This window comes from Petromyzon marinus, unplaced genomic scaffold, assembly GCF_048934315.1.
Source record: "Petromyzon marinus isolate PM22_M1 ecotype Great Lakes invasive population unplaced genomic scaffold, UKy_Petmar_22M1.pri1.0 PM_G_Scaffold_20, whole genome shotgun sequence".
Taxonomy (NCBI): domain Eukaryota; kingdom Metazoa; phylum Chordata; class Hyperoartia; order Petromyzontiformes; family Petromyzontidae; genus Petromyzon; species Petromyzon marinus.
This window is the reverse complement of record NW_027422762.1, coordinates 1,825,968-1,947,863: the sequence shown is the minus strand read 5'-3', so window position 1 is coordinate 1,947,863 and position 121,896 is coordinate 1,825,968. Positions and strand designations below refer to the sequence as shown.

Here is a 121,896-nt window from a genome sequence, read left to right as displayed (position 1 = left end):
TTGGTTAGATCGCGGAAATAGATAAATGTTGCGTCGTAAAAACCCGCCACCACCCGACACAGCCAACGAGTAAGGGTTGTCACGTAAACAGAACGTGCCAATTCGTCACTAGCACAGCACGAGTGTGTAGTGTATAGTGTAGTGTATAGTGTAGTGTACTAGTACAGCACTAGTGTGTAGTGTATAGTGGTGTATAGTGTAGTGTACTAGTACAGCACTAGTGTGTAGTGTATAGTGGTGTATAGTGTAGTGTACTAGTACAGCACTAGTGTGTAGTGTATAGTGTAGTGTACTAGTACAGCACTAGTGTGTAGTGTAGTATATAGTGTAGTGTACTAGTACAGCACGAGTGTGTAGTGTATAGTGTAGTGTATAGTGTAGTGTACTAGTACAGCACTAGTGTGTAGTGTAGTGTATAGTGTAGTGTACTAGTACAGCACGAGTGTGTAGTGTATAGTGTAGTGTATAGTGTAGTGTACTAGTACAGCACTAGTGTGTAGTGTATAGTGGTGTATAGTGTAGTGTACTAGTACAGCACTAGTGTGTAGTGTAGTATATAGTGTAGTGTACTAGTACAGCACGAGTGTGTAGTGTATAGTGTAGTGTATAGTGTAGTGTATAGTGTAGTGTACTAGTACAGCACTAGTGTATAGTGTAGTATATAGTGTAGTGTACTAGTACAGCACGAGTGTGTAGTGTATAGTGGTGTATAGTGTAGTGTACTAGTACAGGACTAGTGTGTAGTGTAGTGTATAGTGTAGTGTACTAGTACAGCACTATTGTGTAGTGTATAGTGTAGTGTATAGTGTAGTGTATAGTGTAGTGTACTAGTACAGCACTAGTGTGTAGTGTAGTATATAGTGTAGTGTACTAGTACAGCACGAGTGTGTAGTGTATAGTGGTGTATAGTGTAGTGTACTAGTACAGGACTAGTGTGTAGTGTAGTGTATAGTGTAGTGTACTAGTACAGCACTAGTGTGTAGTGTAGTGTATAGTAGTGTATAGTCATTCATGGATTTGGCTGAACGTCGCAGTGTAGAAGCGCAGAGCTTGGACATTTATTTCACCGGATATGGCTCCCTTCTAGCTTGCCTCTCGCTTTTCACGCAAGTGGCCTCGGTGCGAAAACCGTGCACGTTACAAATTCAGCAGCATTTCGAGGCGCGATTGCACGAATTTCGACGCTGTTTTTCAAGACGCATTTAAGGCATAGAGCGCAGCCACCTGCACGCGGTCACCCCGGTGACTCGCCGAGTTCGGGCGCGGGCGCAGTGCCCCCCGCGACGCCACGGAGGGGGGCCGAGCGGAGCGCGCGGAGTGTTCATCACGCCAGCAGCAGCACTGACGATTCGCGTTGTCGTGGCTTCTAACGGCGGCGAGAGCCGAGAACCTCGTCCGGGGCGGGGGCGGGGGGGGTGGAGGCGCTCGCCGGCAGTGAATCCACACGGCGACGGTGCCCGCCCTCGACTCGTCAGGGAGGGGGCGAACACGTGGTCGAGAGGGCCCGACCCTTCGCAGCAGTATAACGAGAACATGATGGGAGACTATATTTTGGTGGCTGATTCGTGAAAGTGATTGACAGTAAAATCATAAATCTCGAAAAACTACTTGCTTATAAATCTTTTGTAGCAATTTTTGTTCTTACTTTAGTATAAATACATGTTAATTTTTATTCGCCCATTTTCTCATTGAAAATAGGTACATTTCAAAATATCACTGTCTTGGTCGCAAAAGCAAAGTCTGTGGGGAATAATAATAGCAGCCACTTTCTGTACTTTTGAGGCAGAGGTTCGCACATTGAGCGTTAAATATTCCTCCATTTGCACATCGATACAAGTGCATGTATGCCCACACAGTTGTGTTAGTTGTTGTTGTTGTTGTAAAATATGGGCCGTGTAAGCCGCTTTGACGAAACGAAAAAAGAAAGGACTTGGTGTCTGATGATTCAAGCCCTGCTAATATCACAGTCGATGACACGAGGCTATCGATTTAATTATTAACTGGCAAAAAAATTACAGTTCACTACACCCGCACAACAGCGTCAAACGAATACCGGCGAAACGAGAATCGCGAGCTGAACAAACCTTTAAACGAGACACGATGATGAAAAACCCCTAAAAAAAGGAAGTAACTAAAATCCTAAAAAAGGTAGCAAGTCATGGGAATAACCACTAACACCGCGTTACTACCGCTAACACCGCGTTACTACCGCTAACACAGCGTTACTACCGCTAACACAGCGTTACTACCGCTAACACCGCATTGCTACCGCTAACACCGCGTTGCTACTGCTAACACCGCGTTGCTACCGCTAACACCGCGCTGCTACCGCTAACACCGCGTAGCTACCGCTAACACCACATTACTATCGCTAACACCGCGTTACTACTGCTACGGGTAGCTCAGGATGCCATGCTTCGAGCCCTATCTCTAACGCCGAGCGAAACGGTCCCAACGGTGCGGGATGGGGGGGGTCACGCCCCCAAACACTCGCGTAGAAATCGCTCCCAGAGTGTGGCGGTGGTGGTGATGGCGGTGTTGCCGCGTGACTTCTGGAGGACCTTGAGTCTCTGGTGGAGATCGTAGAGGTCAATGGATCCCACAGACTTCTACATCGCTTTTAGACGGTCAACGCGAGAGAGTTTGGCAAACTCTCTCACTTTCTCCTGCAACATCATCAACATCATCATTGTCAACGTCAACATCGTCAACATCATCAACATCAACATCATCACCAACGTCAACATCGTCATCGACACCATCGTCATTAACATCATCACCACCACCCTCACCACCACCACGCTAACCACCACCACCACCCTCACCACCACTGCTCACCTGAGGCAGGAACTGACACAGGTTGGACACCTGGATGTTGAAGACAAAGGGAGGTGGCCCAAATAATGTCTGCTTAAGCCCCCCCATGGACTGGCACCAGCACTGTGAGAGATGAATTTCCGCGCGTGGAGGTGTTCGGGGAGGTCACAGATCTGAGCGCTGAGTGGCCCAGGCTCAAATTCCTGGGGTCAAACGTGGGGTTTGAGCGGCCCATTTTCAAATGTTGTTAAGTGTAGGGAATCGATGGTCTCGGGCCGGTCACCAATGACATCACAAGATCATTCCACGCTATCAAATTAGTTTTTCTTAAATTGGCGAAAAAAATATCCGGCTCAGAGATTTAAAAGAAAAAGATTTTACTGCAATGCGATGAACCTCTTCTTGAGGGCATGTGGGAATGTGAAGGGATCTAAGCAGTAGTTCTGTGATATCTCCTTCCACAGGCCGTTCTCGAAAAACACGTTGTTAGCGCTGCCCTGCTAGTGCTCTGAACGGACACTCCTTCCCCGTGTCACGAACTGGCCCGTACAATCGGAATACAATTTTTGTAAAATATAGAAACATAACCAGTCGCACTCACTGCAGCTGAGCGCTGCGTGAGTGCGCGAGTGCGTGTGACATTTACCAGCTGGGGATTTTTTTGCACACAGCGTTGTTGGTGCACGGTGCTTTTTTCAGGAATATTTTGATGGGGTTTTTTTTCATGGATTTTATGTTTTTACACAGTCACACGTAGTAGTCACTTTAAGATGTTTTCTTGTTCGTGTTTTTTTGTTTGTTGTGGCTGCACCCGATTCAAGAGCCGAATGGCTCACAGGGCTATACTAAAATAAAAAAAACTGAAACTGTACGTGCTGCTGTGGATGTGTGGGGGCTACCGTCCCCCGCCATCACCGAATTGTCGGGGCCGCTGTCTCCCGATTCCCCCGTGACGCTCGTACCGCTACCCCCTGGCTATTCTGTGGGGTCCGGGCTACCGGCCTCAACTCCCTCGCCTCCCTGTACCCCTGCCTTTGTTGCTGCCCGCGTTGGCATATTTCTATTAGCGGGGCGGTACGCTCTACGCTTGCAGCGCGCTACGCTGGTTGAAGGGGATCCCTGCGTTCTGATTTAAAGGGGCCGTTTAAACCACCGCGCGAATACGCGTATGCCTGGCGCGTCGCTCGCTACCTCGCTATAGACACTCGTACAGGCGAGCGATCGTAACCCAGTCACACCGGAGCGCGAGCGCTAAGCACTATTGTAAGTGATCGTACAGATGCGGGGACACCAATCACGCTCCACGCTCTCAAAGACCGCACGACGCAGTTTTATCCTCCAGCTAGCGATTTTATTTGCCGCGAGTAACCAATTTAATCTAAGTGTGATGGTGTGGGTCAGTGGACGCTAGTCTATCCCTCAGAGGTCTTCGATTCAATTTCTCCTACCGATCGCCCCGCTCTTTACCCTGGATTAAAAACACTTAAACTTACGCCTCTCTCCCTCGCACTTACTTCCACCCTGCTGTGCTGACCGCTGTAAGGGGACGAGGCGGCGAGTTGTCTCTGTAGAGGGGCGAGCCTGGCGGTGCTGGAGTACGTCTCACGGACGTCTCGGACGGCTTACTCTGCTGCTCCTGGAACCGCGATGAACTTGAAGAAGAACTGACTTGCTACCTGAATCCCCCTCCCTTTATCCTACCTACAACAAAGGAATTTCGCCGTTTCGGTCTCTTGGCCTCCCGTCCAATCAGGGGCTCGGATTTTCCCGCCCTTTCGATACCCGGATCCCAGCTCGGGTGACGTCGCCGCAGTGATCTCACCGACGTCCGCTCTCTGTTCTCCCGCTACCAGTCCACTGACCCGTGCTTGTGCGTGTGTGGTTCCACTCGCGGTGGCTCGATGGCCCTTGCCGTGACTATGCCACTTTAATATTAGGTCGCGGCGCCGCAGTGCATGTCAGCTACAGGGGGAAGATCGCCCAATTTCCCGGCCGCAGGAAACCATGAAGTTCGATCCCACTAGGGACTTCTGGACAAAAACCTGTCGGCCGGGTGACCTCCCCTCCCGGCTCTACGTGGGGCGTGTGTGCGTTCGTGCGGGGGGGGGGGGGGCGAGGGTGCTCCGCGTCGGCGTCGGCATCCCCCGGTGGCGGCTTCACGGTGGTGGGCACGACCTTGGCAGAGTGGCTCTGCTGCGGCGGCCTCACGACTGTGCAGTGGGCAAAACGCGGACATCTGAGAAGGCACCGGCCCCGGGAGAGTGGCGGGAAATCCGAGGCCTCGGTGACGGCGTCGCGGCAGTGGGCACGGCTCCGCTGGAGCGGCTCTGCTGCGGCGGCACCACACAGCCCCCCAAGGTGCCAGTCCCCGTCCCGGGTTGACTGGAGCACCTCGCCTGGGTTGACCCTACAAGGTAGCACCGCGGGGTCCGCAGGACTCGCCCGGCTCTCGTGGCTGTGTCTCGGGGGTGGTGGCTCCATCTCTCGGGGTTTCAGCGGCAGTCTCCTTCTCCACTTCAATGGTTCCCTCTGGCCCTGGCTACCTGCGGGCTGGGAGACAAACTCGGGGGTGGTAGGGTTCAGGGGGCGCCGTCCCCGTCTCTCCTGGCTTGGGCCGGGACCCCCTGGGGCCCGGGACCCCGTGGGGCCCATATACCGTGCGAGGCCCCTGGGTATCGGGGGTGTGGGGACCCCGGGGTTTCGGGGTCCTCGAACGGCGGGGTTCTCCCTCGCTGGGGCCGCCCTCCATGGTTTTAGTCGCCGAACATTAACTACCATCTCCCGGCCCCTCTCTCCCCCCTGAATCAGTACTGTCCAGGGGGAGATCTGTCGCCCAACCGTCCAGGGTCCCCGCCAGTAGGTGGTTAACTTCCCCACCTGCCCGGCCCCGACGCGAGGGGTGTGCAGCCACACCTTAGAGCCCGCCGAGTAGAAAGGGGGCTCCATCCGGGGTCGGGCGCCCTGCTCCTGCCGCCGGTGTGCGGTCTCGCCTTGCGGGTAGGCACGGACCCTAGCTTCTCGCAGGGTCCCCATCAAGTGCTCCACGGGGCGGCTCCCTTCCTCCCGTTGCGGCGGAGGGACACCGAACAGCAGATCTGTAGGCAGGCGAGACTCGCGACCAAACATCATTAGGAGCGGGGTCTGTCCTGTGGATGTGTGTACTGTGGTGGCGTAGGCGAACAGAGCATAGGGGAGGTGTTCATCCCAGTCCCGTTGATTCGTGGCCGCCACACGTTTAAGCTTCCCTGCTAGAGTCTGGTTCATTCTCTCTACCATCCCATTTGCCTGGGGGTGATACGCCGTAGTTCGGTCCTTCTGGATCCCAAACTCCCGGCACAGTGCCTGGAATAGCTCTGCCTCAAACTCACTACCCTGGTCAGTAATGACTCGTTCGGGGATCCCGTGATTAAGTACGTAGTGTTCCACGATCGCTTGGGCTACTACGAGGGCTGTCTTATCGGGGATGGCTACTGCTACGGGATAGCGTGTGAAGTACTCCACCGCTACGAGAATATATTGGTTGCCCCGGTGGGATCGCGGAAATGGCCCCTGCAGGTCGATCCCGACCAACTGGTTCATCTGGCTGACGTGGAACGGCCTCAGGGATACCTGGTATCGCGCCGGTTTCGGCCCGCATTGCTGACACGCGCGGCAGCCCTGCACCCAGGCGGCCACGTCTTGTGCCAACTTGGGCCAGAGATACTGGCGGCGCAGGGTTTCACGAGTGCGCCGTTCTCCATCATGGCCCCCGAGCGGGTGGTCGTGCACTAGTCTCAGCAGCTTGGGTCGCACCTGGGCGGGCACGCAGATGCATTCCGGCTGGCCGGCTTCGGTTAGCTCCCATACCACCCCGTTCTGCACGCACAATCGGGCATACAAACCACTCCAGGGCCCCGGTAGGGTGTCCTCTTTCTCCCGTAGGGCCGCCTCCACCGCCGCCAGATCTGGATCCCGAAGCTGGATCCGCCTCAGCTACTTGTCGTCCAGGCTCGGGAAGGCGCAGCCGACGTCCTCCTGGATCCGATCGGGTGGGGTTGAGCGACCCGTCGGGCCCCGGGGTGTGGGCTCCGTGTCCGCCGAGTGGTCTCTTTGGCACATACTGCACTGCCTCTCACCAGGGAAGGGTTAGTCTCGGTGCGCTCCTGGGGGTCCACCACCTGCCGACAACGGCCCCCCGTGAAGCACGGGCAAGCTTCCTCCACCCTTGTCTCGGCGCACACCGTGGGCCGCCTCGACAAGGTGTCCGTGTTGGTGTGCGTACGCCCAGCACAGTACTCGATTTGCAGGTTGTACTCCTGCAGCTGCGCCAGCCATCGGGCCATCTGCTGCGACCGAGAAGCCACCCGGCTCCCATCACAGCACTTCCCCCGCCACCCCCCCCCCCACCTAAATACACACACTCAAGTAGGGCCTCATGGGGAGGGAGGGGAGGGGGGCACCTGCCCTGAGTTTTTACCCGAGAGGCCCCCTCGTGGGGGTGCTCCACGGTTTCTCAGGGTCAGGGAATTGGCAGGCACCCCCCCCCCCCCCAGGCCAAATGGCACTGCGGCGCCGTGGCTTAACTTAGAATTAAATGACCACGGCGAACCCACTGAGAACCGCAGTGAGGAGATGCCCAAGACACACACGGATCAGCAGACAGGTGGGGAGCGGGGCAGCATGGGTTAAGCGTCTCTACCCATGGTGCACCGCGGGCTAGCGTCTCTACCCATGATGCACCGCGGATTAACGGCCCTACCCATGATGCACCACGGATTAACGGCCTGACCCGTGATGCACCGCGGATTAACGGCCTGACCCGTGATGCACCGCGGATGGGCGGTGCGGTGGCTTTGAAAGGAGCATAAAAAGGGACGCTTTGGGGAAGCACGGGGCCATTTTCATTTGACTGGAGATCAACAGGAGGGAGGGATCGCGGAGCCGTCACCTGACTGTTACTCGCAGTCAGGTGACGGGGCAGAGAACAGCCAGATTCTGTTTACAGCATCATCTATCCGCGACCTCCATCGCTGCGAGGTCGGACCGTAAGTACGAGGGAGAGAGGTAAGACAAAGGGACGAAATTCGGAGAGAAAATAGAGGGCAGACAGGTCCATTAAGTATCAGGCAGTAGCGAGATAGGTTAGACCTGTCCTGCTGGTCCGTACTGACACACACAGTCTAGTTCGATACTCGCGGGGAATAAAACCACTAATAGGATAAAGCTGTCGTGGTCACTGTGAGTGCGAAGAGGGAGACGGAGTGTTTGGTGTTCGCATACCAGTACGAGTGTGTACAGAGTGTTGTGTGTTCGTGCGCATACGCGGCTGTTTGCAGCGAATAAGGGAGTAGAACGTGCTTAGTGCCGGTACCTGTACGATCGTTTACAGTATCGTTCAGCGCGCGCGTACCTACACGAATATCTTCGGTGGTGCCCAGCGCTCGCTTTGCGCTCGCGCGCCTGTGTGACGGGGTGGCGGGCGCACACTCGCGCTATTGTCTAATAGCGAATTAAGCGCCTGGCGTGTGCGAATACGCAGCTGTGTAAACAGCCCGTTAAATCGGAGCAAAGTAATCGCGGCGTTTTGTTTTTGCTTAAGCGCGTGGAGTGTGGGTGGGAGGGAATCCCACGGGGGCGCGCCGCGCCGGTTTATTCCCGTGCAGGACGGGGTTTTACTTTGCGAGCGCGCTCACCGCGACACGCCACCGTTGAAAAGGGTAGCGCATCGCGAGCGTAAAGCGTACGAGCCGCTAATTAAGCTACGCAAACGCGGTCGACATCCCAGGCAGAGGTACAGGGGGGCGAGACGTTAGGGGTCGGTAGTCTGGACCTGACAGAGCAGCCGGGGGGTAGTGTGTATGAATGGAACGGAGAAGTCGGTGGGCAACGGCCCCGACAATTCAGTGATGGCGGGGGACGGTAGCCCCCACAGTGTATAGTAGTGTATATTGTAGTGTATATAGTGTATAAGTGTATAGTGTAGTGTATAATAGTGTATTGTATAGTAGTGTATAGTGTAGTTTATAGTAGTGTATAGTGTAGTGTATAATGGTGTATTGTACAGTAGTGTATAGTGTAGTGTATGGTCGTGTATAGTGTATAGTAGTGTATAGTGTAGTGTATAGTATAGTGTAGTGTATAGTGTAGTGTATATTGTATAAGTGTATAGTGTAGTGTATAATAGTGTATAGTAGTGTATATTGTCATGTATAAGTGTATAGTGTGTGTATAATAGTGTAGTGTATAATAGTGTATTGTATAGTAGTGTATAGTGTAGTGCATAGTGTATATTGTAGTGTATAAGTGTATAGTGTAGTTTATAGTAGTGTATAGTGTATTGTGTAGTGTATAATAGTGTATAGTGTAGTGTATAAGTGTATAGTGTAGTGTATAGTGTATAATAGTGTTTAGTGTAGTGTTTAGTGTAGTGTATAGTGTAGTGTCTAGTAGCGTAGTGTAAAGTGTAGTGTATAGTAGTGTAGTGTATAGTGTAGTGTATAGTGTAGTTTATAGTGTAGTGTATAGTAGTGTATAGTGTAGTGTATAGTGTAGTGTATAGTTTAGTATACTAGTTATCACGTGACTAGTGTAGCTAGCCAGGTGGTGACCACACTCGTGCGTGCATCTCCACTCGTCCGTGTTTGCAAGTAAGCGCTCGTGTGTATGTGCACCCGCGTGTTTGTTCGTGTCTGTATGTACGCACACTGTTGCACATGGTTCGCTCGTGTGAGTGTGTAGTGGAACGCACTGCTCATGAAAACATTGCCTCGTTACGCGGTAAATGATGCGGCACAACAGGAGGGCACTGCAGGGATGAGGCTCTCCGCTCTTGGTGCTGTGAATTAAAACAGCGCCAGGGTAGAGAGTCCCGTCCCTACAGCTCGTAGCTGTGACGGAGTGAGAGTGATCAGCGGACAGCCACCATGGTTGCCAGGTAAGGGGAGACTTCACGGACTTTTTCAACTTTAGCTCAACAGGACCACAAAAGCTCGGATATGTGGTTCATAATAAATGAATCAATCTGATTGAAATCATGACCTGGCCAAACACTTGTCGATTTCAACATCACCTTATAAAAGAATAACATTTTAAATATAAGCGCACAACTTTATCTGTAATGAGCGCTGCACTTTCCGTTGTTTTCATGCAGGGGGCGCTGCAAAACTACGCACCCCCTGCATGGACGACGGAGGCGCAGGGACAGACGTTCGATTACGTTGGAATCGATCTGCAGACAGCGGTCTTCTCACACGGCCAGCTCCGTGTCGCCTTATCTCGATCCTGCAATCCCAAACAGATGAAAGTGCGCATCGAACCGAACCCCCGACAAGGCCATCTACTTAATGACGAGAGAAAATTCACATGAAATGTCCTTTTCAATGAAGTCTTCCAGATGTGAATTAAAACGTGCTTTTAATGAAAAAATAAATCATCCAATTCAAAACATAACACAATTCAAAGATGTGTCATTTTAAAACTTCAAAACGGAGCACCGGGTGCTTGCGTGAATGCGTCCTTCGTGTGCAAATGTTGTGACTTTCCTGGCCTGAAGGCCGTCAATGTGTTGGACCCTTATTGGTGCCCAGCATCTCAACAACAGCAGTGGGGTTTACTTCAACCGATGGTTACGAACATCCAGACGTCAATCAGCAAGGAGCATTTCTAGTCCTAGTTAGACAAAATCTACGTCAACACGTAAGACAAAACTACAATTCGTGTTGTAGAGAATGTACCTCCTCCTATACGTGTAACTTTTAAGTGGTACGCCTTGTAACTGATGAATGATCCGAGTGTGCTACCTATTTCAAAGACAATGAGTTGCTCCAGAGGCAGACGCTTCGTGGAACACAAAAACACCGTTTGACCTGTATCACAAGAACAACGGGTCTCACCTGAGTTCTCTGTACAGGTTACTTTCAAACACACACACACTTTGTCCTAACATCACTTATTCAATGTTTGACCCTTACAGATCAAATGTTACAAGTATGCACAAAACCAGACAAGTATACATTCTAAATTATTGACAGGCATATTAACAAAATTGGATTAATGCAGTGAAATATACTGCATCACGTTACATCGTATTAACAAGAAGCTTTTACAAAAAAGTTGCAGTCTGCTTCACAGTGTATGTAAAACATACTATTGTGTCATTCAAAACGAGTAGGCCATTGCATGCTGGCGTCTGAGTGAAAATGTAGCAAATTCTAAACATTACCTACAAACTACACAACTGAGATGACGCATAAATCATCGCCCCCTACTGACAGGCTCTTGTCCACATGCAGGCCGATGCAGGGCCACCACCTTGTGCCACACAGGGGCAGCTGCTACTTGGGGATGCTCTTCGAGCGTTTGAGATGAGATACGAAACTCCGAGTTGCTGAGGCGATTAAGCTCCATGTAAAATAAATTATTATAACATAGTGAATGCTTGGGAGCGTATTGGCTCTTGCTCCTGGTTAGAGATCTACCCAACCCACGGGCCCACACAGTGTTCAACTTCACATTCTAGTCATTAAAGGCCTGTGACAAAGGTGCATCTATTGTAGCGACATCGTCTCTGGCTTACACATCTACCGGGTCTCCACTTGACTTTGTGTTGTCTAGGAGCAAGTCCACCCACACCTCCACTTCCACAAACTGCTGGGAGTTGCCTCACTCTGACTCAGTCAGAATTCTCCTCCTGCTTCACGTTGCCTTCATCAATGTGAAGGTCCCATTCTGGAAATGAATCTTCATCTTCACATTTCACCATCACCTCTTCATATTTCACCTTCATACCTTTAAAAGTGTCCAAGCTGGGATTTTCTTCCGGTTCGTGTTTCATGAGGGATGGGCTCATTGTGGCACTTTGACTTTCACAAGCTGATTTCAGACTCCGACTCCGCTCCTTGTGATGCTTTTGTGTTCTCTGGTGTCTTCGAAGATTTGATAAATCTGCAAACGGCTTCCCGCACAGAGTACACTTGAAGGGTTTCTCTCCCGTGTGTGTTCTCTGGTGTTTTACAAGAGCATATGACTGTGCAAACGCCTTCACGCACACACTGCACTTGAAGGGTTTCTCTCTCGTGTGTGTTCTCTGGTGTACTTCAAGATTTGATGAACGTGCAAACGCCTTCCCGCACAGAGTGCACCTGAAAGGTTTCTCTCCCGTGTGTGTTCTCTGGTGTTTTTTAAGAGCAGATGACCGTGAAAATGCCTTTCCACAAACACTGCATTTGAAGGGTTTCTCTCCCGTGTGTGTTCTCTGGTGTTTTACAAGATCAGATGACTGTGCAAATGCCTTCACGCACACACTGCACTTGTAGTGTTTCTCTCCCGTGTGTGTTCTCTGGTGTTTTACAAGATTACATGACTGTGTAAACGCCATCCCGCACATCGTGCACCTGAAGGGTTTCTCTCCCGTGTGTGTTCTCTGGTGGTTCTGAAAAACCGATGGCCATGCAAATGCCTTGTTACACACAGTACATTTGAAGGGTTTCTCTCCTGTGTGACTTCTCTGGTGCCGTGTCAGATTTCCAGTCCGGTCCGTGCTGTATGCACGCTGGTCGCATTGTTGACTTGTCGTACCGAGCTGCGCTGAGTGCCTTTGCTCCATCAAACCAATTCTGCAGAGGAAGCGTCAGCTGCAGACAGAAAAAAATAATATCCACACCATCTACACGTCAGGCACAGAGGAATGCACACATGACTTACACGTCTATACTTATTAATATATTCATGATGTAATGAAAAGTTTCCCAAATTCATCAGATTTGATGAACGTGCAAATGCCTTCACGCACAGAGTGCACCTGAAGGGTTTCTCTCCACAGGCTGTTATGGCACGCAATGAGAGGGCAAATGTCATTAATATGCCTGGAAGCCTTCATATCTTCAAGATGAATGTTAACTCAAAACTCTAAGCACACAATTTCGGCTGTCTGACTAGAAAAGGAATATTTATGAGAGCTAAATTCAGCTGACATAGCAAAGGGTGTTGAAAACAATACTATTTGTGTTATGCAGAAATTAATGTTCAATCGCAACTTAGAGGTGTGAATCCAGGCTCAGATGTCCTTGAATGCTGGGATGAACAGTTCCGAATTCAGCTGCATGTGTGTGCTGTGTTCACCTCCTGTTTCCATTCTTATAAATCGTTCCAGAGGAAAACAAAAAAAACTATTGTCTTGATATAACTTCCGTGTTCAACAGAGTTAATAGACTTTACTGCAAACACAAACTTGACACTGTCACACACTGCCATGAGTAAACAGGTGGTGGTGTGACCAGAACCATGCCTGGCCACCTTCATCTGCTCAGCATTAATTCTTCCTCACTCCACCAAGTAATGAATCGAGGATCAATCAACATAGCCGAGGCTATCCGTGTCTCTGTCTCTCTCTCCCCGTGGTGAAGGTGTTCCCCTCCACACATTCAGAGTCAACAGCGGCACGCGCTTAGCGTCTTTGACTGATAGATACATTGACGCACGTATTGTTGGATCTTTCAGTAAAGTCACGTAGATAGAAAATAAAAATAACAGATACAATTTAATAAGATAAAGACCACTTGTGTTGCGATCGAAACGTCGTGGGTTTTTTGCTTCATTTTAAAAAAATTTAATTTTTCACTTAATTTTATTGTTATTTTAATTTTATTTTCTATCTACGTGACTTTATCGAAAGAACCAAGAATATTAATTCCTGCAGTCACCAAAGTTTTAAGTCAAAACATTCACACACGTTGACAAAGCCCCACCTTGTGTTGTTGTGGGCAGGTCGCTTCTGATAACAAGAGCGGTATAGCAGCTCAAGCGGGCTTGGCCTGCTAACAAAAAAAAACTGCGTGAATATTTACAATAAAACAAAGTTACAAAGTGGCGAGCCGGGTGAAGACAAATTAAACTTAAGCGAGATAATTAAAGCGAACGCAATCAGGCGAGGGCAGGAGGCAAGGCCCCGCGTGGCTAGGCCCCGCGTTGTAAAGTTCCAACCTGGACATCGATTCCCATGCTCGCTGCTACTCAACTGACATCCCTACGAGAGAGAGAGAGGCTCTACCTTGGTAAACAACAACAACCACCACCACCACCACAACGACCACCACCACAACCATGAGAATTTCTCACCTCGGATTTCACTGCAAGCGCGCACACAGCAGCTTCCTGTTGCCTCGCGACAGCAGGAAGTAGTATGACGTCACTTCCCTCCCAAGAGCGGCTCTCCAACTGAATACATTATGTTAATGAGGCCGCCCATGTGTCGAGGGATGGGGGCGTGGGCACTGAACCCGTCGCAATAAACTCGCGACGGCCTTAACGGAAACATTATGTTAATGAGCCACCAGTCACTGGGCGTAGCTTTGCCCAAATAAGGATTGCCACTGGAACGATATCGGCAGTGACCCAAGCGGAGGTGACGTCACGCTCAAAAGCATTGTGGACGGGGGAGGGGTGAATACTGTGGTGACATGACGTTACTAGCGAGGTACACCTCCCCCTGGCGTTTCACGCCGATGAGGTAATGCAGAGTGGTGACGTCACAGAGTTGGAGTTTAAGTTGATTTAGATTAATTTTCCATTGCTCTCTCCCTTGGGTGTGTGAGCTCAGCAACAACGTGGACATTATTGTGTATACACTGTGTGTGTGTACACTGTGTGTGTGTACACTGTGTGTGTGTATACACTGTGTTTGTACACTGTGTGTGTACACTGTGTGTGTGTACACTATGTGTATACACTGTGTGTGTACACTGTGTGTGTACATTGTGTGTGTACATTGTGTGTACACTGTGTGTGTGTACATTGTGTGTGTACACTGTGTCTACACTGTGTGTATACACTGTGTGTACACTGTTTGCGTACACTGTGTGTGCACACTGTGTGTGTACACTGTGTGTGTGTACACTGTGTGTGTACACTGTTTGTATACACTGTGTGTGTGTACACTGTGTGTATACACTGTCACTGTGTGTCGCTGTGTGTGTCACTGTGTGTGTCACTGTGTCACTGTGTGTGTCACTGTGTGTCACTGTGCCTGGCACAAGCGTCGTGGTGACTTCACCGCCACTTAGTGGCGAATGGCGGTTGTTGTTGTGTCACTGTGTCACTGTGTGTATCACTGTGTGTGTGTGTACACTGTGTATCTACACTGTGTGTGTACACTGAGTCACTGTGTGTACACTGTGTGTGTCACTGTGTGTGTGTAGACTGTGTCACTGTGTATACACTGTGTGTGTGTACACTGTGTATACTGTGTGTGTGTACACTGTGTGTGTGTGTACACTGTGTGTGTACTGTGTGTGTGTACACTATGTGTGTACCCTGTGTGTGTATACTGTGTGTGTGTACACTGTGTGTGTGTACTGTGTGTGTACACTGTGTGTATACTGTGTGTGTGTACACTGTGTGTGTATACTGTGTGTATACTGTGTGTGTGTACTGTGTGTGTGTACACTGTGTGTGTGTACTGTGTGTGTACACTGTGTGAGTGTACACTGTGTGTGTGTACACTGTGTGTATACTGTGTGTGTGTACACTGTGTGTGTGTACACTGTGTGTATACTGTGTGTGTACACTGTGTGTGTGTACACTGTGTGTACTGTGTGTGTGTGTACACTGTGTATACTGTGTGTATACTGTGTGTGTACTGTGTGTGTACACTGTGTGTGTGTACTGTGTGTGTGTGTACACTGTGTGTACTGTGTGTGTGCACACTGCGTGTGTATACTGTGTGTGTACTGTGTGTGTACACTGTGTGTGTGTACTGTGTGTGTGTGTACACTGTGTGTGTGTACACTGTGTGTACTGTGTGTGTGCACACTGCGTGTGTATACTGTGTGTGTACTGTGTGTGTACACTGTGTGTGTGTACACTGTGTGTGTGTGTGTGTACACTGTGTGTATACTGTGTGTGTACTGTGTGTGTACACTGTGTGTGTGTACACTGTGTGTACACTGTGTGTACTGTGTGTGTGTGTACACTGTGTGTATACTGTGTGTGTACTGTGTGTGTGTACACTGTGTGTGTGTACACTGTGTGTGTGTACACTGTGTGTACTGTGTGTGTACACTGTGTGTGTACACTGTATGTGTGTACACTGTGTGTCTCCTTATTAATAGAGGTGAAAAATGAATAATTGAACACGATAATTGGACGAAATTTACAAAACATACAACTAAATAATAGTTTTTCTGATTATTTGCACCGCCAGGGAGGACATTTAAACAAATAAACACAAAGTGTGATGTAAATATCTTGAAGGTGGAACCACAAAATTCATCAACGTCACTAACGGCAGAGTTCATGAACCTTAACCACGTGACTCGGGCCGCGTCACCATGGTGACGAGGGGGTCGGGAATTCTGACCAATCGCGGCGCCCGTCGTGGGCGGATCCAACGGGGCCAACCCGGAAGTGCAGCGCGAAGAAATCTCGGCCTAGCGGCGGTGACCTCGCGCCTCACAGACAGCAGCAGCAGCCTCGTGGTCAAACATTCACCTGAGGTGACCTCCTCCTGCTGCTCCTGCTCCTGCTGCTCCTGCTCCTCCTGCTGCTCCTCCTGCTCCAGCTGCTGCGTGTTGAGTCTACTGCTGCTACTGCGTGTTGTGTCTACTGCTATTGCGTGTTGTGTCTACTGCTGCGTGTTGTGTCTACTGCTGCTGCTACTGCTGCGTGTTGTGTCTACTGCTGCTGCGTGTTGTGTCTACTGCTGCTGCGTGTTGTGTCTACTGCTGCGTGTTGTGTCTACTGCTGCTACTGCTGCGTGTTGTCTACTGCTGCTACTGCTGCGTGTTGTGTCTACTGCTGCTGCTGCGTGTTGTGTCTACTGCTGCTGCGTGTTGTGTCTACTGCTGCGTGTTGTGTCTACTGCTGCTACTGCTGCGTGTTGTGTCTACTGCTGCGTGTTGTGTCTACTGCTGCTACTGCTGCGTGTTGTGTCTACTGCTGCTGCTGCGTGTTGTGTCTACTGCTGATGCGTGTTGTGTCTACTGCTACGTGCTGTGTCTACTGCTGCGTGTTGTGTCTACTGCTGCGTGTTGTGTCTACTACTGCTGCGTGCTGTGTCTACTGCTGCGTGTTGTGTCTACTGCTGCGTGTTGTGTCTACTGCTGCGTGTTGTGTCTACTGCTACTGCTGCGTGTTGAGTCTACTGCTGCTACTGCTGCGTGTTGAGTCTACTGCTGCTGCTGCTACGTGTTGTGTCTACTGCTACGTGTTGTGTCTACTGCTGCTACGTGTTGTGTCTACTGCTGCGTGTTGTGTCTACTGCTGCTGCTGCGTGTTGTGTCTACTGCTGCGTGTTGTGTCTACTGCTGCGTGTTGAGTCTACTGCTGTGTGTTGTGTCTACTGCTACGTGTTGTGTCTACTGCTGCTTGTTGTGTCTACTGCTGCGTGTTGTGTCTACTGCTGCTTGTTGTGTCTACTGCTGCTTGTTGTGTCTACTGCTGCGTGTTGAGCCTACTGCTATGTGTTGTGTCTACTGCTGCGTGTTGTGTCTACTGCTGCGTGTTGAGTCTACTGCCACGTGTTGTGTCTACTGCTGCTACATGTTGTGTCTACTGCTACGTGTTGTGTCTACTGCTGCGTGTTGTGTCTACTGCTGCGTGTTGTGTCTACTGCTGCGTGTTGTGTCTACTGCTACTGCGTGTTGTGTCTACTGCTGCGTTTTGTGTCTACTGCTACTGCGTGTTGAGTCTACTGCTGCGTGTTGTGTCTACTGCTACGTGTTGTGTCTACTGCTACGTGTTGTGTCTACTGCTGCGTGTTGTGTCTACTGCTGCGTGTTGAGTCTACTGCTGCGTGTTGTGTCTACTGCTGCTACATGTTGTGTCTACTGCTACGTGTTGTGTCTACTGCTGCGTGTTGTGTCTACTGCTACTGCGTGTTGTGTCTACTGCTGCGTGTTGTGTCTACTGCTACTGCGTGTTGTGTCTACTGCTACGTGTTGTGTCTACTGCTACTGCGTGTTGTGTCTACTGCTACTGCGTGTTGTGTCTACTGCTGCGTGTTGTGTCTACTGCTGCGTGTTGAGTCTACTGCTGCGTGTTGTGTCTACTGCTACGTGTTGTGTCTACTGCTGCGTGTTGTGTCTACTGCTATGTGTTGTGTCTACTGCTGCGTGTTGTGTCTACTGCTACTGCGTGTTGTGTCTACTGCTGCGTGTTGTGTCTACTGCTGCGTGTTGAGTCTACTGCTGCGTGTTGTGTCTACTGCTACGTGTTGTGTCTACTGCTACGTGTTGTGTCTACTGCTGCGTGTTGTGTCTACTGCTACTGCGTGTTGTGTCTACTGCTGCGTGTTGTGTCTACTGCTGCGTGTTGAGTCTACTGCTGCGTGTTGTGTCTACTGCTACTGCGTGTTGTGTCTACTGCTACGTGTTGTGTCTACTGCTACTGCGTGTTGTGTCTACTGCTACGTGTTGTGTCTACTGCTACTGCGTGTTGTGTCTACTGCTGCGTGTTGTGTCTACTGCTACGTGTTGTGTCTACTGCTGCGTGTTGTGTCTACTGCTGCTGCATGTTGTGTCTACTGCTACGTGTTGTGTCTACTGCTGCGTGTTGTGTCTACTGCTACTGCGTGTTGTGTCTACTGCTGCGTGTTGTGTCTACTGCTGCGTGTTGTGTCTACTACTGCTGCGTGTTGTGTCTACTGCTACGTGTTGTGTCTACTGCTGCGTGTTGTGCCTACTGCTGCGTGTTGTGTCTACTGCTGCTGCGTGTTGTGTCTACTGCTACTGCTGCGTGTTGTGTCTACTGCTGCGTGTTGTGTCTACTGCTACTACTACTGCTGCTACTGCTGCGTGTTGTGTCTACTGCTGCTGCTACTGCTACGTGTTGTGTCTGCTGCTGCGTGTTGTGTCTACTGCTACTACTACTGCTGCTGCGTGTTGTGTCTACTGCTGCGTGTTGTGTCTACTGCAGCTTGTTTTAAAGTGATACATTTTGACTCGTGTTTTTTTCTCAATGAGGACGTTGATCGTGCGACCATTGTTCTACCGTGCTTTAGGTTTGACCAAAAGGCGATTTCCCGGCTCATAATCCACCAAATGTTTTGCATTGGACACGTATTTAATTTGTTTAACTTGACCGTGCGTGAGCAAGGGGTCCTTGTCTGTCAACAACGCAGAGAGCGACACGCAAGTCAGCCCACAGACAGCGATAGGGGCCTTGCCACATAACGCCAGCATTTGTGCCGATGTGTAGAACGCAAGCTTCTTAGACGTATCCACAGCGGTTTCTTCTTCTTCAGGGAAACTCTGATAGGCAGGGTGGGGTGGGGTGGTTTGTTCTAAACATGTTTGGCCTTTTGTTTTATTTTATTTCGTTATATTTTTTGTTTGGTGAGCGTTCGTTTGTGCCGTACCACCCCAAATAACATCACCGCTAATTTCCCAGGCAGCCCTGCCCACCGAAGGTCACGTGGCTTAGCACGAAGGTCACGTGGCTTAGCACGAAGGTCACGTGGCTTAGCACGAAGGTCACGTGGCTCAGCACGAAGGTCACGTGGCTTAGCACGAAGGCCACGTGGCTTAGCACACACGCGCGCGTTTTAAAATAAAGTTCTGTTAAAATCCTGATGTACGATTTACCTCACGTGCGAGTTCCCCCTTTCCACGTTACAAAACCATTGTGATCCTTATTCTTAGCTCTTTCGGTAAAGTCACGTTGAAGGGAAACAATAAAATAATAAAATATATACAAAACAATAAAAATTATCACGATGTTTCGACCATAACACAAACGGTCGTCATCAGGTGTGAAAATTTTTATTGTTTTATATATTTTGTTATTTTATTGTTCCCCTTCAATGTGACTTTACCGAAATAGCTAAGAATATGAATTGCTGCAGTCACGAAAGCTTTAAATCACAATATTGTAATCCTGCTAAAGGTTTGTTTGACGTCTGTAGTGACGTCTACCGTCAGAACGTCAACTGTGATGTCCCAACTGGGAATTTATCGGTGCCGGTATGAGGCGATCAGACACCTCCCTGCCTGTACTCACAGCTTTACATTGTGCTTGTTTGAGAACAACGTTTTATTTTTCCTGGGCTCACCTCGGCACATCATCGGTGTATTTTAAACATTGCCGTCACATAATCATTGTGACAATCGTGTTTATTTTCCATTGATTTCACCGCGTTAAATAACTAAGCTCTCAATGCAAGTGGAACGTTATTTTTTTGTAATTTTTTAAATGTCCTCTGTGTTTTTTTGTGTATTTCAGAAACAATTGCTCATCTGGAAAAAAAAATAAACATTTAAAGGACCTCGTTGTCGGTGAACATTTTTTTTGTTCAAGTAATTTCTATTACCGCCAGTCACGTGGGGAAATATTGTTTTGCAAGTGCAACGAAAGAGCCAAAGTAATCATCACGACGTGTCGCACGGAACCGTAACTGCCCTTGTTCTCGTGCAATAGCGGTGCGATGTCACACGCGGCGCGGCGATGTCAAGGCAGCAAGGAAACGCGGACCTACAATATCAGTGTCGTCGGTCTTTCCGGGACCGAGAAGGAGAAGGGAAGCTGTGGAGTAGGCAAGTCGTGCCTCAGCAACAGGTTCTCAAGGCCAAGAGCAGACGACTATCACACGGAACACACTTCGATACTGAGCCAAGTTGATTTCGGCGGTCGGGTCGTGAATAACGACCACTACCTTTACTGGGGCGGGGCAACGCGCACCGCTGACGGGGGACGAGAGTACGCCTTCAACGTCGTCGAACAAACCGAATTTGTTGACGACGCCACTTTCCAGCCACACAGGAGCTCCGACTCCCGGCATTACGTCAAACGCGCGGCCGCCACCAGGCTTGCCTCGGCCGAAAAGCTCATGTACATTTGCACTGACCAACTGGGAGTCGAGCAAGATTTTGAGCAGTATCCAATGCCCGACGGTAAGCTGCACATTGATGGCTTCTTGGCGTGCTTCGATGTCAGCGTTTCCGCGCAGAGAACGCTGCGAGATCAGTTGAGGTTTCTGGAGGAGTTGGTGTCGCAACTTGTGAAATTAAAGAAGCCCATTTTGTTGGTTGCCACGAAGTGTGACGTGTTGGATGAGCAGCACCTGAAGGAACTTCGAGCGTTTGCCTCTGGGAAAAAAGTTCGCCTGCCGATAGTCGAGACGTCAGCAAGTGACAATGTGAATGTGTCGGCAGCATTTCTGACCCTTGCGCAGATGATTGACAAGCCGAAAGGAAAGCCAAAGTTTTTGCCATTTGAGAAGGCCGCCAAGCAAGTCAAGGAACACCACCAAAGTGCCATTAAGGATTATAATTCTCGGTTGACAAAAATTGTCACAGACTACTGCGTGACCTGGCAGGTGACCGGCAAGCAACTGGATGACTGCCCGGAGTATGTCCAGCTTGTGGACTTGCTGGGTGCTAACAGGGCTGAAAGTTACTTTCGAGAACACATCACGCGTTTGAAGGCTGCACATATCGAAGGAAAGGTGGCACAATGCATCAGCTCTCTGCCCGATGCTTTTGACTCATTGGTCCCTGACATCACGGACATTGAATCCCTCAGCTGGGACGAGGCTTTGCTGCTCTTGCGGAAGAAACCAGAGTTTGGATTGTGGTTTGTCGAGCTGTCCGATGGGGTTTGGACCGACAGCGGTCGCGTCAACACCGTCGCCGACGGGCGTGTCCCCGTTGCGTTTTTGCGAGAGTTCGGCCCTTCGCATTTCCAAGCCCACATGCGGAAATTGCAGGTGCTGAGGAAGAAGGAGGAAATGAAGGGAGCCCTTCGCGACACGTTGGAGAATTCTGGCGAAGTGTTGCCAGGGAGGCCGTGGGATGACGCACGGTCGTTCCTCATCGACGAGGAGGGCTCGCGGACGCCGTGCGGGCGAGGGCGCGTTTCAATCTACCGAGAGTGCCGAGGCAAGATGACGGATGAAGCGAAAGACGAATACCAGGAGCTGCTCCTCGAGCGCTCGGAAACGTTCGCCGGCGTGGACAGAAACGAAGCGTTTGACCGCGACGAGATAGCGGAGATTCACCAGGACCTGGAACGTGACGGTCGCCATGAGGCGCTCAAGTGGGCGCCTGCCTTGAGAGATGCGCTGATCCTGAAACACGTGTTCTCTGTTCGTCACCCAACCTGGGAGTCTTGCTTCAGCAAAGATAAGTGCACTGACCTGCAAATTCCGCTGCTTCTCTCAAGTGCTATTCCCAAATTGGTAAGCAAACGTTCGGAATCTTTAATCAATTTTGACAGTGCGGATGCATTTGATGTCATAATATTCGGTAGAGATGGCCTCGCAAGCAAACTTTGCAGCGAAATCAAACAACAATCGGCCGGAAATGAGTTCACGGTGAATGGGAAGGTTTATGAGTTGGAACTGAAAGCAATGGATGGAGATGTGACGGGCTTTGCAAACATCATGCAGAGTAACGTTTCTCAGCCCAGCGGATGTCTGTGTGCTTTCAACTCATTGAAATCGTTAAATTACATCGTGGACAGCCTAGGAAGAGTGAATTCTTGTGCGTCCTTCATAAAGAAGGATGGCCTCTCGAGCTGCATTCCTGTTGCTTTGATGCTGGCAAATCAGAAGGACGTTACAGACAGAAAGCTGCCTTTGCTACGGCAGCAAGCCCAGGAAGCGGCCGACAAGCTACAAGTCTCTTTTATCGATTGCCCTTCTGAGATGTCATCTCCAAAACAATTCCATGAAACACAGATCAAACGTGCCCTGAGTCAGATCGTGAATGCTTGCCAGAACACGACCCTTCTGCCCGACCCATTCAGCAGCCCAGAGTCTGGCGCGCCCGACGTGAAGATCACCATGTGTCTGATGTGTGGAGACCCTTTCGACATTGGCACAGTCCTAACGCCCTTTCTGGAATTCTGCAGCAGTGGGCATCCTGCTGGCAACGACTGCATGAATCTAGAAATGTTTGTGGGAATGCAGAGCAGAAGGATCAAGGTTACCGTCATCTCTTACCACGCAGCAATGCTGAAGCGGGAAGAGCTCACCCATGGCTACGTTTTGGTGTATTCTGCCAAAAGAAAAGCTTCCTTTGCAATGCTTCGAGCATTCCTCTCCGACGTAACAGAGGCCATTCCGGTTCTGCTCGTGGCCATCACTGACAGCTCCGCAGAGTTTCTGGAAAATGCGCTGGCAAGAGAACTTTTCCCCGAGGGCAGCCGTATTGCGAATGAGATCGGAGCCGAGTCCATTGCCGCACCCGCACAGCCGCATTTTCACCGACAGAAGGAATATCTGAAGACGTTTTTCACCAAAGTTTTGGAGACGAAGGCTGTGGTTGAAGACGACTACAAGAGTGGCCGCACTTTGGAATCGCGCAACGAAACGCCGCGGCAGGCGTCATTGCCGTCATTGACGTCGCCACCTGAGAGCGACGATGACGAGGGCCAGCCTCGGTACGGCACAACGAGCGATGAAGCTCAGCTTATTCCAAGCACCACGCCCCGTGTAAAATCCAAGGGGAATATGAATCCACTCACGTGCGCCAACATAACGAGCCAAGACATCGAGAGGACACGCAAGAAGTCGCTCCCTCCTCCGAAACCCAAACCCGTTATGGAGAGGCCGCAGGTAAACAAATCGGAGCCCAAACTTCTCGAGAAGATAAACGGCAGCGTCCGCAAGGCACCCGTGAGACCTCAGGGCCCTCCGAAAGCTCCCGTGACGTCACCGGCGGACTCGGAGTCAACCGAGCTTCCGCCAGTGCAGGGTGGCGAGATGCGGTCGATGGCGAAGCCGTTCGGTCGTGCCAAACCGGCGGGGCCGAACGGAGACGGCGGCCCGCTTGAGCGGAGGCCGAGAGTCCGGCGGCAGGCGAGGAGAAACCGCCCGTGCGGGTTCAAGTCCAGGAGAAAGCAGGCGGACCCCGCAGACGCAATCCGGCGGCACGCCGTGCGCCCCTCCGATGCCGGTGACTCCGAGCCGCTTCTGTTGCCCTCGGAGCGCGACCGTCCGGGCCTTGACAACCCCGCCGCGCAGTTCCATGACGAAGTATCCGGCGGCGGCGGCGGCGGGACGAGAAGAGAGAAAGGTGCACAGGACGAGAGGGGAGGCGAGGCCAAAGTGAGTGGTGCGATATTTTTGTTGTTGCGTCCCTCGTGAGATTTTCTTTCTCCCGCCACACGCTGTACGTTTCAGGGCTCATGCCCATGACGTTGTATTTACTTGTGAAAAAAATGTTGCCTTGTCTAGTCACGGCAAACGCGAGGCAGTGTTGTGGTGGGCAGTTTCACAAATTGGACAACTTAAAAATGATTAAATTCATGCGGGGTGTCATTTTGAAGGCGATCAATATACATTTTTGTAAACGTGGTTTAATAATTAATTGATTGAATGATTTGCCGATTCAGTGAAAATGAACGCGCACCACGTGCTCGCCGCGCGACAGCCGCGAGGTCTAGCACGAGGAAGTAACATTATAAGGTGCCGTACCTCTTAACCTTCAACTATTTGGTCATCAGACCTCCCTTTAGAGAATGAATGGATGTGAGGCTACGAGGCAGGGGGAGACGTATTTTGCACTATTTTGCCAGTCGCAGGCGTTCGTCTCGCGGTAATGTTGCACGGTTCCATTCCCAGCACCGCTTCCCAGACTGCGTGCGCGAGGACTCGACCGGCGACACGTGCGCGTGCGTGCGCACCCTCTCCCATTCCGCCAACCTGCAGTACTGCGAGTTCGCCGACACGGAGGTGATGAAACGCACCACCACCCCCCACCCACCCCCATCCCAACGGAGGCAGGCATTGGCACATATGCAAGACTGAGATCCCCCTTATAGCCACAATAGACGTTTGGGGCAAGCGGTGCTCGCGACCGCCTAATGAAGGCCGGCATGGCACGTGGGTGGGTGGGCCAGCGACACGCCCGGGCCTCCTTCAATGTCACCCCAAGTGGTGATGTTAACACATTGTAGCGGGCACTTCTTTGAGGCTGAGTCGACTTCAAGACCTCGTCGGATATCCGCCAAGGTTTTTTGCTCCCGAGTGGGAATTGAACTCGGGTCGCCGGGTTCGTGGCAGAGTGCAATAACCCGCTGCGCCAGCAGCTACCCCACATAGGCGCGTACACACTGCGCAAGAGGCGTAACAAGGCAACCTCACGCTTTGTCTAAGGGCAGTGTGATCTGTCTGGTGTTGGCAAATGGAGAAAGCCACAGATCCTGGCGCAGTGATCTTTTGGGTATCGCTGCGGTTTTTCGCTCTTGACTCGCAATGAGAAGGTTGTACATTTATTTAGAACATCGTCCCTTCCAGGCCTGATGACATTAAAACTACGTTATTAAATTATTCCACCTCCATTGTTTACCGAGACAGAGAGCTGCTCAGTGCTGGTTCGAATGGGGGAATTTACGACAACTATTTTTAACAGTGCAATTAACATAACATGTTTTTAAGAGTAATTTTTTTTTTATTGTAGATCGCCAACTGAATACATTAAAATATTGTATTAAAGAAATTCTGCTCCGAGTTTCTAGTGCACCACATGGAAAGCGATGTGCCATTTGGAGGCGGTACAGCAAGTAGGTTAACAAGTTTAGCGATTAAGGATTCTCCCCTTGTGTGTCGGGGCTTTCTCCGGGCATTGCGGTTTCCTTTCAAGTGAAAAAAAAAACATCTCAATTGGCCCAATGTTGAATTTTGATTTAAAGCTTTCGTGACTGCAGTAATTCATATTCTTAGCTCTTTTGGTAAAGTCACGTTGAAGGGAAACAATAAACATCTTGATCTGCACTGGTTCCATCAATAATAACAATAAAATATTGTTTTATATATATTTTATTATTTTATTGTTTCCCTTCGACGTGACTTTACCGAAAGAGCTAACAATATGGCCCAATGTTGTAAGCGGAACCTACTTTAATAAACAACAACGCGATGCTTGCGTCTGAGGCAGTTGACGTGGAAGTTGAATGGTGTGTGTGTGGTATTTGACGATGGCGTGGAACGCCACATGGGCACGGCTGGGATATTGCCACCGACTTCCCAAGCACAGAGACGTACATGAAGAAGAAAGAGGCTTTCGTGGGCGAATGATTTTGAGCTCGCCGCTTAATGCAACGCAGCAATCCCCAAGCACAGCGGCACGGCAGATTCCCCCCACTCCTATTCTCCTGACGACGATTTGCTTGCTCGCGTTGCGATCGAAATGTCGCGATATATTTTTTTACACCGTTGGAAACCTCATTTGCCAGTTACAAAATATGATAATTGTTTTATTTACCCATTTATCTGGCAACAAAACTGACACCTTTTTTTACAAGGAGTCGTGTTTACATTGACCACAATACCTGCGGTCGGAACGCAAACACAAAACAACAACTCTGATAATATATGTGGCACTGTCCTTGAAATTGATTGGTCCACACCCGAGACAGCTTTCTTTAGAGCCTCGTCTCACATGGTGTTGGACCAGAAGATGCCAAAAGGCGCACAACTCAAAGGCAATGCACCATCAGAGTATGAGAGCTCGGGGTAAGCATTTACACAACATTGGAAACCTCATTTTCCAGTAACAAAATATGATAATTGTTTTTTTTACCCTTTGTTGTATATATAGGCGTTATGAAAATTGATGAAAATAATGAAAATTAAATGAAATTTGAGATTTGCATAATTTATCCAAAATTATGTTAATCAGTGTAATTATGCGCATAAATTATGCTGATTCGAGAGATAATCGTATTAATTTATGCGAGTGGGCGTGGTTATGATAATGCAGGTCGTTATGGATTATCAGGTCGAGCCTCGGTGACGAGGATTGTGTTATGAATTGGAATAACACAATTAATCGTATGCAGTGACGCAGGCATTGTGAGCGTGAATGAGAGAGAGTCGATTCGACTCTGCTCTTTAATTCCGTATTATCGATAAGGATACGATTACTCTCGATTGAACATTATGAATTATGTGTGTTATGGATTATGTGTGGTGATAGTGTGCTTATGATAGGTCCCCAGGATTCAGATCTCATACACAGAACAATATTATGCAGAATTTCAGGAAGAATCACACACAAACCTTCTGCTTTGATCAATTTTATTTTCTAGCTAACTTAAATTTTTGGATAATATGAAAACTCAATCTCGGGATGTTGGAATTTCAACACAGCGTTAACATGATACCATCACGATTGCGTTGTTTCACCTCGATAGCGGCACCTGTGGTTAATTCCCGACGCGTAACGCAATCGATCGGTTGTTGAGAGAGAGATTAAAAACAAGCGAACTATTCTATCAAATCAAAACCTTAACCTTATAATATGCAAACTCGTATTCTTGAATGATTACACAACACGGCACTCGGTCTTTGATTCGTATCCAATCCTTAACACATTCTGATATGCGAAATTATTATGCTTGAAATCGTCAGCACAGTACCACGGCGATGTTCGTTCATTGAGTGAGGAGGGAGTGTGGGGGAGGGGCATACGAACGACTGCCAGTTTCTGTCCACCGCTGGCTGGAAGAGTCAGCACGACGCTCGCCGTCGTCACGCCGATGGGTGTTGAGTGCGGGGCCGCTTCCCTCTCAGCCCTGGTGACGCGAAGTTGCGCGCTGTAGCACGCTGGTGGCACGGTGTTGGCACGCGCTGGTGCTGGTGCTGGTGGCACGCTGGTGGCGCGCTGTTGGCACGCGCTGGTGCTGGTGCTGATGGCACGCTGGTGGCGCGCGCTCCCTCTCCTTGAAGATGCGCGAACGCGCCCGTGCTGGTTCGCTGATAGCAGTTTCTCTCCACTGCTGGCTGAGCTGCTGCACGCTCTTGCTTGGCGTTGCTGGCCGCGCTCTTTCTCCTTGAAGATGTGCGAACGCGCCCGTGCTGATTCGCTGATAGCAGTTTCCTCTACTGCTGGATGAGCTGCGCCGGTGCGCGCTCTTTCCGCTGCTGTAGTATCTGACACTGCGCTCGCGGGCGACAGGTCAAGTTTTTCTTCTGCTGAGTGAGTTGAGTCGCACGTGCTCTCTCTGTTGAAGTGCGCGAACGTGCCCGTGCTGGTTCGCTGACAGCAGGTTTCCTCCACTGCTGTATGACTAACTTTTGTTGATACATCGCGACTCATGCGATCCTCGCTACTCAGCGAGGCTTGGAGCCAGCCGCTCCATGCGACTGCTCGTCCTGTGGACGTCTTGACTCGCTGATCTGTCTTGACTCTTGACTTAACTTCACTGACTTTTGAAAATGCGGCTGACCGTTATATTCAAAAGACAATTCTCTCTGCGCAGTGGAAAAGGGGGGGGGGGGTCGGGGTCTGTGTGTGTGAGTTCGTGTGTGTGTACAGATGGCTCCTGCGATAACGATCTGTTTGTCCTGGCGTGAAATTCCTCTCTCGCGCTCTTCGGGAAAGACAAAGGTGGTCGGGAGTACCTATCTCTTTATACTTTGGACTTTATATTTCTCAAATACAATTTGGTCCCATGTTCGCCAAGACTCGTGTTTGTAACTACGTCCTCCCGACACCCCTCTCGGGTTACCGAGGTTCGCATTGATATGATGGAGTTATTAGAAAGAAAAATAATTTTCATCCTGAGTTTAAGAGGTCCGTTTCCAGATTGTTGGAATCCATATCCCTTGGTTCTGTAAGGTTCTATAATGGAATATCGTTTAAGGCTAACACATTATTAATGTTATATTGCAATTTTCTTTAAAACTTTGTTTGCCTGGTATGCCGTGTGTGGGGTGGGGTGTGTCTCCTCATCAAACCCGGCTGGCTTTTCCAGATGGCCCCTTGTGATAAGGTGTAATTCCTGCTTCTCCGTGCTGTGAGAGAGACAAAGGTGGTCGGGGTTGCTTGGGATATTGTTTAAACTCTTTCGTAAGTTTGCCCGTTCGCCTCATTCCTTCTCGATAACCTTTGATGTGACTCGGTATTTTGTCTCCAAGCTTTGTTTTAACAGTAAAAGTATTCAAGGGGAAAATCATTTGATAGCGAATTAATTATTGGATAATAATTCACTGATGTATCTGGTGGCCTGGTCTTGATTGGAGTGAGCGCGAGGACCGCTAACTTTAGCATATTCTTGTTATTGCATTTTAAATTTGAACCGTTGTTTTAATGACAAAGGAAAAAAATATATATGGTTTAACCCGTGGGCGTCCTCGTTTCTGGCTTGCAGAGGGCTTCCCTCTGCGTGACCTCCCTTAGGGCACATCAAACTCTTGTTCATCTGGAGATCTTCGCAGATAGCTGCTAACATACTCGCCTCGAGAGTTTTATTATTTCTTTATTTTTTAATGGTCTGTTTATGATCGACATCTGGTTTTTCGTGTGCCTGGCTTACAGGTTTTATTGATTATTTTTGTTTGTTTGTTAAAAAAATATATATATCGCAAATATTATTGTTAATATCAATTTTGGAAAAGGCTCATATACAACACCTTTTATCTTGCGTTCCGACTGTAGGTATTGTGGTCAATGTAAACATGATTCCTCGTAAAAAAAGGTGTCAGTTTTGTTGCCAGATAAAAGGGTAAAAAACCAATTATCATATTTTTTTTGTTCATTTAATTTATGTTATCATTTTATCGTTCTACCAGCGTCAACTTTACCGAAAGACCCGAAGAATATTTGTCTGCACCTCCTCGCTGCCCGCCCCCCCCCCCCTCCCCACAGGAGTTTGTCCGAGCCTACGACACGACCGGCGACCCGGATCGGCTGACCGACGTCGCCGGGGGCGTCGACCCCCCCGGCGCTCGTGAACCAGCGGCTCGTCGCGCTCCGGCCGGCGTGCCGCGGCCCCGATGGCCGCACGCCCGGGGAGCTCGACCCGGGGTGAGAGTTTCGATTTGAAGCTTTCGTGACTGCGAGGATTCATCTTCTTTGGTTCTTTCGGTAAAGTCACCACCACGTAGAATGAGAATAAAATTATAAATTGATAAAATAAAATAACACAATAAAAATTCTCACGACGTTTCGGCCACAACACAAGCGGCCTTCATCAGGTGAAGGGACGAGACTGTCTGGAGGACAGCGCTGGAGCGAACACAGCCACGCTCAGATCGCGACCTTTAAGCTCTTAGAGTCGCGGCATCTCTTCAGAAAGGTGAGAGACTCGATTAGTTGAGCCTCCTTATCCCGGAATCTGTTGAATGATCTTAAGGTTGTGTGGAATCCCTCCCCGTAGAGGCGGTTAAATTTCGATTTAAAGCTTTCGTGACTGCATGGATTCATCTTCTTTGGTTCTTTCGGTAAAATAATACATTGATAAAATAAAATAACACAATAAAAATTCTCACGACGTTTCGGCCATAACACAAGCGGCCTTCATCACCGGGGTGAGAGGTCGCGGCGACGAGCGGAGGTGACCCCCTCCCACCGAGCTTTGAGCCGTTCTCGGTTGGGTTGACGGAACCAGCGCGGGTCAAGATGAAGCTGTTGGGGCTTGGGATAAATAAAGTGGCATCTTGTTGACTTCAAAGCAAGAGGGGCTCTTGGCCAGGATGACGTAGGATGATAGCATTCGCACAAGACTTGATTGATGGAATGGCACCCAAAGGAGAAAACGCTCCCCTTTAGCAGTGACCGTGGAGCCAGATGGAGATGATCTCATGCGCAGGAGCGCAGTTCTGGCATTGCAGGATTATGAAGGATCGGTTAGCCGTGGGAGGGGAGACCATTTAGAACACGGCCGATCGCGACGTATTCGCGTTTTTTCAAATGCAGCTGGTCTTAAATTAATTCAGAGATCGTCACCCCGGCAGAAAGTCAAAAATCTATCTTAAAACAAGGCCACCAAAAGTATCGCGAGCCTCGCGGCTCTCACAGCGTCTTCTTTGGTTCTTTTGGTAAAGTCACCTCGTAGAATGAGAATAAAATAATAAATTAATAAAATAAAATAACACAATAAAATTCTCACGACGTTTCGGCCACAACACAAGTGGCCTTCTTCATGTGAAAGGAACGGACCTGTCGGGACGACAGAGCCTCAACTTCAGCACCATGGATAGCTACGAGCCCCGTTCAGACGGACGAGTTCATAGCTCGTTGCTATCCGTGGTGCTAAAGTTGAGGCTTTGTCAGGTCTGTTCCCTTCACCTGAAGAAGGCCACTTGTGTTGTGGCTGAAATGTCGCGAGAATGTTATTGTTTTATTTTATTATTTTATTATCATTCTACATGGTGACTTTACCGAAAGAACCAAAGAAGATGAATCCTTGCAGTCACGAAAGCTTTAAATCGAAATTCTCACAGCGATTGGTGGGTTTTATCGTTCTCCTCGTTGCAGCTTCGAGTTCGGCCCGGCGGCCGTTTCTCCAGGGAAACCTTTCGCCCGGAGGGCGCCGCCGACGACGCCGCCGCCGCCGCCTCCACGCCTCCTCTGACACGGGCGGTCCACTCGGCGTTGCCCTCGGTGATACCCCCCCGGTCCACGCCGAACTGGGGGAATGCACAGGTGTGAATGCCGATTGTTTTGTTGTTGTCGTTGTTGTAGTTGGTGTGTGCCGCGTCTGTGCCAGTTGTTTTGTTAATTTTCGACTTAAAGCTTTCGTGACTGCAAGGATTCATCTTCTTTGGTTATTTCGGTAAAGTCACCACGTAGAATGAGAATAAAATAATAAATTGATAAAATAAAATAACAATAAAATTCTCACGACGTTTTGGCCACGACACAAGCGGCCTTCATCAGGTGAAGGGACGAGACTGTCTGGAGGACAGCGCTGGAGCGAACACAGCCAAGCTCAGACCGCGACCTTTAAGCTGTGTGAGAAGAAACAGAGCGCCTTGACAAAGGAATTAGCATTGAATTTAGGATTGAAATAGCTGAGTGATTAGCTTGTGACTGGTCACAGAAATGGCTATGTTAAAGTCAAAGCATACACATCCAATGCTAATTCCTTTGTCAAGGCGCTCTGTTTCTTCTCACACAGCTTAAAGGTCGCGGTCTGAGCTTGGCTGTGTTCGCTCCAGCGCTGTCCTCCAGACAGTCTCGTCCCTTCACCTGATGAAGGCCGCTCGTGTTGTGGCCGAAACGTCGTGAGAATTTTATTTTATTTTATCAATTTATTATTTTAATCTCATTCTACGTGGTGACTTTACCGAAAGAACCAAATAAGTTGTTTTGTTAATGTCATTCACGTGTTCACTTTTAACTGCGCCCCCACGTGCCGAGTGCCGCGCACGGTTTCCCACGTCTCACTCGCCTCAGCCAAGTCGCCGGCCGTAAGTCAATTTGGAAGCTTTGTGATGTATCGTTGTGGTTCAACCAAATTGGTCCACAGCTGCAGCAGATTGCATTGCGGCTGGCACGTCTACACAGCTCATCGGGCTCGCGCTGAGCAATGTCTCGTCACGCTCCAAGTGCCATTGGACGCTCTCTGTTACAACATTCTCCTGCGGAGGGAGGGAGCTAGTAGGAACGTGTTGGGTTGCTCGGTCAATGGCCAGGGTCAACAACGGCGGCACCACCACGTGGTGTGTTCAGCACCACGTGGTGTATTCAGCACCACGTGGTGTATTCAGCACAATATGCACGACTGTGAGGGCAGGCACAAGCCGGGGTGAGTAGGTGAAACGTTGAGTTTATAAGGGCACCACGGGGTGACCAGCCCCTCCCCACCCAGCCCCTCCCCACCCTCCCCTCCCCACCCTCCCCTCCCCACCCATCCCCTACCCACCCAGCCCCTCCCCACCCAGCCCCTCCCCACCCAGCCCCTCCCCACCCTCCCCTCCCCACCCAGCCCCACCCCTCCCATTTGTGGATGCACGACGGACTGACACAACAATAATCCCCTGTGGGCTGGTGGTGTAATAACCAGGTTCCTACACAGTATTATTTATGCAGCACTAGAAGACACTTATGTCAAACAAGAAGCATTAGTCCTGATATAACGTGTTAATTTACCGATGATTTCTCTAACCTGTGGATGTTAAAAAATCCTCTTGTGTTGCACACAGTGGCTACATTTTTGAGTCCCGATTCATTCTTCGCAGTGAATCGATCCGTTTTCGAAATGTAGAGGACCGCGATTTGATTCGAAAATAAAGTTTTCGTCTTCTTTCATTTACCTTACTCGTTTGTGTCGTTGCTTTTTCTGCCTCCAATTTACAGTTTTTGTTCACTCGATCAGCCTCAGTGTGACGTGAGCGTGTCGTTGGCGTGCATGAAATAGTTGGTTCTGATACTCGTGTCGCCTTGCATCGGTGAGCGTCTGCAGCTTGCTGCTCTCCTATCTCGGCCCTCTGCTCTCGTGCCCGTGTCCATCACCTGCCACTCATCCACCCTGCACACGTTTTGCCCCCGCGAACTGCAACACCCTCTGGCATCCAGAGTTGGCACTGCATTGGCAACATCCTCTGTGACTTGGCAGCCTGGAGGTAGAACCAATAAGACCATTGGAGCCTCCTTTGCCAGGAGCAAAAATATGATAATTGGTTTTTTTACCCTTTTATCTGGCAACAAAACTGACACCTTTTTGACAAGGAGTCGTGTTTACATTGACCACAATACCTGCGGTCGGAACGCAAACACAAAACAACAACTCTGATAATGTATGTGGCACTGTCCTTGAAATTGATTGGTCCACACCCGAGACAGCTTTCCTTAGAGCCCAGTCTCACATTGGTGTTGGACCTGTTGACGTCAAAAGGCACACAACTCAAGGACAATGCACCACCATCAGAGTATGAGAGCTCGGGGTGAAGCATTTACACAACATTGGAAACCTCATTTGCCAGGAGCAAAATATGATCATTGTTTTTTTACCCTTTTATCTGGCAACAAAACTGACACCTTTTTGACAAGGAGTCGTGTTTGTATTGTTATCGAGAACCAATGGACTTGAGCTCCCCCCACTCGCACTCCATGTGGACAGATTGATATGACCCCCAGCTGACTTAAATTTTACAGGGGAAAAGTACGTATTATTATAGTCTATGACAATAAAAGATACATTTGACTCGTAAATAATATCCGCAGTACATAAAATATAAAATGTACTAAGGGGTTTATTCTGAGCTCTTTCGGTAAAGTCACGTTGAAGGGAAACAATAAAATATATATAAAACAATAAAAATTCTTCATGATAAAGGTTTTTGGGTTAGGTCGACCTAACCCAAAAACCTTTGTTATGAATAATATTGGTCGCGAAAGCCTACGTGTTAAATAAAAATTATCACGACGTTTCGACCATAACACAAACGGTCATCATCAGGTGTGAGAATTTTTATTGTTTTATATATATTTTATTATTTTATTGTTTCCCTTCAACGTAACTTTACCGAAAGAGCTCAGAATATACCCCTTAGTACATTTTATATTTTATGTACTGCGGATATTATAAAGCAATAAAAATTCTCATGACGTTTCGACCGTAACACCATAACACACCTGATGATGACCGTTTGTGTTATGGTCGAAACGTGAGAATTTTTATTGTTTTATATATATTTTATTGTTTCCCTTCAACGTGACTTTACCGAAAGAGCTAAGAATATGAATCACTGCAGTCACGAAAGCTTTAAATCAAAGTACTAAGGGGTAACGCGAGTTAACCCCTGGCCTACAGCACCTCCACGTAATCGACGCAGACTCTGGACCACCATCTGCAGCGTGGAAATCCCCACCTACCGACCCACATTGCAAATGGCGGCGTTGCTTATGCTCGCGATAATTTGCACGATTCTATATTCAAAACTTCACACTTTACGCTTCTACAAAAGCCCGCTTGGATTACCCCCGTCGAGACGCGAGCGGCTTGCTGAGGAACGGAGAGAGGTAAGTGAAGCGCGTGGCGTGTGAACGGGCACCTCCCAGGAACTTGTGAAGGCGCCCGAGGGGGCACTGAATTGTGTATTCAAGCACGGAGGACGGGAACACCAATCTCTCAAGCTCCAAACGAAACCTCGACTTCTCCTCGCTCCGAACAACTTGACCCCCGTCACGCATCTCAGCTGTTCGGACGGGGGCGATGAGACGGAGCGTGGCGGCAATTCCACGTTCGTCTAGCGGTGCCTCATCTCCACACGGCGAGCACGGCAAAGCGGTTCCGGTTTTCTCACGTCGGAGAGACGTTCGCATTGTAAGCCGCCAACGAAGATTTTAATTCGAAAACCCCCGTTTGTGAATGGAGCGTGGCGTGTACGAACGGCAAACAAGCGACGTGTCCCTCGCGAGTTCGCGCGAAGATTGACGAGTTGCGACAATCTGCGAGATGTGCCAGCGCTTGATAAGTCCTTGGCCTAACGAAACCTTCAACTGTTAACGTTTTGCCGATCGTTGCACGCCTGTGAATTCACAGACTCGTCAATCCGTAGCGACGTTGGTATGGCTCGTCGAGTAAGTCATGCCACCTCTAATCACCCAGGAATGTCTGTCCTTAATGCCCGTGACGTCACTCCACATGGACCAGCCCCCCTCTCAATAATGAAAAGGTTACAGCCTCCACGTGGACCCGCCCCTCCATTAATAATCATGAGCAGGTGATGTCACTCCACATGGACCAGCCCCCCGCCATTAATAATTAGTGGGTGACGTCACCCGACATGGGGGGGAGGGGCGAGGCGCCTCCTCCCCCCCCTCCCTCCCCCCTCTCCCCCTTATCTTCTCTCCCTCCCCTCCCTCTCCTCTCCCCCCTCCCTCTCCCTCCCCCCTCTCCCCCCTCCCTCTCCTCCCTCTCCTCTCCCACCTCCCTCCCCCCTCTCCCCCCTCTATGTTTTTTTCTCCCCCCTCTCCCACGCTAAACCTTCATTTCAAACATCAAAAACCACAACGCAACATTCAATACAAAGAGACACTTGACCATCGTTTTACCAACCAATTCGTTGACTTTTATTGAACGCAAACAAGAACAGACGGAGACTCATAAACTCACCACACAGAGACTCATAGACTCACCACACAGAGACCCACAGACTCACCACACACAGAGACCCATAGACTCACCACACAGAGACCCACAGACTCACCACACAGAGACCCATAGACTCACCACACACAGAGACCCACAGACTCACCACACACAGAGACCCATAGACTCACCACACACAGAGACCCATAGACTCACCACACAAAGAGACCCATAGACTCACCACAAAGAGACCAATAGACTCACCACACACAGAGACCCATAGACTCACCACACAGAGACCCATAGACTCACCACACACAGAGACCCACAGACTCACCACACAGATACCCATAGACTCACCACACACAGAGACCCACAGACTCACCACACACAGAGACCCACAGACTCACCACCACACAAAGACCCACAGACTCACCACACACAGAGACCCATAGACTCACCACACAGAGACCCATAGACTCACCACACACAGAGACCCACAGACTCATCACACACAGAGACCCATAGACTCATCACACAGAGACCCATAGACTCACCACACAGAGACCCACAGACTCACGGCGGTCACGACCCCACCACCCAGAAGGTGGCCGAGGGCGGCCTCTGTGATTGGCCCCTCGCGGGCCTCTTGAGGAAGTGAGCCACCAGCCAGCGGCTCGTCGTCCGCCCGCCGTTCTTGGCGCGCCCGCTCCGGTCGAAGGCGGCGTAGCGCTCTGGCAGCAGGGCGCACCGCAGCGCCGTGTAATGGTTCTCAAGGTAGAGCTCGCTGAAGACGCAGCCTCGGTAGCGCCCGGACAGCTGCCCGCGATGGGCGGGGCGGGGCGGAGGTTAGGACGTGAGTGGGTGGGTGGGTGGGTGAGTGGGTGGGTGGGTGAGTGGGTGGGTGGATGAGTGCGTGAGCGAGTGAACGAGTAGAGTGGGTGAGTGGGTGAGCGAGTGAGTGGGTGAGCAAGTGAGTGAGTGGGGGAGCGAGCGAGTGAGTAGATGAGTGAGTGAGTGAGTGGGTGAGCGAGTGAGTGAGCGGTTGAGTGAGTGGGTGAGTGATTGAGTGAGTGAGTGGTTGAGTGAGTGAGTGGGTGAGTGGTTGAGTGAGTGAGTGAGCGAGTGAGTGAGTGGGTGAGTGGTTGGGTCGGTGAGTGAGTGGGTGGGTGAGTGGTTGAGCGAGCGAGTGAGTGAGTGAGCGAGTGAGCGAGTGAGTGAGTGAGTGGTTGAGTGAGTGTCGCCTCCGCCTACCTTGCCCACCAGCTTGCCATTCCTGTCCATGCAGATGTGGTACTTGGTGCGAACCCCGCGGAGCCGAATGTTCCCGCCAAACGAATCCATCTCGGCCTGGAGCAGCGCTGCAGCAGGGATGGAGTCGTCACCGTGGCGTTCGCGCTCGGAGTCATCTACGGCGGGCCGCTACGACGACGAGGCAGGGCCGGAGTCAGGCCAGGGGCCTCCACCAGCTGGAGAGGGGCCTCGTCATTTCGTTGGTGGACGCTGACTATTATTTGGTGTCAGCCTCGCAAAAATACAATTTTATTTCGCTTCAACTTTTGTGCGGTGAGTCTGTGGGTCTCTGTGTGTGGTGAGTCTATGGGTCTCTATGTGTGGTGAGTCTATGGGTCTCTATGTGTGGTGAGTCTATGGGTCTCTGTGTGTGGTGAGTCTATGAGTCTCTGTGTGTGGTGAGTCTATGGGTCTCTGTGTGTGGTGAGTCTATGGGTCTCTGTGTGGTGAGTCTGTGGGTGTCTCTGTGTGGTGAGTCTGTGGGTCTCTGTGTGTGGTGAGTCTGTGGGTCTCTGTGTGTGGTGAATCTGTGGGTCTCTGTGTGGTGAGTCTGTGGGTGTCTCTGTGTGGTGAGTCTGTGGGTGTCTCTGTGTGGTGAGTCTATGGGTCTCTGTGTGGTGAGTCTGTGGGTCTCTGTGTGGTGAGTCTGTGGGTCTCTGTGTGGTGAGTCTATGGGTCTCTGTGTGTGGTGAGTCTATGGGTCTCTGTGTGGTGAATCTATGGGTCTCTGTGTGGTAAGTCTATGGGTCTCTGTGTGGTGAGTCTATGGGTCTCTGTGTGGTGAGTCTGTGGGTCTCTGTGTGGTGAGTCTATGGGTCTCTGTGTGTGGTGAGTCTATGGGTCTCTGTGTGTGATGAGTCTATGGGTCTCTGTGTAGTGAGTCTCTGTGTGTGGTGAGTCTATGGCTCTCTCTCTGTGTGTGGTGAGTCTATGAGTCTCTGTGTGTGCTGAGTCTATGAGTCTCTGTGTGTGCTGAGTCTACGAGTCTCTGTGTGCTGAGTCTATGAGTCTCTGTGTGTGCTGAGTCTATGAGTCTCTCTCTGTGTGTGCTGAGTCTATGGGCCCCGCCGCCCCGTCTCACCGTAGGGGTCCCCGTCGTCCCCGCGGGCCACGACGTGTGTGCCCAGCACCTGCACGTGGGCTCCGCTGGCGCGTGAGTACAGCTGGTAGGTGCGCACGCGGCGCCGCGACAGCTCGTCGCTGACACGCGAAGCCTCCAACACGTGGCGCTCAAACTTCGCCGAGGAGGACGTGGACTCGGTCAGCTGGGGGGGGGTTGTGGAGATACACAGAGACTCGTGGAGATACACGGAGACTCGTGGGGGTAGACGGAGACTCGTGGGGGTAGACGGAGACTCGTGGAGGTAGACGGAGACTCGTGGAGATACACGGAGACTCGTGGAGGTAGACGGAGACTCGTGGGGGTACACGGAGACTCGTGGAGATACACGGAGACTCGTGGAGGTACACGGAGACTCGTGGACGTAGACGGTGGTGAATCTGTGGGTCTCTGTGTGTGGTGAGTCTATGGGTCTCTGTGTGTGGTGAGTCTATGGGTCTCTGTGTGTGCTGCGTCTATGGGTCTCTGTGTTGTGGTGAGTCTAGGGGTCTCTGTGTGGTGAGTCTATGGGTCTCTGTGTGTGGTGAGTCTATGGGTCTCTGTGTGTGGTGAGTCTATGGGTCTCTGTGTGTGGTGAGTCTATGGGTCTCTGTGTGTGGTGAGTCTATGGGTCTCTGTATGTGGTGAGTCTATGGGTCTCTGTGTGTGGTGAGTCTATGGGTCTCTGTGTGTGGTGAGTCTATTGGTCTCTGTGTTGTGGTGAGTCTAGGGGTCTCTGTGTGGTGAGTCTATGGGTCTCTGTGTGTGGTGAGTCTATGGGTCTCTGTGTGGTGAGTCTATGGGTCTCTGTGTGTGGTGAGCCTATGGGTCTCTGTGTGGTGAGTCTATGGGTCTCTCTGTGGTGAGCCTATGGGTCTCTGTGTGGTGAGTCTATGGGTCTCTGTGTGGTGAGTCTATGAGTATTTGTGTAATGAGTCTATGAGTCTCTGTGTGGTGAGTCTATGGGTCTCTGTGTGGTGAGTCTATGGGTCTATGTGTGGTTAGTCTATGGGTCTCTGTGTGGTGAGTCTATGGGTCGCTGTGTGGTGAGTCTATGGGTCTCTGTGTGGTGAGTCTATGGGTCTTTGTGTGGTGAGTCTATGAGTCTCTGTGTGGTGAGTCTATGGGTCTCTGTGTGATGAGTCTATGGGTCTCTGTGTGCTGAGTCTATGGGTCTGTGTGTGGTGAGTCTGTGGGTCTCTGTGTGATGAGTCTGTGGGTCTCTGTGTGGTGAGTCTGTGGGTATCTGTGTGGTGAGCCTATGGGTCTCTATGTGGTGAGTCTATGGGTCTCTGTGTGGTGAGTCTATGAGTCTCTGTGTGGTGAGTCTATGAGTCTCTGTGTGTGGTGAGTCTATGGGTCTCTGTGTGGTGAGTCTGTGGGTCTCTCTGTGTGGTGAGCCTATGGGTCTCTGTGTGGTGAGTCTATGGGTCTCTGTGTGTGATGAGTCTATGGGTCTCTGTGTGGTGAGTTTATGGGTCTCTGTATGGTGAGTCTGTGGGTCTCTGTGTAGTGAGTCTGTGGGTCTCTGTGTGGTGAGTCTGTGGGTCTCTGTGTGGTGAGTCTGTGGGTCTCTGTGTGGTGAGTTTATGAGTCTCTGTGTGTGGTGAGTCTGTGGGTCTCTGTGGAGAATCACAGAGACTAAGCCGGGATCCCCTTGCGTGAAGATCTACGCCCTCGCCCGGGACGGCGTAAGGATTTGACGGCACGGACACGGACAGGTGTAGAGGGACACGTGCGTCAGTACCGGGCGCTCTCGCTCACCTGCACCTGCAGGTAGAGCGCGGGTGACAACGAACACCTAGGGACACAAAGACAAAGGTAAAGATCCCCCGTGTAGCCTTAACGGACTGTAGGGGCGAGCGCCGTTAGCAAGCAGCACCTATGAAGGCCGGAAAGGCACACGAGGGGGTGGGTGGCCAGCACAACGCCCGACCGCCTTTGTCTTCCCAGTGGCGACGTTTACCCACCGTACCAGGTACTCATTTGAGGCTGAGTCGACCTAGGGGAGTCCCAGGACCGGTTCAAATAATCGCCACCGGTGTTGGCCGTGAGCGGGAATCGAATCCGGGTCGCCGGGTTCGTAGCGCTAACCGCTGCACCACCGCTCACACACATACGTACACACAGACACACACAACACAACAACAACCGCCATTCGCCACTAAGTGGCGGTGACGTCACCATGACGCTTGTGCCAGGCTATGTGCACCCTGAGGCCACGTAAAGTGTCGAACGCCCGCTGGCAGGAGGTCACGGGACAGACCCAGTTGCCACGGGTCGACTGACTGAGATGACTGGCTGATGCACCACCTGTGCCCCCTACTGTGCCAACCCGCTGTGCTTCAGCCACCCGGCGCTCCGCTCTTTGTTGTGAGCGTCGCTCCTCTGCCTCCAACTGCCCAGTAGCGTACTTCACGAGCCTCCTCCACAGAGGCTGATCTTGACACCGCTGGTACCAGTCATCGGCAAGTCCACTCAGCCCCACGTCCTCCTGTACCACATCACTCCATCTCTTCTCTAGCCCGTGCCGCGCCCGTTTAGCCCCCTCGATCCGGCCGAACAAAAGCTGTTTCGGCATGCGGTGGCTGGGCATGCGGGCTACATGACCCAGCCATCGCAGACTTGCCCGCCGGAGGAGCTCACCGATGGGACCTTGCCCAGATCTTTCAAGGATTTGTGAGCTCCTCACACAAACCAGCCTGGTTAAGCCCAGGATGGGTCGTAGGCAGGCCAGCCTAAACCGGCGAAAATGTTTCATTAGGGGGGGTCCACGTTTCGCAAGCGTAGAGAAGGGAGGGAATGACCGTGGCCGAGAAGACCTGAAGCTTAGTGCGGAGCAACAGACCAGGTAGCTTCCACACAGCGTTACGCAACCGATGAAAAGATATTGCCACTCGACTGATTCGGAGTGAGACCCCTGCTGTTAAACCAGAGCCGGTCATAAGCACACTGCCCAGGTGTGGGAAACTCTCCACTCTCTCCACAACTGCCCCACACACGTACACACACACACGTACACACACGTACACAACAACAACAACCGCCATTCGCCACTAAGTGGCGGTGACGTCACCACGACGCTTGTGCCAGGCTATGTGCACCCTGAGGCCACGTGAAGTGTCGAACGCCCGCTGGCAGGAGGTCACGGGGCAGACCCAGGTGCCACGGGTCGACTGACTGAGATGACTGGCTGATGTACCACCTGTGCCCCCTACTGTGCCAACCTGCTGTGCTTTAGCCACCCGGCGCTCCGCTCGTTGTTCTGAGCGTCGCTCCTCCGCCCTCCGTTGTTGTTGGAGGGCGACTACCTCCAACTGCCCAGTAGCGTCCTTCACGAGCCTCCTCCACAGAGGCCGATCTTGACACCGCTGGTACCAGTCATCGGCAAGTCCACTCAGCTCCACGTCCTCCTGTACCACATCACTCCATCTCTTCTCTAGCCCGTACCGCGCCCGCTTAGCCACCTCAATCCGGCCGAACAAAAGATGTTTCGGCATGCGGTGGCTGGGCATGCGGGCTACATGACCCAGCCATCGCAGCCTTGCCCACCGGAGGAGCTCACCGATGGGACCTTGCCCAGATCTTTCAAGAATTTGTGAGCTCCTCACACAATCTAGTCTGGTTAAACCCAGGATGGATCGTAGGCAGGCCAGCCTAAATGTTTCTAGCCGGCGAAGATGTTCCATTAGGGGGGTCCACGTTTCGCAAGCGTAGAGAAGGGAGGGAATGACCGTGGCCGAGAAGACCTGACGCTTAGTGCGGAGCGACAGACCAGGTAGCTTCCACACAGCTTTACGCAACCGATGAAAAGATATTGCCACTCGACTGATTCGGAGTGAGACCTCTGCTGTTAAACTGGAGCCAGTCATAAGCACACTGCCCAGGTATGGGAAACTCTCCACTCTCTCCACAACTGCCCCATCACCGATTGGGAGTTGTGGGGGTGGAGTGTCCGATAGTACAAAATACCCAGGCAGGTGCTTAGTTTTGGTGGGGCTGATGGTAAGGCCCCAGCTCTTAGTGGCACGCTCCAGTCTCAGGGGCAGCGTCTCCAACTCCTCCTCTGACTGAGCAGCTATTACCAAATCATCAGCATACATAACGTGGTTGAGCAATAGGGAGCCATCCCTTGACCGCACCCGGGCATCGATCAGCCTCCCATTATATCTGTACCATATGGAGAGTCCCCCGGTACAGCTATTGAAGGCTTCACGAACTACGTGGTCAAAATAGATGTTAAATCATGTGGGAGCCAGAGGACATCCCTGTCGCACCCCAAGGTGTACAGGGAATGGCTCTGACTCCCGGCCACGTAGTTTTACCCGGGCCCGCTCACCATCATGAAGGTCCTTAATGATCGTGAGCAGAGGGTCAGGTACTCCAAAAGCACGAAGAACGACCCAGAGCCCAGGCCTACTGATGGTATCATAGGCCTTGACCAGGTCAATAAAGCAGAGATGTAGGTCTTGTTGGAATTCCCTACACCTCTGCTGTAGCAGACGGACAGAAAATATGGCATCTGTGCAGGACCGCCCTTTCCTGAAACCGCATTGGGGCTCCGCAAGCCTCTCCTCAGCGTGCCTGGCAAGGCGATGCTGAATAATCCTTGCCAGGACCTTTCCCGGCACACTGAGGAGTGAGATGCCCCTGTAGTTGTTACAGTCTGTGCGGTCCCCCTTCTTAAAGAGGGGGACCACCAGGGCATCCTTCCAATCCTGCGGAACCCGTCCAGTGGTCCAGACCGTTGTTATGATGTCATATAGGGCAGTCTGTGCACAAACGCCACCCTCCCTCAGCATTTCGCTTGGGAGATCATCTCTGCCCGCTGCCTTTCCTGGTCTCAGACTCCGGATCGCCTTCAGTACTTCCTCAACAGATGGCACCTCAGCCAGCCACTCACAGGGGGTGACTTCTTCCAATATTTGAGGCACCGCAGCCTCAGCAGGGTCATCCTCACTTTGTGCCACGATGTTTTCCTGGCTGAGGGATTTTCCCTCCCCCAGAACCTCACAGAAATGCTCAGCAAATCTGCAAACCTGTTCCTGGGGGTCGGAGATTGGATCACCGTTTTTTCCCCTAATGATGGTAATAGGTGTGGCACTGCAGGTTACTTTTTGATGGAGTTAAATAGAGATTTGTGATCACGGGCCACTGAGGCAGACTCCATCTCCTCAGCAACCCGCGACCACCACCCATCTTTGAAGCGCCTCACGGCTCTCCGAACCTCCGAGCGAAGGTTGCGGTAAGCCTCCTCATTCTCTGACATGGGATTCTGTAGCCGATGACAGTGGGCCTGTCGCTTTTTTTCAACCATCTTGAACACCTCCTCTGTCAGCCAGGGTCTCTGGGGAGGTCTGGACCGCGTACCCAAAGCAGCCATTGCAGCTGCATGAGTCACAGTCCAAAACCTCGCCCATTTACCCTCGACATCAGGAGGAGTCGGGGACGATGCCAATCCCAGCCGCAAGCGATGATTAAATTATCGCTTGCAACTTTCATCAGATAACTGAGACCAGGCCACTTTAGGTCGGAATGGGGTCCTGGGTGTACACCCACCACCGGAGTGGAAGAATGGCAGGCGCATCTTACAGATGACTAGTCGATGGTCAGAGGGCAGATCAGCTCCACGGTAGGTCCTGGTGTCAAGGACATGGGCTCGCATCCGCTGGTCCGTCACTATGTAGTCCAGCAGATGTTCTTGCTTGGACCCGGCATGCATCCATGATGTTGTGTGGATGCGCCGATGCCGGAACAGCGTGTTGGTAATTACAAGCCCATGGGCTGCACAAAAATCTAGCAGCCTCCTACCGTTGTTATTGAGCTGATCTGGCCCATGCCCTCCAATCACTCCAGACCAGGTGCCAGTATCATGACCAACTCGGGCATTGAAGTCACCCAACATGATGACTCTATCCCGAGGGGCCACTTTAGCCAGCACCTGTGACAGGAGGTCATAGAAGGCATCTGACTCATCGGCTTTGCCTGCATCCCTCCACGGATGTTCATCTTCGGTGGGGGCATAAGTAACCACGACCACCATTCCTCACCTCCGGTTGATGGGAAGGCGAGCCCAAAGTAGCCTGGGGCTTACAGCTTCCCACACCTCACCGCCACGCTCCCACGCCCTCTTCATTCTTTTGTTCAAAAGAAGAGCAACATCCTGTTGTTTGGCAGTCTGCTGCCCCGAGTAGAGGACTGTCCACCCCTCATGGTGGCAGGAGCCAGAGCCAGTCCACCGGACCTCCTGAATGCCGCATAGATCCAGGCGGTACCGTTCCAGCTCCCGACAGAGGAGTGGCAGCCTCTCCTCCGCAGTGAGCGTTAAAACATTCCACGTGGCCACCTGTAGTGGCTTTTCGTTGTTTCTGGAGGAGCCCCGAGGGTAGATATTCAATCTCCTGGCTCCGCCAATTGGGGTTTGGCCAGGAGACGTCATAGACGCCTGGCCCCCCGGGGCCTCCGGCACAAGCTTATTAGTTACATATTTCAGTTTAACTCGTGGTTTCGTGGTAATTAATTGAAGGTGGAGGGGTTACCAGCCCCTCGCACCCGTCCAGAGCCCCCGTTTAGCCCCTGTGGTGGACACATATGCCATGAGGGGAGGAGCCAATCAAAATTGGATCTCCCCCCACAGCACTGTCCACGACAGAGTTGCCCGTCCGGCACCGCGAGGAGGTAGGGGGTTGTTTTGCCGGACACACACACGTAAACACACACGTACACACACACACGTACACACGCGCACACTTACACACTTACACCCACGTACAGCCTACGTGGACTGTTGAGGCAAGTGCCGCTGGCGTTCACCTCCACCGCTCGGGCCCGGCCCCAGACGCCCCGCGCAGGCGGTGAACCATGCCGTGCCGCCAAACTGCTTGCTCGCTTGCTCGAGGACCAGCCTAGGTGCACGTCGAGGCCACGTGAAGTGTCGAATGCCCACAAATCCATAAAATAACAGCAACCGCCCCCTTCGCACAGAGGCACACGAAGACACGCTCGGTCACACACTCACCGACACAACAACAACCGCCATTCGCCACTAAGTGGCGGTGACGTCACCACGACGCTTGTGCCAGGCTATGTGCACCCTGAGGCCACGTGAAGTGTCGAACGCCCACGGGCAGGAGGTCACGGGGCAGACCCAGGTGCCACGGGTCGACTGACTGAAATGACTGGCTGATGCATCACCTGTGCCCCCTACTGTGCCAACCTGCTGTGCTTTAGCCACCCGGCACTCCGCTCATTGTTCTGAGCGTCGCTCCTCCGCCCTCCGTTGTTGTTGGAGGGCGACTACCTCCAACTGCCCAGTAGCGTCCTTCACGAGCCTCCTCCACAGAGGCCGATCTTGACAACACTGGTACTAGTCATCGGCAAGTCCACTCAGCTCCACGTCCTCTTGTACCACATCACTTCATCTCTTCTCTAGCCCGTGCCATGCCCGCTTAGCCCCCTCAATCCGGCCGAACAAAAGCTGTTTCGGCAGGCGGTGGCTGGGCATGCGAGCTACATGACCCAGCCATCGTAGCCTTCCCCGCCGGAGGAGCTCACCGATGGGACCTTGCCCAGATCTTTCAAGGATTTGTGAGCTCCTCACACAATCCAGTCTGGTTAAACCCAGGATGGATCGTAGGCAGGCCAGCCTAAATGTTTCTAACCGGCGAAGGTGTTCCATTAGGGGGGTCCATGTTTCGCAAGCGTAGAGAAGGGAGGGAATGACCGTGGCCGAGAAGACCTGAAGCTTAGTGCGGAGCGACAGACCAGGTAGCTTCCACACAGCGTTACGCAACTGATGAAAAGTTAATGCCGCTCGACTGATTCAGAGTGAGACCTCTGCTGTCAAACCGGAGCCGGTCATAAGCACACTGCCCAGGTATGGGTAAACTCTCCACTCTCTCCACAACTGCCCCATCACTCGATTGGGAGTTGTGGGGGTGGAGTGTCCGATGGTACAAAATACCCAGGCAGGTGCTTAGTTTTGGTGGGGCTGATGGTAAGGCCCCATCTCTTAGTGGCATGCTCCAGTCTCAGCAGCAGCGCCTCCAACTCCTCCTCTGAATGAGCAGCTATTAACAAATCATCGGCATACATAACGTGGTTGAGCAATAGGGTGCCATCCCTTGACCACACCCAGGCATCGATCAGCCTCCCATTATATCTGTACCAGATGGAAATTCCTCTGGTACAGCCATCAATGGTTTCACGAACTACGTGGTCAAAATGGATGTTAAATAATGTGGGAGCCAAAGGACATCCCTGTCGCACCCCAAGGTGTACAGGGAATGGCTCTGACACCCGGCCACCTAGTTTTACCCGGGCACGCTCACCATCATGAAGGTCCTCACTGATCATGAGCAGCAGATCGGGGACTCCGAAAGCACGAAGAACAACCCAGAGCCAAGGCCTACTGATGGTATCATAGGCCTTGACCAGGTCAATAAAGCAGAGACGTAGGTCTTGTTGGAATTCCCTACACCTCTGCTTTAGCAAACGGTCAGATCATATGGCATTGGTCCAGGACCGCCCTTTCCTGAAACCACATTGGAGCTCCGCAAGCCTCTCCTCAGCGTGCCTGGCAAGGCAATGTTGAATAATCCTTGCCAGGACCTTTCCCAATACACTGAGGAGTGAGATGCCCCTGTAGTTGTTACAGTCTGTGCGGTCCCCCTTCTTAAACAGAGGGACCACAAGGGCATCCTTCCAATCCTGCAGAACCCGTACAGTGGTCCAGACTGTTGTTATGATGTCATGTAGGGCAGTCTGTGCACAAACGCCACCCTCCCTCAGCATTTCGCTTGGGAGATCATCTCTGCCCGGTGACTTTCCTGGTCTCAGACTCTGGATCGCCTTCAGTACTTCCTCAACAGATGGCACCTCAGCCAGCCACTCACAGGGGGTGACTTCTTCCAATATTTCAGGCACCGCAGTCTCAGCAGGGTCATCCTCACCCCTCCCCTCCCCACTCAGCCCCTCCCCTCCCCACCCTCCCCACCCAGCCCCTCCCTCCCCACCCAGCCCCTCCCCTCCCCTCCCCACCCTCCCCACCCAGCCCCACCCCTCCCATTTTTGGATGCATGACGGACGGATGGACACAACAATACTCCCCTGTGGGCTGGTGGTCTAATAACCAGGTTTCTACCAGTGACATTGATACCTATGGGAGATTAATGTAACATTGACTCACAGCAGCAGGAGGAGCGTCAACATGGTGCAGGATCCACGCCGACGAGTTGAACTCCGAACCCGGGCTGCCAGGCGGAGGGGGGCGGGGTCACGTGGAGGTGACTGTGGGGGGTCACAGTACCACCCTGGTCAACAGAAGGCTGGGTCACGTGGAGGTGACTGTGGAGGGTCACAGTACCACCCTGGTCAACAGGAGGCTGGGTCACGTGGAGGTGACTGTGGAGGGTCACAGTACCACCCTGGTCAACAGAAGGCTGGGTCACGTGGAGGTGACTTTGGGGGGGGGGGGTCACAGTACCACCCTGGTCAACAAAAGGCTGGGTCACGTGGAGGTGACTGTGGAGGGGTCACAGTACCACCCTGGTCAACAGAAGGCGATGAAAACCAACAAGATCATCACAAGTTCGACCTCCCTAATCGACCCAACTAAACGTCCCTCCCTAAAACCTTCTGCTGCAAGACCCCCTAGATTCTATGGTCTTCCCAAGATTCATAAAGAAGGCACCCCACTACGACCCATCGTATCCACGATCAACTCCCCTACCTACAGGCTAGCCCGTTTTCTGTCAGATACCTTGCTGCCTTTCACTGGCAAGACCACCTCAGCAGTACTTAACTCAGCCCAATTGGTCTCTATGGTCAAAGACGTTGTACTGTCCCCTGACGATATCCTTGTCAGCTTCGATGTGGTCTTTCTGTTCACCAAGGTCCCAGTTCCCGATACCATTGAAATAATTGAAAATTTGGTCCAACATGGACTAGACCCCGATACACCTGCGCTGGTTAGGCACTGCCTCACCAATACCTACTTTACTTGGAATGGCTCCTTCTACAAACAAAATGAGGGTACCCCCATGGGATCCCCCTTGTCACCAGTGACAGCTAACGTTTTCATGGAGAAATTTGAATCAGACGCCATCCAGACTTCCACCCTCAGACCTTCCCTGTGGAAGAGATATGTAGACGACACTTTTGTCATTTGGCCACATGGCCTCCCAGCTTTGAACCTTTTCCTACACCACATCAATTCCAGACACCCCGCCATCAAATTCACCATGGAAGTGGAGAAAGATGGCAAGCTGCCATTCTTGGATGTTCTGTTTGAGAGGAGACCTGATGGCTCATTGGGGCATTCTGTCTACAGGAAACCCACCCACACAGATTCCTACTTGAAACCTGATTCCCACCACCACCCAGCTCAAAATAATTCTCTCATCAAAACGTTATACCACAGGGCTCATTGCATTTCGGACCAACACCACCTGACCAGTGAATTAAAACATGTACATCTGGCCCTCAAGAGGAACGGATACTCTGACCGTACCATTCGCCAAGCTGTTTCTCCCTCCATACAGAAACAACCACTTGATACTCTTTGTTTTTTTCGGTAAAGTCACGTAGAAATAAGAAATAATAATATAAAATAACATAATAGCATACGACGTTTCGATTGCAATGCAAGCAATCATCATCAGGTATAGAAGAGCTAAATTTAAGAGAGAGAGGAAACACAGAGAGATGAAGAAGCACATGATATTGGACAAGATTTAGTAAAATTTTGGAAACAATATAATGCAGCACAGAGGGTCGGTCAAAACACAATTAACGCATGTTCTGGCTGATTAAGTTATTTCAAACATTGCTAAATTATAGGTTAAGAGTGATAGAGTACAGATCACAGACACATATTACAGACATCCAAGCAGAGAGAGCCAGCACAGAGACACACAGAGAGAGACACACACATGGGACAGAGCTAAATTTAAGAGAGAGAGGAAACACAGAGAGATGGAGAAGCGCATCAAATTGGACAAGATTTAGTAAAAATTTGGAAACAATATAATGCAGCACAGAGGGTCGGTCAAAACACAATTAACGCATGTTCTGGCTTTACCGAAGAAAACCAAAGAGTAATTCCTGCAGTCACGAAAGCACCCAATGAAGTTGAACCACTTGATACTCTGATAAAAACCATCACACTACCATATATAGCAGGTGTTACTAAAAAGATCTCCAAAATTCTAAACAAACACAAGATCCTGGTCCGGTTCAATACAGTACACAAAATCCGTGATCTGATCCCATCCGTGAAGGATGTCATTCCTGACTTACAGTACCCCGGGGTTTACAAATTGAGTTGTACCTGCGGTGATTGCTATATCGGGGAGACGAAACGACATGTCTTTGACCGAATTCGCGAGCACAAATCAGATTTGAAACACGGCGGAACGAATTCTTCTGCCGTAGCTGATCACTGTTACAACGCTGTGGGTGATCACGATATAGTTTTCTTCAATACCAAGGTTCTCTGCAAAACCACGGGTTTTTTTTTTATCAGAGATTTGTTCACGAGGCAATTCAGATTTACAAACACGGACACAATTTCAACCGAGAGGATGGTTTCAAATTAGGCAATCATTGGAAAGATGTTTATAAATCAAACCAAACATTAAACTAATTTTCAATGGTACAGTATCTTTTTTCAAGTAGTGGTATCCCAAACTTTCACAGCTGCTTATTTTCCCTTCAAACCAACATTACTTAAACTCCCCCACCCCCGCGCCGGTCCATCATGTACCTCCTACGTACATCGTGCTCATTGTTATGCTAATTCCTTTGTCAAGGCGCTTTTGTTTCCTCCCACACAGCTTAAAGGACGCGACCTGGGCTTGGCTGTTTTCATTCCAACGCTGTCATCTGGACAGTCCGGTCCCTTCACCTGATGAAGGCAACTTGTGTTGTGGCCGAAACGTCGTGATTTTTTGTTGTTTTATTTTTTACCTACGTGACTTTACCAAATAGAACCAAAGAGTATGGATCCTTGCAGTCACGAAAGCTTCAAATCTAGAAGAATCTATGAGTATTTGTGTGATGAGTCTATGGGTCTCTGTGTGGTGAGTCTATGGGTCTCTGTGTGGTGAGTCTATGAGTCTCTGTGTGGTGAGTCTATGGGTCTCTGTGTGGTGAGTCTATGGGTCTCTGTGTGGTGAGTCTGTGGGTCTCTGTGTGTGATGAGTCTATGGGTCTCTGTGTGTGGTGAGTCTATGAGTCTCTGTGTGGTGAGTCTATGAGTCTCTGTGTGGTGAGTCTATGGGTCTCTGTGTGGTGAGTCTATGGGTCTCTGTGTGATGAGTCTATGGGTCTGTGTGGTGAGTCTATGGGTCTCTGTGTGGTGAGTCTGTGGGTCTCTGTGTGGTGAGTCTATGGGTCTCTGTGTGGTGAGTCTGTGGGTCTCTGTGTGATGAGTCTATGGGTCTCTGTGTGATGAGTCTATGGGTCTCTGTGTGATGAGTCTATGGGTCTCTATGTGGTGAGTCTATGAGTCTCTGTGTGGTGAGTCTGTGGGTCTCCCCAGACTCACCGGTGCAACGCTCCGCAGATGTCCAGGGGATGGGGGGGTCTTGAGGGTCTTGTTGCTCTGTCGTGGCAAGGTGACGCCGGCAATAACGACTCCCTGGGGGGTGGTGGAGGTGGTGGTGGTTATGGTGGAGGTGGTGGTGATGGTGGTGGTGGTGGTGATGGTGGTGGTGGGGGTGGTGGTGGTGGTGAAGGTGGTGGTAGTGAAGGAGGAGGTGGTGGTGGTAGTGAAGGTGGTGGTGGTGGTAGTGAAGGTGATCAAGGTGGTAGTGAAGGTGGTGGTAGTGAAGGTGGTGGTGAAGGTGGTGGTAGTGAAGGTGGTGGTGGAGGTAGTGATGGTGGTGGTAGTGAAGGTGGAGGTGGTGATGGTGGTGGTGAAGGCCGTTAAATGAAAAAAATTTTCGCGCGCTTTTGGCCACTTGGGGCGCTTTTAGAAAAACGTAGCGCGGATAGGCGATCACGTGTTTGGCGAGGCTCAGATTTCGTACAGCTGATAAGCACCGCCTATAGACTTGTAGTGTTCGACTTCACTCAGACAACTTCTGTCTTTCTTCGAACGCCGCTTTATTTACAACTCTCAGCACGTCCTCCACATTCCACAGTATCCAGGTCGCCACGGCTCGCTCGCCACCTTTGTCTCTCCACTCCCCACTATTACTTCGCTTACTCCGCACTCAGCGACTCCGCACACAGCGACTTCACACTCAGCGTCTTCACACACAGCGTCTTCACACTCAGCGTCTACACACACAGCGTCTTCACACTCAGCGTCTTCACACTCAGCGTCACCACACACAGCATCTACACACACAGAGTCTTCACACTCAGCATCTTCACACACAGTGTCTTCACACACAGCGTCTTCACACTCAGCGTCTTCACACTCAGCGTCACCACACACAGCGTCTTCACACACAGCGTCTTCACACTCAGCGTCTTCACACACAGTGTCTTCACACACAGCGTCTTCACACTCAGCGTCTTCACACACAGCATCTTCACACACAGCTTCTTCACACTCAGCGTCTTCACACTCAGTGTCTTCACACACAGCGTCTTCACACTCAGCGTCTTCACACACAGCGTCTTCACACTCAGCGTCTTCACACACAGCGTCTTCACACACAGCGTCTTCACTTTAACATAGCCATTTCTGTGACCAGTCACAAGCTAATCACTCAGCTATTTCAATGCTAAATTCTATGCTAATTCCTTTGTCAAGGGGTGCCTCTGTGGATGTGTAGGCTTTGACTTTAACATAGCCATTTCTGTGACCAGTCACAAGCTAATCACTCAGCTATTTCAATGCTACATTATATGCTAATTCCTTTGTCAATGCGCTCTGTTTCTTCTCACACAGCTTAAAGGTCGCGGTCTGAGCTTGGCTGTGTTCGCTCCAGCGCTGTCCTCCAGACAGTCTCGTCCCTTCACCTGATGAAGGCCGCTTGTGTTGTGGCCGAAAACGTCGTGAGAATTTTATTGTGTTATTTTATTTTATCAATTTATTATTTTATTCTCATTCTACGTGGTGGTGACTTTACCGAAAGAACCAAAGAAGATGAACCTGAGCGTGGTGACGTCACCACGCAGCATTCTCTGGTCTGTAAACGGATGAGACTAGGCCATCAAGAAGGACTTCTCTGGTGTAGGCTGATCAGTTTCAAAGACATTGTATATATAATTATCAGAGCATGTTTGTTTGCATGTTAACAAGTACGTGGTAAAAGCAGAACTTGATTCCTTGAAGAAGGTTTCTAGTTGGTGTTTGAACATCTTAACAATGGAATGGAACTTTCTACAAACAAACTGAGGGCACCCCAATGGGCTCCCCCCTATCTCCGGTTATAGCTAACATTTTCATGGAGAAATTTGAGACTGACGCCATCCAGACTGCCATTCTGCACCCAACCTTATGGAAAAGGTACGTGGATGACACCTTTGTCATCTGGCCACATGGCCGGCCTGCTCTAGACCAATTCTTCGACCACATAAATTCCATACACCCAGCCATCAGATTTACCATGGAAGTCGAAATAGATGGCAAGATGCCTTTTTTGGATGTCCTAATTAAAAAGAGACCTGATGGTTCAATGAGCCACTCTGTCTACAGGAAAGCTACCCATACGGATGCTTATCTGAAACCGGATTCCCACCACCATCCATCACAGAAGAATTCTCTCATCAAGAGTATCATAGAGCCCAATGCATATCCGACCAGGAACACATAGGCAGTGAACTCAAGCACGTACACCAAGCTCTTAAGGCTAATGGTTACTCCGACTATACAATCCGCAAAGCTATCACTCAAACCATGAAGAAGGACCCTCTTGAGGAGCCTTTCAAAACCATCACTTTACCCTACATTGCGGGGATCACAAAAAAGATCTCCAAAATCTTGAATAAACACAAGATCCAGGTCCGTTTCAACACATTACATAAAATCGGTGATCTGGTTCCGTCTGTAAAAGATGTGATTCTGGACATACAGTACCCTGGTGTCTACAAACTAAGTTGCCTCTGTGGTAGTAGTTACATTGGAGAAACCAAACGCCACATCTCGGACCGCATTCGTGAACACAAAGCAGACCTTAAACACGGTAGGACCAACACCTCGGCCGTGGCAGATCATTGTTATAATTCAGTAGGCTCACATGACATTGACTTTTCCAAGACAGGTTCTTTGTAAGCCATCTGGCTACCATGAGAGATTCGTTCATGAGGCTATCCACATATACAAGCACAGAGACAATTTCAACCGAGAAGATGGATTCTGGCTTAGCAATCATTGGAAAGATTTGATAAACCATTTCAGGTCTTAATTGATTGTTCACGCTTACAGTGGCTTTCAGACAGCATACATTAATTTTTCGTCTCCCCCCTCCTCTTTTCAGAAAATAGATGGACTAGTCCTTCTAAATAAACTGCCAAATCGCTGCGCTGGCATTTTTTAAATATAAATAAATAAATACACCGGTTTAAATAAATAAATAAATGCGAAACCGGCACACCTGATGACGACCGTTTGTGTTATGGTCGAAACGTGATAATTTTCATTGTTTTATATATATTTTATTATGTTATTGTTTCCCTTCAATAATAAAATATATATAATATATACTTTATTATTTTTTTGTTTCCCTTCAACGTGACTTTACTGAAAGAGCTAAGAATATGAGTTTATCAATCTACATGATGACGACGATGATGATGATGAGGTTGTCAATCTCCATGACGATGATGATGATGACGAGTTTGTCAATCTCCATGACGATGATGATGATGAGTTTGTAAATCTCCATGATGATGATGATGACGATGAGTTTGTCAATCTCCATGACGACGATGATGATGACGAGTTTGTAAATCTCCATGAAGATGATGATGATGATGAGTCTGTCAATCTCGATGACGATGAGTTTGTTAATCTCCATGATGACGATGATGATGATGACGAGTTTGTAAATCTCCATGACGACGATGATGATGACGAGTTTGTCAATCTCCATGACGACGATGATGATGACGAGTTTGTCAATCTCCATGACGACGATGATGAGTTTGTAAATCTCCATGACGATGATGATGATGAGTTTGTAAATCTCCATGATGATGATGATGACGATGAGTTTGTCAATCTCCATGACGACGATGATGATGACGAGTTTGTAAATCTCCATGAAGATGATGATGATGATGAGTCTGTCAATCTCCATGACGATGACGATGAGTTTGTTAATCTCCATGATGACGATGATGATGATGACGAGTTTGTAAATCTCCGTGACGACGATGATGATGACGAGTGTTAATCTCCATGACGACGACCTCCAAGCCTCGTGGAGCCTCCAGCAGCCCCCGTTGCCATGGCCACGGGCAAAACCACTTGAAGACTTCAACCCGGGGGTGGTGGTCGACATCGGGCGGTGGCAGCGTTCAGTGGCGATCATCTGCGTTGTGTCTGGCATTTGCGTGAGAGAGAGAGTTTCAAGTTTTCAAGTTTCATTTATTAGGTATAGCCCTGTGAGCCATGCGGCTCTTAAGTCAGGTGCAACCGCAACAAACTAAATTTGAACACAGAACATCTTAAAGCGACAATGCGTAACAGAAACATTCTGGAATAAACCAGCAAATATTCCACGCAAAAAAACATGTTAAAACGCTGTGTGTTAAAATCAATGTGGTGCAAGCCAACAACAACCATAAGACAATTTAGATTAACCATATGTTTTCGAATCACCAAAATAAAGCTGTAAAAACAATGTAACAACAGTAATCATAGGAACTGTGAATTTAAATTTAACAATAAACGATATACATAACACGTACGACAAAAAAACTGCAGCCATAGCTGGCAGCACGACACTCCCAGTGTATGATGTGTGAGTGAGTCAGCAGCAGAGTGAGTGAGTGTATGATGTGCGAGTCAGCGTATGAAGAGTGAGTTAGTGAATGATGTGTGAGCGAGTGTATGATGTGTGAGCGAGTCAGTGGCAGTGTGAGTGTATGATGTGTGAGTCAGCGCACGATGTGTTAGCGCATGATGAGTGAGTCAGTGTATGATGTGCAAGTGAGCCAGCAAACAATGAGTGAACCTGTGTATGATGAGTGAATGGGTCAGTGGTTGTGCGAGTGTATGATGTGTGAGTGAGTAAGCGCATGATGAGCGAGTCAGTGCATGATGTGTGAGTGAGTCAGTGCATGGTGTGAGTGAGTCAGTGTATGATGTGTGAGTGAGTCAGTGTATGATGTGTGAGTGAGTCAGTGCATAATGTGTGAGTGAGTCAGTGCATGGTGTGAGTGAGTCAGTGTATGTGTGAGAAAGTCAGTGTATGATGTGTGAGTGATTCAGTGCATGGTGTGAGTGAATCAGTGTATGATGTGAGCGTGAGTCAGTGTATGATGTGTGAGTGAGTCAGTGCATTGTGTGAGTGAGTCAGTGTATGATGTGTGAGTGAGTCAGTGTATGATGTGCGAGTGAGTCAGTGTATGATGTGTGAGTGAGTCAGTGCATGGTGTGAGTGAGTCAGTGTATGATGTGAGAGTGAGTCAGTGTATGATGTGTGAGTGAGTCAGTGCATTGTGTGAGTGAGTCAGTGTATGATGTGTGAGTGAGTCAGTGTATGATGTGTGAGTGAGTCAGTGTATGATGTGTGAGTGAGTCAGTGCATGGTGTGAGTGAGTCAGTGTATGATGTGTGAGTGAGTCAGTGCATGGTGTGAGTGAGTCAGTGTATGATGTGTGAGTGAGTCTGTGTATGATGTGAGAGTGAGTCAGTGTATGATGTGTGAGTGAGTCAGTGTATGATGTGTGAGTCAGTGCATGGTGTGAGTGAGTCAGTGCATGATGTGTGAGAAAGTCAGTGTCGGCTCCCTCTGCTTGCGCCATCGCCCCGCCCCCCCCCCCTTGACTCCATCGGCCCCCCCAGCTCCGTCGCCCCCCCCCGACTCCGTCGACCCCACCTGGCTCCGTTGCCCCCCCGGCCCCCCCAGCTCCGTTGGCCCCCTCGGCTCCGTCGGCCCCCTCCGTCGGCTCAGACACGGTCAGATATCTTCCATGGTAGGTTGGCAGTCACCTTTAAGTGCAATAAAAAATAGTTATAATAATTGTAACAACAATGAAAATAGCAATGACAATCATAATATTACTGACAAGGATGATTGTAAACGGGGTTACACCCCTACCCCCCCCACCACCTCCATTCAACATGGGTTGACCCACGGGTGACCGCCCGATGTTTTGTAAACAAGTTTTACGTTGAGGGGGTTGTTGGTTATTGATCCCCTCGGACGTGGTGAAGGAGTTTAAAGTTCTCTGCTCGACTCGGCAGAATCGGCGTCTTGGGAAAGGCGACGTTGAGCTGAGAGCCTTGGGAGGAGCGAGAGAGTCTCTTAGCACGTGGGGGAATATCGTCACCCAAAAAAGTAAGAATCGTTTAAATGTGTCTTTGTGTATGTGCGGCGGTGAAGAGCTTCATAGATAATCGGATTTCTTCCGGTAATAAATGTTCTCATGAAACATCCTTAACCTATAAGTTAAACGTAATTGAGGATTCAGGCTTCGCCTAGTAACAGGTTAGTAGGCCTCAAGCCTTAGGCCTAAAGGTTTAATCTTTAATTTGTTCACCCACCTAAGGTGTTTAATAATTTAATTATACAGAGATCGTTAGATGGCAAATCTTCAGTCACCCCTTAATCTGTAAGTGCATTTTTAACTAATTAGAGGATTCTCACGCCGAAGGCTTCGCCTAGTAACAGGTTAGTAGGCCTCAAGCCTTAGGCCTAAAGGTTTAATCTTTAATTTACTTACCCACCTAAGATGTTTAATAATTAAATTTTACAGAGATCGTGAGATGGCAAATCTTCAGTCACCCCTTAAACTGTAAGTGCATTTTTAACTAATTAGAGGATTCTCACGCCGAAAGCTTCGCCTAGTAACATGTTAGTAGGCCTCAAGCCTTAGGCCTAAAGGTTTAATCTTTAATTTGTTCACCCACCTAAGGTGTTTAATAATTTAATTATACAGAGATCGTTAGATGGCAAATCTTCAGTCACCCCTTAAACTGTAAGTGCATTTTTTTTTACTAATTTGAGGATTATTGTATGAAAATGTTGATGTAAATAATAAAATTTAATTTAATTTTATGCGTAATTATCCAAAGTTATGTTAATGTTTCAATTATGTGCATAAATTATGCTAAGTGGAGCTTCGTTGCCCAGGGTCGTATCATCAATCGGCATCATACAATTAATTGTATGAAGTTATGCAGGTGTGCTGTAAGTATGCCAGATTGAGCTCGGCTTTGTTGTCTAGGTTCGTATTATCGATCGCTATGATACAATTATTCTCGCTTTAGCATTTACTGATTATGTATTAGTGTGTTATCTCAGGTCTCCAAATTCAAATCTCACCGCAGGATACAGTTCTTGTAATTAAGAATTAACTTAGGAAATAAACACTCAAACACTGCTGTGTTAAGCAATTTTAATTTCTAAACAAAACTTTAACACTCTAATATGCGAATTCTTATGCTTGAAATTGTCAACACAGTATTCCAGGAGATGTTCCCCTCATTGATCCATACATTTAACCCTCAATAATCACGTTTGTTAACTGGGTACCAGAACAATTGATTACTTCCTCAGAGTAACACGATCATATACGGCGATAGGGAACAAAACTCCTTAAAAATTCGTGCAACGATATTCATACGAAGGCAATAAAGAAACATGTCCTGAAGGCAAAGTACACGGTAATTAATGCATGAGCAAGATTACGTAATTGCGAAATGTCTTGGAACAAGGGTGTGTGGCAGTACGCCTGCTTCAGCAAATACTCATCAATTGGCTAAGGCTTCATGGATTCATACATTTAACCCTCAATGATCACGTTTGTTTACTGGGTACCGGAACAAACGATTGCTTCATCAGAGTAACATGAGCATATACGGCAAATACTAATAAAAGTCCTTCTTAGCTCTTTCGGTAAAGTCACGTTGAAGGGCAACAATAAAACATATATAAAACAATAAAAATTCTCACGACGTTTCCACCATAACACAAACGTCGTGAGAATTTTTATTGTTTTATATATATTTTATTATTTTATTGTTTCCCTTCAACGTGACTTTACCGAAAGAGCTAAGAATATGAATTACTGTAGTCACGAAAGCTTTAAATCAAAAGGAATAAAAGTCCTTAAAAAATTCATGCAACGACATTCACACGAAGGCAATAAAGAAACTTATCCCGAAGGCAAAACGTATACGGCAATGAATCCATGGGCAAGATTACGTAAGTTAACGAAATGTTGAAACCATGGTGTGCAGCAGTAGGCCTGCTTCAGCAAATACTTATTAATTGGCTGAGGTTTCAATACATTCACGGGCCAGATTCTGTGATCAAAGGAAGATTTCAACGCAGTGTTCTCCCTGTGAGTGTGTGAATTTGTAACTTATGTTTTTAAACGTTTAGTTTTCATCAATGAATTCGTTGATAATATTTATGCAAATCAAAAAGAAACATAACTACTAAAAATACTTCTACACGACCGTTTCCCCGTAACCCAATGGCAACCGTGTTCTTCGTTATCAGTTGATACTTGACGCACTTATCATGAGTCTTCTTAGTAATGATTCGTGTATATGTGTTGAGTGGGCATGGTATGGGTTGAGTGGGGATGTGTTGTTGATCAATTATTTGCGTCAAGCAGATGCCAGGTGATGCGTTGCAATGTGTGGCGGCGTGCATGTCATACGGATAGCTGGGTTCTCTCACACGGGCGGCCGGAGTTCGGTCCGCAGCCAGTCCGAAGAGTCGGCACGACGCGATGATCCCGTCTTCAGGTAGCACCCACAGCTCTTCCGCTGGCAGCTGACACCCTTGCTTGGTGCGCGCCGGCTCCGGCTCTCTGGCGACGAACGATGCTTTCGTTCGTCGATGGATGACGCTGGAATTCTGGTCAGCTTAGCTCGAACTGCAGTGGCTCTTGTGAGTCGACGCCCAGAGCAGAATGATTTTCGAGCGATACTTCTTCGGACGGCGCTGAATTCGCACGGCGTAGCATGTCACTACTCGGCGAGCCTCACCATCCTGGATGAGTTGCGGAGTCTTCTTCTGCGTCGGCGGTGATCTCCTGCGTCGGTGGCTGGCTGTTATCTTCGGTAGCTGGTCATCTTCGGTAGCTGATGATCGCCGTCTTCTGCCGCTGGTAGCTGTGTTGCAATGTATGGCCCGTGTCTCTCTTTTTATGCCAAAATTTCTTTCTCTACTCGCCTTCTCACAAAGGACCGGAACTTTCTATGATCTCGCTCTGTGTTGTGGGGGGGGGGGGGGGAGTTGTATGTGTGTCCGTGTGTGTGTCATTTATTAAGCCATCTGTGTCTCTCCCCAAGCCATCTTTTCATCTGTGGAACACAGATGCCCCCCTGCAATACAAGAGTAATTTCCCTCGCTCTGGGCGTTACATTCTTTGCTATGCCGTGCTGCGGGAAGACAAAGACGGTTGGGAGGGTCTTTTCCTATGGGATACAGTTTATCTTGGTTGTGTGTGACCTATTTCGCCTCATCTTTTCTGGATAACCCTCGGTTTAATAATGCATAATTATTATTTGGTTAATGTTTCCCAAGATTTGTGATTTAACATTGTAATCACCACGTATTTCTTAGGGGTTTTTTTTTTATTTCGTCCCCCTGTCAGTATCCGCGGACCCGTGCTGTTATACTAGAGTAATTTATTGGTGTCCTCAGTTTTAGAGGTATAACTTAGTTTCGGTTAAGCTTCTTGACTGCTGGAATTAATTTCTATGGTTTTTGTAAAGTCACGTAAATGGCAAGATGTAGTGTAATTTAAGGTGAATAACGTTAGTATCAGTATTATGTACGAGAAGTAATACCCACTATGTAGATTGTAGTCTGTTTTTTTATCGTAGCGAGTGTGTAGATTCCTATAATGTCAACTTATTCTTTAAAGCTTTCGTGACTGCAAGGATTCATCTTCTTTGGTTCTTTCGGTAAAGTCACGTAGAATGAGAATAAAATAATAAATTAATAAAATAAAATAACACAATAAAATTCTCACGATGTTTCGGCCACAACACAAGTGGCCTTCATCAGGTGAAGGGATGAGACTGTCTCGAGGACAGCGCTGGAGCGAACACAGCCAAGCTCAGACCGCGACCTTTAAGCTGTGTGAGAAGAAACAGAGCGCCTTGACAAAGGAATTAGCATTTGGTATTACCTTAGAGTCGCGGCTTTAAATCGAAATTTAACCGCCTCTACGGGGAGGGATTCCACATAACCTTAAGATCATTCAACAGACTCCGGGATAAGAAGGCTCAACTAATCGAGTCTCTCACCTTTCTGAAGAGATGCCGCGACTCTAAGGTAATACCAAATGCTAATTCCTTTGTCAAGGCGCTCTGTTTCTTCTCACACAGCTTAAAGGTCGCGGTCTGAGCTTGGCTGTGTTCGCTCCAGCGCTGTCCTCGAGACAGTCTCGTCCCTTCACCTGATGAAGGCCACTTGTGTTGTGGCCGAAACGTCGTGAGAATTTTATTGTGTTATTTTATTTTATTAATTTATTGTTTTATTCTCATTCTACGTGACTTTACCGAAAGAACCAAAGAAGACTTATTCTTGTTGCTGAGTTTTGTCCTATTTCGTCTGATGTATGTGTGTTTGTTCTATTTTATTGTGGTGATGAGATGTCTCATCAAGGCCTGGCTCCTTCCTTCGCGGTCGGGTGTCGCCTTTGTCTATCTCGGTGGGAGTCGTGTTCTCTCCCTTTGTCGTTTTATTGCTACCGCATGTGGCTGGGAAAAAAGGCGGCCGATAGGCTTCCTCTATGGAATCCTTTTCTCTCGGTCCCGTGATCAACCCATCTCGCTCCATCTCCTCTGGGTGACCCTTGGCTTAACTCTAATAATCATTATTTGGTTTATGTTTTCCAAGATTCATCTTTAATCTTTAATTTGTTTACCCACCTAAAGTGTTGTTAACAACTTCACTGATTTTGAAATAACAAAAATATTTTTTTAACACAAAACATTTTTTTGTTATTTTCTTTGAACCTATCTAAGTGACTTTACCGAAAGACCCAAGAATATTAAATGACCTCGTTTAATAATGATAATTATCATGACAGATTAAGAACAATAATGGTAACAATGATAACATTAACAATAATGAACAATAAGGATAACAAGGATAATTTTATCAATTTATGATAATCGTAATGATGATAGCAATGATACGGATACTGATAATACGGATGATCGTGATAAATATATTATAACAAAACAGATAATGACAATGATACGGATACTGATAATACGGATAATCGTGATAAAGATATAACGATACAGATAATGACAATGATACGGATACTGATAATACGGACAATCGTGATAAAGATATAACGATATAGATAATGACAATGATACGGATACTGATAATACAGACAATCGTGATAAAAATATTATAACGATACAGATAATGACTGATACGGATACTGATAATACGGATAATTGTGATAAAGATATTATAATGATACAGATAATGACAATGATACAGATACTGATAATACGGATAATCGTGATAAAGATATTATAACGATACAGATAATGACAAGGCACCTTAATTACTCTCACGCAGCTTAAAGGTCACGGTCTGAGCGTGGCTGTGTTTCACTCCAGCGCTGTCCTCGAGAAAGTCTGGTCCCTTCACCTGATGAAGGCTGCTTGTGTTGTGGCCGAAACGTCGTGATTTTTGTTGTTTTATTTTTTACCTACATGACTTTACCAAGAGTATGATAATAACTCTTATATTTTATTTTAAACAAACCCCCCGCCCCCCAGGAAAGAGAATGCCGTGAATGTTGAAGCAATGGATCTTCCAGACGACGTGGAGACTCACCACGTCGGCGGCGGCGCTCACACCCAGCTCCACTTAGCCCAGCGGAGCGTTACCTTGGAAGGGCTTTGTGTGGTGGTGGAGGAGAAAGAGGAGGAGGTGGAGGAGGAAGAGGCGGAGGAAAAGGAGGAGGGACAGCAGGTGGAACGTGACCCGTGGGATGAGTTAGACAAGCTGGAGTGTGCCTCGTGGGATGAGTTCGACAAGCTGGACGATGAGGTGCAGCGTGTCCTGTGTGATGAGTTAGACGAGGTGGGGGAGCGTGTCCTGTGGGATGCGTTTGACAAGGTGGGGGAGCGTGTCCCATGTGATGAGTTAGACGAGGTGGGGGAGCGTGTCCCGTGGGATGAGTTAGACGAGGTGGAAGATGAAGTGCAGCGTATCCTGTGGGATGAGTTTGACAAGGTGGGGGAGCGTGTCCCGTGGGATGAGTTTGACAAGGTGGAGGAGCGTGTCCCGCGTGATGAGTTAGACAAGGTGGGGGAGCGTGTCCCGTGTGATGAGTTAGACGAGGTGGGGGAGCGTGTCCCATGTGATGAATTAGACGAGGTGGGGGAGCGTGTCCCGTGGGATGAGTTAGACGAGGTGGAAGATGAAGTGCAGCGTATCCTGTGGGATGAGTTTGACAAGGTGGGGGAGCGTGTCTTGTGGGATGAGTTTGACAAGGTGGGGGAGTGTGTCCCGTGTGATGAGTTAGACGAGAGCGTGTCCCGTGTGATGAGTTAGACGAGGTGGGGGAGCGTGTCCCGTGTGATGAGTTAGACGAGGTGGAGGACGTAGGCTACAAGTGCTCTCCCATGGAGTCGATTGGAGACGAGGCTTTGCCGTGTTCCGACGGAGGGGACCCCTGGGAACGGATCTTTGACGTCGCCTCCGCCGTGACCTCCTCCACCGCCTCCACTTCGACGTCGTCGACTCTCGGAGGTCTCCCCTCGGAGGCCATCGACGACGCGACCCGAGGGGGCTCCTCCTGGACAGAGTCGGATCTCGTTATTTTCAAGCTGATAGAAAACGCCTGGCGTGGCGGCGGCGGCGGGGACGACGACGATAGCCTCGGGGAGGTCGCGGCCGCGTCTCCCCGTTTGACTCGGGGTGCAAGATGGAGGAGAAGTGAAGCCAATCACCAAGGCAGGGAACTCCTCTACTTACAAACATCACTTCAGATAATCCCCTACTTATGAACGTTACTGCGAGGACTTCCCTACTTACAATCATTACCGCAGATACTCCCTTATGAGCATCGCCAGAGGGATTCTTCTATTTACTATCACTGCTGCAGGGATTCCCTTACATTACCGCAAGACGCCCCTGTTTACAAGCATTACTATAGAGACGCCCCTACTTACGAACATTACTTCAGAGATTCCCATACTTAAGAGCGCTACGACGTGGATTCCCCTACCTACGGACATCACAGCATGTACTCTATGTACGAACATTACTACAGGGACTTCCTTACTTATGAACATTCGACTTACGAACTTTCAGAGATGCGAACAAACCTGGTCCGTATGTCCACTTGCAGCTGCTCGTACCGAGAGTCGTAAGTTCAACCGGCGCGCAACAGATGGTGGTGGTGGCATCTACAGCGAGGGAAAAAAAGTATTTGATCCCCTGCTGATTTTGTACGTTTGCCCACTGACAAAGAAATGATCAGTCTATAATTTTAATGCTAGGTTTATTTGAACAGTGAGAGACAGAATAACAACAACAAAATGCAGAAAAATGCATGTCAAAAATGTTATAAATTGATTTGCATTTTAATGAGGGAAATAAGTATTTGACCCCCTCTCAAGCAGAAAGATTTCTGGCTCCCAGGTGTCTTTTATACAGGTAACGAGCTGAGATTAGGAGCACACCTGTCCACAGAAGCAATCAATCAATCAGATTCCAAACTCTCCACCATGGCCAAGACCAAAGAGCTCTCCAAGGATGTCAGGGACACGATTGCAGACCTACACAAGGCTGGAATGGGCTACAAGACCATTGCCAAGCAGCTTGGTGAGAAGGTGACAACAGTTGGTGTGATTATTCGCAAATGGAAGAAACACAAAAGATCTGTCAATCTCCCTCGGCCTGGGGCTCCATGCAAGATCTCACCTCGTGGAGTTGCAATGATCATGAGAACGGTGAGGAATCATCCCAGAACTACACAGGAGGATATTGTCAATGATCTCAAGGCAGCTGGGACCATAGTCACTAAGAAAACAATTGGTAACACACTATGTCGTGAAGGACTGAAATCCTGCAGCACCCGCAAGGTCCCCCTGCTCAAGAAAGTTTGCCAATGAACATCTGAATCATTCAGAGGACAACTGGGTGAAAGTGTTGTGGTCAGATGAGACCAAAATGGAGCTCTTTGGCATCAACTCAACTCGCCGTGTTTGGAGGAGGAGGAATGCTGCCTATGACCCCAAGAACACCATCCCCACCGTCAAACATGGAGGTGGAAACATTATGCTTTGGGGGTGTTTTTCTGCTAAGGGGACAGGACAACTTCACCACATCAAAGGAACGATGGACGGGGCCATGTACCGTCAAATCTTGGGTGAGAACCTCGTTCCCTCAGCCAGGGCATTGAAAATGGGTCGTGGATTGGTATTCCAGCATGACAATGACCCAAAACACACGGCCAAGGCAACAAAGGAGTGGCTCAAGAAGAAGCACATTAAGGTCCTGGAGTGGCCTAGCCAGTCTCCAGACCTTAATCCCATAGGAAATCTGTGGAGGGAGCTGAAGGTTCGAGTTTCCAAACGTCAGCCTCGAAACCTTAATGACTTGGAGAAGATCTGCAAAGAGGAGTGGGACAAAATCCCTCCTGAGATGTGTGCAAACGTGGTGGCCAACTACAAGAAACGTCTGACCTCTGTGATTGCCAACAAGGGTTTTGCCACCAAGTACTAAATCATGTTTTGCAGAGGGGTCAAATACTTATTTCCCTCATTAAAATACAAATCAATTTATAACATTTTTGACGTGCGTTTTTCGGAGTGTTTTGTTATTCTGTCTCTCACTGTTCAAATAAACCTACCATTAAAATTATAGACTGATCATTTCTTTGTTAGTGGGCAAAGGTACAAAATCAGCAGGGGATCAAATACTTTTTTCCCTCACTGTACATCTGTTGAACGTGAATAACCAGTGACATCTACATCTGTAGAACATGTAAAACCAGTGGCATCTACATATATAGAAAATGAAGAACCAGTGGCATCTACATTTGCAGAACATGAAGAACCATTGGTATCTACATCTGCAGAACGTGAAGAACCATTGGAATCTACATCTGCTGAACGTTAAGAACCAGTGGCATCCACATCAGTAGAACGTGAATAACCAGTGGCATCTACAGCTGCAGAACATGAAAAACCAGTGGCATCTACATCTGCAGAACGTGAAGAACCAGTGGCATCTACATATGAGGAACGTGAACCAGTGGCATCTACATCTGCAGAACGTGATGAACCAGTGGCATCTACATCTGCAGAACGTGAAGAACCAGTGGCATCTACAGCTGCAGAACATGTAGGATCAGTGGCATCTACATCTGCAGAACGTGAAGAACCAGTGGCATCTACATCTGTAGACTATGAAGAAGCAGTGGCATCTACATCTGCAGAACGTGAAGAACCAGTGGCATCTACATCTGTAGAATATGAAGAACCAGTGGCATCTACATCTGCAGAACGTGAAGAACCAGTGGCATCTACATCTGCAGAACGTGAAGAACCAGTGGCATCTACATCTGCAGAACGTGAAGAACCAGTGGCATCTACATCTGCAGAACATGAAGAACCAGTGGCATCTACATCTGCAGAACATGTAGAACCAGTGGCATCTACATCTGCAGAACGTGAAGAACCAGTGGCATCTACATCTGCAGAATGTGAAGAACCAGTGGCATCTACATCTGTAGAATATAAAGAACCAGTGGCATCTACATCTGCAAAACGTGAAGAACCAGTGTCATCTACATCTGCAGAACATGAAGAATCAGTGGCATCTACATCTGCAGAACGTGAAGAACCAGTGTCATCTACATTTGCAGAACATGAAGAACCAGTGGCATCTACATCTGCAGAACGTGAAGAACCAGTGGCATCTACATCTATAGAATATGAAGAACCAGTGGCATCTACATCTGCAGAACGTGAAGAACCATTGGCATCTACATCTGCCGAACGTAAAGAACCAGTGGCATCCACATCAGTAGAACGTGAATAAGCAGTGGCATCTACAGCTGCAGAACATGAAAAACCAGTGGCATCTACATCTGCAGAACATGTAGAACCAGTGGCATCTACATCTGCAGAACGTGAAGAACCAGTGGCATCTACATCTGCAGAATGTGAAGAACCAGTGGCATCTACATCTGTAGAATATAAAGAACCAGTGGCATCTACATCTGCAAAACGTGAAGAACCAGTGTCATCTATATCTGCAGAACATTAAGAACCAGTGGCATCTACATCTGCAGAACGTGAAGAACCAGTGTCATCTACATCTGCAGAACATGAAGAACCAGTGGCATCTACATCTGCAGAACGTGAAGAACCAGTGGCATCTACATCTATAGAATATGAAGAACCAGTGGCATCTACATCTGCAGAACGAGAAGAACCATTGGCATCTACATCTGCCGAACGTAAAGAACCAGTGGCATCCACATCAGTAGAACGTGAATAAGCAGTGGCATCTACAGCTGCAGAACATGAAAAACCAGTGGCATCTACATCTGCAGAACGTGATAAACCAGTGGCATCTACATCTGTAGAACACGAAGACCAGTGGCATCTACATCTACAAAACGTGAAGATCCAGTGGCATCTACATCTGTAGAACGTGAAGAATCAGTGGCATCTACATCTACAGAACATGTAGAACCAGTGGGATCTACATCTACAGAAAATGTAGAACGAGTGGCATCTAATCTGTAGAACGTGAAGAACCAGTGGCATCTACATCTACAGAACATGAAGAACCAGTGGCATGTACATCTGCAGAACGTGAAGAACCAGTGGCATCTACATCTGCAGAACGTGAAGAACCATTGGCATCTACATCTGCAGAACGTGAAGAACCAGTGGCATCTACATCTGCAGAACGTGAAGAAACAGTGGCATCTACATCTCTAGAACGTGAAGAACCAGTAGCATCTACATCTGCAGAACGTGAAGAACCAATGGCATCTACATCTGCAGAACATGAAGAACCAGTGGCATCTACATCTGTAGAACATGAAGAACCAGTGGCATCTACATCTGCAGAACGTGAAGAATCAGTGGCATCTACATCTGCAGAACGTGAAGAACCAGTGGCATCTACATCTGCAGAACGTGAAGAACCAGTGGCATCTACATCTTTAGAATATGAAGAACCATTGGCATCTACATATGTAGAATATGAAGAACCATTCGCATCTACATCTGCAGAACACGAAGAACCAGTGGCATCTACATCTGCAGAACGTTAAGAACCAGTGGTATCTACATCTGCAGAACGTGAAGAACCAGTGGCATCTACATCTGCAGAACGTGAAGAAACAGTGGCATCTACATCTCTAGAACGTGAAGAACCAGTACCATCTACATCTGCAGAACGTGAAGAACCAATGGCATCTACATCTGCAGAACATTAAGAACCAGTGGCATCTACATCTGTAGAACATGAAGAACCAGTGGCATCTACATCTGCAGAACGTGAAGAATCAGTGGCATCTACATCTGCAGAACGTGAAGAACCAGTGGCATCTACATCTGCAGAACGTGAAGAACCAGTGGCATCTACATCTTTAGAATATGAAGAACCATTGGCATCTACATATGTAGAATATGAAGAACCATTCGCATCTACATCTGCAGAACACGAAGAACCAGTGGCATCTACATCTGCAGAACGTTAAGAACCAGTGGTATCTACATCTGCAGAACGCGAAGAACCAATGGCATCTACATCTGCAGAACGTGAAGAACCAGTGACATCTACATCTTTAGAATATGAAGAACCATTGGTATCTACATATGTAGAATATGAAGAACCATTCGCATCTACATCTGCAGAACACGAAGAACCAGTGGCATCTACATCTGCAGAACGTTAAGAACCAGTGGTATCTACATCTGCAGAACGCGAAGAACCAATGACATCTTCATCTGCAGAATGTGAACAACCAGTGGCATGAGACCTCCTTTGCCAGTAACAAGATATAGAAATAGGTTTTACCCTTTTAACTGGCACAAAAACTGACACCTTTATTCAAGGCATCATGTTTGCAATAACCACAACACAAGCAGTCAACATGCAAACAAAAAAGACAACTCTGATAATAATATGCACTGTCCTTGAATTTGATTGGTCCACACCCGAGACGGCTTTTCTTAGAGCCTAGTCTCCATTGGTGTTGGACCAGAAGACGCCAAAAGGCATACAACTCAGAAACAGCGCACTATCAGAGTATTGAGGGCTCGGAGTGAGCATTTACATTATGAGACCTCCTTTGCCAGTAGCAAGATATAGGAATAGGTTTTACCCTTTTAACTGGCACAAAAACTGACACCTTTATTCAAGGCATCATGTTTCCTACAACCAGTGGCATCTACATCTGCAGAACGTGAAGAACCAGTGACATCTACAGCTGCATAACGTGAACAACCAGTGGCATCTACATCTACGAACACAGACCCTCTGGAACCTAACTCGTTCGTAAGTAGAGGTAAGTCCCTGTATAGTGTAGTGTGTATAGTCGTGTAGTGTGAATAGTAGTGTTTATAATATTGTAATATGTATAGTAATGTTGTGTATATAGTAGTGTAGTGTAAATAGTAATGTATATAGTAGCGTCGTGTGTATAGTAGTATAGTATCTATGGTAGTGTAGTGTGTATAGTAGTGTATATAGTATTGTAATATGTATAGTAGTGTTGTATATAGTAGTGTAGTGTGTATCGTAGTGTAGTGTATATAGTAATGTAGTATATAGTAGCGTAGTGTGTATAGTAGTGTCATGTATAGTTGTACTGTGATGAAATTAAATATGTTGGTTCTTCACGTTCTGCAGATGTAGATGCCACTGGTTCTTCACGTTCCGCAGATGTAGATGTACATGCCGTACAAATCTAGAGGAGTAAAGTTGGATAAATCGACTTACGAACACAGATCTCTGGAACCTGACTCATTCGTAAGTAGAGGTAGTCCCCGGTATATATATAAATGCAAAAAAAATATTTAATTTCATCACTTAAAAAGCTGGACATCCGTGACGCGCGAAGCACTTTGCGGCCCTTTGGATTCCTCCCGCCGCGGCTTAAAGATTCCGATTCCCCGACCCCGTCGTTGGCGCGACGTTGCTACCGCTGAGCGACGTGGCCACCCGTGCCACACACGCTGCACTCCCGTCCTGTTTGCGTGTCGCTGCCTCGTCGCCGTAGTTGTTGTGGCATGGTAACGGTTCGGCGCTTCGCTGCACTAGCGACCCGGCGAGCCGGGGTTTTGATTCCCGCTCACGGCCACCAACGCCACCGGGTGACGATTGTCTGAACCGGTCAACGGGCATCCCCTAGGTCGATTCAGCCTCAAATGAGTACCTGGTGCGGCGGTATGTAGTGAACGTTGCCGCCGGGGAGACTAAGGCGTGGTGGTGTGAGCCATCCACCCTCTGCTGTGTCGTGCCGCCCTTCATGAGTGCTGCTACTCGCCACTACCAGCACTCGCCCCTAAGTCTGCCACAGGCGACACGGCGGGGGATATTTGTCTCTGTTGTAACGTTCTTACCCCATGGCCCCTACTACTGGACATCTGTGATGCACTAAGAGCTTCACAGCTCTTCGGATTCCCCCTCCCGCTGCTGAAGTATGGATATTCTGATGCTGAATTGGCGAGGACAATTCACAATTGATTCAGTTGACTCCACCACCCACCCTCACCACCCTCCCCCACCATCCACCTCGCCTCACCCCTCTCCCTATCACCACCCTCCCCCACCACCCCTTCCCAACCTCCGCACCCCGCGTCCCCCCCCCATCTTGCTCGTCGTCGGCCACTGACAAACTCGACGGGCGACCGAGACTCTCGCCCCTGCGCTCTAAACCAAATCTCCCGCGTGATTTTTTTTTACGATGTCCCGGACGGGACGAGATTTTAACGGTCTAAACCCCCGACGGAGCGCAGCTCAGCTTGCCCGGCTGGAGGAGGCATTCGTGGACGAGCCCTACCCGGACCCACATCGACAGCTGATGCTCGCTCTTGCCACCAACATCTCGGTGAGGAAGGTCAAGGTAAGTCCCCCCCCCCCACCAACCACGTGGTGGTAATCTCAACGCTAGGGTGGGAGGAGCAGAAGTAGTCGTTGGCTTTAGTGACCGATCTTACCGGAGACGGTGGTCATGTCTGGTTGCTAGACCATCGCACACACAGACACACGTAGATACACACAGACACACGTAGACAAACACGTAGAAACACAGACACGGAGACACGTAGACACACAGACACACAGACACACGTAGACACACACAGACACACAGACACACACAGACACACGTAGACACAGACATATGTAGACACACACAGACACACGTAGACACATGTAGACACACAGACACAGACAGACACACGCAGACACACACAGACACACGTAGACACACACAGACACACGTAGACGCACAGACACGGAGATACGTAGACACACAAACACACAGACACACAGACACGTAGACACACAGACACACACGTAGACACACAGACACACGGAGACACACGTAGACACACACAGACACACGTAGACAAACACGTAGACACACAGACACACGTAGGCACACACAGACACACGTAGACAAACACGTAGACACACAGACACACGTAGACACACACAGACACACGTAGACAGACACGTAGAAACAGACACACGTAGACACACAGACACACACAGACACGTAGACACAGACACAGACAGACACAGACAGACACACACAGACACACGTAGACACACAGACACACGTAGACACACACGTAGACACACAGACACACACAGACACATGTAGACACACACAGACACCACGCACACCGCTGGATGATTTTGTTATTGCGGTCCTGGTCAAGGGTTGGTTCCAAAACCGACGAGCCAAGTGGCGACGGCTGGAGCAGGAAGCGGCGTGGACGACGCACGTCACCGAAGCCAGGAACGCCGTCGCCACGGACGCCATCACCCCCGCCACGGCCACCAGCGTCACCGTCGCCACGGCCACCACCACCACCGTCACCACCACCACGGCCGCAATGAACCGGTAATTGGCATCGGCTCGCTCTGCGAGTCTGCGGAGAGCGGTGAGCATCGAGCGGTGAATGGTGAGCGTCCACAGAGCATCCAAGCGAGGCGTCATCCATCCCACGTCGATGAACGGACAAGTTCAGCCTTGCAGCTCTTGACTCGCCTCACACTCATGGGACCCACGGTGGCTATGAGATGTTGACTACCTCGCCTGGTGTACAGGAGGTCGTGGGTTTGATACCAACCCTGACGATGCCTGCTGCTGTATATTTGGAGTCTGCGTCTGTCATCATCATCATCACGGTGGCTATGAGATGTTGACTACCTCGCCTGGTGTACAGGCGGTCGTGGGTTTAATACCAACCCTGACGATGTCTGCTGCTGTATATTTAGAGTCTGCGTCTGTCATCATCATCACGGTGGCTATGAGATGTTGACTACCTCGCCTGGTGTACAGGAGGTCGTGGGTTTGATACCAATCCTGACGATGCCTGCTGCTGTATATTTAGAGTCTGCGTCTGTCATCATCATCACGGTGGCTATGAGATGTTGACTACCTCGCCTGGTGTACAGGAGGTCGTGGGTTTGATACCAATCCTGACGATGTCTGCTGCTGCATATTTGGAGTCTGCGTGTCTCATCACGGTGGCTATGAGATGTTGACTACCTCACTTGGTCTACAGGAGGTTGCATAGATAATCGCCGTGATCGCGTGGAGTCTCTGTATCTCCATGAGTCTCTATGTATCTCCATGAGTCTCTAGGTATCTATGAGTCTCTATGGTACCTAGAGATGCATAGAGACTCATAGAGACACATAGACTCATGGAGATACATAGAGACGCATAGAGACACATAGACTCATAGATATACTTACAGACTCATGGAGATACATAGAGATGCATAGAGATACATACTCATAGAGATACATAGAGACTCGTAGAGATACATAGAGACTTAGAGATACAGAGAGACTCATAGAGATACATAGAGATACATAGAGACGCATAGAGACTCACGGAGACTCATAGAGGTGCGTGTAGTGCCGTCGTTAGAGCAGCGGCCAAACCTCCGCCTCCACATTTACAGGCAGAGGCAGCAGCAGCAGCAGGTGAAGCGCGAGATCCACACGCGCTCCGCCAACCCCCACGTGGGAGCCAGCACCGCCAAGGTGACCGGCGTACAGACACCAGAACCTCCATCCGCTCCACCTCCATCTACTCCACCTACATCTACTCCACCTCCATCTACTCCACCTCCATCTACTCCACCTGCATCCACTCCACCTGCATCTACTCCACCTGCATATACTCCACCTGCATCTACTCCACCTGCATCTACTCCACCTCCTGCACCTCCATCTACTCCACCTCCATCCACTCCACCTCCATCCGCTCCACCTCCATCTACTCCACCTCCATCTACTCCACCTCCATCTACTCCACCTGCGTCTACTCCATCTCCATCTACTCCACCTCCATCCACTCCACCTCCATCTACTCCACCTGCATCTACTCCACCTGCATCTACTCCACCTCCATCTACTCCACCTCCATCCGCTCCACCTGCATCTACTCCACCTGCATCTACTCCACCTCCATCCACTCCACCTCCATCTACTCCACCTCCATCTACTCCACCTCCATCCGCTCCACCTCCATCTGCTCCACCTCCATCTACTCCACCTGCATCTACTCCACCTGCATCTACTCCACCTCCATCTACTCCACCTCCTGCACCTCCATCTACTCCACCTCCATCTACTCCACCTCCATCCACTCCACCTCCATCCACTCCACCTCCATCCACTCCACCTCCATCTACTCCAGCTCCATCTACTGCACCTCCATTTACTCCATCTACTCCACCTCCATCTACTCCACCTGCATCTACTCCACCTGCATCCACTCCACCTCCATCTACTCCACCTCCATCCACTCCACCTCCATCTACTCTACCTCCATCTACTCCACCTCCTGCACCTCTATCGACTCCACCTCCATCCACTCCACCTCCATCTACTTCACCTCCATCCACTCCACCTTCATCCACTCCACCTCCTGCACCTCCATCCACTCCACCTCCATCTACTCCACCTCCATCCACTCCACCTCCATCCACTCCACCTCCTGCACCTCCATCCACTCCACCTCCATCTACTCCACCTCCATCCACCCCACCTCCTGCACCTCCATCTACTCCACCTCGTCCAACCCCCATCACCTGCACCACCACCCCCACCCTCCTCCTTCCCCATGTTCCTCCCCCCTCCTGCACCGTTCCTGCACCACGGCATCAATTCAAAGGTCGAAGTTCATCCGTCGCTGTAACAGTGACGGGGATTATCTGAACGGCACCCGGGCCTCCCCTAGGTCGACCCGGCCTCAAACGTGCGGAGGGGGGGCTCCTGGTGGTTCCCTGCCGGTTTGCGCCGTCGCCCGGCCACCCCCCGCCGGCATCCCGCCGGTTGCGGTGCTCTCAAGCGCCGCCGCTCACACCGTCGGTGCCCACGCATCCCTGGTGGCGGTGGCGGCGGCGGCGGCGACGGTGACGACGGTGTTGGTGATTGTGGCGACGGGGACGACCACGGCCGCCGCCGCCGCTGCTGCTTCTACGAGCCGTCCTGAAATACGCCCTCGTCTGTAACGACGTCGCCGCACTCGACCGCTCCTTTAACATCGCCGCACAAGTGAACCGCTCGGCACAGCTCTGTGGTGGTGGTGATGATGGTGGTGATGATGGTGGTGGTGGTGATGATGGTGGTGGTGGTTATGGTGGTGGTGGTGGTTATGGTGGTGGTTATGATGGTGGTGGTGGTTATGGTGGTGGTGGTTATGATGGTGGTGGTTATGGTGGTGGTTATGGTGGTGGTGGTTATGATGGTGGTGGTGGTTATGATGGCGGTGGTGGTGATGATGGTGGTTATGATGGTGGTGGTGGTAGTTATGATGGTGGTGGTGGTTATGATGGTAGTGATGATGGTGGTGGTGGTTATGATGGTGGTGGTGGTTATGATGGTGGTGGTGGTTATGATGGTGGTGGTGGTTATGGTGGTGGTGGTTATGATGGTGGTGGTGGTCATGATGGTGGTGGTGGTTATGGTGGTGATGGTGGTTATGATGGTGGTGGTGGTGGTGGTTATGATGGTGGTGGTTATGATGGTGGTGGTGGTCATGATGGTGGTGGTGGTTATGATGGTGATGGTGGTTATGATGGTGGTGGTGGTTATGGTGGTGGTGGTTATGATGGTGGTGGTTATGATGGTGGTGGTTATGATGATGGTGGTGGTGGTTATCATGGTGGTGGTGGTTATGGTGGTGGTTATGATGGTGGTGGTGGTTATGATGATGGTGGTGGTTATGGTGGTGGTGGTTATGATGGTGGTGGTGGTGGTTATGATGGTGGTGGTGGTCATGATGGTGGTGGTGGTGGTTATGGTGGTGGTGGTTATGGTGGTGGTTATGATGGTGGTGGTGGTTATGATGGTGGTGGTGGTGGTTATGGTGGTGGTGGTTATGGTGGTGGTTATGATGGTGGTGGTGGTTATGATGGTGGTGGTGGTTACGATGGTGGTGGTGGTTATGATGGTGGTGGTCATGATGGTGGTGGTGGTTATGATGGTGGTGGTGGTTATCATGTGAGTTGTATTAGCACTCCACTGAGATTGACGTTCCACAGTGATTTATAATAAAGGCTGTTACGAGTTCTACCCGCCTCGTGATTTACAATTCCATTTACGTATGAAGAAGGTGCGCAGATCCGGACAGTAATTACAACGTTTATTTTTTATTAAACTCATGATATTTAATTAAAAAATTAAGTGAGGTAAACTACCTTAGCCCTCAGGTCTAAATGCGTAAAAAGAGAAGCGTGTGTATTCCCGTAATATGAGCACCATATTTTCCCGCATATAACCCGCAGACGCATACAGACCCCGTGTCAGCATGCGAGCTCGCATGCTGACAAGGGGTGTGGCCGACTCAAGCTACATAGAGCGACATTAACCTGGGGCTGCTGCTGCTACTGCTGATAGCGGGTGGTGGTGGCTGCTGATAGTGGGTGGTGGTGGCTGCTGCTACTGCTGATAGCGGGTGGTGGAGGTGGCTGCTGCTGCTAGCGGGTGGTGGTGGTGGTGGCTGCTGCTGATAATAGGTGGTGGTGGTGGTGGTGAGGGCTGCTACTACTGATAGTGGGTGGTTGTGGTGGTGGCTGCTGCTAGCGGGTGGTGGTGGTGGTGGTGAGGGCTGCTGCTAGCGGGTGGTGGTGGTGAAGGCTGCTGATAGCAGGTGATGGTGGTGGTGAGGGCTGCTGCTAGTGGGTGGTGGTGGTGAAGGCTGCTGATAGCGGGTGATGGTGGTGGTGGTGAGGGCTGCTGATAGCGGGTGGTGGTGAGGGCTGCTGATAGCGGGTGATGGTGGTGGTGGTGAAGGCTGCTGATAGCGGGTGGTGGTGGTGGTGGTGGTGGTGAGGGCTGCTGATAGCGGGTGGTGGTGGTGGCTACTGCTGATAGTGGGTGGTGGTGGTGGTGAGGGCTGCTACTGCTGATAGTGGGTGGTGGTGGCTGCTGCTGCTAGTGGGTGGTGGTGGTGGTGAGGGCTGCTGCTAGTGGGTGGTGGTGGTGGTGGCTGCTGCTGATAGCGGGTGGTGGTGGTGGCTGCTGCTGATAGCGGGTGGTGGTGGTGGCTGCTGCTGATAGCGGGTGGTGGTGGTGGCTGCTACTGATAGCATTGGGTGGAGCGGAGGGGTCACGGGGTCAGGGGGTCACGGGGTCACAGGAGGAGTCGGGGAACAGCGCCGGGGCTGGAGGTGGCTGCGGGGCTCCTCGTGGCCGGCCGTGATTGGCTGATCCCACGCTGGCCACGAGGAGGCAGCACGGGGCAGCAGTCGGCTGTGGAGGGAGCCCCGCGGGAAGTTGCTTGGGACCCCGTGGGAACTTGCTTGGGGCCCCGTGGGAAGTTGCTTGGAACCCCTGGGAACTTGCTTGGGACCCCGTGGGAACTTGCTTGGGACCCCGTGGGAACTTGCTTGGGACCCCGTGGGAACTTTCTTGGAACCCCGTGGGAACTTTCTTGGAACCCCGTGGGAAGTTGCTTGGAACCCCGTGGGAAGTTGCTTGGAACCCCGTGGGAAGTTGCTTGGAACCCCGTGGGAAGTTGCTTGGGAACCCCTGGGAAGTTGCTTGGAACCCCGTGGGAACTTGCTTGGAACCCCGTGGAGTGTGTCGTGACCACCAGGCTAGCTACACTAGTTACCACGTGACTAGTATATCTAGCCAGGTGGTGACCACCAGGCTAGTTACACTAGTTACCACGTGACTGGTGTAGCTAGCCAGGTGGTGACCACCGGGCTCACTACACTAGTTACCACGTGACTGGTGTAGTTAGCCAGGTGGTGACCACCAGGCTGACTACACTAGGCACCACGTGACTGGTGTAGCTAGCCAGGTGGTGACCACACAGAGCGCGTGCGTGTGTGTGTGCGTGCGAGTATGTACGTTTGCCTGTGTGCGTGCGTGCGAGTCTGTGCGTGTGCGAGTATATAGGGCCACCGCACAACACAACGCCATTTCAAACCGCGTGGTTTCTTTTATTCGAACGCAACTTTGAAGGGGGCGAGGGTCTAAACCAAACAAACAGGAGAGAGGGGGGCACCATCAGTCGAACGTGGACTCGCCGCCCACACGCCGGCTGTGGCGAGGACGCAGCATCGCCTCCCTGCTGTCGTTGCCGCTCCACTCAACGGATGCCGAAACGGCGAAGGAGGCGGCTTCAACGGCGCAGCACAAACACAGCAGGGAGACAGCTTCTTCAACTGAACAACGAACACTACCAGCCACCATGGTCACCATGATGTCGCCGCGTCCTGGCACCCCACGGTAGCCCCGCAGGCGGCTGGGCGTGACGGTGAGCGGCTCGGCAACGGGAAGAGTTCGCGAATTTAAATCCTGCTCGTGCAAAACAAAAGCAACGGTGCATTTTGACGGTCAGCAGGTGAAGACCCCCCCCCCGCTCGCTGAGCTGCTGCTGCTGCTAGCTGCCAGCTGCCGATGACGACCACGAGGGACGATGACCGTTTGGCCAAATGATCCCGTTGAAATGTAAATTTGCCGACGGTCTAGCGACAACGTAACCGCGTCGTTACGGGTCAACGCCACCACCTCCCCGACGACGGCGTCGCCAGGCAGGGCGTCCTCCCCGACGACGGCGCTTCACGAGCCCATTGGGGGAACCGCGGACGCGTCGTCGTCGACGTCGGTGACGTCCACGGTCACCACGGTGACGGCGCTCGGCGAAGTCGCCGCCCCTCCGGCGGCGTCGTCGTTGTCGTCGTCGCTGGCGGCGGCCGCCCACACCGTCAGGTAGTGGTGGCGGCGCTTCTCGTAGTCCAGGGCCTTCGCCGCGACGCGTATTACGCCTGGGCACACGCGGCACACGCGACGCACGTCTGTGAGATGGAGAGACGGAGACACACGGACGGTGGGACCCCCCCCACGGCCCGAGGGGACCGCCGCCTGCGCCCTGCGCCGCGTCTCTCACCGAGCCTCCGGTCGACGTCGAAGGCCCCGAGCTCGTTGCCGCCGGCGACGCCGTAGCTCACCGCGCCCCCCCCGCCGAGGACGGCCGCCACGGCGATGACCGCGGTGCCCGGCGCCGCGTCTTCCGGCACGGTGGCGCGGTAGGCCAGCCGCCGGAACGCCGGGGCGGCGGCGACGCCGCGCTCATCGTTGTCGTGCAGGGACACGGAAATCACCGCGGTGGAGGACGCCGTCGCCGAGGCTCCGCCGCCGCTGTGGGCGAGCACCATGAGGCTGTAGACGTCGCGGCTCTCCAGCGGACGCTTGACGGTGATGACACCCGAGCGGCCGTCGATGGCGAAGCGGTCGCCGGCAGAGTTCAGCAGAGAGTGAGTCACCTTGCGGTGGGGGCCTACAATACACGGCGACAACAACAACAACAACGGCCGTTCGCCACCGAGTGGCGGCGACGTCACCACGGCGCTTGTGCCAGGCCAGGTGCACGTTGGGGACACGTGGAGTGTCGAACGCCCGCTGGCAGGAGGTCACGGGGCAGACCCAGCAGGTGCCACGGGTTCACTGACCGAGACGAGTGGCCGATGCACCACCTGTGCCCCCGACTTTGCTTTAGCCACCCGGCGCTCCGCTCGTTGTTGTGAGTGTCGCTCCTCCGCCCTCCATTGTTGTTGGAGGGCGACTGCCTCCAACTGCCCAGTAGCGTCCTTCACGAGCCTCCTCCACAGAGGCCGATCTTGACACCGCTGGTACCGGTCATCGGCAAGTCCACTCAGCTCCACATCCTCCTGTACCACATCACTTCATCTCTTCTCTAGCCCGTGCCGCGCCCGTTCAGCCCCCTATATCCGGCCAAACAGGAGCTGCTTGGGCTTGCGGTGGCTGGGCCATGCGGGCTACACGACCGAGCCAACGCAGTCTTGCCTGCCGGAACTCACCGATAAGAACATGTCTAGATTGCCAAAGATCCCATGTGTAGCCTCAGGCTGTAGGGGCAAGTGCTGTAAGAGAGCAGCACCTATGAAGGCCGGCACCGTGGCACACGAGGGGGTGGGTGGCCAGCACCACGCCCGGCCGCCTTTGTCTCTCGAGTGGCGATGTTCGCCAGGTTCGTAGCGCTGCGCGCTAACCGCTACCCATAATGTACACACACACGCGCACATACACACTCAAAGTCAAGCGCGGGCGCGTGTGTACGTCGCCACCGTCGTACCCAGGTCGGCGTCGACGGCGCGCGCGCTCGTCACCGCCGTCCCTACACTGGCGTGGCTCAGGCGCAGGGCGACGGCGCGGGGGGTGCGACCCCGTGAGGAAGCGCGGGGCCGAGTCGTTCACGTCCTCCACCCTCACGAGGACCTCCGCCCGGCAGGAGCGGCCGCCGCCGTCGGTCGCGGCCACGGCGAGCGCGTGGGCCGGGGCGGCCTCGCGGTCCAGCGGCGCCAGCGTGAAGAGCTCCCCTACGCGGGGCCACGCCGACGAGAAAGACGTTAACCACCTCGCCCGCTACACAGGAGGTGGACGTGAAATTTGATCACAACCCCGACGGCTGCGAGAGCGCGATGGAGAGAGCGCGATGAGCGTTACCGCTGACGGGGTCCAAGCGGAAGAGATTCGCTCCGGCACCGTGCAGCGAGTACCCGATGGTTCCGTTAGAGCCGGAATCGGAGTCACGGGCTGAAACCCTCAGCAGGAAGACTTGTGGGGCGACGTCCTCCCGCACGGTGACGTTGTACCACAGCTGGGGCACCGTGGGGCACAGCGGTAGTGCAGTGAGCCCAAAGGTGAGGGAGAGCCGGTAGTCGAGGCGACACTTATTTAACAGTAACTATAGCACAGGGCCTCTAACACAAAGGGGGTGACGGCCCCTTACGCCCGCCATCTGGGGAGGTGTGGCCTCCGGGCTATCGTGTCCTATCGACTGGGACCACGTACACTCTCAGCCCTGCGGCTAGGGGCCCTAGGGGGAGGCTACTTTGACTCAACCCGGCCAAGGTCCTTGGGTCCGACCACTTTCCCTCACAGCCCCGGCCCTTACAAGGACAGTGGGTCTGGGGGTTCCCAGGGTCCTACTCTAAGCCCGGTCTCCAGTCTTCAACTTGAGAACTGCGGAACCCATTCAGGGGTCCGGCTTTTATACTCCGCCCCTGGCCACGCCCTCTCCGCCCCTGGCCACGCCCTCTCCACCCCTGGCCACGCCCTCTCTGCCCCTGGCCACGCCTTCCTTCCAGAGTGTTCCAGGGGATATTAGAATATTCCCACAGCCCCCTTATTGGGGTCTTGGGAACCCCGGTGGCCCACATACCACCCCCTACTGGCGTCTGTCCGCCAGTGCAGGTAAGTATACCGTGTGTTCATGGCGTTACAGCAGTACGGTGGTGTGGTAGGGTATGACGAGTCTGTGAGCCTGTGTGGCGAGTCTACGGTTACGGATACCTTGTCACACACGGGGCCGTTGTCGTTGACGTCCAGCACGGTGACGGCCACGACGACCGTCCTCACCAAGGTGCCGTCGGTGGCCATCACCAGCACGTGGTGGCGTTCCTGCTCCTCCCGGTCGAGCGGCCGCTCCAGGCGCAGCGTCCACTCGCCCCCCCTCTTGACGGGGCCGAGGGAGAAGTGGCCCAGCGGGTCGCCACCTGTGGCCAGCGTGGACGGGGGGTGGGACGCGGACGTCGCTCGCCGTCGAGACGGAGAGTGTGACGAAGAGAGTGTGATGAAGAGAGTATGATGGCGAGAGTATGATGACGAGAGTCGGTTTAATGCAGAGGCTTCCGCGACCAACTGTGAATGCGGTGGTGGGTTCACTCCAACACAACAGGTGTAGTGGCGTACTAGTAGACTACACTATACACTACTGCACACTACCTGTCAGGTGGTACGTAAGATCCCGGTTTTCCGGCGCGGCGTCCGCGTCGTCCGCCTGGACGACAGCCAACGCCAGGCCGGGCGCGGCGTCCTCCGGCACTCGGACGTCGATCACCGAGGCCGAGAACCGCGGGGGGTGGTCGTTGGCATCGCTCACGATGACGAGCACCTTGGCGACGGCCGGCGGGCGCTCGGGGCGTGCCGGGTCGAAAGCCTTGACGAGGAGGTGGTGCCTGTCACGGGCCTCGCAGTCCAGCCGGCTCAGCGTGCTCACCCAGCCGCTGCGGGCGTCCACCATGAAGAGCGGCTCCGCTTCTCCGGCGTCGCCGCTCTCGCGCGGCTCGACCAGGTTGTACACCGGCTGGGCACCGCCGTCTCGGTCCGTCGCTGAGGGACGGGTCAGGGGGAGGATGGGGGGAGGGGGGGGGGTGTTGTATATAGGCCTTTTTTCCAAATTGATATTAAGAATGATTTTGCCAATATTTTTTTTTTATCAATCATGGTGTCGCTTGGAGGCCAGATGGGGTGAGGTGAACACCCCTCCCTCCCCTCACAGCAACAGTTTCTCACACACAACCGAGGGACGGAGATAAGCCATAAAAGAATCAAACCAGGGTGAGACTGAACAGACAGATGGCTTAATAAATCAGAACACACGGACACACGTACAACCAACCCCCCACCCCCCCCCCCCCACAGCACAGAGTGAAATCAAAGGAAGTTCCGATCCTTGGTGAGAAGGCGGCAGAGGAAGAAATTTGGCATAAGAAGAGAGACACGAGCCATACATCGTCATCACAGCTACCGGCGGCAGAAGACGGCGACCAACTAGCGAAGACGACGGCCAGCCACCGAGGTCGATCAGTCACCAAAGAGTTCTGCAATGTCAAGCCATCAACGTCGAGAAAGGGCGGAAAGCGCCAAGCATCGACCGAGCCAGCATCGCAGAGAACCAGCGGCACGCGCAATCGACACCGCCAGGGGAGAGCACGCCGCTGCGTCAACAGCGTCAGGCGGGGTCCCCCACCTGCCCTGCTGTTTCCAGGCCTCGTCCCTGCGGACACTTCCTCCCGCCGTGATATTTTCCCAGTAAATTGGTTAAATTGGTTACCGAAGAGTGGCAGCCCCTACCATTTGGAGCTATCTGTGTGACCCATAGACTACTCGCTCAGAAACCCATAGACACACCACACAGACACCCACACAAAGACGCGTTTGTTGACCGAGTGAGCCCAGCGCCGCACACGGTTGCGTTACCTCTCACTTGAACGAGCAGCACCCCGCCTGGCAGGTTCTCCAACACGGTGGCCTCGTAGACGCTCGACTCGAACACGGGCGCTTCGTCCTCCACGTCCTCCACACGCACCGTCACCGGGACCTGCGCCGTGACGTCGGCTCCGCCCCGCCGCCACGTGGCCCTCACCTCGAAGCGGTGGCTCCCCGCGGCCTCGCGGTCGAGCGCCCTCGCCACCACGATCCGCCCGTCGCCGGCGACCACCGCGAATGCGCCGCCCCCGGCGCCGTCATCCGCCACCCCGCCGCCGCCGCCAGGCACTGCGGCGTACGCGGCCGCCTCGTCGCCTGCGAGCGCGGCCGCCACCGCGCCAACCTCGCTCCCCGCCCGCGCGTCCTCTGCGACCGTCAGCTCGTAGGCCGCCTGGGCGAAGGCCGGCGCCGCCGTGCCGGCGGGCAGCACGGCGACGGACGCGGGGACGGCGGTGGCGCGCCCGCCGCCGTCCTCCGCCACGACGAAGAACGACAGCCGCGAGCCCTCCAGGCCGGCGAGGCCGCCCTTGGTGATGACGCGGCCCGTCAGGGGCTCCACCTCCAGGACGTCCTCGGAGGCGTCCGGCTCCCACCCCTTCCGGAGCGAGTAGACGACGGCCGCGTTGCTCCCCTCGTCGCGGTCCGTGGCGGCGACCCGCAGGACCGTGGTCCCCTTCGCGGCGCTCGCCGGCACTCCGCCGGAGTACTCGGCGGCGACGAACCGGGGCGCGTTGTCGTTCTCGTCCGTGGCGACGACCCTGACCGTGGCGAAGGCCGCCCTGCCTCCGCCGTCCCGGGCCACGACGCGGACGTCCACGGCCCTCTGCGAGGGGTCCTCCCTGTCGAGGGGCGCCCTCGCGAAGATCCGCCCGCTCCCGTCGATGGTGAAGCGCTCGCGGGCGAACCGGTTCGCGATGGAGTACGACGCTCGCCCGAACGCGCCCGCGTCGGCGTCCGTGGCCCGCACCGAGGCCACCGGGGTCCCCGCCACGGAGTTTTCGGGAATCTCCGCCGCGTACTCGGCCCGCTCGAAGGCGGGGGCGTGCCGGTTGGTGGGCCGCACGTCGACCGCCAGCGTGGCGTCGCCGACGAACGCGCCGTCCGTGGCCGAGACTCGGAGGCGGTAGCAGGCGGCCGGCTTCTTCCGCTCAAGCGGGATGGCGACGGAGACGACGCCCGTCTCGGCATCGATGGCGAAGCTCGCTGGGTCGTCGTCGCCGGAGACGATGGCGTACCGCAGCCGGTAGGCGTCCGACGCGTCGGCGTCCAACGCCCTCGGCGCGGCCACGAAGTGCCCGGGCCAAGACAGCCGGCTCACGGACGCCTCGTACAGCGGCCGCTCGAACACCGGCGCGTTGTCGTTCGCGTCCTCGACGGCGACGGTCACCGTGACGTCGGAGGCGAGGGGAGGGGAGCCGCCGTCCGTCGCCCGCACCGAGAAACGATGGAGCCTGCTCCGCTCGTGGTCCAGGGGCGCCGTGGTCACGACCAGCCCGCCGTCCGGGTCCACGTAGAATCCCTCGCCGCCTTTCTCCCCGTCGTCCACGATCTCGTAGCGGAGCGCCCCGTTGGGGCCGGCGTCGGCATCGACGGCGCTCACCCGGACGACGGAGGTCCCCGGGGGCGCGGATTCGGACAGCGTGGCGGCGTAGGCGCCCCGCGCGAAGAGCGGCCGGTTGTCGTTGACGTCCCCGACGACGACGTCTAGGCTCACGTCGGCATGCAGGCCCGTCGCCGGGGAGGCGGCCCGCACCGCGAGGCGGTAGTTGGCCCGCGTCTCGCGGTCCAGCGAGCCGACAACGCTCACGACGCCCGTGCCAAAGTCGACGGAGAACTGGTCGAAGGGGTCGCCGTCGACGATGGAGAAAACGAGCGGCAGGCCCTCGGGACCCACCGCGCGGACGTGAGCGATCGGCGCGGGCGGCCCGACGTCCTCGGGCACCCACGCGACGTGGGAGAGGCTCTCGAACGCCGGCGCATCCTCGTCGAGCACCGTGACCGTGATGCCGACCGCAGACGACAGCGGAGGAGTCCCGCAGTCCGTCGCCACCACGGTCACGACGAAGTCCTTGCCCGACGCGCCCGGGGCGAAGCTCGTCCTCAGCAAGATCTCGCCGCCGGAAGGGCGGACGCGAAAGCGGCCGTCGCGGTCGTCCCTCAACGAGTACCTCACCCTGGCGTTCTCGCCGACGTCCCGGTCGAGGGCCGCCACGGTGAGCACGGCGCTCCCCGGCGCCGCCGCCGCCCCGACAACGGCGCGGTACGGCAGGCCGACGAACGCCGGGGTGTTGTCGTTGACGTCTTCGACGGCCACCTCGACCACGGTGCGAGCGACGCTCGGGCGCGCCCGCGAGCCGCCCCTCACCTCCACCAGCAGCTCGTAGTGATCGCGCTCCTCCCTGTCGAACGCGACGCCGGCCGTCTCCAGGACGCCCGCCGTCGGCCTCATCCGGAACGCGCCGCTCGGGTCGAGCAGGTCGAAGACGAGCGGCTCGTTGAGGTCCCCCCCCGTCGCGACGACCGCGGCCACGACGGCGCTCGCCGCGCCGTTCTCGGGGATGCGCGCCGAGATCTTTGGCGGAACCCGCAGCCTGCCGCCGAACGCCCGCACGGAGACCTTCACCCGCGCGGCGCTCCGAAATTTCCCGTCGGACACCTCGACCCCGAGGTCGTAGCCGGTGGCGAGGAGGGAGGCGTTTCGCACCTCGACGTCCCCGGTGCGCGCGTCCACGGCGAACGCGCCGCCGACGTTTCCCGAGGCGACGCGGTAGGTCAGCGTGGCACCGACGTCCGGGTCGGAGGCCGCCAGGGTCAGCAGGCGGACGCCGGCGCGGGTCGGCACGGTCAGCGTCGTCTCGTACGCGGCCGTCGAGAACGCCGGCGGGCAGTCGTTGGCGTCCAGCACGGCGACCGTCACCTTGGCCGGAGCTTCGGCGGACATCCTCGGGCTGCCGCCGTCCGAGGCGGTCACCCGGAAGCGGAACTCGGCCGTCGTCTCGCGGTCGAGGGCCCTGGCGACCCTGATGGCCCCGGTGCGCGGGTCGACGGAGAAGTACTTCCTGGCTCCGAACTCGACGATCCCGTAGGCGACCGTCGCGCGCCCCTCGCCGTCGTCCGCGTCGGCGGCCCTGACGACGAGCGGGACGCCGTCCGGGTCCAGCACCGGGGTCCCCGCCGCCACCTCCTCGCCGACGGCCCCGCGGTAGCGAGGGCGGTCGAAGACGGGCCCGTTGTCGTTCTCGTCGAGCACGAGGATCGTCACCGACGCGTCCGTCGAGAGGCCCGCCGCGTCTGTGGCCCGCACCGTCAGCTGGAACGACGGCGTCCGCTCGCGGTCCAGCGGCCGTTTGGCGGCAACGACCCCGGACGTCGGGTGGATGTCGAAGGCGCCTTCGGGATCGCCCTCCCGTATTTCGTAGGCGACCGTCGACCGGCCAGAGGCGCTCACCGCGAGCACGAAGCTCCCGGGCGCGGCCCCTTCGGCGACCTCCGCCGAGTAGCCGCCGCCGCCGCCTCCGGAGGCGAATTTGGGGGGGGCGTCGGCGTCGGCGGCGACGACGACGACGCGGACGGCGGCATTCGTGACACGGCGCGGGCGCCCCCGGTCCACCGCCCTCACCGTCAGCTCGTAGGCCTCCACCGCGGAGCCGTTCAGCTTCCTCGCCACGAAGACGACGCCCAGCGCGCGGTGGACGGCGAAGGAATTCCCCACGTTTCCTGCCGGGAGAATTCGGAGGAGCGGGACGGGCGCGAGTTCACGTCACCGAATCCGGAGGGAGACGCCGAGGGCAAACGACGCGGGGGAAACCGCGGCGCCCGTCGGCTCCCGAGCGATCCGAGTTGGACCCGCGGCTCGCGACTCGCTCGGGGAGAGGGACGCGACGGAGAAACCACGACGCTGGAAACGTGCCCCTGTGCAGAAACTCCCCCCCCCCCCCGGGGCGGTTGGGAGGGGCGGCGGGAGCGGCGGCGGAAGCGGCGGTCACCGTATCTGATGCTATATCTGACGTCGGCGTTGGGGCCGTCGTCGCGGTCCGTCGCCGTGACGCGCACCACGGCGGAGCCCACGGCCGCCGACTCGGCCACGCGGGCCTCGTAGGGGCCGCCGGTGAAGCGGGGCGCGTGGTCGTTGGCATCGTTGACGCTCACCGCCAGCGTGGCGTACGCTCGCCTCACGGGGACCCCGCCGTCCTGCACCTGCTCGCGCGGGTGAGAGAAAGAGAGTGAGAGAGTGAGAGAGTGAGAGAGTGAGTGAGAGAGTGAGAGAGAGAGTAAGAGAGAGAGTGAGAGAGAGAGTGAGAGAGAGTGAGAGAGAGTGAGAGAGAGAGAGTGAGTGAGAGAGAGAGTGAGAGTGTGAGAGAGAGAAAGTGAGTGAGAGAAAGTGAGAGAGTGAGAGAGAGAGTGAGAGAGAGTGAGAGAGGGTGAGTGAGTGAGAGAGAGTGAGAGAGTGAGCGAGAGAGTGAGAGAGTGAGAGAGAGTGAGAGAGAGAGAGTGAGAGAGAGAGAGTGAGAGACTTTGACTTTTAAATAAACTTTATTGTCCAGCAGCAAATGCCCTGGACGGTTCCGGTGCTCCATTGCGAGAGTCGCCAATAAAAAAGCCAACAATGTCCGTGCGCGTCATTGCGCGCAAGACCATCGACACCAGCCACAGGCAACAACCTCGTCACCGTCAACACAAGCGCACATATCGAAAAACAACACCGTTCTGCAATGACACAGAAGCGGGAAAAAAACCTGGTCCAAAGTGCGAACCACGCGCCGCCCCCCCCACGGTACGGGTGAACCCAACCACCAAAACCAAATCAAAATCGGTCCGCACGTGTCACCGCGTGCACATCCAAATGACGCAGCTGATCGCCGCCAATGCAGGTAGGTATACAGACCGCCTCAGTGGACGTGCTGCACACGAGGCACGCACAGCACACCTCCTGGCGTGGCCACCGCCAGCTTAGGTGGCTCACGGTCCACCGCCAGCCTCTGGTGATCGCATGCGCAGAGGAAACCATTTCGAGTCCGCGCGCGTCATCGCGCACCTTGCCCTTTTAAATCCCGAGGCCACAACGCTAGGTGTTGGTGTTGGCGGTGGCCGCAGGGGGGGGCCCTTTAGCTGGGAGGAATACCTCCTCTCTGCCTTCCGTACTAGAGCCTCCACCTTGTCGGCCTCCTTCCGGCTGCAGACTTACCTTTGCGGATCCTTGCAAAGTGGTCGCGCGGCCTGCATGAAGGCCAGCGCGTCGGGGAATTGCTCTCTGAAGGTGCCCGCGCGCCCCTTGAAGGGGTGTCGTACATAGTCAATGATGGCCCCTGGGTTGTACTCTATCCCCCTCCGGACTCGCGGGCGGCTCGTTTCACTTGTGTTCTCAACAACGTTGGACCTTAACCACCCGTCGTCCCTGTAGGTGTTGTTGTTGTCGTTATTTTCGTTGCTGTTGTTTTTACAGTCGCCTTGTATCTTCTCTTGGGGCTTGGCGGCCGCCTCTCGTGTCAGGCCACCCCGAGCCGGGTTTTTCTTGGGCTTGGGGTGGTGTACCTCCGCGGGTCCAGCAGCCATCGCCCCGTCAGACGGGGAGGCGGGCTGCTCGTCTCTCGCGTGCGCCGCGGCACCGTCAGGTGTCACGGCACCCTCGAGCGCCGCGGCACCGTCAGGCGCGGCGGCGCCGGTGAAGGTGATGGTGGTGGTGGTCGTGAAGCCTTCAATAGCTGTACCGGGGGAATCTCCATATGGTACAGATATAAAGGGAGGCTGATCGATGCCCGGGCGCGGTCAAGGGATGGCTCCCTATTGCTCAACCACGTTATGTATGCTGATGATTTGGTAATAGCTGCTCATTCAGAGGAGGAGTTGGAGACGCTGCTGCTGAGACTGGAGCGTGCCACTAAGAGGTGGGGCCTTACCATCAGCCCCACCAAAACTAAGCACCTGCCTGGGTATTTTGTACCATCGGACACTACACCCCCACAACTCCCAATCGGTGATGGGGCAGTTGTAGAGAGAGTGGAGAGTTTCTCATACCTGGGCAGTGTGCTTATGACCGGCTCCAGTTTAACAGCAGAGGTCTCACTCCACATCAGTCGAGCGGCAATATCTTTTCATCGGTTGCGTAACGCTGTGTGGAAGCTACCTGGTCTGTCGCTCCGCACTAAGCCTCAGGTCTTCTTGGCCACGGTCATTCCCACCCTTCTCTACGCTTGCGAAACATGGACCCCCCTAATGGAACATCTTCGCCGGTTGGAAACATTTAGGCTGGCCTGCTTACGATCCATCCTGGGTTTAACCAGACTGGATTGTGTGAGGAGCTCACAAATCCTTGAAAGATCTAGGAAAGGTCCCATCGGTGAGCTCCTCCGGCGGGCAAGGCTGCGATGGCTGGGTCATGTAGCCTGCATGCCCAGCCACCGCATGCCGAAACAGATTTTGTTCGGCCGGATTGAGGGGGCTAAACGGGCGCGGCACGGGCTAGAGAAGAGATGGAGTGATGTGTTACAGGAGGACGTGGAGCTGAGTGGACTTGCCGATGACTGGTACCAGCGGTGTCAAGATCGGCCTCTGTGGAGGAGGCTCATGAAGGACGCTACTGGGCAGTTGGAGGCAGTCGCCCTCCAACAACAACGGAGGGCAAAGGAACGACGCTCACAACAACGAGCGGAGCGCCGGGTGGCTAAAGCACAGCAGGTTGGCACAGTAGGGGGCACAGGTGGTGCATCAGCCAGTCATCTCAGTCAGTCGACCCGTGGCACCTGGGTCTGCCCCGTGACCTCCTGCCAGCGGGCGTTCGACACTTCACGTGGCCTCAGTGTGCACATAGCCTGGCACAAGCGTCGTGGTGACATCACCGCCACTTAGTGGTGAATGGCGGTTGTTGTTGTTGTTGGTCTGCAATTCCGGAGCGGCCAAGGCTGGGTCCGGCTCCGACGGTCGCTCTGCTACCGCGACGTCGTCCGGCAGGTGGAGTCCGCCGTCGTTGCTCATCCCGTCCCGCGGCCCGGGTTCGCCGTCGCTCCCCGTCACCACTTCCGTGCGGTCCTCCGGCTCGCTGTTGTCGCCGGCGACCACCGTCCGCATCGCGGGGGCCCCGACGCGTCCCGCTGACGCGGGGTCGCTCCTTGCCCTCCGCTTCCTCCGCCAGGGAGGGGCGGACGGGCGGACGAAAACGTCTCCCTCGTCCTCGGTCGTCCGTGCCCCGCAGTCAGCTGCCAGGACGGCGAGATCACCCCGCTGCCCTCCCTGCTGCTGCTGCTGTTGTTGATTTTGGTGTTCTTCTTGTTGTAGTTGATGGCGGTGCTGTTGCTGCGGCCGCTGCTGCTGTGTCTGCTGCTGCTCCGCCCGCCCCGTTGCGGGCGGAGCAGCACGCGCGGCGGACTCGCTCGCCTTGTTCGGGCAGTTCCTCCGGGCGTGGCCGCTGCATCCGCACCCGGAACAACGCATCCCCGCCGTGGATGCGTGTACTGTGTACACGTGGCCCTGCACCGTGTACTTAAAGTTAATGTCTAAGTCCGTGTTGCCGTCCTTCAGGACCATAAAAACCTGGCGCTGAAGCGACAATACGTGCGCCGACCCGGGGTCCCTCGTTTGTAGAGGCAGCAGCGTGACTTTCGACACCGCCGTCCCGTAGCGTTGGAGGTCCCGCAGCAGGTCGGCGCCGCTCAGAAAGGGCGGCGTGCCCGAGAGCGCCACCCTGACGGCGGGCGTGGCGAGCGGGGCGCACCGCAGGTGAAGCTCACCCACGGTGAGCCCCGTCTCCACCAGGCGCGCCGCCATCGCCTCCTCCGCCACGTACACCGTGACCCCTCCGCTCTGCCGCTGGGCCGCGACGACGCCGGCATAGCCGACGTCGTCGCGGCCACCGCGGCGGCGACGACGGCGATCCCGGACGGCGGAAAGGTGGCGAAACCGTTCCTCCTCGTGAGAGTCTCCAGCGCGGTGCGCTGCACCATGGTGGTGGTCGGCAGCAGCCACACCTGCGCACGTGTTCGCTGTTGTTGTCGTCGTCGTTGTTGTTGTTGTTGTCGTTGTTGCCGTTCTCTGTTCAGCCCACGAGCCGCTCGGAATAAATTTTCCGGGACGACTCAGTGAGCAAAAATAAAGAAGAAATCAAAGGGAATAAACCATTACAAAACGAGGGGAAGAGCGATGTTTAAACTCCCCATTGTAACCTCTCTCAGGCTTGGCCTAATTTATGGAAAATCAGGCCCCCATTGATCCAGGTGAGCAGCGCGGAACTTCACCTGGACGCAGCCTCCTCCACGCATGCGCAGAGAGAGAGAGAGAGTGTGAGAGTGAGAGAGTGTGAGAGTGAGTGAGTGATAGTGAGAGTGAGTGAGAGAGTGAGAGAGCGAGAGAGTGAGAGAGAGTGAGAGAGCGAGAGAGCGAGAGAGTGAGAGAGTGAGAGAGAGAGTGAGAGAGTGAGAGAGAGAGAGTGAGAGAGAGAGTGAGAGAGTGAGAGAGAGAGTGAGAGAGTGAGAGAGAGAGTGAGAGAGTGAGAGAGAGAGTGAGAGAGTGAGAGGGTGAGAGTGAGATAGAGAGTGAGAGAGTGAGAGAGAGTGAGAGAGTGAAGAGAGAGAGGGCTGAGCGGAGCGCTCGCTCCGAACGCCCCCGGACAGGAGGCTTTCGCGGCAGACGCCATTCTCGGTGGAGGGACGTGCTGGTCGCGTGCAACGTGTCGTCATCCGACTGTGCCACCGCCGCCTGACACGGCCGGTCGGCAAGGTTTTGTGTCACCCAAACAAAATGTGGCGATTTAGTTACACGGCTTGTTTACGTGACAAACTACACTATACGCATTACTATGAAGTACACCGCACACTGTGGTCACCACGCAAGACGGTGGTCACGGCGTCGTCGTCGTCATCATCGTCGCCTTCGATCAGCAGTTGGCTACGTACAGTTGCGGACGAAGTTCAACGGACACACACACACGTACACACACGTACACACACACACGTACACACACGTACACACACACACGTACACACACGTGCACATGTACACACACGCACACACACACACGTACACACACACGTACACACACGTACACACACACGTACACACATGTGCGCACGTACACACACGTACACACACACACGTACACACACGTACACACACACGTACACACGCGCACACCCGGCGTGGAGCCACGTACTCACCATGACGGTGAGTACGTGGCTCCACTTGGCCTCTCGGTCCAGCCTCTCGGCGACGGTGACCTCGCCGGTGACGGGGTCTACGCGGAACAGACGCCGGCCCTCCACGGCGTCGCCGCCGCCCACGCCGACGAGGAAGAAGGAGAGCCGGGCGGCGGCGGCGCCGGCGTCGGCGTCGGTCGCCTCCAGCCGCAGGATCCGGGAGGCGCCGGGAGAGGCGTCCTCGGTGACGGTCGCCTCATAGAGGTCACGGGAGAAGCGGGGCCGGTGGTCGTTCACGTCCTGCACCGTCACCACCACCTAGCGGGGGGGGGGGGGGGGGTGAGTAAAGTGGTGATGCGGGTGGCGGTGGTGGTGGTGGTGAGGAGGAATTGGCAAGAGGTGCCGATGCACCCGGCACGTCTCACGCGGCCACCGCGGCAACCCCCGGCCTCGTGACGTCACCGCGTCGCCCTGACGGCCTCGTCACGCCCACCTTGTGCGACAGACAGACAGACACGCACACAGACACACACACACAGACACACACAGACACACACAGACACACACACAGACATGCACACAGACACACACAGACACAGACACGCACAGACACACACACAGACACACACACAGACACAGAGACAGACACAGACACACACAGACACACACAGACACAGACACACACACACAGACACACACAGACACACACACAGACACACAGACACACACACAGACACACACAGACACACACAGACACGCACACACAGACACACAGACACACACACACAGACACACACACAGACACACACACAGACACACATACACAAACACACAAACACAGACACACACACAGACACGCACACAGACACACACAAAGACACACACAGACACACACAGACACACACAGACACGCACACAGACACACACACAGACACGCGTGCCCGCCCACCAGGGTGGTTGAAGCGTTGGTCCCGTCGGTGAGCGTCACGGTGAGCCGGTAGGAGGAGCACCGCTCGGCATCCAGCGGCTTGGCCACCTCCACAACGCCGCTGTGCTCCGTCACGTGGAAGCTGTGCTCCACGTCACCGCCTGTCAACACGCGGCGCCCCCCTAACGTCATCATCATCGTCACCGTTAACACACCATCATCATGTCACCGTTAACACACCATCATCGTCACCATTAACACACCATCATGATGTCACCGTTAACACACCATCATGTCACCGTTAACCCATCATCATCATGTCACCGTTAACACACCATCATGATGTCACCATTAACACACCATCATGATGTCACCATTAACCCATCATCATGTCACTGTTAACCCATCATCGTGAGGTCACCATTAACACATCATCATCGTCACCGTTAACACATCATCATCGTCACCATTAACACACCATCATGATGTCACCGTTAACACACCATCATCGTCACCATTAACACACCATCATGATGTCACCGTTAACACACCATCATTGTCACCGTTAACACATCATCGTCACCGTTAACCCATCATCATCGTCACCATTAACACACCATCATCGTCACCGTTAACACATCATCATTGTCACCATTAACACACCATCATCGTCACCGTTAACACATCATCATCGTCACCATTAACACACCATCATCATGTCACCGTTAACCCATCATCGTGAGGTCACCATTAACACACCATCATGATGTCACCGCTAACACATCATCGTCACCATTAACCCATCATCATCGTCACCATTAACACACCATCATGTCACCGTTAACACACCATCATCGTCACCATTAACACACCATCATGATGTCACCGTTAACACACCATCATTGTCACCGTTAACACACCATCATCATGTCACCGTTAACCCATCATCGTCACCATTAACACACCATCATGATGTCACCGTTAACACACCATCATGTCACCGTTAACCCATCATCATGATGTCACCGTTAACCCATCATCGTGAGGTCACCGTTAACCCATCATCGTGAGGTCACCATTAACACACCATCATCATGTGACTGTTAACACACCATCGTGATGTCACCGTTAACCCATCATTGTGAGGTCACCATTAACACACCATCATCGTCACCATTAACCCATCATCGTGAGGTCACCATTAAGCCATCATCGTGATGTCACCATTAACACACCATCATGATGTCACCGTTAACACATCATCATCATCGTCACCGTTAACACATCATCGTCACCGTTAACCCATCATCATCGTCACCATTAACACACCATCATCGTCACCGTTAACACATCATCATTGTCACCATTAACACACCATCATCGTCACCGTTAACCCATCATCATCGTCACCATTAACACACCATCATCATGTCACCGTTAACCCATCATCATGTCACCGTTAACCCATCATCGTGAGGTCACCATTAACACATCATCATGAGGTCACCATTAACACACCATCGTGATGTCACCGTTAACCCATCATTGTGAGGTCACCATTAACACACCATCATCGTCACCATTAACCCATCATCGTGATGTCACCATTAACACACCATCATGATGTCACCGTTAACACATCATCATCATCGTCACCGTTAACACATCATCGTCACCGTTAACCCATCATCATCGTCACCATTAACACACCATCATCGTCACCGTTAACACATCATCATTGTCACCATTAACACACCATCATCGTCACCGTTAACCCATCATCATCGTCACCATTAACACACCATCATCATGTCACCGTTAACCCATCATCATGTCACCGTTAACCCATCATCGTGAGGTCACCATTAACACATCATCATGAGGTCACCATTAACACACCATCATGATGTCACCGTTAACACACCATCGTGAGGTCAACGCTAACACATCATCGTCACCATTAACCCATCATCATCATCACCATTAACACACCATCATGTCACCGTTAACACATCATCATCATCACCGTTAACACACCATCATGATATCACCATTAACACATCATGAGGTCACCATTAACACATCATCATCGTCACCGTTAACACATCATCATGATGTCACCATTAACCCATCATCATGAGGTCACCATTAACACATCATCATCGTCACCATTAACACACCATCATGAGGTCACCGTTAACACATCATCATGAGGTCACCATTAATTCATCATCATGAGGTCACCATTAACACACCATCATCGTCACCATTAACACACCATCATGAGGTCACCGTTAACACACCATCATGAGGTCACCGTTAACCCATCATCATGATGTCACCGTTAACCCATCATCATGATGTCACCATTAACACACCATCATGATGTGGGGTGGGATGTGGAATGTGTGTGGTGGCACCACGTGACCTGTGATGCTGAACCAGAGGAGGCTCCCCGCCGTGCTCTGCGTGGGCAGCGCGATCACCACGGAGCCCACGGCGGCCGTCTCCGACACGGTGACTGCGTGCCGGCTCAGGCCGAAGGCCGCGGGCGTCTCCGGCGGCCGGGGAGCGGCGATCCACTCCACGTGTATGACGGCCGTCGACGGCAAGGTCGGCGGTTGCCCCGAGTCTCTGGCTTCGATCTGCGGGGCGGGCAACGGCGAGATCGGCGAGTTCTGCTTCACGGTGGGGGGTCAACATTGTGAAGCGTGTCCGTGAGGATGAGGGGGGAGGACCGCGAGGGGAGTGTGCCCAGTACCAGGATGGAGTGGGATGTCCCCGCACGGTGCAAGTCGCTCCGGCTGTAGACGACTCCGTGCTCATCGGAATAGTAATTGTGTTGCCACCCGCGGACGGTGTACAACAGCATGCCGTTGTTGCCCCAGTCGGCGTCGGCGGCGTAGACGCGGGCGATGGCCACCACCATCGGCTCCTTCGCCGCCACCGCGTAAACGCGCGTGAGGTTCCTGCGGAAGCGCGGGGCGTTGTCGTTCTCGTCGGAGACGCTCAGCGTCACCGCCACCCTCGCTTCACGCGGGGGCACGCCGCCGTCCACGATGGACACCTGGCGCCGGCGGGCGGGACGCACGCAGACACACGCGCAACAACAACAACGACCTCCACTAAGTGGCCGTGACGGCACCACGACGCTTGTGCCAGGCCATGTGCACGTCGAGGCCACGTGTCGAACGTCCGCTGGCAGGAGGTCACGGGGCACACCCAGGTGCCACGGGTCGACTGACTGAGATGAGTGGCCGATGCACCACCTGTGCCCCCTACTGTGCTTTAGCCACCCGGCGCTCCGATGGGTCTTTGTCCAGATGTTTTAATGATTTGTGAGCTCCTCACACAATCCACCCTGGTTAAACCCAGGATGGATCGTAGGCAGGTGAGCCTAAATGTTTCTAACCAGCCAAAGATGTTCAATTAGGGGGGGTCCACGTTTCGCAAGCGTAGAGAAGGGTGGGAATGATTTGCCGAGAAGACCCGAAGCTTAGTGCGGAGCGACAGACCAGGTAGCTTCCACACAGCGTTATGCAACCGATGAAAAGATAATGCCGCTCGACTGATTCGGAGTGAGACCTCCGCTGTCAAACTGAAGCCAGTCATGAGCACACTGCCAGGGTATGGGAAACTCTCCACTCTTTCCACAACTGCCCTGTGAGTTGTGGGGGTGGATTGTCCGATGGTACAAAATACCCAGGCAGGTGCTTAGCTTTGGTGGGGCTGATAGTAAGTCCCAACCTCTTAGTGGCAAGCTCCACGTTTAGCAGCAGCGCCTCCAACTCCTCCTCTGAGTGAGCAGCAATTACCAGATCATCGGCAAGGTTGAGCAATAGGGAGCCATCACTTGACCGCACCTGGGCATCGATGAGCCTCCCATTATATCTGTACCAGATGGAAATTCCTCCGGTACAGCTATTGAAGGCCACTACCACCACCACCACCATCACGGTGACTCTCACCTCCAGCTCGTGCTCCGCCTGCCTCTCTCTGTCCAGCCGCCTGCTGGTGGTGTGGATGACGCCTGCAACGAGTCCGTTCACCGGAGGTCAACAACAACCATCCCACGCCGGCCGGCACACGCACGCAGTGGGGTGGGGTGGGGGCCAACGTGGATAGTAAATGTTGCTGGATTTGCTCACCAACACACCGGTTAGTGCTGTACTAGTAACGAATTGGCACATTCTGTAGTGTATAGTTGTGTCGTGCATAATGTAGTGTACACTATACACTACATTATAATTGTAAATGTTATAGATTTGCTTTCTACACTACACTATAATTGTAAATGTTCTGGATTTGCTCTCCACCACCACCAACCCCCACCTGTCGCGTTGTTTATGGTGAAGAATCCCTGTGGGTCTCCGCTGACGATGTTGAACGTGAGGCCCCTGCCCCGGGCATCGTTGGAGGACATGGCGGCGGCGTTGTCCAGGTCCCAGGCGTCCACCTGCACTGCCCTGACGCCCCCACGGGAGTTCTCCGCCACCGCGGCCTGGTACCACGGACGCGATGCCCGCGGGGGGTTGTCGTTAACGTCCTGGGGGGGGGGGGGGAGAGACACACGGTACTCGCATTGTGTGTCGTTTTAAAATGCAGCGGTGCATACGCATGTGTGTGTATGTGTGTGTGTACTTGTGTGTGTGTACGTGTGTGTGTACGTGTGTGTGTGTATATACGTGTGTGTGTACGTGTGTTTGTATACGTGTGTGTGTGTGTACGTGTGTGTGTGTATACGTGTGTGTGTGTACGTGTGTGTGTATATACGTGTGTGTGTGTATATACGTGTGTGTATACGTGTGTGTGTATACGTGTGTGTATGTATACGTGTGTGTGTGTACGTGTGTGTGTGTGTGTATACGTGTGTGTGTCCTCCAGAAACAACGAAAAGCCACTACGGGTGGCCACGTGGAATATTCGAATGCTCACAGCGGAGGAGAGGCTGCCACTCCTCTGTCGGGAGCTGGACCGGTACCACCTGGATCTATGTGGCATTCAGGAGGTCCGGTGGACCGGCTCTGGCTCCTGCCACCATGAGGGGTGGACAGTCCTCTACTCGTGGCAGCAGACTGCCAAACAACAGGGTGTGCCTCTTCTTTTGAACAAAAAAATGAAGGGGGTGTGGGAGCGTGGCGGTGAGGTGTGGGAAGCTGTAAGCCCCAGGCTACTTTGGGCTGGCCTTCCCATCAACCGGAGGCAAGGCATGGTGGTCGTGGTTACTTATGCCCCCACCGAAGATGAACATCCGTGGAGGGATGCAGGCAAAGCCGATGAGTCAGATGCCTTCTATGACCTCCTGTCACAGGTGCTGGCTAAAGTGGCCCCTCGGGATAGAGTCATCATGTTGGGTGACTTCAATGCCTGAGTTGGTCATGATACTGGCACCTGGTATGGAGTGACTGGAGGGCATGGGCCAGATCAGCTCAATAACAACGGTAGGAGGCTGCTAGATTTTTGTGCAGCCCATGGGCTTGTAATTACCAACACGCTGTTCCGGCATCGGCGCATCCACACAACATCATGGTTGCATGCCGGGTCCAAGCAAGAACATCTGCTGGACTACATAGTGACGGACCAGCGGATGTGAGCCCTCGTCCTTGACACCAGGACCTACCGTGGAGCTGATCTGCCCTCTGACCATCGACTAGTCATCTGTAAGATGCGCCTGCCATTCTTCCACTCCGGTGGTGGGTGTACACCCAGGACCCCTTTCCAACCTAAAGTGGCCTGGTCTCAGTTATCTGATGAAAGTTGCAAGCGAGAATTTCATCATCGCTTGCGGCTGGGATTGGCATCGTCCCCGACTCCTCCTGATGTCGAGGGTAAATGGGCGAGGTTTAGGACTGTGACTCATGCAGCTGCAATGGCTGCATTGGGTACACGGTCCAGACCTCCCCAGAGACCCTGGCTGACAGAGGAGGTGTTCAGGATGATTGAGAAAAAGCGACAGGCCCACTGTCATCGGCTACAGAATCCCACGTCAGAGAATGAGGAGACTTACCGCAGCCTTCGCTCGGAGGTTCGGAGAGCCGTGAGGCGCTGCAAGGATGGGTGGTGGTCGCGGGTTGCTGAGGAGATGGAGTCTGCCTCAGTGGCCCGTGATCACAAATCTCTATTTAACTCCATCAAAAAAGTAACCTGCAGCGCCACACCTATTACCATCATTAGGTGAAAAAACGGTGATCCAATCTCCGACCCCCAGGAACAGGTTTTCAGATTTGCTGAGCATTTCTGTGAGGTCCTGGGGGAGGGAAAATCCCTCAGCCAGAAAAACATCGTGGCACAAAGTGAGGATGACCCTGCTGAGGCTGCGGTGCCTCAAATATTGGAAGAAGTCACCCCCTGTGAGTGGCTGGCTGAGGTGCCATCTGTTGAGGAAGTCCTGAAGGCAATCCGGAGTCTGAGACCAGGAAAGGCAGCGGGCAGAGATGATCTCCCAAGCGAAATGCTGAGGGAGGGTGGCGTTTATGCACAGACTGCCCTATATGACATCATAACAACGATCTGGACCACTGGACGTGTTCTGCAGGATTGGAAGGATGCCCTGGTGGTCCCCCTTTTTAAGAAGGGGGACCGCACAGACTGTAACAACTACAGGGGCATCTCACTCCTCAGTGTGCCGGGAAAGGTCCTGGCAAGGATTATTCAGCATCGCCTTGCCAGGCACGCTGAGGAGAGGCTTGCGGAGCCCCAATGCGGTTTCAGGAAAGGGCGGTCCTGCACAAATGCCATATTTTCTGTCCGTCTGCTACAGCAGAGGTGTAGGGAATTCCAACAAGACCTACATATCTGCTTTATTGACCTGGTCAAGGCCTATGATACCATCAGTAGGCCTGGGCTCTGGGTTGTTCTTCCTGCTTTTGGAGTACCTGACCCTCTGCTCACGATCATTAAGGACCTTCATGATGGTGAGTGGGCCCGGGTAAAATTACGTGGCCGGGAGTCAGAGCCATTCCCTGTACACCTTGGCGTGCGACAGGGATGTCCTCTGGCTTCCACATTATTTAACATCTATTTTGACCACATAGTTCGTGAAGCCTTCAATAGCTGTACCGAGGGAATTTCCATATGGTACAGATATAATGAGAGGCTGATCGATGCCCGGGTGCGGTCAAGGGATGGCTCCCTATTGCTCAACCACGTTATGTATGCTGATGATTTGGTAATAGCTGCTCATTCAGAGGAGGAGTTGGAGACGCTGCTGCTGAGACTGGAGCGTGCCACTAAGAGGTGGGGCCTTACCATCAGCTCCACCAAAACTAAGCACCTGCCTGGGTATTTTGTACCATCGGACACTCCACCCCCACAACTCCCAATCGGTGATGGGGCAGTTGTGGAGAGAGTGGAGAGTTTCCCATACCTGGGCAGTGTGCTTATGACTGGCTCCAGTTTAACAGCAGAGGACTCATCGGTTGCGTAACGCTGTGTGGAAGCTACCTGGTCTGTCGCTCCGCACTAAGCTTCAGGTCTTCTCGGCCACGGTCATTCCCTCCCTTCTCTACGCTTGCGAAACGTGGACCCCCCTAATGAAACATCTTCGCCGGTTAGAAACATTTAGGCTGGCCTGCCTACGATCCATCCTGGGTTTAACCAGACTGGATTGTGTGAGGAGCTCACAAATCCTGGAAAGATCTGGGCAAGGTCCAATCGGTGAGCTCCTCCGGCGGGGAAGGCTGCGATGGCTGGGTCATGTAGCCCACATGCCCAGCCACCGCATGCCAAAACAGCTTTTGTTCGGCCGGATTGAGGGGGCTAAGCGGGCGCGGCACGGGCTAGAGAAGAGATAGTGTGATGTGGTACAGGAGGACGTGGAGCTGAGTGGACTTGCCGATGACTGGTACCAACGGTGTCAAGATCGGCCTCTGTGGAGGAGGCTCGTGAAGGACGCTACTGGGCAGTTGGAGGTAGTCGCCATCCAACAACAACGGAGGGCGGAGGAGCGACGCTCACAACAACGAGCGGAGCGCCGAGTGGCTCAAGCACAGCAGGTTGGCACAGTAGGGGATACAGGTGGTGCATCAGCCAGTCATCTCAGTCAGTCGACCCGTGGCACCTGGGTCTGCCCCGTGACCTCCTGCCAGCGGGCGTTCGACACTTCACGTGGCCTCAGGGTGCACATAGCCTGGCACAAGCGTCGTGGTGACGTCACCGCCACTTAATGGCGAATGGCGGTTGTTGTTGTTGTGTGTATACGTGTGTGTGTGTGTGTACGTGTGTGTGTGTACGTGTGTGTGTATATACGTGTGTATACGTGTGTGAATACGTGTGTGTGTGTATACGTGTGTGTGCATACGTGTGTGTGTGTATACGTGTGTGTGTGTATATACGTGTGTGTGTGTACGTGTGTGTGAGTTTCCGTACCTGCACGTCCACGTAGACGTGCAGTGTGGAGAAGCGAGGGACGACTCCGCGATCCGTCGCGCGCACCGTGAGCCAGTAGCTGTCAGCAGTCTCCCGATCCAGCGGCTGCACCGTGATGATCATCCCTGCCGGCGCGGAGCGCCGTGCACGACACACGGCAGAGACGGGCGCCGGCGTGAGCCGTCAGTCGGCGTCGTGAGCCGTGAGGAGGAGGATGGGGGGGGGGAAGGGAGGAAGGAGGGGGGGGAGTAGGTGCGGTTTACCATTCTCTGGATGAATGCTGAAGACGCCCAGGCCGGATTCATTCACGAGGGAGTACCGCACCTCCCCGTCGATCCCCCGGTCTTCATCCGTGGCCGTGACGGTGACGACGACGGCGCCCACGGGGGCGTCCTCCCGCACGGCGGCGGCCGCCGCGAACTCCGCGAATCGCGGGGCGTGGTCGTTCTCGTCCACGTCCACCACCTCCACCGTCGCCCGGCAGGCGGCCGGCGGCGGCCCCCCGGGGTCGCCGTCGCGCGCGGCCACCGTCAGGTCGTGGCGGCGCCGCCTCTCGAAGTCGAGCGGCCGCGCCAGACGCAGGGCCCCGCTCGTCTCGTGCACCCCGAACGTGCCGCCGTCCTCGTCCTCGCCCGGCAGGGAGTAGCGCACCTCCCCGGCCGGCCCCGCGTCGGGGTCGCAAGCGTCCAGCCAGCCGAGGACGGCCCCCACCGGGAAGTCCTCGGGCACGCGGAGGCGGAGGGGCGCCGGCGCGCACGCGGGCGCGTGGTCGTCCACGTCCTCCACCGTCACGGTCACCGCGGCGACGGAGGAGAGGCGGCTCTCCTCCGGCGCCAGGTCCGACGCCTCCACCAGCAGCGCGTGCTCGGCGCGCCGCTCGCGGTCCAGCGGCGCCGCCACCTCCACGGCGCCCGTCTCAGCGTCCACGCGGAAGAGGTCGGTGTCGGACAGCAGACGGTAGCGCACGGCGCCCGCGGCGCCCGCGTCGCCGTCGGCGGCCTCCAGCCGGAGCACCTCGCGGCCCGGCCGCGTGCTCTCCGGCACCCGGGCCTCGTAGGCGCGCCGCGAGAACTCCGGCCGGTTGTCGTTGACGTCCAAGATGACGACCCGGAGGGTGGCGCTCGCGGAGCGCCGCGGCGTGCCCAGGTCGCGGACGACGATGTTCACGAGGTAGGAGGCGGTGGCCTCGCGGTCCAGCGGCACCAGGACCCTCACGACGCCGGTCTCCGCGTCCACGGCGAGGCCGCTCGCCCCGCCGTCGTCCGTCAGGGCGTACAGCAGCTTCCCCTCGAAGCCGTCGTCCGGATCCGTGGCCTCCATTCGGGTGACCTCGGCCCCGACTGGCAAATCTTCGCGGACTTCCACGGCGACCGCCGGGGCGGCGAACGCCGGCGCGTGCCGATTGACGGCGCCGGCGGCGAGGGGGCGCGGGCGGTTTTGCCGTTGGTTTGCCCGGTGGAGCCACGCGACCATCCTCCGGGCGATCCCCGTCTCCACGCACTGCCATGACGGCACCCGTCCGGGAGCGGCGTCCACGACCGAGACGTTCAGGAACGCCGTCTCCGCCGAGAGCTCCCCGTCGGTGGCCGTGAGGCCGAGGCGGAAGGCCCCCGCCGGCCCGGCGGCGACGTCGGCGAGGGAGCGCGCGAGCGTCACGACGCCGAGGGCGCCGTCCAGCGCGAAGAAGCCGCCCTCGTTCCCGGACGCGATGCCGTAGAGCACCGGCCGGAGCTCGTCGGCGTCGATGGCCGACGCGGTGAAGATCGGCTCGCCCGGCCGGAGGTCCCGGGGGATCTCGCCCACGCAGTCTACGGACTCGAAGACGGGCGCGTTGTCGTTCATGTTGGTGACGTTCACCGTCACGGTCGCCTCGGCCTCCCGGCGGAACGGAGTCCCCCAGTCCGAGGCTCGCACGCGCAGCCGGTAGGCCCCCGCCATCTCCTCGTGGTCCAGCGGCCCCGTCGTGACGACGATGCCCGTGCGGGGGTCGACGGCGAAGGGGCCAGGCTCGTCCTCCACCAGGCCGTACGTCACGCGGCCGTCGTCCCCCTCGTCGTCGTCGGCGGCGTGCAGGATGAGCACGAACGTGCCCGCCGGGACGTCCTCGCTCAACGAGGCGGAGTAGTTGGGCCGCTCGAAGACCGGGGCGTGGGCGTTGTAGTCCGCGACGTCGATCGCGACCCCGGCGACGCCCGGGCCGGCGTCGGTGCCGACGTCGAACTCGAAGCGGCGTCTGTCGACTGCCGCCAGGGACCCGCGGACGGAGACGACCCCGGTGGCGGGGTTCACGGCGAAGAAGTCGCCATCGGCGCCGCCTCGGACGACGTACCGGCAGCCCCGCGCGCCGCAAGAGGCTCGAACCGCGAGCACGACGGCGCGGGGCGGAGACCGCCGCTCGACGGCGCCCGCGTAGATGCTCCGCTCGAACGCGCCGGCGGCGCCGCCCCCCCGGACCGTGACCGTGACGGGCCGCGAGTGCCTGGGCGGCCTCCCCCCGTCGCGAGCCTGCACGGTGAGGTTCACCCCGAAGGGGAAGTCCGCCCAGTCCAGCCGCCCCGAGAGCCTCACCGCGTAGGCCGAGGCGGGGCCGGCGCCGTCCATCGGGGCGACGGAGAACGCCCGGAGGGGGTCGCCGGCGACGATCTCCACGGCGACGATCTCCCCCTCGGGGCCGGCGTCGCGGTCCACCGCAGCGAGCTCCGCGTACGCGGCAGCGGGGTCGGCGAACGGCGCCCCTTGCCCGCGGGTCGCGACGACTGTGACGCGCGGGGCGTGGGCGTTCGCCCGGCTCACATTCACCGCGACACGCGCCGAGCTGCTCAGCCCGCCGCCGTCGACGGCCATCACCTTGAACTCGTGCAGCCCCGCGTCGCCGGGCTCCGTCAGCCTCCTGGCGAGCGTCACCGCGCCGCTCGTCGGGTGCACGGCGAACGCGTCCGAGCGCCACGCCAGGGCGTAACTGAAGCGCCCGTTGGGGCCCTCGTCGGCGTCCGTGGCGGCGACACGTAGGACCGTGGTGCCCGCCGGCGCGTCGTTGGCGACGCTCGCGGCGTACGACAAAGCCGAAAACAGCGGATTCAGGTCGTTGCGGTCCAGCACCTGGACGAAGACCGTGGCGGACGCCGAACCGCGGCTGTTCTCGGAGAACGCCTTCACCCCCAGCGTGTAGCCGTGGCGCTCCTCGCGGTCCAATGGCACGCCCCTCGTGCGGACGCGCAGGAACCAAAAGTCGCCCACGACGAGCCCCTCCGCCTCGAACGCGGCCCCCTCGTCCCCGGACACGACGGCGTACCGGGCCCCGGGGGCCGAGCGGCCGACGTGGATCCCCATCTTGTCGTGGCTCTCCACGTACGTCCCGGGCGCGGAGTTTTCGTAGACGGTGGCTTTGTAGGACAAGCTGGTGAAGCGCAGGGCGGGCTTCGGCCGGCCCCGTTGCCCGTCGAGGCATTTCCCGCACGGCGGCAGCAGCAGCAGGAGCAGCAGCGGGAGGAGCGCCGAGGCCATCGTGTTGGGCGTCAGGCTCTGCGCCCGAGAGCCGCCGACGACACGGAGCCGCGGTCGGAGAGGTGGGCGACGCCAAAGTCTGGCGCTCCCAATGGGGTGTCGGTCCTCCTCCTCCTCCTCTAACATGTCAGATCAAGACCAAACACAAACCAAACTATTTTTTTTTGCCAGGTAAGGCACCCCGCTGAGCTACCGGGTAGTGCTTTTTGAGAAGCGAATTGGCTGTCGTGAACGATAGCTCAACAAAGTGGCTCATCATCGTCGTCGTCACCTCGTGGACATTTATAATTACAGCAGCAGCCAAATACTTGAAGAGGCACGTTTCTACAGGCACAGAGATCCACAGAAACCCACCCACTGCGAGACCAGAGAGACCCACTCACCTTGGTAGGGTGTGGGCTGGGCCGCTCCCCCGGCCACGCTACAATAATACTATCTAAGCGCAGTAATAATAATATCTAGGGGCTCTATAGTAGTAACAGGATGCATTGGTGTGGAGTGGGGAGAAGAGGACATTCAACCTCAGCGTGTTGTGTGCGTTTTTGTTGCAGTTTTAACGCGAATGAAAATGTGTGCCGATCGTGTGTGCATTGCTAGGGGCAACCCCTGCCAGCGGTGCAAAGTGTAATTATATAAATGCTTACGATACCAATGTGTGCGACTTGCCTGTAGAGTGTGCAGGCGAATAAAAAAGGACGCACGCCTCCGTCGATGGTGCGTGAGAGCTTGCAGGGGCCAACCGTGCGAGCGTTGTGCACGTGCGCGCAGCTGATGACGTTGTCTCCGGGCCGAGGCGCGTGGGGAAATAAATAAATAAATAGATAGCCGCAAACCTAACTAAATATTTAAATGGAAATCGCCAACACAACTCAACTTTAACTCTTTTGAATGCGAGCGACGGGAAGACGGCACAGCGCTTGCCCACGGCGTGCTTCCTGGCAGAAACATTTCTCACGTGAACCCCACGGTTTGGTAGCCAAATCCCTCGCAAGCACGCGTGCGCAGACGGACACAGACAGACGATAAAATTAATTGTATAGGTTAGAGAGACAAAGACCCCCCCGTGTAGCCTTAACAGACTGTAGGGGCAAGTGCTGTTTGCGAGCGCCTACGAAGGCCGGTAACGGTACACGAGGGGGTGGGTGGCCAGCAACCACACCCGACCGCCTTTGTCTCCCCAGTGGCGATGTTTACTACACACCGCACCAGGTACTCATTTGAGGCTGAGTCGACCTAGGGGAGGCCCAAGATCGGTTTAGATAATCGTCACTGATGGTGTTGGCCGTGAGCGGGAATCGAACCCGGGTCGCTGGGTTCATAGCGCAGCGCGACAACCGCTACACTACCGCTCCCCATATAGACCACACACACCACATTATTATATATACAGGTAGTCCCCGACTTACGATGGAGATGCGTTACCACGACCCCATCGTAAGTCGAAAATATCGTAATGCGAAAATGGCCTAAGCCTACCCAGGAGTCTTAAAGAATGGTGATAGTTTAGCAAAACAGAGCAATTTACAGTATCGTACTGTATAAACTATATACTGTATGTATTTATTAATTACAATACTGTATTGCACAGTAAAATTCAAAGTAAAAAACAAGGTAAATTCTTAGCCTACCTATGTGAACTGCAATTTCATAGAAAGTGTTTTCAGGAAACAATCCTATCTGCTATAAAAACTTTTAACATGCATTAAACGTATGTATCGTAGTAACCCTAAAATGAAATCGCTAAAGCTATGTTATCATACACGCATTGAACGTATCGTAACGTATCATATTGTACTGGACTCACCAAGATTCTGTCCGTCGTCTGCACACTTGAACGATGTTAGGTTGATGGCCACATTAACTTAGTTGTTGGAAGAGGAGGATGGCGATGATCAAGTTACAGTCTCGTACCTCGTAGCACGCTGCTGCGTTTGCCTGCCGCGCAAAATTAAAAATATTTTGCTATTTTGTCATATTGCTATCGCCATCGTAACTGTGGTGCCACCACAGCGGAGCAACTCCGCCGGCTCTACCCTCTACTCGCACCCCCCTCCCCATCCCACGAACGCACGCACGCCCCACTAAACACCCGCATGCACCCCCGTAGGGTCGCGAGGAGGGATCACCTGGTGCGATGGGTTTTCACCCGAGGACCCCACTAGCAGGGATGTTCCACGGTTTCCCCGGACCAGGAAATTGGCCGAGCCCCCCAGACCGGATTATATGGCGCCCCCCCCAAGAAGGGGGCATAGAGCTTTACAGGCCGGCCGTGATGAAGCATACACAGCATGGGGGGGTGGGACCTTCAGCCAGTACCCAGCGGCAGGGTAAACAGTGGGGTGGGAGGGAAAAGCCCCTAGGCAGATAAGAAGTTGACTTAAGTTGGAGGGAACGAGGGGATTATCGATGAGTCAACGGCGAGGAACGCAGGCACAGACACAATGGGAAGGGGGGGGGATGACGCGACCCCCCCCCCACCCAACGGCCAGAGCGCTCAAAGCGGCCGCAAAGAGGATTCGATTGGATGCGCAGGATGACGTCATGTGACCCGGGGGTTAAGGGGCTTTGGAGACATAAGGGGGCCGGAGGGGTGGATTGAATCAGAGGTCTTCTGGAGCGGCGGGAGAGACCAGCCGTCCTCAGCGTCCGTGCGACGCCTGCAGGGTGGAGCTGGAAACGGTCGGCCAGAAAAAGTCCCCGAGGCGAGCATCTTCCCCAGCCCCCATCGGGCAGCTGAAGAGGTGAGTGGGTACGGGAAAGGGGGGCCAATTCAGTCAGCTCGAGCTTGGGGGATAGACGCAATCTGCGACGGGTAAGTGATAGGAGGAAGGGTGCTGGCTGGAGGGGGCCATAAACGGGGGTTCACTATTCGCTCCGGGAAATAAATCTCAGCACAGACTGACGCTGTGACGCGTGGTGCCATGTGTGCATCTGTGAAGAGCGGTGGGACAGCAGTCGGCGCAACGACGGTGTGTGGGTGACTTTAATCGGCATAGGCAAGACGCGCACACGCACAAATAAATAATTAATTAGAGGGACGCTTGAACGCGCCCGCGAGCGTAGCGCGCAGAGAGTAATTAATTATTGATTCCGAGCACCTTGGCTTGTTGACACAATGGCTTAGCAGAAGTAATTAATTAACTCTAAACAGCCGGCCAGTCAAACCATTACGTCATCCACGCGGTTAGGCCACACGGAGTGGGGGAATCACGCGGCGCCTAATCAACCCCTAGGCGGGCTGGGCCAGCCGCTAGCTATGTCGGTCCGAGAGACACAAACGCGGAGGGGACGGGGGTGGGGGAGGCAAACACCCCCCCCCCCCGCGCGTGGAGGGGGAGGGGGGTACCAGCCCCCACCCATTAGACGTGGCGCCCCCCCCCGCTCGTGGTGAGTGAGATCAGCCCCCACGTAATGGGGAGTGGGGAGGGGGGCACTAGCCCCCACATAACATCTAAATATCGTAAGTCGGACCGTCGTAAGTCGGGGACCACCTGTATAGAGACCACACACACCACACATTATGATAGAGACCACACATTATTATTTATATAGAGACCACACACACACACCACACATTATTATTATAGAGCAGGGGTCGGGAACCTATGGCTCGCGAGCCAGATGTGGCTCTTTTGATGATTGCATATGGCTCGCAGATAAAACAAAATATTCTCACTTGTTTTAATCCATCCATCTATTTTTCACTGCGCATGTCCTGTTCAGGGCTGCAGGAGCAATTGTCCATTATTTTAATTGGATGATACTGGCCTACGTTTGCCGTTGCTGGGTAAAACAGGTAAACGCCCCCTTTTGAATCAGTCTGAGACTGCGTCTGCTCGGTCATTAGCTCAAAGCTGACCCTTCGACGAAGATGGCGAAAAGAAAAAAAGACGACGAGTATCGTACATTTCAGGACGAACGGACCGAAGAATTCGCCTTTGTGGAGAGAGCGGGTTCTGCGGTGTGTCTAATTTGCAATGACAAAATTACATCGTTGAAACGGTCGAATGTAAAGCGGCACTTCGACACGCGCCACGCTACCTTTGCATCAAAATACCCTGCGGGAGACAGCAGAAAGAAAGCGTGCCAAGAGCTTCTGAGCAGGGTGCAAGCTAGCCAGCAGCAACTCCGCGTATGGACCCGGCAAGGTGACTATAATTCGGCTAGCTTTGCTGGTTCTTTAGCAATAGTGAGGAACGGAAAACCATTCACAGATGGCGAGTATGCTAAAACGTTCATGCTGGATGTAGCCAATGAACTTTTTGATGATCTTCCGAACAAAGACAAGATAATCAAACGGATACAAGACATGCCTCTGTCGGCAAGAACTGTTCATGATCATACCATCGTGATGGCAAACAAAGTGGAGGAAACGCAAGTGAAGGACATAAATGCAGCGCCGTTCTTTTCTCTGGCTTTGGATGAGTCAACAGACGTGAGCCATTTGTCGCAGTTCAGCGTGATTGCAAGATATGCTGTTGGTGACACACTGCGCGAAGAAAGTCTTGCTGTTCTGCCATTAAAAGGGTCCACAAGAGGTGAGGATTTATTCAAGTCTTTCATGGAGTTTGCTCAAGAAAAAAGTCTACCTATGGATAAACTTCTCTCAGTGTGTACTGATGGTGCTCCGTGTATGGTGGGGAAAAACAAAGGATTTGTGGCGCTTCTCCGTGAACATGAAAATAGACCCATCCTAAGTTTCCATTGCATTATACACCAGGAGGCACTTTGTGCTCAGATGTGTGACAGGCAGTTTGGCGAAGTGATGTCGCTGGTCATTCGTGTGATCAACTTTATTGTTGCCCGAGCCTTAAATGATCGCCAGTTTAAAACACTGCTGGATGAAGTTGTAAATAACTATCCTGGTCTGCTTTTGCACAGCAATGTGCGTTGGTTGTCAAGAGGGAAGGTGCTTAGCCGTTTTGCGGCTTGCCTGAACGAAATCCGGACTTTCCTTGAAATGAAAGGCGTCGGGCATCCTGAGCTAGCCGACACCGAGTGGCTCCTCAAGTTTTACTATCTCGTAGATCTGACTGAACATCTGAACCAGCTCAACGTGAAAATGCAAGGCATTGGAAATACAGTGTTATCCCTTCAACAAGCTGTATTTGCTTTTGAAAACAAGCTGGAGCTTTTCATCACGGATCTTGAAACAGGTCGTTTACTACATTTTGAAAAACTGAGCCAATTTAAAGATGCATGCACAGCAAGTGAGCCCATTCAAAACCTTGATCTCCACCAGCTAGCTGGCTGCACATCCAGTCTCCTACAGTCCTTCAAAGCACGCTTTGGAGAATTTCGTGAGCACACTCGTCTTTTTAAGTTCATCACCCATCCAAACGAGTGTTCACTGAACACAGCCGACCTGAATTACATCCCTGGTGTCTCCGTCAGAGATTTTGAAGCAGAAGTGGCTGACCTGAAGGCCTCAGACATGTGGGTGAATAAGTTCAAGTCACTGAATGAAGATTTGGAAAGAATCACACGACAGAAAGCGGAGTTGGCGAGCAAGCACATGTGGACAGAAATGAAAAAACTCCAACCCGAAGACCAGCTGATTCTCAAAACTTGGAACGCGCTTCCTGTCACATACCACACACTGCAGCGTGTGAGTATTGCTGTATTGCCCATGTTTGGATCTACGTATGCATGTGAGCAGTCATTCTCACATCTTAAAAACATCAAGTCCAACCTACGATCACGTTTAACGGATGAAAGCCTCAACGCTTGCATGAAGCTTAACCTCACCAAGTACCAACCCGACTACAAAGACATCAGCAAATCCATGCAGCACCAGAAGTCGCATTAATGGTGAGTGTTATAACAACATTATTTAAAAGAATAAATTCAGAGGCTTATTATACTGACATTTAGTTGAATTCACTTTTAAAATATATTATATGGCTCTCACTGAAATAAATTTCCAAATTTTTTGCTTTCATGGCTCTCTTAGTCAAAAAGGTTCCCGACCCCTGTTATAGAGAGACCCCCCCCACACACACATATTCTACAAACAAAATGAAGGTACCCCCATGGGTTCTCCCTGATCAGTGGTACCAAATGTTTTCAATGAGAAATTTGAAACAGATGCCATCCAGCCATCCACCCTACGTCCTTCCTTGTGGAAGAGATACGTAGATGACACTTTCGTCATTTGGCCGCATGGCCTGCCAGCACTGAACCATTTTTTCAACCACATAATTTCCATACACCCATCCATCAGATTCACCATGGAAGTGGAGAATGACGATAAGCTACCATTCCTGGATGTTTTGATCGAGGAGAGGCCTGATGGCTCATTGGGACATTGCGTCTGCAGGAAAGCCACCCACACGGGTTCCTTTCTAAAGCCTGATTCCCAACACCATCCGGCCCAGAAGAATTCCCCCATCAAATCACTACACTGTAGGGCAACACTGCATCTCCGACCAACATCACCGAGCCAGTGAGCCGGAGCACGTACACAAGGCCCTCAAGATGAATGGATATTCAGGCCGCACAATCCACAAAGCTGTATCCCAAACCATGGGGAGACAACCATCTGAGCACCCAGTTAAAACCATCACCTTGCCATACATAGCAGGTGTTACCAAAAAGATTTCCAAAATCTTAAACATACACAAGATCCAGGTACGAATCAATACAATACACAAAATCCGTGATTGATCACATCTGTTAAGGATGTCATTCCTGACATGCAATACCCGGGTGTCTACAAACCAAGTTGTGTCTGCAGCAGCAGTGACATTGGGGAAACGAAACGACGTGTCTCGGACCGTGTTCGCGAACACAAGGCAGATTTGAAACACTGCAGAACCAATACCTCTGCCGTGGCTGATCATTGTTATAACGCTGTAGGCTTGCACGATATTGTGTTTTCCGAGACCAAGATACTCCGCAAACCTTTGGGCCACCATCGAGATTTGTCCATCAAGCCGTCCAGATATATAAACACAGAAACAATTTCAACCGAGGAGATGGGCATAAGCCGAGCAATCATTGGAAGGACGTTATGAACCGGGTAAAGTAATAACTCGCTGTGATGCTTCCAACCTTCCTGCCGTTTGGCCGTTACCTCCGACTGAGTTGCATTGCCCTGTGGGATGCACTTTGCATTAACGGGCTGGGGTTCTCACTAACATCGCCACCTCTGCTCCCTTTGCCTCGATGCATCAATGGTTCTTACCGTTCGATGGGCGCGTGTCTCACCTGGCACGGCCACTACTGCGGTGGTTGACGCGCTTGCCTCTCACAGCGCAGGCCTGGCCAGTTTGTGCTCCACAGACTTGACGTTCGCTTGGTAATCTCCCCCAATCGCTCTCCCTCTCTCCCATCGACAGTGCCAATCCCCCGTTAATGCTACCGCTGTGCAGGCGACGGTGTGCTCTCATGCGGCGACGGAAGCTCATTGACTTTGACACGCTCATCTCTCACTAATCTCTCTCCCCATAATCTCGCCCATTGACACAGCTGACATATACAACCCGTTGTGGTAGCAGCGTTCTCGCTGTGTTCTTCCTAGTTCAGCTGTTCTATACTGCTGGGTTCTGTTTCGCCTGATGACAATCGCTTGTGTTGCGATCGAAACGTCGTGAAATATATTTTATTTTGCGTCTACGCGACTTTAACGAAAGAACCAAGAATATGAACACACATTGTTACCATGATATAGAGACCACATACACATTACATATATAGAGACCGCACACCCCCTGTAGTAGACACATCGTCGAATGCAGTAGCAGTGGTAGTAGTGCTGGCAGTAGTGGTGGTACTAGTGATAGTCGTGGTGGTAGTAATAGTAGTGGTGGCTGTCGTGGTGATAGTAGCTAGTGGTGATAGTAGTTAGTGATAGTTAGTGGTGAAAGTTACATTGCCACTTGCCTGCAGAGTGGTGAGAGCGGACAGCACCAAATGGGGCCGTTAGCAGCAGCACGGGATGGAGACGGCGGCACGCTGAGGGGTTGGTGACAGCGCTGCCCCTAATAACGTGTTGTAGTGTGTGTGTGGGTCTCTAAACGTGTTGTAGTGTGTGTGTGTGGGTCTCTAAACGTGTTGTAGTGTGTGTGTGGGTCTCTAAACGTGTTGTAGTGTGTGTGTGTGGGTCTCTAAACGTATTTTAGTGTGTGTGTGTGGGTCTCTAAACTTGTTGTAGTGTGTGTGTGGGTCTCTAAACTTGTTGTAGTGTGTGTGTGGGTCTCTAAACGTGTTGTAGTGTGTGTGTGGGTCTCTAAACGTGTTGTAGTGTGTGTGTGTGGGTCTCTAAACGTGTTGTAGTGTGTGTGTGGGTCTCTAAACGTGTTGTAGTGTGTGTGTGGGTCTCTAAACGTGTTGTAGTGTATGTGGGTCTCTAAACTTGTTGTAGTGTGTGTGTGGGTCTCTAAACGTGGTGTAGTGTGTGTGTGGGTCTCTAAACGTGGTGTAGTGTGTGTGTGGGTCTCTAAACGTGGTGTAGTGTGTGTGGGTCTCTAAACGTGTTGTAGTGTGTTGTGTGGGTCTCTAAACGTGTTGTAGTGTGTGGGTCTCTAAACTTGTTGTAGTGTGTGTGTGGGTCTCTAAACGTGTTGTAGTGTGTGTGTGGGTCTCTAAACATGGTGTAGTGTGTGTGTGGGTCTCTAAGCTTGTTGTAGTGTGTGTGTGGGTCTCTAAACGTGTTGTAGTGTGTGTGGGTCGCTAAACTTGTTGGAGTGTGTGTGTGGGTCTCTAAACTTGTTGTAGTGTATGTGTGGGTCTCTAAACGTGTTGTAGTGTGTGTGTGGGTCTGTAAACGTGTTGTAGTGTGTGTGTGGGTCTCTAAACGTGTTGTAGTGTGTGTGTGGGTCTCTAAACGTGTTGTAGTGTGTGTGTGGGTCTCTAAACGTGTTGTAGTGTATGTGGGTCTCTAAACTTGTTGTAGTGTGTGTGTGGGTCTCTAAACGTGGTGTAGTGTGTGTGTGGGTCTCTAAACGTGGTGTAGTGTGTGTGTGGGTCTCTAAACGTGGTGTAGTGTGTGTGGGTCTCTAAACGTGTTGTAGTGTATTGTGTGGGTCTCTAAACGTGTTGTAGTGTGTGTGTGGGTCTCTAAACTTGTTGTAGTGTGTGTGTGGGTCTCTAAACGTGTTGTAGTGTGTGTGTGGGTCTCTAAACGTGGTGTAGTGTGTGTGTGGGTCTCTAAACTTGTTGTAGTGTGTGTGTGGGTCTCTAAACGTGTTGTAGTGCGGGTGGGTCGCTAAACTTGTTGTAGTGTGTGTGTGGGTCTCTAAACTTGTTGTAGTGTGTGTGTGTGGGTCTCTAAACGTGCTGTAGTGTGTGTGTGGGTCTCTAAACGTGTTGTAGTGTGTGTTGGTCTCTAAACGTGTTGTAGTGTGTGTGTGGGTCTCTAAACGTGTTGTAGTGTGTGTGGGTCTCTAAACGTGTTGTAGTGTGTGTGTGGGTCTCTAAACTTGTTGTAGTGTGTGTGTGGGTCTCTAAACTTGTTGTAGTGTGTGTGTGGGTCTCTAAACGTGTTGTAGTGTGTGTGTGGGTCTCTAAACTTGTTGTAGTGTGTGTGTGTGTGGGTCTCTAAACTTGTTGTAGTGTGTGTGTGGGTCTCTAAACTTGTTGTAGTGTGTGTGTGGGTCTCTAAACGTGTTGTAGTGTGTGTGTGGGTCTCTAAACGTGTTGTAGTGTGTGTGTGTGGGTCTCTAAACGTGCTGTAGTGTGTGTGTGGGTCTCTAAACGTGTTGTAGTGTGTGTGTGGGTCTCTAAACGTGTTGTAGTGTGTGTGTGGGTCTCTAAACGTGTTGTAGTGTATGTGGGTCTCTAAACGTGTTGTAGTGTGTGTGTGGGTCTCTAAACTTGTTGTAGTGTGTGTGTGGGTCTCTAAACGTGTTGTAGTGTGTGTGTGGGTCTCTAAACGTGGTGTAGTGTGTGTGTGGGTCTCTAAACTTGTTGTAGTGTGTGTGTGGGTCTCTAAACGTGTTGTAGTGCGGGTGGGTCGCTAAACTTGTTGTAGTGTGTGTGTGGGTCTCTAAACTTGTTGTAGTGTGTGTGTGTGGGTCTCTAAACGTGCTGTAGTGTGTGTGTGGGTCTCTAAACGTGTTGTAGTGTGTGTTGGTCTCTAAACGTGTTGTAGTGTGTGTGTGGGTCTCTAAACGTGTTGTAGTGTGTGTGGGTCTCTAAACGTGTTGTAGTGTGTGTGTGGGTCTCTAAACTTGTTGTAGTGTGTGTGTGGGTCTCTAAACTTGTTGTAGTGTGTGTGTGGGTCTCTAAACGTGTTGTAGTGTGTGTGTGGGTCTCTAAACTTGTTGTAGTGTGTGTGTGTGTGGGTCTCTAAACTTGTTGTAGTGTGTGTGTGGGTCTCTAAACTTGTTGTAGTGTGTGTGTGGGTCTCTAAACGTGTTGTAGTGTGTGTGTGGGTCTCTAAACGTGTTGTAGTGTGTGTGTGTGGGTCTCTAAACGTGCTGTAGTGTGTGTGTGGGTCTCTAAACGTGTTGTAGTGTGTGTGTGGGTCTCTAAACTTGTTTAGTGTGTGTGTGGGTCTCTAAACGTGTTGTAGTGTGTGTGTGGGTCTCTAAACGTGTTGTAGTGTGTGTGTGGGTCTCTAAACGTGTTGTAGTGTGTGTGTGGGTATCTAAACTTGTTGTAGTGTGTGTGTGGGTCTCTAAACTTGTTGTAGTGTGTGTGTGGGTCTCTAAACGTGTTGTAGTGTGTGTGTGGGTCTCTAAACCTATTGTAGTGTGTGTGTGTGTGGGTCTCTAAACATGCTGTAGTGTGTGTGTGGGTCTCTAAACTTGTTGTAGTGTGTGTGTGGGTCTCTAAACGTGTTGTAGTGTGTGTGTGTGGGTCTCTAAACGTGTTGTAGTGTGTGTGTGGGTCTCTAAACTTGTTGTAGTGTGTGTGTGGGTCTCTAAACGTGTTGTAGTGTGTGTGTGGGTCTCTAAACCTGTTGTAGTGTGTGTGTGTGTGGGTCTCTAAACGTGCTGTAGTGTGTGTGTGGGTCTCTAAACTTGTTGTAGTGTGTGTGTGGGTCTCTAAACTTGTTGTAGTGTGTGTGTGGGTCTCTAAACGTGTTGTAGTGTGTGGGTCTCTAAACGTGTTGTAGTGTGTGTGTGGGTCTCTAAACGTGTTGTAGTGTGTGTGTGGGTCTCTAAACGTGTTGTAGTGTGTGTGTGGGTCTCTAAACGTGTTGTAGTGTATGTGGGTCTCTAAACTTGTTGTAGTGTGTGTGTGGGTCTCTAAACGTGGTGTAGTGTGTGTGTGGGTCTCTAAACGTGGTGTAGTGTGTGTGTGGGTCTCTAAACGTGGTGTAGTGTGTGTGGGTCTCTAAACGTGTTGTAGTGTGTTGTGTGGGTCTCTAAACGTGTTGTAGTGTGTGTGTGGGTCTCTAAACTTGTTGTAGTGTGTGTGTGGGTCTCTAAACGTGTTGTAGTGTGTGTGTGGGTCTCTAAACGTGGTGTAGTGTGTGTGTGGGTCTCTAAACTTGTTGTAGTGTGTGTGTGGGTCTCTAAACGTGTTGTAGTGTGTGTGGGTCGCTAAACTTGTTGGAGTGTGTGTGTGGGTCTCTAAACTTGTTGTAGTGTGTGTGTGTGGGTCTCTAAACGTGCTGTAGTGTGTGTGTGTGGGTCTCTAAACGTGTTGTAGTGTGTGTTGGTCTCTAAACGTGTTGTAGTGTGTGTGTGGGTCTCTAAACGTGTTGTAGTGTGTGTGTGTGTGGGTCTCTAAACGTATTGTAGTGTGTGTGTGTGGGTCTCTAAACTTGTTGTAGTGTGTGTGTGGGTCTCTAAACTTGTTGTAGTGTGTGTGTGGGTCTCTAAACGTGTTGTAGTGTGTGTGTGGGTCTCTAATCGTGTTGTAGTGTGTGTGTGGGTCTCTAAACGTGTTGTAGTGTGTGTGTGGGTCTCTAAACGTGTTGTAGTGTGTGTGTGGGTTTCTAAACGTGTTGTAGTGTGTGTGTGGGTCTCTAAACGTGTTGTAGTGTATGTGGGTCTCTAAACTTGTTGTAGTGTGTGTGTGGGTCTCTAAACGTGGTGTAGTGTGTGTGTGGGTCTCTAAACGTGGTGTAGTGTGTGTGTGGGTCTCTAAACGTGGTGTAGTGTGTGTGGGTCTCTAAACGTGTTGTAGTGTGTTGTGTGGGTCTCTAAACGTGTTGTAGTGTGTGTGTGGGTCTCTAAACTTGTTGTAGTGTGTGTGTGGGTCTCTAAACGTGTTGTAGTGTGTGTGTGGGTCTCTAAACGTGTTGTAGTGTGTGTGTGGGTCTCTAAACGTGTAGTGTGTGTGTGGGTCTCTAAACGTGTTGTAGTGTATGTGGGTCTCTAAACTTGTTGTAGTGTGTGTGTGGGTCTCTAAACGTGGTGTAGTGTGTGTGTGGGTCTCTAAACGTGGTGTAGTGTGTGTGTCTCTAAACGTGGTGTAGTGTGTGTGGGTCTCTAAACGTGTTGTAGTGTGTTGTGTGGGTCTCTAAACGTGTTGTAGTGTGTGTGTGGGTCTCTAAACTTGTTGTAGTGTGTGTGTGGGTCTCTAAACGTGTTGTAGTGTGTGTGTTGGTCTCTAAACGTGGTGTAGTGTGTGTGGGTCTCTAAACGTGTTGTAGTGTGTGTGTGTGGGTCTCTAAACGTATTGTAGTGTGTGTGTGTGGGTCTCTAAACTTGTTGTAGTGTGTGTGTGGGTCTCTAAACTTGTTGTAGTGTATGTGTGGGTCTCTAAACGTGTTGTAGTGTGTGTGTGGGTCTGTAAACGTGTTGTAGTGTGTGTGTGGGTCTCTAAACGTGTTGTAGTGTGTGTGTGGGTCTCTAAACGTGTTGTAGTGTGTGTGTGGGTCTCTAAACGTGTTGTAGTGTATGTGGGTCTCTAAACTTGTTGTAGTGTGTGTGTGGGTCTCTAAACGTGGTGTAGTGTGTGTGTGGGTCTCTAAACGTGGTGTAGTGTGTGTGTGGGTCTCTAAACGTGGTGTAGTGTGTGTGGGTCTCTAAACGTGTTGTAGTGTATTGTGTGGGTCTCTAAACGTGTTGTAGTGTGTGTGTGGGTCTCTAAACTTGTTGTAGTGTGTGTGTGGGTCTCTAAACGTGTTGTAGTGTGTGTGTGGGTCTCTAAACGTGGTGTAGTGTGTGTGTGGGTCTCTAAACTTGTTGTAGTGTGTGTGTGGGTCTCTAAACGTGTTGTAGTGTATGTGGGTCTCTAAACTTGTTGTAGTGTGTGTGTGGGTCTCTAAACGTGGTGTAGTGTGTGTGTGGGTCTCTAAACGTGGTGTAGTGTGTGTGTGGGTCTCTAAACGTGGTGTAGTGTGTGTGGGTCTCTAAACGTGTTGTAGTGTATTGTGTGGGTCTCTAAACGTGTTGTAGTGTGTGTGTGGGTCTCTAAACTTGTTGTAGTGTGTGTGTGGGTCTCTAAACGTGTTGTAGTGTGTGTGTGGGTCTCTAAACGTGGTGTAGTGTGTGTGTGGGTCTCTAAACTTGTTGTAGTGTGTGTGTGGGTCTCTAAACGTGTTGTAGTGTGGGTGGGTCGCTAAACTTGTTGTAGTGTGTGTGTGGGTCTCTAAACTTGTTGTAGTGTGTGTGTGTGGGTCTCTAAACGTGCTGTAGTGTGTGTGTGGGTCTCTAAACGTGTTGTAGTGTGTGTTGGTCTCTAAACGTGTTGTAGTGTGTGTGTGGGTCTCTAAACGTGCTGTAGTGTGTGTGTGGGTCTCTAAACGTGTTGTAGTGTGTGTTGGTCTCTAAACGTGTTGTAGTGTGTGTGTGGGTCTCTAAACGTGTTGTAGTGTGTGTGGGTCTCTAAACTTGTTGTAGTGTGTGTGTGGGTCTCTAAACTTGTTGTAGTGTATGTGTGGGTCTCTAAACGTGTTGTAGTGTGTGTGTGGGTCTGTAAACGTGTTGTAGTGTGTGTGTGGGTCTCTAAACGTGTTGTAGTGTGTGTGTGGGTCTCTAAACGTGTTGTAGTGTGTGTGTGGGTCTCTAAACGTGTTGTAGTGTATGTGGGTCTCTAAACTTGTTGTAGTGTGTGTGTGGGTCTCTAAACGTGGTGTAGTGTGTGTGTGGGTCTCTAAACGTGGTGTAGTGTGTGTGTGGGTCTCTAAACGTGGTGTAGTGTGTGTGGGTCTCTAAACGTGTTGTAGTGTATTGTGTGGGTCTCTAAACGTGTTGTAGTGTGTGTGTGGGTCTCTAAACTTGTTGTAGTGTGTGTGTGGGTCTCTAAACGTGTTGTAGTGTGTGTGTGGGTCTCTAAACGTGGTGTAGTGTGTGTGTGGGTCTCTAAACTTGTTGTAGTGTGTGTGTGGGTCTCTAAACGTGTTGTAGTGTATGTGGGTCTCTAAACTTGTTGTAGTGTGTGTGTGGGTCTCTAAACGTGGTGTAGTGTGTGTGTGGGTCTCTAAACGTGGTGTAGTGTGTGTGTGGGTCTCTAAACGTGGTGTAGTGTGTGTGGGTCTCTAAACGTGTTGTAGTGTATTGTGTGGGTCTCTAAACGTGTTGTAGTGTGTGTGTGGGTCTCTAAACGTGGTGTAGTGTGTGTGTGGGTCTCTAAACTTGTTGTAGTGTGTGTGTGGGTCTCTAAACGTGTTGTAGTGTGGGTGGGTCGCTAAACTTGTTGTAGTGTGTGTGTGGGTCTCTAAACTTGTTGTAGTGTGTGTGTGTGGGTCTCTAAACGTGCTGTAGTGTGTGTGTGGGTCTCTAAACGTGGTGTAGTGTGTGTGGGTCTCTAAACGTGTTGTAGTGTATTGTGTGGGTCTCTAAACGTGTTGTAGTGTGTGTGTGGGTCTCTAAACTTGTTGTAGTGTGTGTGTGGGTCTCTAAACGTGTTGTAGTGTGTGTGTGGGTCTCTAAACGTGGTGTAGTGTGTGTGTGGGTCTCTAAACTTGTTGTAGTGTGTGTGTGGGTCTCTAAACGTGTTGTAGTGTGGGTGGGTCGCTAAACTTGTTGTAGTGTGTGTGTGGGTCTCTAAACTTGTTGTAGTGTGTGTGTGTGGGTCTCTAAACGTGCTGTAGTGTGTGTGTGGGTCTCTAAACGTGTTGTAGTGTGTGTTGGTCTCTAAACGTGTTGTAGTGTGTGTGTGGGTCTCTAAACTTGTTGTAGTGTGTGTGTGGGTCTCTAAACGTGTTGTAGTGTGTGTGTGGGTCTCTAAACTTGTTGTAGTGTGTGTGTGTGTGGGTCTCTAAACTTGTTGTAGTGTGTGTGTGGGTCTCTAGACTTGTTGTAGTGTGTGTGTGGGTCTCTAAACGTGTTGTAGTGTGTGTGTGGGTCTCTAAACGTGTTGTAGTGTGTGTGTGTGGGTCTCTAAACGTGCTGTAGTGTGTGTGTGGGTTTCTAAACGTGTTGTAGTGTGTGTGTGGGTCTCTAAACTTGTTTAGTGTGTGTGTGGGTCTCTAAACGTGTTGTAGTGTGTGTGTGGGTCTCTAAACGTGTTGTAGTGTGTGTGTGGGTCTCTAAACGTGTTGTAGTGTGTGTGTGGGTATCTAAACTTGTTGTAGTGTGTGTGTGGGTCTCTAAACTTGTTGTAGTGTGTGTGTGGGTCTCTAAACGTGTTGTAGTGTGTGTGTGGGTCTCTAAACCTGTTGTAGTGTGTGTGTGTGGGTCTCTAAACGTGCTGTAGTGTGTGTGTGGGTCTCTAAACTTGTTGTAGTGTGTGTGTGGGTCTCTAAACGTGTTGTAGTGTGTGTGTGGGTCTCTAAACGTGTTGTAGTGTGTGTGTGGGTCTCTAAACTTGTTGTAGTGTGTGTGTGGGTCTCTAAACGTGGTGTAGTGTGTGTGTGGGTCTCTAAACGTGGTGTAGTGTGTGTGTGGGTCTCTAAACGTGGTGTAGTGTGTGTGGGTCTCTAAACGTGTTGTAGTGTATTGTGTGGGTCTCTAAACGTGTTGTAGTGTGTGTGTGGGTCTCTAAACTTGTTGTAGTGTGTGTGTGGGTCTCTAAACGTGTTGTAGTGTGTGTGTGGGTCTCTAAACGTGGTGTAGTGTGTGTGTGGGTCTCTAAACTTGTTGTAGTGTGTGTGTGGGTCTCTAAACGTGTTGTAGTGTATGTGGGTCTCTAAACTTGTTGTAGTGTGTGTGTGGGTCTCTAAACGTGGTGTAGTGTGTGTGTGGGTCTCTAAACGTGGTGTAGTGTGTGTGTGGGTCTCTAAACGTGGTGTAGTGTGTGTGGGTCTCTAAACGTGTTGTAGTGTATTGTGTGGGTCTCTAAACGTGTTGTAGTGTGTGTGTGGGTCTCTAAACTTGTTGTAGTGTGTGTGTGGGTCTCTAAACGTGTTGTAGTGTGTGTGTGGGTTTCTAAACGTGTTGTAGTGTGTGTGTGTGGGTCTCTAAACGTGCTGTAGTGTGTGTGTGGGTTTCTAAACGTGTTGTAGTGTGTGTGTGGGTCTCTAAACTTGTTTAGTGTGTGTGTGGGTCTCTAAACGTGTTGTAGTGTGTGTGTGGGTCTCTAAACGTGTTGTAGTGTGTGTGTGGGTCTCTAAACGTGTTGTAGTGTGTGTGTGGGTATCTAAACTTGTTGTAGTGTGTGTGTGGGTCTCTAAACTTGTTGTAGTGTGTGTGTGGGTCTCTAAACGTGTTGTAGTGTGTGTGTGGGTCTCTAAACCTGTTGTAGTGTGTGGGTCTCTAAACGTGCTGTAGTGTGTGTGTGGGTCTCTAAACTTGTTGTAGTGTGTGTGTGGGTCTCTAAACGTGTTGTAGTGTGTGTGTGGGTCTCTAAACGTGTTGTAGTGTGTGTGTGGGTCTCTAAACTTGTTGTAGTGTGTGTGTGGGTCTCTAAACGTGGTGTAGTATGTGTGTGGGTCTCTAAACGTGGTGTAGTGTGTGTGTGGGTCTCTAAACGTGGTGTAGTGTGTGTGGGTCTCTAAACGTGTTGTAGTGTATTGTGTGGGTCTCTAAACGTGTTGTAGTGTGTGTGTGGGTCTCTAAACTTGTTGTAGTGTGTGTGTGGGTCTCTAAACGTGTTGTAGTGTGTGTGTGGGTCTCTAAACGTGGTGTAGTGTGTGTGTGGGTCTCTAAACTTGTTGTAGTGTGTGTGTGGGTCTCTAAACGTGTTGTAGTGTATGTGGGTCTCTAAACTTGTTGTAGTGTGTGTGTGGGTCTCTAAACGTGGTGTAGTGTGTGTGTGGGTCTCTAAACGTGGTGTAGTGTGTGTGTGGGTCTCTAAACGTGGTGTAGTGTGTGTGGGTCTCTAAACGTGTTGTAGTGTATTGTGTGGGTCTCTAAACGTGTTGTAGTGTGTGTGTGGGTCTCTAAACTTGTTGTAGTGTGTGTGTGGGTCTCTAAACGTGTTGTAGTGTGTGTGTGGGTCTCTAAACGTGGTGTAGTGTGTGTGTGGGTCTCTAAACTTGTTGTAGTGTGTGTGTGGGTCTCTAAACGTGTTGTAGTGTGGGTGGGTCGCTAAACTTGTTGTAGTGTGTGTGTGGGTCTCTAAACTTGTTGTAGTGTGTGTGTGTGGGTCTCTAAACGTGCTGTAGTGTGTGTGTGGGTCTCTAAACGTGTTGTAGTGTGTGTTGGTCTCTAAACGTGTTGTAGTGTGTGTGTGGGTCTCTAAACGTGTTGTAGTGTGTGTGGGTCTCTAAACGTGTTGTAGTGTGTGTGTGGGTCTCTAAACTTGTTGTAGTGTGTGTGTGGGTCTCTAAACTTGTTGTAGTGTGTGTGTGGGTCTCTAAACGTGTTGTAGTCTGTGTGTGGGTCTCTAAACTTGTTGTAGTGTGTGTGTGTGTGGGTCTCTAAACTTGTTGTAGTGTGCGTGTGGGTCTCTAGACTTGTTGTAGTGTGTGTGTGGGTCTCTAAACGTGTTGTAGTGTGTGTGTGGGTCTCTAAACGTGTTGTAGTGTGTGTGTGTGGGTCTCTAAACGTGCTGTAGTGTGTGTGTGGGTTTCTAAACGTGTTGTAGTGTGTGTGTGGGTCTCTAAACTTGTTTAGTGTGTGTGTGGGTCTCTAAACGTGTTGTAGTGTGTGTGTGGGTCTCTAAACGTGTTGTAGTGTGTGTGTGGGTCTCTAAACGTGTTGTAGTGTGTGTGTGGGTATCTAAACTTGTTGTAGTGTGTGTGTGGGTCTCTAAACTTGTTGTAGTGTGTGTGTGGGTCTCTAAACGTGTTGTAGTGTGTGTGTGGGTCTCTAAACCTGTTGTAGTGTGTGTGTGTGGGTCTCTAAACGTGCTGTAGTGTGTGTGTGGGTCTCTAAACTTGTTGTAGTGTGTGTGTGGGTCTCTAAACGTGTTGTAGTGTGTGTGTGG

General features: G+C 52.3%; 4 protein-coding genes across 4 annotated transcripts; 2 read left to right on the top strand and 2 right to left on the bottom strand.

Annotated features, from left to right (window-relative positions):
• Positions 1-16,203: 16,203 nt before the first annotated feature.
• LOC142912409 (rho GTPase-activating protein 5-like) lies at positions 16,204-31,414 on the top strand. Its single transcript, XM_076060593.1, has 5 exons — positions 16,204-16,286; positions 20,011-23,836; positions 24,353-24,463; positions 29,382-29,540; positions 30,993-31,414. Exons 2-5 carry the CDS (start codon positions 20,213-20,215, stop codon positions 31,164-31,166), a joined length of 4,068 nt encoding a protein of 1,355 aa, XP_075916708.1. The 5' UTR covers positions 16,204-16,286; positions 20,011-20,212; the 3' UTR covers positions 31,167-31,414.
• A 4,102-nt stretch (positions 31,415-35,516) lies between these two features.
• Positions 35,517-50,857, bottom strand: LOC142912450 (fibroblast growth factor 8b-like). The gene is made up of 6 exons (XM_076060645.1): positions 50,493-50,857; positions 47,133-47,233; positions 39,710-39,746; positions 37,928-38,111; positions 36,808-36,914; positions 35,517-36,372 (listed from the first exon to the last, which is right to left on the bottom strand). Exons 2-6 carry the CDS (start codon positions 47,153-47,155, stop codon positions 36,139-36,141), a joined length of 585 nt encoding a protein of 194 aa, XP_075916760.1. The 5' UTR covers positions 47,156-47,233; positions 50,493-50,857; the 3' UTR covers positions 35,517-36,138.
• Positions 50,858-56,209: 5,352 nt separating this feature from the next.
• LOC142912408 (uncharacterized) lies at positions 56,210-63,612 on the top strand. Its single transcript, XM_076060592.1, has 2 exons — positions 56,210-56,409; positions 61,842-63,612. The coding sequence occupies exon 2, from the start codon at positions 61,870-61,872 to the stop codon at positions 62,620-62,622; it is 753 nt and encodes a 250-aa protein (XP_075916707.1). The 5' UTR covers positions 56,210-56,409; positions 61,842-61,869; the 3' UTR covers positions 62,623-63,612.
• Positions 63,613-77,791: 14,179 nt separating this feature from the next.
• LOC142912407 (protocadherin Fat 1-like) lies at positions 77,792-103,854 on the bottom strand. Its single transcript, XM_076060590.1, has 15 exons — positions 100,503-103,854; positions 100,240-100,364; positions 96,205-96,418; positions 95,841-95,902; positions 94,634-94,939; positions 94,301-94,517; positions 91,894-92,033; positions 90,966-91,262; positions 85,806-86,016; positions 81,811-85,536; positions 80,554-80,940; positions 80,122-80,324; positions 79,273-79,426; positions 78,902-79,145; positions 77,792-78,085 (listed from the first exon to the last, which is right to left on the bottom strand). Exons 1-15 carry the CDS (start codon positions 103,741-103,743, stop codon positions 77,878-77,880), a joined length of 9,735 nt encoding a protein of 3,244 aa, XP_075916705.1. The 5' UTR covers positions 103,744-103,854; the 3' UTR covers positions 77,792-77,877.
• Positions 103,855-121,896: the final 18,042 nt, after the last annotated feature.

Coding starts and splice junctions, on each gene's coding strand:
- LOC142912407 (XM_076060590.1), bottom strand. CDS start 103,743: ATGGCCTCGGCGCTCCTCCCGCTGCTGCTCCTGCTGCTGCTGCCGCCG. Junction 80,325..80,553: donor TCTTACGTACCACCTGACAG/GTAGTGTGCAGT, acceptor CGCTGGCCACAG/GTGGCGACCCGCTGGGCCAC. Junction 78,086..78,901: donor CGCCGTCGACGCCGACCTGG/GTACGACGGTGG, acceptor CGTGTATTGTAG/GCCCCCACCGCAAGGTGACT.
- LOC142912450 (XM_076060645.1), bottom strand. CDS start 47,155: ATGTTGACGCTCCTCCTGCTGCT. Junction 38,112..39,709: donor CGCTCTACCTGCAGGTGCAG/GTGAGCGAGAGC, acceptor ACCCCCCCCCAG/CTGACCGAGTCCACGTCCTC. Junction 36,915..37,927: donor GGACGACGGGGACCCCTACG/GTGAGACGGGGC, acceptor TCCCTGCTGCAG/CGCTGCTCCAGGCCGAGATG.
- LOC142912409 (XM_076060593.1), top strand. CDS start 20,213: ATGTCACACGCGGCGCGGCGATGTCAAGGCAGCAAGGAAACGCGGACC. Junction 23,837..24,352: donor AGAGGGGAGGCGAGGCCAAA/GTGAGTGGTGCG, acceptor TTCCATTCCCAG/CACCGCTTCCCAGACTGCGT. Junction 24,464..29,381: donor GCGAGTTCGCCGACACGGAG/GTGATGAAACGC, acceptor CCCTCCCCACAG/GAGTTTGTCCGAGCCTACGA.
- LOC142912408 (XM_076060592.1), top strand. CDS start 61,870: ATGGATCTTCCAGACGACGTGGAGACTCACCACGTCGGCGGCGGCGCT.